The following is a 107803-nucleotide window of genomic DNA, read 5'->3' as shown; positions in this document are numbered from 1 at the left end:
GCCTAATCTAATTCTTGAGTCTTCTTATATATATGCGCTTCATCCTTTAATTTGTACCTAGCCAGGATGTTCAAGATAATTTTTTTTTAAAAAAAACTATTTTTTTATTCTTTTTCTTTTTTGGCTTAATTTGATCTAGGATCCTTGTGACTCTATTTCTTGAAGCTTTTTTTTTTTCAAAAGAAGAAAAATCTAATGCTTTAGCCATGAATTTATGAAGTAAAAAAAAGGAAAAATGTAAGTAAAATCGATATTATTTTTAAATTTAGCTTCTGAAATAGATAAATTCTTCGATTATAACCTCAAAACTTTCAAAGTTTCAATTTATTTGAAAATTTTTCTGTATGATTTAAGTTAATTTGATGATATGACCTACTTATATGATTTAAAATTTTTGATATTGTTTTGTAAAATTTTTGGCAAAATATTTTATATATATATATATACACACTTCATCCTTTAATTTGTTACCTACCCAGGATGTTCAAGATAATTCTTTTTTAAAAAAAACTAATTTTTTATTCTTTTTCATTTTTTGCTTAATTTGATCTAGGATCCTTGTGACTATTTGTTGAAGCTTTTTTTTTTCCCAATAGAAGAAAAATTAAATGCTTTAGCCATGAATTATGAAGTAAAAAGAGGAGAAATGCTTTTCTGTGATACAAATAAAATCTATATTATTTTTAAATCTAGCTTCTGAAATAGATTAATTCTTCGATTATAAATTTCAATTTATTTGAAAATTTTTCTATATTAATTTGATGATATGACCTACTTATATGATTTTGAAAAGTTTGATATTGTTTTGTAAAATATTTGTATGGATACGAATCGCCTAATAATTGGAAAAATCAGAAGCAAGGCAATAAAATTATTTGATAATGTCAACTTCAACACTGAAATCAAAGGAAATAACAGCGAAACTAAAATGATTGAATTACACTAAGATCAGGCATGTGAATTGGCAATATGCAAAAGAGTGGTAAAAAGTTGTTGAGGCTTAGACATCATGACCATGTGATCAGAGCCTGAAATCTCTTCCACATCATCGGGGGGATTATTTTCAATCATCCAATATTGAAATTCTTTGTTCAAAGCTTTACTTTCAGCAGCAATAATGAAGACTCGCTTAACTGATCCGTACCTTTTCGTTGAAAGAACTATCTCCTCGTAAATTTCTTCCACAGGATATAAATATATGGGTCTTACTAATTCAGTAGCCAGCTTCAAATCCTAACACCAACCAACACGGAAAAAAAAACTTAATTTATATCAATTCCAAGTTAATATTACATTTAAGTACTTGGTCAATAAATTTGTAATTTTAATTTGCTTACCGTAATTGGGCTCAGCTGGTAAAGATTAGTTTCCATGAACTTGGGACCTAGAATGAGGCTTGTTGGAGGATTCGCAGGTCCATTGTCGTATATAACACGATTATCAAGTTCAGGTATTACTACATCACATGTCTATTACCAAAAAAAATAAATTAGTTTCAGGCCAAAAATTAGGAATACAATAAATTGTTGGTGGTTTTTCATTCTGTAGTTTTGATTAAGCTTAGATCGCGCATTGAGGGGCTCATTCTGTAGTTTTGATTAAGCTTAGATCGCGCATTAAGGGTGAAACACTCTCACCAGTATACCACAACAGTTGTTGATAATATAATAAAGACATAATACATAAATATGACCCTAAACTTGGCGTGAGCTGACAAGTATGACCTTTAACTTTGGGTGTGCACAAGTAGACAATTAAACTGATATAAAATTGAGCAAATAGATTCGTTTGTTCTACATGGCACCATACATGATAAATTTATGTCCCATGTGACGCTCTACGTGTATTATGTCATGTAGGACATGTGAGTCTACTTGTTCAATTTTATATAAATTTAAGTGTCCACTTGTGTGCGATCAAAGTTGAAAGCATAGTTATCCTATGAAGCCAAGTTAAGCGTCATATTTATATATATAGCCTATAATAAATTGTTACTACACTAACATAGTGAATTTATCATTTTAACTTATTAATCGATAAAATTTGACCACCAATTTATTCATTTAATACCTTTTACCGGAACATGAATTTTCTAAATAAATTGAGAATATAATTAATAAAAAGAATTGTTTTTTTTTGATTTATTGAAAATGATAAGTAAAAAGTCAAAATTGAAAAATCAAAAAAGAAAAGAGAGAGTACTACCTTAGTGTAGACGGCAGTTGCACTGAAAGATGGACCAGGCATCAAAGCAGCGATAAAAACAGCAACTGAAATCTTTTCTGGAAAATTTTCCATGGCTTTAGAGATGCCGAGTCCAGCAAAGCTATGACCAACAAGAACTATTTTTTCATCAGCAGGAAGTGAAGCCATGAACTTCATTAGCGGACTTAAATAATCAGAAAAACTTGTGATTTCAATGGCCTGTTTCTCGTTGGATCCTGAGCCACCCAAGTCAAGAGCTGTAACATTATGCCCCGAAGATTTCATCAATTCTACTATTTTATACCAACACCAAGATCCATGACATCCAGTATGAAGTAGCACAAAGTGCTTCTTATCTTTGGGTTGTAACAATCTTTTTTCACCTTTGGCTTGTGATGGGGTTTTCAATGAGCACATAGTGGTGATCAGGCTTAATGATGCAACATGGTTATTTGTCTTTTGAACTCCAAATAAGTTCAATCCATTAAAGTTGTTTATCACTTTGCTTCTTTGGTAGAAACACTCTCTTCCTGTGCCTAAAATGGCTGATGGACTTAATATTGTTGCTGAAAATATTGTCATTGTTGCTTCACCACCAACCTGTACAACAAAATAAGTAGAAGTTACAAGTTTATAATACAAAATTTTGGAAATGAAAGAAGAGTTTACTCTATTGTGATGGCTTGTAGAGTGCTCTAATCTTGAATAATATAATGAGGCATTTTTATCATAGCTCATCAAGTTGCAAAAGCTAGTTTGAGTTTTCTAACTTTTAAAAAATAAGAAAAGACCTACTTTTCATTTTAAACAGTTTTTCAAGTTATTCTATATTTATTTTAAATCGTATCAAATATTTTTAATAAATAAATAAATAGATGTAACTAATTTTTATACCATCCAAATGAATCTAAAACAGGTCATTGCCTTTAGACAAATTTAGATAAAGAATTATATAGTTTGTTCTTTCGTTTACTTAATATATAATAAAAAGAATTTTGTAATAAGTCATCCACGTGAACAGCTCCATTACCCTTACCATCTGACTCACTGCTGCGCTTCAAAGATGTGATCAAACACTTTTGGTCTTTCGAATTGATATTAAAAAAATATTTTTATCTTAAAAAAAAAAAGAATTGATTGGGGGAGGGGGGGTTTAGGGATCTACATATTAAAATATTTTTTTAAAATAATTTTTAATTTTTAATGGGGTGGCCTGGGTGAGGTGCGGGGGGGGGGGGGTTAAGGGTGATAATTTTCTATGTTTTTTTTGTTTTTCTTAAAGAAATTTTAACGGGGGTTGCCCGCCTGGGTGGGGGTGGCGCGGTGTTAGGGTTACAGGGGTGAAATGTATTTTTTACTTATTTTAGTATGGTCCCCCCCCCCCCTCCGCCTCCGCAATTAATTATTTTACTTACTTTAATACTTTCTAATTATAAAACTTACTAATTATTTATTATTATTATCAAATGAACAATATCTCATTTTACTTACTTTAGTATTTTCTAATAAACTAACTAACGGATTATTTTAATTTCTTAATAAAATTAATTATTATTTTTTTACTTATTTTATTATGTTTACCAGCCCCCTCTATAATTAATTATTTTACTTATTTCAATACTTTATAATAAAACTTACTAATTACTTATCAAAATAAATAAATAAAATTGATTAAGTGATATTTAATAAAATAAACTCCTAATAATATTGATAAAAAAAGTAGTACTGAAAAAAATATAAGGAATAACTTATTCAAATTATTTTAATACTAATTAAATTAACACAAATCTTCTTTTTGAATATTTAGAGAAAAGTTAAGACCAACTAATTTATATAGTTTTTTTTATGGTAAAAAATGTGTCTTAAATATCCCGCATATGTTATTGGGTCTGTGCACAACACGAGCTATCTTTTACTAATCTAAAAATAATTTCCAATATTTTTTCCTGTTCGTTATTTTTGAAAAACATTGAACTAATTGGTCAAAATTATCGACCACATACATTAGTTTGTGTTATTATCATTTAAATTGCTTTCTTTATTAAAATGTACATATTGTTCGGAAAATGCAGACATACACATAAACATATATGGTAAAAGTAATCGATATAAAATAGAAAAATAATGACATCAAAAATTTTATGTGGAAAATCTATTAAATAAGGGAAAAATCACAGGCCAAGAGGAGCAATTGATATCACTATCTTAAGAAATTTAACAACGTGTAGTCACGAATACAATACTCAAAGTTACCACTACACACTCAAAAGGAACCACACTTTTTTTTGTTTTCACCTTACTAAAATATCACTCACACTCTATTTTTCTTTATAGACTATTTTTCTTGTATAGTCTATGAAATACCTCATTTTGCTCTCAAAATGGATTTTCTCTCTAACTTAATGTATTCTACAAATAAGCAAGAATACTCTATTTATAGAAGGATAAAATCACGTCTGTGTCACTAATGACATAAGTAAATATAGCAAAGTCAAAAAATGGTTGTAAATCATACCAATTTGTCAACCACCAAATCTTTTATTTTCAACTCCAATTATTATTCCTTTTTGACAATTGCTTGAAGTAATTGAATAGCTAAAGTTGATAAAAAAAAATGGGATGAACTAAATACATATGATGCATTTTGTTTTTATAATTAATAGGATTATCACTGTAGACTTGAAAAAGAAAATTTGGGAAATGATTTTTTTCAACAATTTCGTACGTACCTACATCAAATAATCGCCTCTTGTTCCTAATTCATATGCAGTTAGTCGTTTAATTTCACTGGGATACATTTTTTTTAATCGTGAAATATTTTTTAAGATACTGTTCTTAATATGTTTCAAGCAATGAGATTTTTCATGTTTTTCATAAAATCTCCAACAATTTTAATTTATACGTAATGATAAAACATTTTATAAAATATATACAAAATGTATATGTTGTTTAAATTTATATTAAGAAAAATATATAGATAAACACTTAAATTTAGCTCGACTAATAATTAAACACCCCAACTTTCATTCCGACCATCTGAACACTTAAAGCTTAGGGCCTAGTTTCATTTTCCCAATACTAGTTATATTGTATTTATCACTCAAATTATTTTTTTTAAAAAAGGCATAGAAATTATTATATGATGTGTAGTTCCAATTATTAACTCCAAAGAAAAATCCACATGATTCATGGCAGTTTCCTTTCCGATTAATAAACACCATACAATGTGATTTGTTGATATTTGCGTTATTTAACATTATGCACAAACAAATTTGTTGATATTTGCGTTACTTAACATAATGCACAAAGACTTTCTGGGTACACATTAATACACCCTATATATCAACAATATTAACATTCTCATATTCCAATTCAAACCAAAAAATGCCAATTGGATTTTGTCTATTATAAATTTTAAATGGATATAGATTTAGCTCAAACAATAGACTTTATGATATATATTTCACTAGAGTGAAATGTTATCGGTGCTTCAATTCAAGTTAATTTATGGTTCTAAGTCAATTTATTCAAATTGAAATAACTGAATGTTGTGGAAGTATGATTCCACTATAGTTAGAGCCATCAAAATGGATTTGGTCTGAGAGGTCGGTCCAATTCAACACTTGAAATAAGTGAGCTTGGGCTTTTTGGCCTATTTACGAACGAGGCTTTTTAGCCCACTTCATTTGGCTCGTTGGCCTTGTAGGCCCAATCTGCAAGCCTCAGAGGTCAGCCCGTGGGCTATTAATTTTTTTAAAATCTTTTTATATGTATATTTTTAATAGTGTTATATTTGTATAGATTTTATGAATAAATATTTAGAAAAATAAAAAATCAAGTATTTTGCAATATCATCTTGCATGGTGAATTGTAGATGAAGATGAACTTCTTAAGGAAATAATACCACATATTGATTCAAATGTAATTGACGGTGAAAGCAGAAGTGGAGTTGTAAAACATTATTAATGAGTCGTGTAATATTTAGAAACTTAGTTTTGTTAAGCATTTATGTTGTCTTGTGTTGCTGGAAATCTTTCAAATCAACTAGTTTTTTGTGGGAGAAATGATGGAATGATCAACATTTATCCACTAAATCTTACGTTGGCTATTATATATTTTTATAAGTATTCACCAAAGTGTGTGATTCATAAATATATTTTTTATAACTATTCACCAAGTGTGTGATTTATCAATAAATTTTTGTATGAATTAATATCGTGTTCATAAACGTCAACATTCGGATACTCTTTCTAAGAGAATAATATTATTTATTTTATGGTTGAAGTGTCAATTCATCCCAACCGGTGGCCCGCTTAATGCTGGGTTAGGCAGCTATTTTATTGATCCTTTAATTAAAAAGATCAGTCCGTTCCAACTCATTTAACTCTCTAGCCCGTTAGGATTGGATTGGGTTAGACCAGCCCATTTTGACAACCCTAACTATCTAACTATAGTAAGACACTTTAACTTCAATTAGAGCTTTCATGTTTTTGATATTAGAAGAAAGAAAAAACTGAATTTAAAAAAATTATGATAGTTTGAAGTTTGAAATTTTCTTATGATGACGACATCATAATTTTCTTATGCTTCTCCTATCTATATATAAAATAGATCGATAATAACGATATGGCCAAATAATTTTTTATTATCTTCATTAATAATATATTTCTCAAATTATACCATATAAATAAATAAATCTTTTAAATATTTATTATAAAAAGATAGGAGATACGTTCATAATTTTTTTTTTTTGTAGAATATAGAAATACTTAGCTAAATATGACTTTTGGAAACCCCCACGGGACGGGGATTATTACTTTTTTCTAGTTATATTAATACAATTATAAAAAATCAATAATAGTAAAGAACAAACATTTTTTTAATGTATATTTCTCTCAAATAATGTAATATCAAATTATATAATTTTTCTCAAAATAATGTATGTGACAACTTATCCGTTTTGTTGGCAATAAAATCACAATATTTTAAATCAACGTATGTATTTATTGCAAGTAATAAAAACAAAAGTGTTTTTTTCTGATGATAAAAATTAGTCGTTTGCATATCAACGTATTGGTCTATGTTAAATTTTGAAATTGATTATTAATTAGTGTGTCTTTTAGAGAATGAAACAACATAGGCTGAGGTGGATAAGGATTTCAATTTAACGAATTTAATTTTAATTTGTTTATCGATAATCATTGTGTTTTTTTCCCGCAAGTATAGATCCAAAATTAACTACCAGAATTTTATTCCTTGTATAATTGATTTAAGGTCCATTGTCATATGTCGCGATTATCAAGTTCAGGTAGTACTGCAATTGAGATAAAAAATTTGTCATGAACTCTCAACTCTCAATAGCTCATCAACTTTGTCATGAAATTAGATGATCCTTACTCCTATTTTTGTCCAAATTTAGATAAAAAATTCTTTAATTTGTCTTTCTTTTCTTTAAAAAGAATATCCCCTAAGCCAATGTCATTATTTATTTATCAAATAAAAAAGATGTTTTTTTGTAGCCTATGAATATAGGACTATACATATCAAGTTCTTTAAATCATATCGTACATATATCATAAAAGAAGCCAATATCATGAGTTTCTTAATTCAAATCGAAGCCACTATATTTATTTATTTATTTATTTGAATTCTCTTAATGAAATTTCTGAATTAGAATCTTAGATTAGATTAATTGAATATAAAAAGAAAGATGATATAGCCGAGAGTACCCTTCAACAAAAATGTAAAAGATGATGCACATTTGCAGACTAGTGATTCTTGTAACTTCATCTTCTATCTAATTGTTGAAGATTTAAATCTCACCAAGCACTTGCCTTCCATATTCACTGCCCACATCTCCAAAAAGAAAAAAAAAGAGAGAGAGGAGGGAGTCTCAATAAATGAAGTAGTAATATTTTAACGAGAAATATAAGTAGTTAATTACTAATGTTGAATGCCTTGAATCGGACCCGCTACAAACAGAAAGGACGGGGGTCTCGCTGCCCGGTCAGCGAGTCGGGGGGTCCAGGGGGGCGACGCGCCCCCTGGCCTGGGGGTCCGGGGGTATACAATGTTGTTGTATTGGGCCCTTAATTTTCTGTTGATTCTGTATGTTGGGCCCAAGCCTGTTAGGGCGTAGCTTAGCACTATATATAGACGCTATGGGAAACCCTATTCTGTAATTCTGTTTTTGCCTCTCCATAATAAAACTGCTCCCTCTCTTCCCGTGGACGTAGCCAATTTATTGGTGAACCACGTAAATCTGTTGTCTTGTTTTTCGCGTTTATATTTTCTCGTATTATCTCAAATTCCGCACAACAAATTGGTATCAGAGCCTCTCGGTTAATCGGTGTTCTTGGAGAATTCGAGATGTCTGCTTTGAACGTGAAAATCGACAAATTCACAGGGAGGAACAGTTTCAGTTTATGGCAGATCAAGATGCGGGCTTTGTTGAAACAACAAGGTTTCTGGGCGCCGTTGTTGAAAGACAAGAACGCCGTCGTTACTCCTGAGATGGCGATTCTGGAGGAAAAGGCGCACTCGACGATCATGCTGTGTCTCGCGGATGACATCATCACGGAGGTCTCGGATGAAGAGACTGCTGCTGGTCTGTGGTTGAAGCTGGAGAGTTTGTACATGACAAAATCTCTAACCAACAAGCTGCTTCTGAAACAACGTCTATTCGGTTTACGAATGGCTGAAGGTACACAACTCAGGGAACACTTAGAGCAATTGAATACTTTGCTATTAGAATTGCGTAATATCGATGTGAAGATCGAGGATGAAGAAGCTGCCCTGATTCTGTTAGTATCTCTCCCAATGTCGTTTGAGAATTTTGTTCAATCGTTCATTGTTGGGAAAGATACTGTGTCACTGGAAGAAGTCAGATCGGCCCTTCATAGCAGGGAATTACGGCATAAGGCTAACGGCACAAGTACGGACATACAGCCTTCTGGTCTGTTCACCAGTAGCGGAAAGGGAAGGAAAAACGACGGAAAGAAAAATAAGCCGATGTCGAAGTGTGCAAAGCCGGATGATGTTTGTAATTACTGCAAGGAGAAGGGACATTGGAAATTTGATTGTCCGAAGAAGAAGAAGCAATCGGAAAAACAATCAGTGTCTGCTGCTGTTGCTGAAGAAGACACCAATTCTGAAGAAGATATTGCCCTAGTTGCGGATGAGCACACTCATTATTCAGATGTGTGGGTTCTTGATTCTGGGGCATCCTATCACATCTGTCCTAGGAGAGAGTGGTTCACGACTTATGAGCAGGTAGACGGAGGCAGCATCTCGATGGCCAACAGTTCTGTCTGCAAGGTGGTTGGGACAGGCTCGATCAAGATAAGGACACATGACGGTAGCTTCTGCACATTGAACGAGGTCAGGCACGTTCCATTGATGACGAAAAATCTGATATCTCTCAGTCTTTTGGACAGCAAGGGATTCAGCTGGTCGGGAAAAGATGGAGTCTTGCGGGTCTGGAAGGGTTCAAATTTGATTCTGAAAGGTGTCATGCGTGGTACTTTGTATTTTCTACAAGGTTCCACGGTTATAGGTTCAGCCCATGTTGCATCGTCAGAATTTCACCAGAAGGATATGACTAAGTTATGGCACATGAGACTTGGTCATATGGGTGAAAGAGGGATGCAAATTCTGTCAAAGGAGGATTTACTTGCTGGTCATAAGGTTAAGAGCCTAGAGTTTTGTGAACATTGTGTTTTTGGAAAACTACATCGCAACAAGTTTCCAAAGGCCATTCATAGAACAAAAGGCACACTTGATTATATCCATTCTGATTGCTGGGGTCCATGCCGTGTTGAGTCTTTGGGAGGCTGCAGATTTTTTGTGTCCATTATTGATGACTACTCAAGGATGACTTGGGTGTACATGATGAAGCATAAAAGTGAAGCCTTCCAGAAGTTCAAGAGTGGAAAATTTTGATGGAAAATCAAACAGGGAAGAAGATCAAGAGGTTGCGAACTGATAATGGGCTGGAATTCTGTTGGTCTGAATTTGATCAATTCTGTAAGGATGAAGGGATTGCTCGACATCGTACAGTCAGAAATACACCACAGCAGAACGGTGTAGCTGAGCGGATGAATCAAACACTTCTGGAGAGAGCAAGGTGCATGCTCTCTAATGCTGGGCTAGATAGAAGATTCTGGGCAGAAGCGGTTAGTACAGCTTGCTACTTGATTAACCGCGGACCACATACAGGCATACAGTGCAAGACACCTATGGAGATGTGGTCAGGAAAAGCTGCTGATTATTCAAATCTGAAAGCTTTTGGTTGTACGGCTTACTATCACGTTAGTGAAGGTAAGTTAGAACCAAGAGCTAAAAAGGGAGTATTTGTGGGCTACGGAGATGGAGTGAAAGGTTTCAGAATCTGGTCTCCAGCAGAAAAGAGGGTTATTATGAGCAGGAACGTTGTCTTTGATGAAAGTTCTCTGCTTAGAACCATTGTGAAGCCTACAACTACGTCAGAAACTGGGAGTCTTGACAAACAGGTGGAGTTTCAAGTCATTCAGAACGAGAGCGATTTAAAGGAACCTGAAGAGGAGAATCAAGAGCCACAGACAGAAACTGATATTCCAGAATCTATGCCATCAGATATCCATCAGAGTATAGCTCAAGATCGGCCAAGGAGGGTTGGAGTTCGGCCACCTACAAGGTATGGTTTTGAGGACATGGTGGGTTATGCACTGCAGGTTGCTGAAGAGGTAGATACATCTGAGCCGTCTACTTACAAAGAAGCCATTTTAAGTTCTGATTCTGAAAAATGGTTTGCCGCTATGGGAGATGAGATGGAGTCCCTACACAAGAATCAGACATGGGATCTGGTCATACAGCCTTCGGGGAGAAAGATTATTACTTGCAAATGGGTTTTCAAGAAGAAGGAAGGGATATCACCAGCAGAAGGAGTCAAGTATAAAGCCAGGGTTGTTGCCAGAGGTTTCAACCAAAGAGAGGGAGTGGACTACAATGAGATCTTCTCACCAGTGGTCAGACATACTTCCATCCGAGTGTTACTAGCGATAGTTGCACATCAGAATCTGGAGCTTGAACAACTTGATGTGAAGACAACGTTTCTACATGGAGAGTTGGAGGAAGAGATATACATGACTCAGCCGGATGGTTTCCAAGTTCCAGAGAAGGAAAATCACGTCTGCAAGTTGAAGAAGTCCTTATATGGACTTAAGCAGTCTCCAAGGCAGTGGTATAAAAGGTTTGACAGCTATATGGTGAAGTTGGGCTATACTCGGAGCTCATATGATTGTTGTGTCTACTACAATAGGCTCAATGATGATTCATTCATCTATCTGGTGCTTTATGTAGATGATATGTTGATAGCTGCAAAGAAGAAGTATGACATTCAGAAGCTGAAGGGTTTACTTAGTGCTGAGTTTGAGATGAAGGATCTGGGAGCCGCTCGGAAGATTTTAGGGATGGAGATCATTAGAGACAGAGAGAGAAGGAAACTTTTCTTGTCACAGAGAAGCTACATTCAGAAGGTCTTGGCGAGGTTTGGCATGTCTTCATCTAAGCCCATTGATACCCCCAGTGCTGCCAATATCCATCTCACTGCCATGTTCGCTCCACAGTCAGAAGAAGAGAAGGAGTATATGTCACGAGTCCCTTATGCCAGTGCCGTAGGAAGTTTGATGTATGCTATGGTCTGTACAAGGCCAGATTTAGCACATGCAGTCAGTGTAGTGAGCAGATTCATGGGACAACCAGGGAGAGAACATTGGCAGGCTGTGAAGAGAATTTTCCGGTACCTTAGAGGTACATCTGACGTTGGTCTCATTTATGGAGGTGATACTCAGTGCTTGGTTACTGGCTATTCTGATTCAGACTATGCTGGAGATGTTGACACAAGAAGATCGATGACTGGCTATGTGTTTACCCTTGGAGGATCTGTCGTCAGTTGGAAGGCAACTTTGCAACCTACAGTGACTTTGTCTACTACGGAAGCGGAGTACATGGCCTTGACAGAGGCTGCAAAAGAAGGGATTTGGTTGAAAGGGCTGGTTAGTGATCTTGGTCTGCATCATGATCAGGCTACGGTGTATTGTGACAGTTTGAGCGCAATTTGTCTAGCCAAGGATCAAGTCCATCATGAGAGAACCAAGCATATTGACATAAGGTATCATTTTCTAAGAAGTGAGAAGAGAATCAAGGTGAAGAAAGTAGGAACTGCTGATAATCCTGCTGATATGTTCACAAAGCCGGTTCCACAGAGCAAGTTTCAACACTGTTTGGACTTGCTCAACATCAGAAGCTGTTAATTGCCCTGCGGGGCAACTCTGAGGAAGAGGGGAGGCCTGGCACTATATAGTGCGTCTGAAGAATCTGTTCGGAGAATTCAAGTCAAGGTGGAGATTTGTTGAATGCCTTGAATCGGACCCGCTACAAACAGAAAGGACGGGGGTCTCGCTGCCCGGTCAGCGAGTCGGGGGGTCCAGGGGGGCGACACGCCCCCTGGCCTGGGGGTCCGGGGGTATACAATGTTGTTGTATTGGGCCCTTAATTTTCTGTTGATTCTGTATGTTGGGCCCAAGCCTGTTAGGGCGTAGCTTAGCACTATATATAGACGCTATGGGAAACCCTATTCTGTAATTCTGTTTTTGCCTCTCCATAATAAAACTGCTCCCTCTCTTCCCGTGGACGTAGCCAATTTATTGGTGAACCACGTAAATCTGTTGTCTTGTTTTTCGCGTTTATATTTTCTCGTATTATCTCAAATTCCGCACAACAACTAAGCATAACATTAAGGATTAAGCACTTTTAGATATTAAAATTAATTTTATAAATAAAATCATATATTTTGATCTAAGTTTTGAAATTTACAATAAAGTGTCAGAAATTTTAATCTAAAAAGATTCTCGAGATTAAACATGTACACTACAAGAAAATTGCCCAATAGCAAAGAAAAAATTGGTCGCTACAAGTAACAATCTGGTCCCAAAAAGGACAATAGCGACCAACTACATTATAGCCTTAGTCGCTAAGGACCTTTAGGGACGAGATTATCAGGCTGGTCGCTGACTCTTTTTAGGGAATAGTGTAATTGTGGTCCCTAAAGTACATTTAGGGACAATATTTCTGGGAGTCCGAAGCCTAAAGGCTAAAAAATGTTAACAAAAATTCTAAAACGGTATATGAAATTTCTTTTTGACCAAAAGGGCGAAATCGTTCGCGAAGTAGCGATTTTGTCCATTGGGAAAAGCAAAATCGTTGCTATAGCAGCGATTTTTTGTTAAATTTGATTTTTAAAAAAAAATAAAATTAAAACAAAATCGCTCCCGAGGGAGCGAATTTCAATTTTCAAAATTTTTTTATAACCTTTTAAAGTAAGACATTACCTTTAATTTTTTTTTTGCTTCTTTTATTTAAAAAAGTTTAAATGAAAAAAATATTTTTTAAATTTAAATTGCTGCGATTTTTAATTATTTCTTTTTTAATTTTTAAAAATTAAATCACTAAAAAATTTTTGATTTAAAACCGCTGCCTTGGCAACGATTTATTTTAAAAAAATAAAAAATAAAAAAAGGCTAGAGGAAGTAATAAACTACACATTGTATTTATTAATTTTTTAATAAACATGATTTTTACTTAAATAAGTACACTTATATATTTTGAAGCAAAAAAATAGTACAATTAAATCTCGAGGAGAGAAAATTGTTTACATAAAGAGTATGTTTAAATACATGCATGCATTTAAACTTTTTTAAATAAAAGAAGCAAAAAAAATAAAAAATTTAAGGTAACGTCGTTGCATAAGCAGCGACTTACTTAAAAAGGTTATAAAAAAAATTGAAAATCGCTTCCGAGATAGCGATTTTGTTATAATTTTTTATTTTTTTTAAAAAAAAGCAAATTTAACAAATTGCTGCATGCTTTTTTTAGTGGACAAAATTGCTACTTCGCGAGCGATTTTGCCCTTTTGGTTAAAAAGAAATTTCATATACCATTTTCAAATTTTTGTTAACATTTTTTACCCTTTAGGCTCCGGACTCATATTTCTGGTACCTATACGCACATTTTGAAATTGAAATTATGATTGTTAAATTATTTTGCAACTAGATTCTAACTGGTCCATATCATTTGGGACAACTTCTATGCTGATCCGTAATCATTTTGCGACCAATTTGAAGTTGGTTTGCGATCAGTTAGCTCTTCTATAAATTAATTTTACGAAAACTTTTAAGCTGGTCCCTAAATCATTTCAGGACCATTTTGAAGATGATCCATAAATCGTATCGCAACCATTACAGATTTCCTACTCTAAAGGATTTAAGAATTTACATTTTAGTCCTTAAATCACATTGCATTTGCACCTAGAAAATACGATAATTAATATAAACTTGTCACTTTCATATATAATATATAATATAATTACAAAATAATGTGAGTATAAGGCATCTGACTACATACAACACTGAGGTAAGCTAGTAACAATATTGTGATCGTGAACCCTTAGCAAAAAAATTTATATACTAGCCTTAGAGCCTGTTTGGCTCAGCTTAAAGCTGGTCAAACTGACTTAAAAGCTGGTTTTTGACTTATTTAGCTGTTTGGCAATACTCAAAACAACTTATTTTAAGTTAAAAAAAACTTATTTTAAGCCAAAAGTTAAAAGTTGGGGTAGGGGTGTTTTTTTTTTTTTAGCTTATAAGCTGTTTTAAGTTGACCACATTTTTATCTTTTTGTGCTTAATATTTTTATACAATCTCCAATTACCCATATAACCCTAACATTTCTTTCTTCCATTTTTCCCTTTTCACGTTTGACATAACAACTTCAGCACTTTTATCCAAACACATAACTGCTTATTTTAAAAATAAGTTTCAGCACTTTTAAAAATACTTTTTTGAAGCTGCTTTTATTAAGCCCATCCAAACGGGCCCTTAAACTATAATCCAAAATTGTCTTTCTCCTTAGATATATATATGGCTGGTCACTTGTAGGCAATGCGTCAAAATGAAAGTTGAAAGCTGTTTGGCCTTAGACATGATGACTACGTGATTTTAGAGCCTTCGATCTCTTCCATTTCATTAGATGAATTCTTTTTAATCATTCAATATTCTGATTTTTTTTCTTTGAAGATTTACTTTCAGTAACAACAATGAATATTTGTCTAACTTTTTTCTTGAAAGAACTATCTCCTTTGAAATATCTTCAGCACGATATAAATATAGTGGCCTTACTAGTTCAGTGGCCATTGTCCAATCCTAACACCAAAAAAAGGATTTTTTTTTGTTGATATAAATCAGTTTCAAGTGACGTTGATGTTGCAAATAAGCACTTAAAAAGATTTAATTTGTGATTTTGATAGATATATTGGCTTTTCCAATTATAGTAATACTGGTGCAATATACCACAAATATAATAAATTATCGTTGAAATAAAATGAATAAAAATATACAAATAAATCTTTAGGCTGAGGCACATATATTTTACTCTCTTTAAGGAGATTCAAGCCTACTACGGTATAATCTACACCGATCCAACAATATCTCTCTTGACTTGTCCCTTCCAGAATATAACAGTCCAACAACATCGTACAACTCAAGCAACTCCGAATTACTTGAAGAGTCCAAAAGCTCCAAAAAAAAAAAAAATCTTCCTTCAACATATACTATTTTGTATATTGAATATAGTTGAAAACTTGAAACATTTTCTTTGTTTCAACTCTCTTTCACTACAGGTTCCTCAACATAAAATTCTTATCTTTTCTTAGGGTAGTTCACAAAGGAAGAAACACCACTATATATAGTGAAGAAGTCTTCCATATAATCAATGTGTAGAATGAGGGGTAGTAATATATGTAGATAAATGAGATAGATGTTACATAAGTTACAAATTATATGAATTACAAGAAACTATTGACTGTGAGAGTACAAGAACCAGTAATCGTCTTCTATCATAATTTGTATCACGAACATATGCACTTAATATTTTATTTTAATAATAAAATGAATATATATCAATATTCGCCACTCATTTTAATATATTAAAATAAATAAAAATGTATACTACGTACCTCACATTAATAACTTTAATCGTGTGACACAAATCTTATTATTTTTGGTCTGTAAATTCGAATTCATATTAATTTGTGCAACAAAAAGGTGCATAACAACTATTGTGCGCCATTCAAATTCGAAGTAGAACCACGGTTAATCTTGGCACCCCAATCATTCTTTATTAGAGTAAAAAACCAAAAAAAAGTGGAAGAAAAGGTAATAAAGAAAAAAAAAAGAATAAATTTGAAAAAACGAAGGCCCCACTCTATAGCAAAAATTTAAATTGTAGCCGTTAGGAATCATTAGTAGGACTATAATTTATTTGAAAATTTCCCCCTCCTATTCCTTTAATTTCCCGAATAAACCCCTGTCTCTATTTCAAAACCCAATGCCTATTTCAAATGTTGATTAAATCATAGCCGTCCATCTCTGTCCCCTGCAGATTCATAATTTGAAAATCTTTGATTCAAGAACTCAACAGTCTTCATTCTCCAAAAATCTAGAGAGAGAAATTCTCTACTCGAGAATGAGTTTCCATTTCAAGATTTGATGTTTCAAAATCAAGATTCTTGAATTCCTAATTCAGCGCAAGAAAGTAACTTACAATTTCAACATATAGAGGAATTGGTATTCTCTTCTTCAACACTTCTTTCAGGTACTAACCCCCATTTGTTTCTTTTCTTTAGTTTTGTATAAAGATTTTGTATGGAATTACATTGTATGTGTTTTTGTTGTATCTTGAATCTTTTTTGTTGATACACAGAATGTTGAGGGATTTCAAATTCTTGCGCCGGAACAGCGGTAAGAATAATACCCAACCGGAGGAAATTGAGAATGTACCAGTGAATCCGAGAGATTCAATGGGTCCTCCAGCTAGTACAGACTCAACAAGGCCTCCTTTAAACGCAATTCAAGAAACCACCAGGAATTTGAAAGGCGGAGTAGATCAACAAGGGGGTGTTAGGGCTACTAAAATTGATAAGACTCCCACTAAACCTAGGGCTAGTAGATATTCGGATATCAATAGAACTCCAGAAAAACCTGTAAGTCTTCCAAAAGGTCGATATGGGTGGGTGCAGAAAGCTGGTTCCAGCTCGAATTCTATAGAAGTGGGGGATGAAGGTAAAATGGATGCAGGTACTTGTGGAAGTCAATCGAGGATAGTAGCTGTCAATGCAACTCCACGATCCACTAGGACGACAGGGAGGGCAAATTCTAACTATTCGGAGAGTCATTCTAATCAAAACACACCATCTAAAAGTGTAACAAAGCCTCCAAATCCTGCATTTTCTTTAGCCAGTAGTTCTAGGCCTTTAGCGAGTGGAGCTGCCCGGACGGCTAATTACACAGCATTGTATAGGGGAATTCCAATCAGTGGTAATTCGCCCACTGTTCTTGATACAGTTGAAATTCCTCATTTTGACCTCAAGGAAAATCCATCATTCTGGTTGGAGCACAATGTACAGGTAGGTGGCCTTTATTTGGTGATTATTGTGCTAACCGACCCTTTAGTGATCAAGTACTAAACTACATTGAATTACCACAGGTTTTGATACGAGTGCGTCCTCTCAACAGCATGGAGAGAAGTACTCAAGGGTACACTAGATGCTTGAAGCAAGAAAGTGCACAGTGTGTCACTTGGATAGGGCAGCCTGAAACTCGGTTCACATTTGACCATGTGGCATGTGAAACAATCAATCAGGTCTGTGTAATAAGCATTTAACCTGGAACAGTATGATCATTTCTGCTGGGACTATGTGTTATTCTACAAGTTACTGAAAATTATCCAATTTCATTGTGCAGGAAACACTCTTTAGAATGGTTGGTTTACCGATGGTGGAGAACTGTTTATCTGGATATAATAGCTCCATCTTTGCATATGGACAGGTTAGGGATGATATTTGATGAAAAACCATTTATCTGGATATTCTAAATGGAACTCCTTTTTGAAGGAATCTGCAACGTTTGGATGCTAAGGCAACTGAGCACTATGTATATAAATAACTGTCCATATATTTTTCTAGTTCTCAAATTGTTGACACCTATTCTTGATTCTTTTCCACTCGCAAGTTTTTAGTTGCCAAGTATGATTCAAAATTAGTAGCACATTTAGATATAATCTCTTTTTGCAGACTGGTAGTGGGAAGACACATACAATGCTTGGTGAGATTGAAGAATTGGAAATCAGGCCAAGCCCCAATCGAGGAATGACACCACGTATATTTGAATTCTTGTTTGCAAGGATCAGAGCAGTAAGTAGGATTGTTTGCTTTTTGTTCCTAATACAACTTTTAATGTAGGAATTGTAGGTGAAGTCACTTTTGATCTTTATCTTTCAGGAAGAGGAAAGTCGAAGGGATGAGAGACTACAATACAGCTGCAAATGTTCTTTTCTAGAGATTTATAATGAACAGATCACTGATCTCCTTGATCCTTCATCCACTAATTTAATGGTAAGTTGTCTATCCAGTGTCTGAACTTTTGACCTAAAAAATAAATGCAACTTACTGTTGTTCGTTCACACTCATATTTTTTCTCTCTCTTATAGTTGCGAGAGGATATCACAAAAGGTGTTTATGTTGAAAATCTGTCCGAATTTGAAGTCCAAACTGTGGGTGACATTCTTAAGCTCTTGACTCAGGTGACAATATCTGTCGATACTGAGTTTCTTCATTAATATCTTACCCTTTGCAATAATACACACACATGAGGCAAGTTTTTTAAATGGCATAAAAATATTCTCATGAGTTTGAATAAACTTCAAATATCTGTTCAGGGCTCTTTAAACAGGAAAGTTGCAGCCACAAACATGAACAGGGAGAGCAGCCGATCACACAGTGTCTTTACCTGTATAATTGAGAGTAGGTGGGAAAAGAACTCTACTGATAACTTCCGTTTTTCAAGGCTTAATCTTGTTGACCTCGCTGGTTCAGAAAGGTAATTCTTTGATCGCTAAGAGCAAATATGTTATGTTTATTTAGGAAAGAGAAAACTACTAAAAAATTTCAGACACATCATTTATGTGGCCATTACCTATTACAGGCAAAAAGCTTCTGGTGCTGAGGGTGAACGCCTGAAAGAAGCTGCAAGCATTAACAGATCTTTATCAACTCTAGGGTATTTTTCCTTGATGATTTTCCCTGATAACTCTTGCTTCATCTCCTGGTCTTTTGACAGAGCATTTCATTCTGCAGTCATGTAATAATGGTTCTGGTTGATGTTGCCAATGGGAGGCCAAGGCATGTTCCTTATAGGGATTCAAAGTTGACATTTCTACTTCAGGTGAACTTCAAAACACATTTTTCTAGCCAGTGTTTAGATTTCGAGTATATCAGCGTCCTTCTTACAATATAAAATGCAGGATTCACTGGGTGGAAACTCAAAAACAATGATTATATCAAACGTCAGCCCTTCTATCTGGTTGGTGTTATTTTAGACTTTCTTAATCTTATGCTGACTAGTTTTGGTGAAAAATTATTCAACTATGCTGATTTTTCTATCCTCAGCTGTGCAGCTGAAACACTGAATACGTTAAAGTTTGCTCAACGGGCAAAACTTATTCAGAACAATGTAAGCATATAACTTAGCTGATGAAGTGGCCATCATTCAGCCTCAATATTTTAACTTGGTTCCTTTTCCTTTTTTGCAATATGAAGGCTGTCGTCAATGAAGATTCTTCCGCAGATGTCTCTGCTCTTAAACATGAGATAAGACTTCTAAAGGTAGAAAGCCTCTTTTTAAATATTTACTAAGCAATGTAGAAGTAGATGTGAACTTAAAAACTGATGGAAAACATTGGTGGAATTTTTGAAACAGGAGGAGCTTTCGTCTTTGAAACGTCAAAATATATCTAGAGCTTTATCATTTGGTCAAACAACCATTTCAGGAGGCTCTAGACTGGAAGATGACAGCAGTTATGACGAAAAGGCACTCGAGACAGATCAGCATGGTAGTTTGATGACAAAGGAGGCCAAGGGCATTATAAGGTTATCCTCTAAACAGGTATATGATATTGCTTTTAGGCTTCTTTTATTTTACATTGCTTATCGCATATATTCTTTTTCTTTAACGAAGAAAGTTTGCAAGTCCAAAGTATGACTCAACAGTTTCAATAAGCTTTCAAGTAAATCATTCTAGATGTCACTACACCACCTTCTGATGCACAAACACTGAAGAAACTGTGTCTAATTCAGTTCCATTTTACATTAATCAAGGTCTAAGGTTGCACGATTGAGTTATTACAACGTAAGCGCTCAAGGGAAGTCAATGAAGTGGGGTTGACAACCATGAGATTTTAGGTTCAATTAGCAGCGAAGGCAGAAACCTTAGATGATTTCTTCTCATATGTCCAAGCCTTAGTGGACACAATCACACAGTACTTGTGCTAGTGGGAGGTAGCAGATTTAGTGCCTAATTAACACAATCACACAGTACTTGTGCTAGTGGGAGGTAGCAGATTTAGTGCCTAATTACATACAACACAGAAGTCTTCTAGGAGAAAAGCACGATAGATGAAGATGTAACATATAAATAGAATAAAATGACTGAAAAGAAGATTGTTACTACTATGTATTATGTGATATGGAACAGTTGTGGGACTGTTGATATTATATTACAGTAAAGATGACTGTTGTAAACTGCATATGTTGAGATAAATATGCAGTCATACAAGATTAGATAATAGTAAATGATCATATCCGAAAGAGGGTGAAAATAGCACACATGGAGGAGAAAATGGGAGGTAGCTTGGAATACTTCTGTCATGTTCATTGTCCTACATAGACATCTTAACTACATCAGTTCATGGGTGTGACAATATGATGATTGATGGTGATAAAATAGGATGAGTTGTACCTAAAAAATCACATAGAGGAAAATTGCTTCAATAGACTTGAAATTTCTCAAAAACAATGAAGCTTAGTTAGGAGAATAGAACACAATTGAAGTAAAAGGCTCCATATAGGCGATACCAATTAGTTCGGAGGAAACTAGTTAACACATAGTTAGGATAACTGTGGTCAGAAAGCTCAATTCTATCTAAAAAGGAAAGTTTACTCAATGTCAGTATAAAGTGTACTTGAATAAAGCAGAATGGACTGTAGAGAATTTATATAACCAACATCAACTGATTCGGATTAGTCGATTAAGATTAATTGACAAGTATAAGAACAGGAAGAAAGGAACTATATTTGTATGCTGAATACAGGAAGAAAGGAACTATGCTGAACAATATTTGCTTTTTTCTTCTTTCTGATTTTAATCAAAACCTTCATTACGTAGTTACTTCTCATATCTTAGCACCAGCAGACTCTGCTTCATTGCTTGTCCCAGCTTGGTTCACTCTGATTATTGCATCTCTATCTGGTGGTGGTCTTACATTATTGCATCTTCATGCGTAAAAATCATACTTCACCTTTTTTTTTCATCCAGGAGATCTGGTGTTCTTACATTCATACATCTTCATGACTAAAGAATCAGATCTCACTTTCTTCATCCGAGTGCTTATCTACTCTGCTGTGCAATGATTCCTCTTGCTTTACTTTTTTATCTTTCAGTTCAAATCACTAGAGACCACACTAGCTGGTTCTTTAAGGAGAGAGCAGATGGCTGAAACTTCTATAAAACAACTTGAAGCGGAAATTGAGCAGCTTAACCGTCTGGTGACCCTCTTCGCAATTTCTTGACTTCTATCCCATTTCTTTGTTTAGGTTTGTCATTTTAATAAAATACTAACTTCCATACACGGCTATCATGCATGTTTGTTTCTTAGGTTCGTCAAAGGGAGGAAGATAATCGATGCACCAAGATGATGCTTAAGTTCAGAGAAGAGAGAATTCAAAGGATGGAGTCACTTGTCAATGGACTAATTCCAGCAGATAGTTATTTATTGGAGGAAAACAGTGCACTTACTGAAGAAATCCAGTTGCTTCATGCTAAGGTTGATAGAAATCCAGAAGTAACTCGATTCGCATGTGAAAACATTAGGCTTTTAGAAGAATTGCGGAGGTAGAATGTACACACATATCCAATAACCTAAATACTGAAGCTCGTTTACTTTTTATTCTTCAACAATTTTTCTTTTTGCTGGCTTGTAGATTTCAAGATTTTTATGAAGAAGGAGAGAGAGAAATTCTGTTGACTGAGGTTTCTAACTTGCGGAATCAGGTAAATTTGTGCCTTTTGTCTTTTCTAGATCTTTGACTTGTATAAGAGTATGATGTCAAGACAATATATGTGTACAGCTCCTTGTCAATATTGATGGGAACTTGAAGCAGCACAGCCATTTGGACATGACTATTCCATCTCAGGTAATGTTTAAAACAGCCTGTAAGGTGTGTTCTTTCCTCTTTCAGCAGTTTTGAAGATACAAATTCAAGCCTGCTTACGTTCAAGCATCTTTTGCATGGTGCAGGAGCCTGTACATGTTTGCGACGAACAAACTACACTACATTTAGAGGTTGGTCTCCGTTGACCCCCCCTAACTTGAAGAAATTGAATAAGCTTGGTCTCATATGCATTTTAATGTTTCAGTTAAAAAAGACTTTATATGAGTTGGAGCAATACCAGACTAACCTAAACTGTTGTTTAGAGAAAAATGAAAAACTCAGCAGGTCAGTGACCCTTTTCATGTTTAACACATGAAATTATAACTGCTGCTACTATTAGTTTCCTCTAACTTGCTCTCAAATCCTCCTCAGGGAAATAGATGAACTACGAGGTTCATTAAATAGCATCAATTCTGCTGACAATGATCGCGATGGCGGGGTTGAATTCATAAAGGTAATTTTCCTTCTGAACAAGCATGGTTTTGTCATTATATAACTGAAAATACGATAAGAGGAAGAAAGATAAGGGAGAACACGACGCCTTATCATGATTCAGGGAGTTGCTTTGGATATTTGAATTAAACTGATGTATCTGAAATAAGAATATTTCACAATTTGTCTTGTGCAAAGCAATGCCACAAGATAACAGTAAACTGGTGTTGAAGTAGCTCAGACCTCAAAAGTTTTTGAGTAGCCTAATTTTCAGTTATTAAAGCCGTTGACACAAGTTGCCAAAACAATTATACAAGATATTAGAGCATAATCAGCCTGAGTTTGTACTGTTTTATCATGATTCTTGACCATGCATATTGCTTGTACAGAATCCCACCGAATATTCTTTGTACAGTTCATTTTTTGTTTGCAAAACTCTAGTTTGTACATGTTCTTGATGTGAAAGACTTTTCAGGAGTCAACATCAGAAGCTCTGGCTCTTAATGGCAAATCAGAAACTTCTGATGAGAAAGAGAAGGAAGATACGAGGAAAGAAGAAATGATGGGACACATAGAGGAAATTATGGATTTGCAACTTGAGTTGGACATTCTAAAGGTTATAATTCAAGAAGAAAGGTTGTGTCACAATGAATTGCAGCAACATGCTCAATCTATGATGCAAGACCGAGACTCATCAAAAGAACAGCTTCTGTTAGTGACCCAGAAATGCGAAGATGTTCACGCAGAACTTGGGGAAGCCAAATCCATTATTGAAGCACTTGAATCCCAACATCTCTTAGCAATCACTGAGGTAGAAGATCTAAGAAACAGTAGCAGTCGTTATGCGGAAGTAGTGCGGAAACTGGAGCTTGAAATCTCTTCCTTGAAGGAGAAAATGTTTCATCAAGGATCGAGAGATCTCTCATCGTCTAAACTCTTGGAAAGTGATGATTCTCCTTTGCAAGCAAAGCTTAAAAAGATGCATGACTCCCTTGAGAAGGCCAAAATGTTGAATCGGCGTTACCAAAGTGACTCTGAATTTCATGTGTCAAATGAGGAAGTAATGGATGAAATAAGCAGGCAGGCTGAGGCAGAAACTGCTGAAGTGATTGTATGCTTGCAGGAAGAACTCCTCAACCTTCAGCAGGAAGTTGAAAATAGCAGCTTGAAAGAGATGGAGAGCAGAAAGAGGTTAACTGAGCTGGAAATTGAAGTAAAAAATTTGGAGGCAAAATTGTCTCTGATGACAGAAGAAAATCAAAAACTTGGTGAAAGTGTATATGACAAAGAAAAAGAGTTAAGAAGTATGTCTGAAGAATGGGAGCAGGTAAACAACGAGATTGAAGCTATTGTATGTGGGGGGAATGATGCTCTCAAAGATGCCTGTGAGCAACTGGATTTTATTTCCAGTACATTTCCAGATAAGAGAAGCAGGATATCTGAACAATTTGGCAGAATGACAAAATACATTGTTGAAAAGGAGTTATTTATTGAAGAGCTCAACCAGAGCCTGGAGAATGCTCTCAACAGAAGAAATGATATGGAGTCCATGTTGAGATCTCTTAGAGGGGCAGCTTTAGTTATGACGGAGGCTCACCAGTTCGATTGCCATGAAAAAGATGCGGAGCTATTTTCTTTGACATCCCAGTTGAGCTCAAAGGCACATGTCATCTCAGAACTTGAGAACAAGATTAAGCATGGGGAGGATCTACTCAGAAAGGTGTCGAGCAGTGCAACAGTCGCTTTCTTGGTAGTTAACTGGTTGTCGGAACAGAATTCTAACTATGTTGATGCATTAAACCAGAAGGACATGCAGCTTATGGAATCTCTAGAAACAAGCAGACAAAAAGATGCTATTCTCTGGGATCAAGCTTCAGTAGTTGCCGCTGCAGAGAATCAAAATGAGTCTTTGAGAATGAAGCTACATACTCTGGAAAAGACATGCACTGATCTGAGACTTCAGCTGTTTGAGGAGCAAAGACAAAAGCTGGATGAGAATGATATGTTGAAAACAATTGAGAAGCTTACAGAGCTGAAAGCAGGTGTTTCAACAGTACATTCGCACCTCCGTGAGTGTGTGGAAAGAAGTGGAAGTCATGGAAAAGATACAAATGAAACTCATGCTTCTTTTTCTAGTGATGACAAGTTTGAAACGTTGGTAAGTTATGTGCAGTTATGTTTGAAAGTAACTCATATCTTATAGTATCTGTTTCTTAAGTGGAATGGTAATGTCTTCGTGATGGATTTTATTATTATGTAATCCCACTTTGATGTATTGTTGCAGACAAATAGAGAGACAAGACAACACAGCCAGCACCTAGAGTCATTTATTCTTGAAGATAGGACAGCTGAAAAACCAGGGTGTTCCTTCGACAAAAGTTGTAATATGCTTGGATCAGCCAGCAAGCAGGATACTCTTCAAATAAATTGGAAGGATAAGAGCAGAGATGCTACAGTTATTCTACTAAGGAAAGAAATGGAATCTGCTCTTGATTGCTTAAAAGGAGTGCAAGCTGAAATGGCCAGATTACATGTTGAGAAAGAAGCGCTATGGTCATCTGAGCAAAAGAGTAGAGAGAGAATTGGAGATTTTCTGGCTGCAGCAACTTGTCTACAGACCTATATGGATAAGTTTGAACAGGAACTTGTACTTAAAGTGGAGTTAGTAGACAATAAATTACGAACAATTGAAGGTGCAGTGCTGGAGTCCTCCAGCTCCTGGTATGAGCAAAAAAAGGTAGGGCTGTATCACTAGAAACACATCATATATTACTGCTCATGACTTTTAATGCTGACCTTCTTTTGACTGTTCATTACAATTTTATAATCCTTGAGAACAATCATCTTGACGGATTAAATATGTGTTCTAAAATACAAGATTAGAATTCAATTAAAGGACAAGTTCCTAACCACTAAATTAAGTATGATAAAATCAATAACACGGTCTCAGTCTGATCTGCTCTCTCGAAATTCTTGTCTGCAGCTACTTGAAGCGGAACTTTGTGATGCTAAGGCAGTGGCATCCCAGCAAGCTACTGAGGCTTCCTGCATTCTAGCCAAATTTGAAGAGGTTCAAGATACCATGAAAGAAGCAGACATCATGATAAATGAGCTAATGATAGCAAATGAATCCTTAAAGCTTGACATTAAAAGGCTTAAGAAGAAGGAGATTAGCTTAACTGAAAAGAGAGACATCCTTGTTAATGAAAATCAGAGCTTGCAGTCAGCTAATGATCTAAAGGACATGCATTACCAAAGACTGGAAAATGAGTTTGAGTCAGATCTAGAAATGATGCTAAGGCTGGTGTTGGAGCTAGAGGATATAGTTTCACAGGCAGCAACCACTTCAACAGATGAGCTCAAGGCTGTAACATCTGATGTCCTTATCATAAAGTCTCAACTTCATTCATCGACTAAGTACATGAAGTCATGGCTTGAGGAGATCTGGTCTGATATTATTGTCAAGGACTGTGCTCTGTCTGTCTTGCATCTTTGTCACATGGGCATTCTCTTAGAAGCTGCAACCGGATTGAATGTAGAAAATGGGCTACTCAATCATGGGCTAAGTGAATCAAACTCGTTAATATCTAAGTTGAAGGAGCAGAACTTCAAAGCGCAGAAGGAGCTTGAAATGTGCAGAACTCTGAAGGGAAAATTATTGGCCGACATTAAAAACAACTTTGATCGTGTATTAAAGAAAGAGTCTGATGCAGGGGATCTTACCTCCAAACTTGGCTCTTTTGAGAAAAAAATATTTGATCTGCAGTTACAGGAAGAGTCAATGTTAGAAAGGTCTGAGCAAATGGGATCTGAGCTTGTTGAGTTGATGAAAGAGATAGATCTCAGCAACAAAACCGTCTTGGCATCTCTTATAAATCAAGAAAGGGTGCTGAAGGACAAAGAAGAAGCCTTGAAGTCTCTGGAAGATAGTTTGACTATGGAATTTTCTGCAAAAGACTTTGAGTCATTAATTTTGTCATCTGAGTTAGAAGAGAGGACCATATTAATATCTGAGTTGGAGAGAAAAAATAAGCACTTCTATGAAGTCGCCGAAGGTTTGAAGAGAGAAATTATTTTTGACAATCTAGATGTTGCATTAACCGCATCCATCTTACATGACAAGGAGGTTGAGGTTTCTAAGCTACAAGAGGAAGTTGCAGAAGCAGGAAGGAATCAGCAGAATTTGTTGGCTGAACTTAGTGTAATGGATTCCATGATTGCCAAAGTTCACTCCAGAAAAAATGCTCTTGAGAAAGATATGTGCTCACTGATGGAAGCTTCTTGTTTGAATGAGACGCTAAAGCATGAACTTGGTGAATTAAAAGAAGGAAAGATTGTTCTGACAACCCAGGTCCAGGAACTTAGCTCCAAAAATGAGAAGTTGCTTGAAGAATTGCAAAAGAAGGACTCAGCCCTTGAAAGTTCTTCAAGTCGCATCTTTGTCCTTGACCAACAAAATCAGATGTTGCAGAATGAAACTTGCTTGCTGGAAGCAGCATCATGCAGACTCCAGAATGATATGGAAGAACTGAAGCATGAAATTGCAGAGTTAAAAGGAGAACGCTGCCAATTTTTCTCAGAGTTGGAGGTAAAGAAAGAAGAGATCGAGAGAATCAATGTTTTGGCAGCAGAGAATACTTCCTTGAGAATGCAACTCAGATCTTGTGAGAAGGGTAACAATGACACTTTTGATATGGTGCTCAAAGTAGACAGCATTGGGAGTAAAGCACTTAATGCTTTTCAAAACAGAAGTGCTGAATTAGATGCCATGTTACAAAACATACATGAAGAACTTGAGAGGGCGTCCAAGTTTATTGAAGAGTTTGAATCATTGGAGAATTCTGCTGAAGAGATTTTAATACAAAGTGCTTCCCTGCAAACTGAGTTGGTACGGAAGGATGACATCATTAAAGGATTGCTATTTGACCTAAGCTTATTACAAGAATCAGCATCTAACCACAAGGATCAAAAAGATGAAATTGATGATCTGATGGCTTCGATAAATTTTTTGGAAAATGAGCTTGATGAAGCTGTTTGCAAAGGCCAAACGCTTGAAGTTCAGTTGCAGGAAAAGATAAGCACGATAGAAATTTTGGAGTCAGATATCTCCCAAAAGTGCAAGGACATAGAATTGCTTTCACACAAAAACTCGGAGCTGGCTGCCAGTGCCAAGGACACCATGGAAGAAAAATGTTCCATCGAGGAGGAATTATTAGAGAAAAGGGAAGTCTGTGAGAAATTAGAGATAGAAATTACCAACTTTGGTGATATTGTAGGCGAAATGAGCAACTCAATTGAATGCTTGAAGAGAAATCTGAGTGATGTTACTAGTGAGAAGGAAGACCTCCATGGAGAAATTCTCATGTTGAAAAAGAAACTAGAGACAACACAAACTCTTGTGGAGGAAAATGAAGCAATTGCCATAGAAGCGAAAGAGGTGGAATTGTGTTTTAAACTACTTTCTTCAGTTATTGATCTGTAATGTTTTCCTTCTTTTTGTTTTTTATTTCCCACTCCCCTTTTTCTTACAACAATATTCTATTCATGTCAGGTGGCTGATATAGCAAAACTCCAAGCTGTTGAGAAAGAAGAGGAGGTTAAATTGTTAGAGAGGGCTGTTGAGCAACTGGAGTGCACAGTGAATGTACTAGAAAACGAGGTACTTACTCTTGCAAAGCTAAAAGTATTTATCTATTTATTTATCATTTAATAACATGATTTCCCACTTTATAGGTTGAATTTGTCAGAGGAGAGGCTGAGCGGCAGCGGTTACAAAGAGAGGAGCTGGAACTGGAACTTCATGCCATCAAGCAACACATGAACAATGTAAAAGGCAGTGACGCGGATATGAGAAGGTTTCTGACAACTATACCATGCAACCTGAAATCTCAAAAATACGACTCATTTAGATTTCTAAATGTTTTGATGTGTATGTATACAGGCATCAAGAGGAAAAAGAAAAGAGTCTTCAAGAAGCTTGTCAGCGCATACAACTTCTTGAGGGAGAAATCATCTCTAGAGATGCTGAAGTGAGTTTAGTCCTTTGTATCTTCACTACAATTTTTTGTTGGCAAAAGTATTCATTATCCCCTGAACTTGAAGCTTTTTATTCGGTGTACACTTAAACTTTATTTTGTTTGAATTACCCCCGAACTTGTTTATTCATCCAACACGTGCACCTTTTCTGTCCACCTGGCGTAGAAATTGAAATCACACTCTACTAGGCGCGTGAGGGAGTGATATTTTGCCATGTCATAAAGCTACAACAGTAAAAAAAATGTAAAATCTCTATTTTTTTAAATATTGACCGGCCGCAGACGACATCACTGTCGTCGTCGTCATCATTATCGAAGCCCAAGGGCCAGTTCTTCGGGTAGCAGTGTTGTTTCTCATCATTGAAAATGGATAAGGATTCCGATTCAGCTGATTGAGCAAGGTGAGAGGAGATGGAGTGTTATGTGAGCTGGAAGAAACCGTGTTGTTTTGCAGCGGAAAGGAGGTTCGAGTGAAGAATTGATTTTGCATCGGAAAGAGAGATGAGAAGAGGAGATACGGTGGTTGGTGGTGGAGATTGACAACAACCGGGAAAGGAATTGGAATATGATATTTATTTTTTGCCATTTTAATTTATCTAGGTGGCTATTATTTATCCAGGTGGAAATCCACATCATCACTATTTTTGCCACCTGACGCGCGTGTGTAGCCACACTAGGAGCAACAGACAAAAAGGTGTACGTGATAGTGGAATAAACAAGTTTGAGGGGGTAACTAAAACAGAATATAGTTTAACTGTACACCAAATAAAAAGCTTCAAGTTCAGGGGGGTGATGAATACTTTTGCCTTTTTTGTTCTTTAAGCTCAGTCAGCAAGTTGACGTTCAGTTTTATTAACTTGTCAGATTGACTTATTTCATTTTCTTTTAACAGCTAGCCCACTTCAAGGCTCATATATCAGAATTAAATTTGCATGCTGAGGCACAGGCTAGCGAGTATAAGGAAAAGGTGATTCCTCATTCCTTCTGTTGATTTTGATAGAGTTGGTGTTGGTTGCTAACCTGTGGTTTTAACCTAATATCGAAACAGTTCAAGGCATTAGAAGCATTGGCACAAAAAGTGAAGATGGATCCCCATGCCACCCAAGCTCCAGCTTTATCATCAAGCAAATTGGAAAAAAATTCTTCAAAGCCTAGGGGTTCTGGTTCCCCTTTCAAATGCATTGGCATTGGCTTGGTTCAACAGTTGATGTCTGAGAGGGATGAGGATCATAGTGCAGAAAGACATCGCATCCAAGAACTTGAGGCTCTAGCTGCTAGTAGACAAAAAGAGGTAATTCACATCCTAAAAACAACATGACTTATTTTTGTAAAATTTCCTCTACTCAATTGTGATCATATACTCATCGCAGATATTCATGTTGAACTCAAAATTAGCTGTTGCTGATAGCATGACCCATGATGTAATGCGCGATCTATTGGGTGTGAAACTGGACATGAATAACTACGCGGTAATTTAAATAAATCTATATTTTTTTATTAGAGAATGTTAAAACCAAAGACCATTTCCTTTTTTTATGTTCTCTAGTATGACCTGACAATTTCACCTATGTTTTTGTTTGGCGTATGTGGGTTACCCCACCAGAATCTGCTGGATAATCCGCAAATAAAAATGTTGATGGAGATGGCTCGAGTCCGTAATGTTGATGCTGAGGTCAAGGTAAACTTAGTAAGGATTTAATGATATAATCAACATAGTCTGGACTTATCTAATATTAGTAACTGCTTGCTTGCTTGCAGGAGGAAGAGTTCTGTAAGCTGAGGCAACAGCTAAATGTGTTTATAGAGGAGCGGAAAGGGTATTAATTGTCAATTAGATTTCAAGAGTCATCTTCTTGTTGTTGCGTTTCTCATTTGTTTTTTATTGATAATTAGATGGATTGAGGAAATTGAGAGAAAACAAGCAGAGACGGTGGCTGTACAGATTGCACTTGAAAAACTGCGCCAGCGGAATCACTTGCTTACGACTGAAAATGAAATGCTAAAGGTTAGAGATGTTAATAACTTTTTTTCTACTACACCTCAGCAGGTTGTTACCATATTAAAAATCACTTATGCACTGGAAATTTTCTCAGATGGAGAACATGAATCATAAGAAGAAGGTCATCGAACTTGAAGCAGACATAAAGAAGTTGTCTGGTCAACAAAACCTTCAACAGCGCATCCACCATCATGCTAAAATCAAGGTTGGTACCTTTTTACCAGACTTGCCAGACTGAAGATCAACATCAAAAAAGTGTTGGTTATTTTTCACTACAGAACTAATCCACCATGGCTCTTTATCACAGGAAGAGAACAATTTACTGAAAAATCAGAATGATGACCTTATAGTAAAGCTGCGGAAAACTGAATCAATGCTTTCTCGAAATAGGGAAGAGCTGGCTCACTTCCGTCAAATTAATGGAAGAGGCCCCTACATTGATTTTGACAAGGAGCGAATGCTGGAGAACAAGTTGAAGGTTTGTATGTTTTAGTTGTTAAATTATTTGCTGTGCCTAGGAGGAATTCCACAATATGACTATGGACATGAATTGGTGTTATGTTTTAGTTGTTAATCATTTGACGTGCCTAGGAGGAATTCCACGATATGACTGTGGACATGAATTGGTGTTAGGAAGAGAAGAATTCTTTTGTGTGTCTCTAGGACTTAAATTGTTGGGAATGTGTCCAACAGGAAAAGGAAGAGGAAAGGTTGCAATTGGCGCAAAAGTTACTTGGTCTGTGCACTGCTGTGCTAAGTGTAAGGAAATTTCATTTTTTATTTAATGGTAATATCAAAGGAAATGTCGGCTGTAGTCTCTAGTTCTTTGGCATTGGTTTCTTTATCATTTGGCATATATACTGCAGGCTGCTGGATTAACAAAACCAACATCTGAGATGGGGATCTCAGCAGCTGCAGAAGCACTTGAGCAGCTCAAAAACAGATTGACTTCACTGGAAAGAGAGCTACAAGATGCCAAATTTAAGGTAACAAATATCCATATTATTTCAATCATCATGCTTGATCGAAAACCTAGAAATACTGATTGTATCAAACTAGTGAGGCCAAGTCACTAACAAGTTCGTTCTTCTTCAACAGAACAAAATGACTAACGAACGGATCCGATTGTCTGAGTTCATGCCACAATCCTCCCCTCTAAGAACGAATGAAAATGGGCATATTTCAAACAGAGGATCATCTTCCCCTCTAACACATATTTCAAACAGAGGATCATCTTCCCCTCTAACCGCCTTTGATCGGTGAAGATTCTTTTACCAACTCAAAGAGGAGAAGTAGTTATCATCTGTACATGGTGTTAGTTTTTTGCTAGCAGTTTGTTCATATATCCCTTTGTACTTTATATACATAGAGTGTAACACAATTCATGGAAATCTGTAAGTAGTGAATCTGTATTATCTTTATTTGGAAGTATTTGTGCAATATGTGTAATTCTTTATTCTGTAAATTTACCAGTATAACTTCTACAAAAGCATATGTTGTTGTACAATAACAATTTTGTCACAATTAATTATGTTTACAGCACTGAAATTATGGTTGAGTCTGCGATTAGGACTTTTGCCTTCCATTGCAACCAAAAAAAAATCGGTTAAAGAAGCTTGACAAATAAAGTACTTATTATTAACGACAAATTATAACCAATATTCTGAAAGGATTCTCTATTCATGTATTGTCATATTTCCATATCCCACTATTCCAAGTGGTGCAAGATAGTTTCTCTTTTAACAAACACTACTCGTAACTTTGAACAATAAAATGAATGCGTAATGCAAAAATATGCTCTTTAATTTAGCTTTAGTTGACATTTATGTGTTTCAAGGTTAGGTGTGCACTTGTAGATATTTAAACTAATTTGAAATTGAATAAGTAGGCACATTCTACAATAAGTGTCTACTATGCACAATCAAAATCGAAATCAAGTTAAAAGATATGTTGATTATTATATACTTAATTCTCACATAAATTTAGATAAAATTCAAATTCAATCTATTCCAATAAAAACCTACGCCACGATAGAAAAAAAAGAGTAAAATAATGAGTGGGCATCTATTATATGCCAATAAGGCCCCAATTCTTGACGTAGACCGTAGTTGTACATGCTTAATAATTTAATTGGTAAGTTTGCATGTATAAATTTGAACTTATTTTGATTAAATTATTTCGAATTTGCTTTTACTTTATCAATAAATCAAAGCGTAAACTGGGAGTAGGTGGAGTCGGGTCAAACCATATATTCCATCGGATCATTCTGCTCTGTTCTTCACATTGAAACTGAAATACCCTTTACTCTTCTCTTTCTCATTTCGCAAAATTCATACTTCAAACTCTGCATCTCCAATGGCTTCTTTGGCTGCGCTCAATTCTAACCTCTTCAATGGAGGTTGCCTTTGGAAGTATCAAGTATGTATTCCAAAGTCTCAATTTTGAATCCTGCTTTTGTATTATTGTACCCAAAATTAGGCTTCATGTATTCTCTATATCTGTATTTAGATAGTTCAAATGAAATATACCGTACAATTTTTCTTTCTGATTAGACAAGTGATTTGTAGGACGAACTGAAGGTTTCTAAGGCTGGTAAGCTCAGAATTAGAGTTACTTCCATGGCGTCATCATCACCAGCGCAAAGCTTGCAGTTTGCAGATGGTAAAGCTAACAAATTGGACAAATTGCGTGTTGGTGTGCTAGGTGCTAGTGGCTACACTGGTTCAGAGGTGAGTACAAGCCCTTTGTTGATGCTAGTGTCGCACTTTAGCTTTATATTCTACTTCTATTTTTTTTTAATCTTTTTAGAAAAATAAATAATAAAAAACTTGCGTTTGGTTCTGTGAACTTTGAAAAGAATAAGCCTAAAAATAAGATTTTAAAGTTATTACTCTTTTGACAGCAATCCAGTTATTATGTTTGACAAACGATGTCTATTGCTCTTCCGCTAAAAGTTAGTTTTTGGAGTGTTTCATTGTTTCATTTTGATTGCCTTTTTTTTTTTTAAAAAAAAAAATAATAATAAAGAAAACAAAATTCCAGTAATTCATTGTTTCTTCTGAGAACAAATTTAAGGTGCCAGTAATTCCCTTTATTTATATTTTTATTTATTTGTCTCAGATGCATTCAAAAAGTTGCTCTAATACTTTTAAAACTGAGCTCTACAAACATGTGGAGATGTAAACCCAAAAAATAAGAATAATATTAATAAACGACAAACTTCAATTTTTGGTAAAAGTGGTGAACCTGGATCATTGTTTGAGACTCTGTAGATGCAGTTGTTCTGAACTTGGCACATGCGAGGTTTGTGCTTTAAGGTACAACTGGAAATTACATTTGCTACTACATTACTGATTGTTGTGTGCTGTTAAAACAACCAAGATGGTTTGAATACTTCTTAATATGGAAGATGAATCTTCCATTTCTTCCAAAAATTTGTCTGGATAGTCAAATCATTTTTTTTTGAGATTTTACGTAGTGGAAGAATATACCTATTATTCTAAATTATGATATACTCAGTAAGGATATTTTCAGCATTGGAAGTTATGCGTTGTATGTGAGATGAAACATTCTGGAAGATGAATAAGAGTATAGTATTTCCTCCCATTATAATTTTAATTATGTATAAAAAATTAAACGTAGCTAGAACATTAATGGCCCTTTTCTGTACCCCTTTATGCGATTCAGTTAATCTTCTGTATCTGCAGTGCGATATCATGCCATTTTGGGTAATTTTTCTTGTTTACCATCATGTTCTTGTTTTCACTTATATATTGTTAGCTTGGTTCTGTGATTATCACTTGACAAAAATAAAATTTGTTGCAGATTATTAGACTCCTGCGAAATCATCCATATTTTCAGATTACTTTGATGACGGCTGACAGGAAAGCTGGCCAATCAATCGAATCTGTTTTCCCTCACCTGGTCACACAAGTATGTATCTTTATATTTGCACGATTGTATTCTTTCTTGTTCACTTCAATTTTGAATTAGTTTGATATAGGATTCTAAAGTATGATATTGTTTGATAAATACTTATGGATATGTTTTGCTATTGTTATTTTTTGCTTGACTTTCTGACTAAATGAAAGTATCATGAAGGAGATTGAGTCTCTTCTATATCTAGCTCTTTTATTAGAATGTTGTAAGATCATTTTCAATCCTGCTCTTTTCATTCTGAGGGAAAGGATTGTTCACTTCAATTAAGCTCACGAAGTATTGATTTTACTATTCACATATAGGATCTACCAAATCTAGTCGCTGTTAAAGATGCAGATTTCTCTGCTGTGGATGCTGTTTTTTGTTGTTTACCACATGGTACAACTCAGGTTTGTAGCTATTTCATATCTTGGATTTCCCAAAATCAATCAGCATCATATTGAAGGAATAGTGGTTTCACTTTGTCTATCATAATTTCTAATGGAGATTCGGAGCCTTGCATTTATGTTTTTATTTTTGTTAATTACTTACATTTTGCAGGAAATTATCAAAAGTCTTCCAACAAATCTAAAAGTTGTTGATCTATCTGCGGTAGGCATTCAGTTCAGACTTGATACTTTCGTTGTACTTAAAATAGTTTCTTTACTCTGCATCTCATACATTTTCTATATTTACTGTTGTCATGATGGTCATGTAGGACTTCAGATTGCAAGATATAGCTGAGTATGAGGAATGGTATGGCCAGCCTCACAAAGCAACAGCTTTGCAGGTAGAGTAGTTGGTTTATTTTCTCCCTCCTTAGTACTTCCAGAAAAATGAAAAAGAAAAAAGAACTTCATGTTTGATGCAGATATATAATGTTATATCACCCATCAAATGAATAGATTAATAAATAAATAAATAAATGTATATATACATACACACACTCAAAATGTTATGTGAAGGTGTACATCCAGGAGGCATAACCAGAAAATTTGGAGTCTCATATGTGAAATGAGAGAATTTTCCCTTTAGTATTCCTAATATATCTCTTTGTAGCCAACATAAGCTCACATTTTCAACTGATGCAGAAAGAAGCAGTCTATGGCTTGACTGAGATTTCAAGGAGAGAAATTCAAAGTGCACGTCTAGTTGCAAATCCTGGCTGTTATCCTACATCTGTTCAACTTCCTCTTATTCCCTTGATAAAGGTTTGTGTCTAAGTTGAAAAACAAAGCATATCTTCTATTGCATGCATTATGAGTTTGTCAAGATTTCTTGAAATGGAAGGATCTACGTATAGGCCTCCTTTGTTGGAAAATCTGAATTTTAAATGAATCATCCCTTATACAACTATAAGAAGAAAAAATCTTCTCAAAAATAACCTTTCATTTGACCTGCTTCTCATGGTTTTTTATCTGTGTCCTGTTAACCTTTAGACTATCGTATCTACAACGAATATTCAGCTGTTTTTTAATCAAAAGCTAGTTTCAGACATCCTGGGAAAGCAATTCCAATGTTTGTGTAACTTCTTTAGTCATCCAGAAGCACCTTTCTTAAATTTTTTTTTTTCTATAATTTAGTGGAAACATATTCCAATGAGCAAGTATCTGACTAAATTCTAAGGTTCTACTGTAGGGGAATTCAAAGCTGTATTGTGGCTTTGAAAGTGTCTTTGACAAGAGGTTTTCTTTTTCTTCCAGTTTCTAATATCTGAAGTCATGGGTTTCTTCTATAATGTTCTGAAAATCTTATGATCCCTCTTTCTTGAGAAAAATGGTTTTCCTCTTGTCCTTGATTCTGAATGAGCAAGAGATTCCTCTGTAAGCTCAGGGATGCAAGTTGTTTTTTCTCAGAAAAATGGCATCCTACATGCCAGCTCGTTTTACAAAATATGACTGAAAATTTGTGTTTAAGACGTCCCCTTTTGGTTGAGAACTTGAACATCTGTATTCTAATGTATTTAGTTTTTCCTTTCTTGTGTTTTTTCCATGGCTCACTCTTGGTTGATTCTCTCTTTATATTTGCAGTCCAACTTCATTGAAGTAAGAAACATAATTATTGACTCAAAATCTGGTGTTAGTGGAGCAGGTTTTGTACTTTCTGTACCCTTTCCTAGTCATGACTGCCACTGGTAGACTTTAGTAGTAGTAACTGGCTTCTCAAACTTTATCTTGCAGGTCGTGGTGCAAAAGAAGCAAATTTGTACACTGAAATAGCCGAAGGAATACATTCTTATGGTATAACCAGACATCGGCATGGTCAGTGATCCATTTTAGCTGTGCAAATAATGAAGCTTTATTTGTTAATCCAAATTGTCTAAGTTATTGTTTCTTAATTTTTATAATGGAAACATTTACAAATTTGAGAGCTACATTAGAATTAGTCCCTCCGTTTCAATCGAAGTGTCTTAGTTTGATTGAGCACACAATTAAGAAATAAAGGGAGGCTTTTGAACCTTGTGGTCCAGTACTTCAAATATTATGGTCTTAAACTTGCCCTGTAGAATGTTATAATTGAAAAAACATACTAAATATATGAAGGGACTCTTTTTGGGACAGACCAAAAAACAAAGTAAGACATGGAAATGGGACAGAGGGAGTATCAAAAATTGACAATTCATCTCACCTTAACATGATACTCCATCGGACCTAGCTGAAGGTTGAACCAATTCAGAAATGGATAAAATGTATTTTAAGAACTTATACATCAAAATATTATAAGTCTATTCATAAAAAATAAAAAAAGAGCAAACTTCATCTGTCTTTTTAAATAGCAATAGCATCACTCTTTCTTAGAAGGTTAGAAACAGTATTTTGCTGTAAAATGAAAGACTATTATTAAGCCAATACACTAGGATCAATAACAATACTCATTATTTGATGAATATTGTAATCTATTTTGTAATTAACCTTAGTTTAGAAGTAATCTTTTGTCAGAGATGCCCAAAAACTTTTAACTTAATGGTGCTGGTGGAGTGACTCTGGTTCTGCATGAAGTTCATCTGTTTATCTCTTCCATGTGCCTGTTTGTATCATCTAATGTACCTCAAGAATTCAGAACTCCGAAAACTAGTAGTTCATGCTGACAAAATCTCCATTCACCTGAGTTTTGCTTCAGAATTTCTTATCAAGTGTAATCTTACTAGTGAGAGTTCTGATATTATTTACAGTGCCAGAGATTGAACAAGGATTATCAGAAGCTGCAAATTCAAAAGTTACTGTTAGCTTCACTCCACATCTTATGCCAATGGTAATAGATGAACCCAGTCTAGTTTGTTTAGCCTTCCTGCTCAGCAAGTCATTCGCTTAGGATGTTTTTTTATCTGTTCCTTTTGTGCTACAGAGCCGTGGTATGCAATCGACTATTTATGTGGAAATGGCTCCAGGCATGACAACTCAGGATTTGAAAGATCACCTTGGTAACTACTATGAGGTATGTTCTTCCTGCCGCATTACCTGAGCAGCATTTTATTCATGGATTTCATTTCCATTTTTGTTTCTGCACATTGACCAATAGAACTCCATTTCTCCTGTTAGTATTTTCCTCAATTGATTCTGTTTTCAGTGTATTGTGAGGTTGCTTACGATTATGACATCCCAATATTTTCTTTCCTTTTCAAATTTGTAAGAGTTCTCATTTTTTATAGAAGGCTTTACACTACTCTTTGTGATTCTTAGATACCGTTTGTAGTTGTAACTGGAATTAGGATGTTGTTGACTTAATGTATATTACATTGTATCCCACCCACATAAGAGTTTGAGATATATATCTTTGTGCGAGTAGAGCAGTTATCCTGTTTTTTCTGGAGTCCAAAAAAGTAGTTACGATATATCATTCCATCTGCATATGCAAAGTAAAATGGTTATGTTTCTCGTTAGGTTGATTAATATATGTATGTATTTCGCTTTCTCCAGCATGAAGAATTTGTGGTGTTGCTGAAGAACAAAGAAGTTCCCCATACTCGACATGTTAGAGGATCAAATTATTGCCTCATGAATGTATTTCCAGACCGGATTCCTGGGAGAGCAATAATAATATCTGTTGTAAGTTTTGTAGAATTTTTTTGTACACTATCTGATATTTTTGTTAGATTGGGTGTTGGTTATTAAATTTGAACTCCCAATTGCCTTTTGTAGATTGATAATCTTGTTAAGGGAGCTTCTGGACAAGCCTTACAAAATCTTAACTTAATGATGGGAATTCCAGAGAACTTGGGACTCGGTTGCCTGCCTCTGTTTCCGTAGAACAATTTTTGTGTTTCAGTTCTCCTGATGGTAAAGCTCTTTCGTCTTGCAATTGCTTTTTTGTGAAGCAACATGAGTATGTATGTACTGGTACTAGTTAAAATCTGCCCGTTCTGCACAAGTTTTTCAATTAAGTAACGAAATAATCATTTTTCTCGATTTTTTTTCTCTATGCTTGTAATTTGAATTAGGTTTTATGTAGAATATTGTTGAGTTGCACCCAAGGTGAGGCCTAATAGTCTATAAAGTGGACCGAGCATCATAAGGTCTCAGATTCAATTCCCCGCAAAGACTAAACTCTTAAGTGATTTCTTCCCCCAAAAAGAATATTGATGAGTCAAATTATGCATCTTGATGCTCAAATTCAAGTATCAACTTCAGATATTTTCAATTTGTCCATACTCTGCTAGACCTGATTCTAGCTGATCTAGTCACTGAGAGCAAATAATGGTCCAAAGAGCCTTATAAACTCTTTGGTTTAGTTACCACTCTGTCCCCCTCCCATGGTTGAGCAATATGTCGGAATCCGTATATGATTTGAAAGGCAGCCCTGAACATCTTTTGACATTTCTGTTTTCTTTTGTATCCAGCCTTCCTTGCAGGTATTTGTGAAGTCATATTATTTTCCAACAAGTTTTGCTTGCTGTAGAAGTTTTGGGCTCCCGGCTTAGTCATCAGTTGTATCCTACATTATTTAAATCCCCAGAAGGAAATTATGTGCCATAGATAAAGTTGAACAGGGGTGGATGTGGGTGCTGTATTGTATCCATTTTTTTTCTCTCCTTTTGTTTAGTCTTGTTCATGCAAAGCAATTAACCCCACGGCGTTGGCAACTTGGAGTCATATTTGAATAAAACCAAATAATGTCAAGTATGGACCAGTAATGCGCATTTTACTAAGAGTTTTGTACTAAATCATTTTGGTCATATTTTTGGCAAATTACTACCTTTTTCTAATGAAACTAATCAAAATTAAATTAACTATCAAATGATCATGTCTAAATAATCGTTAACAAAAACCAAGTAATAATTTCCTTCTAAAATGGAACATCTAAGGAGAAGTTAAAAGAGAATAGTGGGCGGGCTCGATATTCATCGGAAAAAAATAATCAATCTTAAACTCAAAACTAGATAATGTTTATGACTTCTTTAATTTTCAAAAGGAAAAGGGACTAATTTGTGACTCGGGTATGATATATTCTTCGTTAAAAACAATAATTCTAAAATTCATCTTTTTTTTAGTTCCAAAAATTGCATGTTTCTTGAAAAGAACACCTTACCTGTTTTGCTTACCCCTGCAAATTAAAAAAATGGATAAAGTAAATTTTAAGGACACGTGGCAGCCAATTTACAAGTATTTTTATTTTAAAATAAACTAATTCAATATGACTTAAATTATAAAATGGGGGTATATTCGTCTTTTTCTATTTCAATTTCTTTTAAATACACGGCCCATCTAAGGAGTGGGTATTACCCGGATCCGGCACCACTCTCCCAAGCTCCAAGAACCCATCCCTTAAACCCCTCAATTTCATGTGGAGAAGACCTTATCTTTCATGGCAGTTACACAAACCCAGTTCCCTGCTATGATGGCTCTCAAACTCAATTCTCCACTCGCTAATGGTGTTCAGGTGACCAACATTACCTACTTCCTTTAATATATTTTCCCCATTATTATTAGACTTCGTTTTCTTCCATGTATATAAATTGAGAATTGCACCCACTTATAGAGTTCTGGTTTTTATTGAATTCCTTAAATTCGTGGCGTAGACATATGTGTTTCTTGAAATATTTAAGCATGTATCTGATTCTGGATTTAAAGAATTGGATTTCTTGGCAATTAGTGGAATGTTTCTTTATTTATGGCACAGAGACATTTTGTATTGTTTGTGTTCACTCTACCCTACTTGTGGAATTATTCTGGGTATGTTGTTGTTGATATATTTTCATATCCATGTAGAGCTGGTTGTTGAAACTTGATAGGCTCTTCTGTTTGTTCTTCTTTAAGTCATTTGTTCAGCTTCTTGTTGTATGGAAACCATGATAATTCTATGTTTACATCCAAATGGGAATGTACGCTTACTTCATTCCATTTTTTGTTTGATAATTTAATTTGAGAAAGTTTGTAGCCCTTCATTTGGATTACTAGGTTAGTGGTTGTTCTTTGCCCAGTGCCCACTACTACTAGTACAATTACTATTGTTTCTTTTTTTTTTTGGTTCTTTTCTTGCTTTTGTTGCTCTTACTTTATTGTTATCGTTGTCGTTCTTGTTATTCATCTTTTCCTTGTTTGCTTCTTTTCTCCGGTTTACGCAATCTGGATGACAGTCTCATTCTATCTTTGGCAGATTTTACCATTGTTGATTAAGTCTAGTACGTGCTATTTGAGCATCAGATCAAATGGGACACGTCCGATTTCAAGACCTAAAATAATCTGCAATATGAACATAGCAGCTGGACGATCAGATGAACCTCACAAATTTAACTTGGAGAACGTAATAGACCAGGCAAGGAAATTGTGGGACAATACTCCTGCACCTGTCAAGAGTTTCCCTTGGAATAGAGCTCTGGACCATTTTGTTCAACTTATTCTTGACATTGTTTTGACAGTTACCAAATATTTGTATGTACCCGTACTTGTAGTTACCTCAATCAGTGAGTTGTCTTACTGTGCACATGAGAGGAAGCTTTATATCACCCTGCTTCCTTTTCTTGCTGGTGTTGCTATTGCTGGCATCTTAAAGTCAGCAGCTTTGGAGTCATCTCCATATCTCAAGGTGATCGTTTTTGCTCTACATTGCACATGAAATTCCAGTAGAAGACTGTTGATGGTTAAATTCCATGTTGCTGATACAGTTCTGATTCATGCATGTTGTTAAAGTGTGTGAACATCTCATCTAAAAGCTTGTGTTGTAGGGGAAAGCTCACTTTCGTTTTACTTAATTATGTCTTCTACATAAATAATATATCAAATATTACCAATTTAAATGCATCTATTAGATCATTTCTCAAACAAAACGAAAATCTATTAGATTCCCTCTAGAGTTTCACTACCTAGTTGGTAAAACTTAGAAACTAAATTGAAAAAATGTTCGCAATTATTTTCTACAATAACAGACTCTTCCGTCTCTATGTTATTCTGTTTGCATATCCTTGTTACTTTTTCCTGCTAACTTCAACTTATCCCGGTTTGGCTTTTTGCAATGATGGTCACATGTTTGCGCTATATGTGTAGAATTGTTCTGCTGCTTTGTCCAAGAATAGAACGACATGAACGGATTCTGGTTGTGTTCTGACATGTTTCTTGCTCTGTTTACAATGTTAGAATGCAGATGTTCCTTGGCATTTGATCGTCATTGGCCTTTTCTTCACACTGCTAAAGTTGCCAGGACCATATTATCCATATTGGGGTCGAATTTTTATCCCACACCTTGCAAATGGGGCATTGTTCAGGACTTTGTGGTTTGCTTTCCTCTGGTATAGAAGGCCTAGGAAGTCAGCAGAAACGACGCTGCCTGATTCAGTAGTTGCTGATCCTGAACAGAATAGACTGTAGTAACTTTTTGGCGACAAGTATTTGAACCGGTAATAATATTTGTTCTCCTAAAATTAAATTCATTTCCGTATTGAAACTCGCTGCTACTTTGTGCCCTAAAAATGATACATGCACTTTTCTTTTGGTTATCAATAAAGAAAAATAATACAGGTGCCAATACTTGACAATTGGTGTTTTATGAATGAGAAAGGGAGAAAATTTTGCTGGGCGTTTTATTTGCTTGAGACATATTTTTGTCTACTGTAAGGTTCATGTTTGCTCTTTTCATATTTCAAGGGTCAAAGGGAATCTTGAATGCAATCTTTTGCACTTGGTAGTAGTAAGTCTGCCTGCACTGAATCTCGGTCTATAAAAGGTTTCCATTAATGATAATAGATTAATAGTTCTGAGAGTCAAAACTCGTATTCCTTGTGAAGTGCATTAAGCTAAATTTGTGCCCTTTTTTACTTCCTTTCCAATTAAATGAATGTCCTCTATGCTAAGGTCTTGATTGTAATGCTTACTCAGAGAAGAGGTTTCTCTTGGCAGCTCTTGAATACTTTCAGCAACAATTTGAGCTTCCAACTTCAAAGGCTGTTTGAAATACATTTAGGCTTAATGTAAATGTTATGATGACAAAGACATCCAATAATGTGTGGTTTCTTAACTATGCTTAAGTATACTTGTAATCCCTTTATAATAGTCTCTGTGATTAAGGTTTCTCTTCAATATTTGACCATTTAAGTAATTGACTTAACCTTTTGATGTGGAATTCTTCAATTATAAATCTCTAAAATGTTGTTAATAGAAACACGAGTTGCCTTTAATATTCAAACTGTTAAATGTTGTCAGGACAGCAATGCAAGTGATTCTTTGTTTTGGGTATCACTGTGTTGCCATTGGAAGTTTCTTTCATAGTTTAGGAAATATGATATTTGCAAGCCAGTATTGTTGACTGATGAAATTATTTTTATTAGGGGCAAATCGCTACTTTTGGCAAATTTTACTACAGCAATCAATTGATTGGCTATTGGACGACCGAGTTCTAAGGTATTTGGTTTTCGCTTCAGGAGGGGCTTTGGTTTTTAGTTCTAGTGCAGAAAGTGAAAGCTTCTTTGCAATTGAAAAATAGGTACCGCAGTTAATAATTGTCATTGTAAACATTTTTATATTTATCCTCAGTGTACACGTCCTTTCACAGAAGTATATCTCTGCTGTATTGCTTTTACTTTGTTCTCACTGTAATTGGATTCCTATGAGTTTTGAGGTTATCCATTTGGAAAAAAGACCTCTTGCCATTGACTTGATGCCCCTGCATGACTGAGGTTTTCTCTGGATTGGGAGGTGACATTTATCATACGCGTCGAGCATGGTAGGACAGTAGAAGTGCTCCTTATGAGAGGGAATGTTCTCAGATTGTGGAGCATATCTGAACTGATAACGAAAATATGTGCAAAGTTTGCAGGTGACATTGTGTTCAGTCTCTTACGTCATCTTAGATAGATATTATTGGAACCTTGATGGTAAGTATGGAAGTGGAGCATGTGATAAACAGTAGACCAGAACGGTAAAAGAAGATTCAATAGATTATTTGAGCACCCAAGTTTGGTATAATCCAAGTTTGAGTTGGTAAAGAGGGCATTTGAGTTATCCACCATTTTAAGTCCTTTCTGATTCTAAGCTTCTTACAAACAGTCAAACCCTTAGTTGTTAATCTCTGGCTTAAGAATAAGGTTGAAAGATAACACAACAAGATAAACAGGGTACTTAATAAGCATTTAAATCATCTCTAGAATAATATTTGAATCAAATCAGGATACATTTATTTGATAAAACTCAAAAGTATAGTTAGTTGTTACAGAAGCTAAGAGGGGCATTCCCCTGTACATATATATGAATCACTCAGGGCCTACTCTTTGAACCCATACTATTTACTGAGATGTAACTGAACATAAACAACTATCTTAGACGAAGAGTAAATGCCTCACAATAGAAGACATGTCTTTGACTCCTCCATGGTTCCTGGAATGATGCCCTTCTAATGCTGCTGTATCTTCTCCAAACTTGGATTCTGGAAATATGAACCCTTTATGGCTGAAGAGTGTATCAATCAGGTTCTCCAAAGCCTCAGGGGTCAGTTGAAATCCATCCCAATGTATATAAGAAGCCCTATCAGAACATGTAGCAGCTCCGTCATCTCCACACATCTTTTGCATATCAAAGTTGAACAGACCATCACCACTGCCACAACATGCCTTCATCAAAGTATTCTTTTTGAATCCTAGAAAGGTATGGTTCTTTAGAAGGTCCATGAACGCTTTGTAGTAATCTGCATATATGATGTGAACATCAGGGTATTTCATACGCAGCTCCAGAATTGCTTGCCAAAGGTGATCATTGTGAAGCTTTGCGAACATATTCAGTCCCTTGTGGCATCTGCTTTTGTCAATTGAATCGCCCTCAGTAAACAGAGTCCGATAACCCGGAAAGCAGCCCATGGGTACAATTCCAGAAACCACAACAGTTTTTGCTTCAGCTTCTTTGACGAGTCTTTCTACTGAATTCTTAATGGTCTCCACCACTTCAGGCACGAGATGGGACACCTCAGAAATAGATTTTCCATGTAAGAAGGCCTGCTTGTAGTCGTTGATGCTGGGTTGATCCATAAAGATGAGTGCCTTCTGAAGAAGCTTGTTTTTTCCACAGTCATGAAAGCTGAAGCAATGTTTATAAAAGACCTTCATGAATGTGACAATCTGTGATGGGTCATGAGACTGAGAAGGTGGTGGGATGCCATTCTTGAGGAAGAAAAAGGGTTTCATGATGGTTGCTCCAGGGGTCGCAAAATTCAGGCCAGACTCTACGAATTCAGTGCCTTCTTGAGTGTAGGGTTGTGGAGAAGGCAAATTGAGGGTCACAGCAATATGATTAGCTGATGATGATGACAAAGAAGAATCAGCATCCCCTAAATTGTACATGGAATCAAACGGACCAAGTGGTACCGCTTCTTTCGCTATAGTGAAAGAAGAAACAATAAGAAGACAGGAAGAGAGTAACAACAAGATCAATAAACAACGGCTGCTGCATTGGTAAGAAGCCATCAAAGCAGAGAAAGAGAAAGAAATTAAGGAGAACAAAAGAGATTAGGGTTGTAAGGCAAAACTATGAGGAGACGTGAAAAAGATACTATATTTATAGAAGGTAACATCTTTCCTAAAGTTGATAGGAATTAAAATTTGTTGATTATAATTCGTTTCCTTAATGGATTAGGATTAGAATTATATAGTTTTTGGGTAGAAATTTACCGACTTTTGTTTTTTATAGAAACCAAATTCTCCAATTTTAACCTTTCCATATCTTGTAAAGAGACTGAATTCTCTTTTCCTTTTTTACAAAAACGAATAAGGAAAATAAAAGAGATATAATATCTTTCTAGTATATTCTTTCAGGGAGCCAAAAAAAAGAAAATAAAACTGGTTCTTGAAGGAAGGAAGTTGAAGAAACAAGGAAATTTTGTTCTTTCTTGCTGTCTCTTGGTAATCATTAGTCACTGCAACATGTTTTGCAACTACAAAGATTGAAACCATGTAATCGCGATGCATAGTGATTTCTGAGTATCAGTTTTTGCTAGCAAATCTCTTGCAAGAACTGACTCAAAGAAGCATGACATCTGGAAAAAAAAATGATATTGCAGTTACAAGGAACAACACGGTATTAATAATGTTCAATAGAGGAGGATGGATGCAATTTGCTTCAAAAGAATATAGTTTGTAATAATTCTCAGGTAAGTAGGAATGTTTGTGTTGATTTATCGTACAATAAATGATATGAACACAACATATTTCTGATTATTCAAACCAGCTCTTAGCTATATACCTCCATAATCACTAAACATAATTGCACATTCCATCATTATGATCTAATCCAAATTTTATTAATCTTCTGTTTCTTCTCTTTCTCGTGGAACTGCACCAAAGTTCTTAATAAGTAAGTCCACAATAAGTGGTACTAATTCATCACAAGGAACTGCCTTCTTGTATACTTCACCCAAATGTGAGTCACTCCCTATTCTGCCTCCTAAGAAAACATCGGCGCCTTCCACAGTCTTCTTGTCTTTATCTCTAGTCAGGCATCCCATGAATCCAATGTCTGCAACTTGAACTTGTGCACACGTATTTGGGCAGCCTGTCCAGTGCATCCTTACTGGCCTCGTTAGAGATACTTGCCTTTGAACCTCTTCGGTGATCTTCAGGGAACGAGCTTTCGTTTCAATAATGGCTTGTCCACAAAACTGGTTACCAGTACAAGCCACTAAACCTTTCATGAGAATAGGTGGATCAGGTGAAAATTTGCTCAAAATAGGCTCTTTTAGCAGTGCGTCAATCTTTGAGTTCTCAATGTTGGGAATAATAATGTTCTGTTCCACAGTCAGCCGTAGCTCTCCTGAGCCGTACTCATCAGCCAAACGAGCTAGATCATCCATGTCGTCTGCTTGGACACGACCCACTGGAATGTGAAGACCAATAAAGCTATAGCCTTCCTGTTTCTGTGGATGTACACCAAGATAATCTCTTCTTTCCCATTGTTTCTGAACCAAGTCTTCCGGAGATGCTCTCTCTAGCTCTTGCTGAGGCATTCTCTTTACGACCTCTGCCCTGAATCCTTCTACACCCTGCATTAGTTGAAATTGGAGCAAGTTTAACGAAAATTCTGATAAGGCATGTGACAGATACCCTTCAATCAGTTTTCACCATTACATGAAGTAGGACTTGCTACAGAAAACTATCAAATTAGAAAACTTTGTTGAGGCCAATTGTTAAAACTTAAGACAAAATATGCATGAAAATGGTCAATGTATCACTCACCAGTTCATCGATCAACCACATCATTCTACACTTCTGCCTGTTCCCTCTGAACCCAAGGTCTCTAAAAGCTTCCAGTATTGCCTTGCAAACCGGAACAACATCATCGGCTGGAACCCATGCATCAAGAGGAATTGCCTCATCACATCTTTTGGCACTGAAGAACCCTCCCACAAGCAGGTTGAATCCAAATCGTCCATCTTTTATGGCAGGCATGTATGCAAGATCATTGATATGAGGGTGCTCATAAAGATCATGAGACCCTACTACACACGGATTCCACTTCCTTGGCCTACAAACATTGCAAATTGAAACCACTCTAATTTTCTCACACAACAAAATGATTATAGCATAGGAAAACCTATATTCTGTGTATGGAAGACTTACAAGTTAGAAACAGCCGGATTGCCTCGTGAATTACCAGTGATAAATTGGGAGAGCAAATTAGTGTAAGGTCTTGTGTCAACTATTTCTTCAGGATCAATTCCAGCCAGAGGATTTCCAACTGGATTCCTGACATTATCCATGCCACTCTGCAAACTAGTCAAGCCAACTTCTTCAAGTCCCTTTAGAATCTCAGGCACATCAGGCAGCACTACTCCACGAATCTGCCAATTTTGCCTTGTCGTAATATCAGCACATCCTTCCTCTCCATATTTCCTTATCACACTCGCCAAATATCGAGTCTGAGCACTTGTTGTTACTCCATTTGGAAGTTTCAACCTCATCATGAATCTCCCATCTGGTCACACAAATTTGGTAAAGAAAATCAGTGTTTTATAATGTAATATGGAGGGTTGAGATGTAGGTGATAGAGGCGGATGTTCTTGTGAAAAATGATGGATTCAACCCAATATAGATATGCATGTGAAAAATTATACTACCAAACCAAATACTCACTTTGTTCCAATTTATGTGTGTTATCGCTCAGATTTCGAGAGTCAAAACTTTTTACATTTGACTATGAATTTGGATATCAAATCTAATCACAAATTCATATTTAAAATTATTTAAACCCTCAAGTGTCATTGCCGTAACATATAGTATATATCGAGTTTCTGAATCTATAAAGTTTAAATTCTGAATCAACTTTTGATAGTTGAGTTAGTTATTACATATGGTGTGGAGTTGAGGTTGAGTACTTACATTGATTCTTTCTCCTATGGAAGAGGCCAAGCCACTTGAGCCTAACATCAATGTCATCCTTAGTAAGCTTTGATTGATCTATCTCTTCAATTGGAATCTTAGCTAACTCCTCAATACCATTTTCCATGAACAACTTCATAGGTTCCTTCTCAATCTTCACCTTCTCTTGAGGATTAATTCCTTGCCTAAACTGCTCTTTTAGTATCCAATATCCATCTTTTTCCTCAACTCTTGGTTCTAGTCTCTCAGCAGCAACCTCTGGAGGCCCCGCCGCAGCCACTGTCTGCGGCGGAGTTGCATTGAGCTTGACAATACTACTCTTGGAAAATCTAGTTGGATTTGGCAATGAAGGTGCCAAAAATTTGATAGAAAAAGATGCCATTTTGGAAGTTGCAAAAGAGATGTCAGAGCATTTTGTAGAGCTGTGGGAGTAAATGGATGTGTGGCAAAACGTTTAGTGGACTCTTGATTGTTGCAAAGGGTCGTTAATGTTAAAATAAGTTTGGACAAGAATTTTCCCTTTTACCGTTACACTTTTCAAACATTGTAGCAAGTTGGTGTCAGGTGACCATAAAAGGGGAATGGATACGGTGAAGTGAAATTTATAAATAATGTGTTATTGCAATGACCGAATTAATTAAGATTATTATACTAGAAAACAACATAAAATGGTATAGTTATTTAATAAACAACTTGGATATGGGTGAAATATAAATAAATAGTAATTTTTGAGGTTTCTTAAAAATGATTTAGTTAAGAGAGCAATTATGAAAAATTATAAAAGTATTGGTTATTAGTAACGTGGTCCAGTGCATAAGATTGTGAAGTTGGAACCTTAAGGTGAATATTGAATTCTAAATCGATGAGGCAACCTCTAATCTTGTATTCAAGAGATTCAAAATCTCTATATATTCGCTAATTATATATATATATATATATATATATATATATATATATAAATTTTATCGAGTATTTTCAGATGAACACGCTAAGCATATTTGGGGTGTGATTTTGTAAATTTAAGGGTACCCTTTTGGGAGTATGAATGGGTAAGAGAGGCGTGTGGCTATTGGTGATGATAAGAAATTAACTGGCTGGCCTCAGTTTTTCTACTTGACGGGAGCCCACTCTTCCTTGTCCTCGCATTCTTGGAATTCTACATCATAAGCAATAATTCAACTTCCTCCATTTCCAAAATACAAAGCTAAATACAAAGATGTTATATGATCACTAGATAAGAATTTTTATTTTCCTTATAAGAAAAAAAAACAAAGGAATCTTGTTAAATTTTTTCTTCAAATTTAGATATTTCAGGAAAATATTATGTAGAATAAGTAAAATTCGATTATATGAGTTCTCATTTCATGGTTTAAATGCATGTATATTCTCATTGTAATAAATAGAACAAAGGTGAATATTATGTTAAATATTTTAATTATAATAATAATAGTAATAAAACACTTGGATCTTCTTCAAAATTCGTAAATGTAATTATCCTAAAAGAAAAAATTAAAAACTATTCCACCGAGAATGGTGATCACCAACCTTACGGGCAATATTATGGCATAATAAGTCTACAAATATACGTACCATTAATTTCAGAGACAGGAAAAAGCAGGTTAGCAAGAAGAGCCAAGAGTCCTTGTATTGGTCCTGAGGCCGATTTGCCTACCATAACATGTGGCCTAAAGTTTTTTGTCATTATCTTTGCCCACGATGTTATGATTATTTCTTGCTAAAGATATTTAAGAGAGACAAATTATTGACACATGTGATTTAAAATAAAAAAAGATATTTGTGCGAGTATTAATTATCTCATTAAAAATAAAATAAGAAATTTGAAATGAATTATTAGTTCTACCATTAAAAAAATAAATTATATCAATCTAACCACATATAATGATTAATGAGAGAGATATAAGTAGTTAGAAGCTAATAAGTTTTTCAAAGATGTCCATGAGAATTTTGCATCTGTTGTTAAATTGCATCAGAAAAAGGTTAAGTGCAGTACGTAATATATGGAACGGGTACAGCAGAATCCAGTAGCTTAGACCCAAACTCTGTATGTATATTAAAAAATCAACTAAAAATGTACATATGAAAACTGTGAACCAGTTGCACAAATAAGTTCTGAGAAACAAGGTAACTCATAAATTGCAATTTTAGAAAAGGAGAAGGAAAATGAATACTGAAAACTGAATCTCACACCTATAATCAAAGACTCAACGGTATTATATGCCATGGTGGTAATTTACCTACTAAAGACAGTAGGTGGCATGCAACTGCTACACATGAAAAGATGTAAGGTAACCCCGAGCATTCTCAACGAGTATTATCATCTTGCACCTTCCTGAAGTCATCAACCAACTAAAAAGAGGGGAATGGTTTTCCGACCTATAACAGAGTGCAAGAAAATTTCAAAATTTCCAGATATATACACACCCAGAATACATAGCTGATCCAGGTTCATATTATACAGCAAAGTTCTACAGTAATTTATCTCATTTGCTAACTAGTATCTGGCAGAATAGATACGTTATGTACATGTGTGGGAAGACTGAAAGATCATATTCCCAGAAGCAAGTAGAAGAGCCTTATGTACATGTTACCGAACAATATATAAAATCACCACTTGCTTAAAGGCTCCCAAATAGTTTCTTATCATCAGATCACACCTGAAGCAAGTGAAGAGTGGCTCAAACACTTCCCAGACGAATCAAATGGTACATGCTGCTTTCTATATATTAACACCTCTCATACACAGCACCATCATGTCTGCCCATCCCATTAAGATAGGAGATGTGTTACTCATTTAACCTGTACACTTTGTTCTAATAGCCAGCCAAATCAGATCATTAGTTAGTTTCACCTTGAAAAATGACCTCCAATATTTCATCATAACCCTTTTAGACATAGAGGTAAAATTATGATATTAATCATACAGTGCATCTAGTAGAAATGTGAAAAGCCGAAGTGAGTTCCACAAGAAAAGGCCTCATAACCGTGAACGGCGGAAGATTTTGATGGCATTTAGAGGTGAATCCTTACGCACTGAGGAAAATGGTTGGCCTTTTAAGGAAGAAGTACACTTAACATCCCAACCTTCAACATTCTTAGGAACACAAGCATCAAAAAGGATTTGGCCAAGCACAGTGTGTGCACTTAAACTGGGATTTGGCCAAATAGGCAGATTTTTCCTTTCGGAGGAGGAGGAGCCAGAATCACTAACATTATGACGGTCAGATGAGCTTGGCAAGAAAAAGTGATCCTTTGGTCCCCCTGCAACTCTTCTAAAACTTCCATTCGAGTCAGCTGCTGCATTTTGGAGGTCACAAATCATGTGAGATATTTCATCATGCATATCATCGAAGCCATTTCTCTCTCCTAGTTTCCTAATTCTGCTAGAGAAAACTGAAGTTGCCTGAGCAAGTAGTTGATCTATAGCAATGCTGTACTGGATGGGATCACTCTTGTACATGCCTGCAAGATTACGATAAATGTTTGACGCACACGTTCAAAAAAATGTAACTCAAACAAAACTGGAACCAACAGTATATCTGCGGAGTAACCGGAGAAAACCAAAAGGGATGCAAGCGCTAAATACAGAAAACAGTGTGTCAAAAGAACAAAAATGCTGAAACGCCGTAATGATATGACAAGAATGGAGTAAAGCAAGAGACTAATGTACAACAACTGACCTACGTGACAGGAACTCTTCCACATTATCATTTTGATATCTGCCCCCATGTCTTGCAAGCTGTGAGCAAATTTACATACAGATTGATATGGTGCAATATCATCATTTTCTGAGCACAAAACGAGAAAAGGGGCCCCAAAACTCTGCAGGGGAACAGGATAAATCAACTAGGAGGGATAACATATTAGGACTTCCAAAATGACTTCCAGCTAGTTGAAACTTACAACTGAGGAGTAAAGAGTTCGCCAATACTCAGAACGCTGGGATCCAAACCTAGTTATGAATAGGGCATCTAATCCAGAAGTAAAACCTTTCGCAACCATAGACAGTAGCTGTGTGGAGCCGGGGAACTTTAGAATTGTGGGAGGCACAGCAAATTGTGCTCCAAAGTCTGCAGTGAAATCAACAGGACAAGAATCATAAATTTGACCTGAGATGCAGTTAATGACCAATTGGCTGTCCTCCTGCAAAAGAGTGAAAGATTCAATAAATAGTTAATGCGATCAATAATTTATCACAGGAATATGGATCTCTGAATACATAGAAATATATGTATTCCAACCTCACAGCAGATTCAAAGAATTGCGTACCAGATTAACTTGAGCTTCAGATCTCCCTTTAACAATCTGCATCAACGGGAAGTATTAAACGCATTGCTCTCCAATAACAAAAGACCAAGGACTTTATCCTTAGGTCAACATGATTTGCTGGTCAAACCCACAAGACACCTCAACGAGGTAGCAAAGGGGATGCAAACACACAAAAAGAAAGAATGCATTCAACCAGAAGTACATCGAAAAATCTTGTGAGTGATTGTCGAAGTCACTATACCTGAAAAAACTTATACATGCAGGCCTTAGAACCACCAGAAAGAGCTGCCACAACAACTGGACAAGGCCGACATCTTAGCTCCTAGATATTTAAAGATAAGAATGTTAGAACATGAAAATGGGAAATCTGGGCCAACAAATTACTGATCTACTGCATGTTATGACTATATCATCATAATCCCATCACCATTCATAAATTAGGTTTCAAGATTCCGTCGCATACAGTCAACAAAACCCTATAGGACAAAGTATATAATATTAGCAAAAGCAAAGGTAAACAGCTGACCTCGACAAGCTCTCTCAGAAGAGAATATGCCAGTGATGTAGCCTTCTCAGTTATGTATCTGCATAGATTATTCACTGCTCAAACTTTTGAACTATCCACCAAAAAAAAGGAACAAATAATATCCATCGGTGTACACTGTTCATGATGCAACATTAAAACAAGAAACAAAATCCAGGTCATGATATATTTGCAATACAGGAAACCAGAAAAGAAATCAATATATGATCAAAATCAGCTTGATGCCAATGGCTGTATAAGCATCAAGAACAGAGATGCATTACACTCAAATTCCCCCCTTGTTGATCTTCAATTGTTAAAAATTTCCATTATTACCAAACACACGGTGCCTCTTACTAGAACGTTTAAATCATACTGCTGCCACATGAGAATCACATAACATCTCCACCATGCCCATCTCCTGACCCAAGGTTTATCTATTGTCTCCTTCAATCACATAAAAGATAAAGATAATCCTTAGCCTAAACTGGCAATCCTGAAATCAATCTTCAGCAGTCCAACACCAAGTGCATCTCAACTTTCGAAGTTCCAAACCAACAATAGTCTTGGCGGAAGTTAGAATGGCAAGACACAATATACTTGCTTCCTAAAGAACCACAGATTTCATCTGAAGAAAGTTGCAAAAGATTAATCTGCTAATGTACATCATCGAACTCTCTATTTCCTATCCTCGAAAAGGTTTAATGTGATGCCACTAAACTTACCAACAACAGGAATTACCTGTGTCCATTAAAACTCCAGCATGCTCCATTGCATAACCACAATTGTGAACTCAAATCTAAATTAAGCTACTTAATACTCTAAAGGGAAGACTACTAGTCAAATACAAAATGCGCCTAATGTTCCCTGTATCAGGAAGATAACTAATTTATGTGATGTGAACTCACTAAACAATCAGATCTAAACACCTTACCACTGTATGAATACAGACTCAATTTTCGATAACTAAATATGAGCACTCAAACCAATTTAATTTAACACAATATATAACCACTAACACCAATTTCAATACTAAAATACGACAACTGAAGCATATAGTCCATACTGATAGGCTAGCATGCATTTGTAGTCATTAGATATTCTCCTAATCTAGCTTTGAGGTTTACTTGCAAAAACGCAAAACAAATGGAATGATAAAACCACAGATAGGTCAAAATTTGCACAATCACTCTCCTAATCCGAAAAAAAAGAGTTCAATTGAGCTTACAGGGTAGCGAAATCGGCAAGGCAGACAAGAGAGCTCCAACCAAGAGAAGCATAAAGATCAACATAGCTCTTCAATTCAGTTTCCTGAATTGAAACCCAAGCGAAGATTATCACAATTCCTTTGACCTTTTCATTGGAATTCCTCTCCCAGTAAAATCTTCCACCGTCTATTGACATGGCCGATAGAACAATAACAAAATCAAGAGGAGGAAGGTGAATCGGAAAGTAGAGAGAGATGAAGGTAGAATGTGGGTGGTGTAGTTGGTGCAATATCGCACATGTGCCACCTCAGATTGTCAGCACGCGTTTAGGATGATTATCCTCCGCCACTACTAGAAAAAGTCAATAATGCCGTCGTATTATTATAAAGCTGTGATATCTAAATGTATCAAAAAATGATGACGTGGAAATTATGCTAATCAATATATACTCGGATTTGGATATGATTTAGTATTATACTTACTTCCCTAAATGCGGCTGAAACAACGAAGGCTCAAAAGATAATCACTTTATTTAGTCTTATAATTATAATTAAGAAATTAAGAAAAACACATAACAAGGTATCAAATCAAGCATATTCTTCTCTGTCTGAGAATAAGTTGCTATCAAATTAAAGTTTATATTATTAATCCATGTGTATCTACAATATCCAATTTTGATATGTCAAACTCGTTCCATTATAATTTTTTACTTTATCTTTCTGCGCCAATTATAATTTATATGTGATATTGTTTAATTAGAAATAAAATGTAAGGGGAAGATGATTTATATATCGATGATGATAGATGAATTAATGTATCATATACAAAGGTAATTGTTATAGTGTATGCTATTTGTAGATGATACAATATTGATTGATATTGAGATACGTGGCGAAGTTAACGATAGATTGGAGGATTGGAAATAGACCCTAGAGTTCAAAGGATTGAAGTTGAGTAGTGTACTCTAAGTGCAAATTCTGCGAAATAACTCACATGGCAATATGGGGAAGTGAAAATGAATACAAAAATCATCTCTATGAAGTTCCAAGTATTTTGAATTTTTAATCCAAGAAAATAAAAAGATTGATGATAATGTTACTCATCATATATCAATGGGGTTAATGAAATGGTGCCTCACATTGACTTTTTATGTAATAAAAATGTGACACCAAAACTTTAAAGTAAAGTTTTATATACAAAGTTATTGTTAGGCCAACCATCTTGTATTAGATGTAGTTTTAACTGGTCAAAAACTCGCAATCCAAAAAAATGTTGATAGATATGTAGGCATATTATGAGAAATATAATTAAAATGAATATTCAATACTAGGTGGGAGGCCTTCGTGTTGGGGACAAGATGAGGAAAGCGAGCTAGAGTGATTTGATTTATGTATGTCCATAGAAGAAGAACAAATATATGGTGAGGTATAGTGGACATGAAAAGAGCAGAGATAGATTATAAAAGTACTAAAAAAAGGTGATTAGACAAGATATGATATACATACACTTTATCGAGGACATGATCCTAAATAAGAGAACTGTTGATGATTAAAGTAGAAGATTATTAGTAGATAGTCGAACATTATTTAATTACTGTATGATTATTATTTCCCTCGAGCATCATATTTTCTTATCTATTACTTCATATTGTTTTCATACTTGCTTTTTCGTGTGTTCTTACTCAAGCCTAGATCTATCGAAAATAATATATCTATCTTTTACAAAATAAAAGTAAGATTGAGAATACACTTTTTATTAGACCTGACCTATGGGATACTTGTTTGTAATTACAATTTCTTAAACATTCTCTAAATACTTTAAAACTTTTTGACATGAAATTTCTATTATACAAAGTTTGAATTGGTATATATAAAAAAAAATAAAAATGTTGAGGTGGAGATTATGACAGATTATTGGAGTAGAAAAAAAAATGGATCACCATTGCAGTGTGTTAGTCTATTTGTAGGGAGGAGTGTGGGCGCAGGGTTACTGGCACTAGCTTCAGCCGAAAAGCAAATAAAATGTTTACTGCTCACTCCACTAATATAAATGGTCCCCAACCCCTATACTTTTGTCTGCTACCTCTCCATCAGCACTGAAATCCATTTTTATGATCATACTAAAGTGAGAAATTCGAAACTAAACTGTTTAACCAACCTTCTTATTATTTGATTGATCCAATATTATTATACTAACAACATTCCCTCTCTATTTTGAATGCATCAGATCCAAAGCACATGGAAGTCAGCTCACCCCCACTCCTCCACGGCACGTGCACACCTCCCCCTACACTAGTAATTCAAATTTGTGATAATGCTACCAAGTCTAATTACAAAAATAGTTTCAAGAATATTGGTTCATGTATTTTGTTAAACAAGGTACACTTCACATGTGATTGGTGGATTTTTCTTGCTTGACACAAGGGTCCCATGGAAAGGTACATACATACATTTGCTTTCTGTACTTCTTCCCACATTTTTCTTCCTTTTTCCTTATATGGAGTCTCTTTTGAAAAAGAATAAAAAAACTTTATGCCAACAATCACACAGATCAGCAGCAAGCCAAACAGTGAACCCAATTAGTTCTATAAACTAGCTTCCGCCTTTCTCTATTCTTGGAAAATTTTCTCTGTTTTGTTTTGTACCTTACCAGTTTTGATCTCCCAATAAAATGTTCTAACAGTTGACTATGTCCTTTTTAACTGTCTTTTCCAACTACTATATTTCTAGAGTAAAACAAAGCTAAATACTTGGAGATATTCAAGATTACAAGACAAAATATCTATGAAATTAACTAGATCCCCACTCCACCAACTAGCAAGTTTAGCAAACCAGACATATTCATATTTTTGTGGCCGGTGGGCAAATATCATTTACTTCTTTCCTTTAAAATAGTATGCCCATCTCTTCAGAAAAAATAAATGACAAAAATCTTTAAATGGATCGATCCACTAAAGTCCAACCAATAGTCATATGCATGCCCACATTTCCATGAAAGACGCGCTCTTCCTTCTCCAACCAAAAAAAGTAAAAAAGACAATTCAATTCGCACTTCCAACAAGAGGAAAAAAAAAAAAAAGCACAGGCATTCAACATTTACACAAATTTGTTATCCTTTCCCCTTAAAATAAAGCCAAAAAAACGCCCAAATAAAACAAACAAAGTGGGCAGACAACACAACAATGCTAATTTTTATAGTTTATGTATTCAAATTGAAATTCCAGATCGGTCACCATCTTTTCCTGCCCAACACAGATAGATAATCACTGGCTCGCACAGTCAGTCTCAGTGTACTTTTTACCATCCAAAAACAGAACCAAACAGCACACATTTTTTAATGCAGATAGTTCCTATTCATGAGGAAGGTTGCAAAATTGCAGAAACAAGGTTCAGTTATAGCACTACTAAAACCAACAAGGCTTCACATAAATAGCTTCTTTACACAAATATGGAAAGACGAATGGCTGTACACCGATAAAGCTAAACTAAGCTGAAACAGTAAATAGTAATGCTGATCTAAAACTAGAAATGGAAAGAAATTTAAAAGGATCAGAGAATTGGATTCCGCCCCTTCAGCAATTGTACTCTCATCTCTATTTTTCTTCATTCATTTATTCTTCGAGGCTTCAAACTAACCCACTGGTAACGTCCCTCTAAGGGAGCGTCCTTCACGATATCGTAATTGTACCTGCAAGCACCATTACAAGGAAATCATTACTAGCATATCCTTTTTTTTCACCTTTTTTTGGGTCACACTAAAATGAGCCTGTGCAGTGTATGTTTACTTATCATGCGCACCCAAGCTTTTAGCACTTACTTTTCTGCGAATCTTTTTTGTTCGCGCTTTTCCGCTGCTGAAAAGAATTCTTCGATCTCTGCTTCTGGTGGAACCTTCGACGCAGACAGCTGTTTCCTGGGAGCACTGGCAGACGAAGATGATTTTTTGGTTGTCGTGGATGATGACTCCATATCTTCCGAGTCTCCGCAATGCTCACTAGGTGGATTCGGTTGATCAATTGGCTTGAAATTTTCACTGCTCCAAAAAGAAAATTGAGAAATCAACGATAAAAAAAAATAGATAAACAGAAACGCTTTTCTCTACATCTAAACACACGTAAAAATAACAATTATATAGAAGATGAAATGAACTCAGAAAAATAATGGAGTTATGGTTTCCAGTTGGAGAATGAAGAGACACTCACAGCCAAAGAGCAATTTATCACTTCAAATTCTGAAAGAAGAAGAAACGTATAACAACGTAATGTTTACCTGAAACCGCCGTTAAAAGAAGCAGAATTGTCCGTTCCGAATTTCTCGGCCTGCCACAATTCAAATTTTAAACCCGAATATCTTTTGAATTTATTCAAGCAGTTATGGCATATAAGAAAAGCGATTATTTAAATAAACAATAAATTTGAAGTAAATGCATTCTTGCATTTAACCTCACCTTCAGATCTAACGATTTCAAAATACTCTTCATCATAACTTCACCAGACTCGTAACAACTCGAACACTGCGAATTCGTCGGAATATGAACAGACGTTACAGATGTAGCCGGCGAAGCTGAATTCTCACTAAAATCAACGTCTGTAACAGAACCAAATTTTCTTCTCTTAGTTGAATAGCTCATAGAACAATTACTCGTAACCTCCTCCTCCACATCATTATCTCTTATTCTCAAACCTCCATTTCCAAGCTCCGTCACCTTCATCCCACCATTGATTTTCTCGCATTTCTTAAGAAACTCTCCCATGGTAGCTTTCATGTATTTACATTACATTAGAATGAATAAATATGAGTATATAAAAAATATGAATTTACCTTGGAATGAAAAAGTAACAGTCTCTTTCCGTCTCTTTCAACTAGCAGTGACAGCTGAAATTAGTTAGAAAGCAGAGTAGGGGTAAATTAGGAAATTCAAAAGTAGATAGATTTAATCAACGGTGGAGATTAAATTAGGCGGTTACGGGAAGAGAAACATGTGGTCCTAGCTCCGTTAACGGTGACAGCAGAAGCACATGGCAATGCCGTTAAGAAGATCTGGCCGTTTCATATGAGAATGATTACCGAGAGATAGACGAATCAGGGATTGACACGTAAGGAAGCAAATTAACCGGGTGATGCCGGTTGTAGTAACCGGGAGTTAACCGAGTCGGGTTAGAAAGTTGGTTACAATTAGGCAGAACCGAACCGTACAAATAAATTCATGCAAATTGTTTCCAAAATGCCTTTCTGGTAAAAAGCAAACAGTGCTTTGTTCATCAACTCTATTTTTTTAGTTTTTAAAAGAAAAATTAGTTTTCTTTCTTTTCAACTTCTACTTGTTTTTTTGAGTCTCAAAGTACTATTTCAAAGTACTTAGTTATGTTTGATGGATTTTTCCCCCTCTTTTTATCGTGACAAGATTAAAATTTCCAGAGGACAATTTATTTACAAGCATGAAATCTTTAATTATTTATAAATAAAATGTGAAAATTAAAAAGTATCGGTGTCATAATAATTTACAATCCAAAAGAAATTATGTCAAAGCCAGACTTATCTAAATTTTAAAATTTGAAAGTTGTCATATAATATTAGAGAACATAAGATACTTAATAAATTAGTCATTTAGACAATTTAGAAACTTATGTTCATTTACAATATAATTATATAGTGAAATTTAATAAAGATAAAATATAAGTAGATTATAGTATTAAAATAATTATTGGAGGCTACAATAATATAATTATTTTATGTTTAGTTCTTGTTTGGTCCAAATAATAGAATACATACATGCCATCACAATTTTCAAGAGGGGGAATTAATTTGGAAGTTGATGACACACAAAATTCAAACTCTCTAAAAGATGTGCTAAGTTCCAAAATTGTTCCTTCTGGAAATCTTGTGCTAATGTATAACAGAAGAAACTTCTATATCATTTTTTTATTTAAAAAAAATAAAATGGAGTTATATAAATGTGAATATTCATACTCTAAGGATTAAATAAAAGAATACAAGGAGTGTCGATAAATGACATTTTCTAATAATGGAATACTTTAGAATACTTCAATTTTGGAAATCCTCCTCCTATACCAAATCTTATTTTCTTATACTATATCCAATAAAAAAAATTTTAACATAACGACAAAAAACAATTATCAGCTTTAAATACTGGAGAGTTGTTGGATGATTCATACATACTTGCAAGAATCGAATTTTTTTTTTCATTTATTCAAGTTTTTGGGCCATCTTATGTTTCTTTTTTAAGAGATTCTCACGTTATAGGATCGATTTTATTACGTTATAGGATTGATTTCGCTTAAATAAAAGTAGCTCTTCTTTTTTACTTTTTTGAGTAAGCCTTATTAAATTTTTTTAACATATGGGATAAATAAAAATTTTCTCTCATAATTGTGAAAGTAATTTTGTTCATGTAAATTGGCACCATGTATTACCGTAGAAAATATTCTATTTTATCATATTGTAATGTTATATTAAATATAATATTGAGTTTGATTGTTATTTATTAATTATTAAATTCATTATTATGTAACGACAAAAAAACTCATTATTTAGCAATTGATTTGGTGCATAGTTGCATTATTACCTCATTTTTTTTCTTTGTTTATTACTTAATAATCCTATTCTATTTTTTAACTTATCATTTTCCTATAAAAAATATTAGAGTATGCGATATGATACAGATTTCTTAGCTCCTCCACGATCTTTCAATATATCGATAACAATGTATAAATAATTCAAGTTAGACGAGAGGTAGAAATGTAATTTTTAAAAAAACTCTTAACCGGATGTCATGGGATTAAGGCAAGTACGTAGGTACATTATAATAAGTTTGAATTTATAATATGGCAAATAGGTTAGGTTATTAGGTTTGTCAAAAAGTCTCCATCCATGCACGATTCATATATGTTATGGCACTAAATTAATTTTGGTATAGGACAATATGTGTAAAATGGATAAATTAACTCTCCTTATTGACTTACACTCCAAACTTATTTTTTCAATTTTTAAATCTTCAATTACTTATAGTACTACGACATAACATAACAAAAACATAAAGAACCATAAGGACGTACGCTATTGAATGTTTAATTTGAAGGTATCCAATTCGAGAAATTAAATAGGGAGAAATAAATAAAGAAAAATAGAAGTAAAAAGCACTTCTCACTACATTTTTTTATATATATATATAAAAAAATATCTAGTAGATATGTAACTCGAGTACTCAACAATTACAAGGGAATCTCACCGGTGTGGTCTGAGTACGCATCATGTATGTAGATTTTACCACTATCACGTGGAGATAGAAAGTCTGTTTTCAAAAGATATTCGACTCAAATTAACTTAAGCAAATCAAAAAATTATTTCACGTGTCCATTTTATAAAATAATTTTTATAATCGTGACTAAGATCAGCTTACACACGTCCTATCAACATAGATACTTAGCTATCATATAAATTGGTAAATAAGTTAATTAGGAGTCTTTAACAGAAAGGGAAAAAGAGTGCCTAACAATCCTCATGTAAGACAACTATTAAGTTATATAAATGTGTATCGAGTTAGTTATAGATAGATGCCTTAACGCAAACATCAATGGCCCATTTCAACCTTACACCTTTCCATTTATACTTCTTAAAATTTGTAGTAGATTGGAAGGCACATAGGATTCCCCAATATTGATAAGTTAAGGGGTGTGGCACATATCAAAGGAGTTATGTGTAGAGAGACAAGGCCCCCTAAAAACAAGGGTAAATGTCTCTTTACATCTATTTTTTAACTAGTTGTCTCCACATGCCATATGTGGAGGACCACCTCATCTTTTTACTACCCAAGAATGGATGTAACAATTCACAAATATTTTGCTATATACTAATATTGAGCTACAACATAACATGAAAATTTATGCTCAAACAATGAGTACTCCTTCCAAATTGACTAGTGTTTTACCTACTCTAACCTTCTTCCTTTATCAAATTAAACAACATGAGCCAAACTTTTAGAAGTTTTATTGCTGAAGGAATGTCAGGTACAAAGAGACTCTGAAAGCGTGACATATGCTAATACTCAGGGTTTCAAGCAGTTAGAAATAGTACAATTAAGCTAAGTTGAAGTAGAAATGCCTTGTAAGTATTATTAGAGAACAATTATGGTTGGAAATTCTACATCCTTAGGAGTCGTTCGATAGGAGGTATTAATTATTAGATATAATAGTCAAGAAAAATAAAATGCAAGATTATATTGTCTTGCATTTGGTTAGAGGTATTAGGCTGACTTGAAATAACTTATTCTTGAATAACCTAATTCCAACCAAACAACCACCGGGCGTTTGCAATAGCAATTACAACCGATTTGACCGTCCTGAAATAACTTATCCCAAGATAACGTATTTGCAACCAAACAACCACCGAGCATTTGCAATAGCAATTCCAATCGATTTTTGACTCGCCAATAATAAACCCATATTCTACCTGTAAAAAGATTGAAATGAGTTAAAAACCCATTGGGGTCTATTAATATCCAGCTGAGCTAAACTGTACCACTTATCACACAGACCAAACAATGGCTAAATGTAAAACAAATTCACTGACATAGTTTCTTTCTAACTTATAAAGGTTAATTATACCATTGCAAAACAACAAGTATCTTGAGACTTTTTTCTTAAACTTAAAAGCAGATAAATTGATCGGTTAAAAAACTGTAATCTTGAGACTTTTTTCTTAAACTTAAAAACTGATTTTTTTGCCTTACAAAGCTTCTGTAAAGCTAACTATGTTCTCAAGAAAAAAGAATTGGTATTCTTCCTGATTCTCTAGTCTTTTTTTTCCCCTTCTTGGCTTCCTTTTGTTTAATACGGGATTGAGGATTCTAACAGCAAATAATGCATACAAGCATTTTCCGAGAAAGACTTGATCAGAATCAGAGTGCTTTCTTGACTTCCAAGAAGTTAGAACGCTCCTTGTTGGCTGCCTCAACATCATCTGGTGATGCTACAGCAACAACCACCCCTTTATCTTTAACTGCCTCCATGACGTCTCCAAATTTCCTGAAATCTTCCAGACTATTGACGGAAAAGAAGCATGATTAGTATAAGTTAATACAACTCATATGGAAGAATGTGAAACTGCTTATGCACAACAGGTATATAATTGCAAATTTGATTACTAATTTTCAACATGTTCTATATTGATCTTTCTTTGCATTCTATGCTGATCTAGACTAAGAGTTGTCTTGCATTGCTGATCTATGTTTTAGTATACTTCAATAATTTACAAGTTAAATGATCTCATCATCCCTAACTTTAACATGGAACATTTTTGTCATAAAGTAACAGGGGCTTATCAAGTGAAAATGAAACAACATAACAGCATATCAAATTGGGGTAAGTTTACTCAACAGCCAACAAATAGTAGTAATATTATCAAATGGACCACGCTAGTTCATGATATAATAGATCATTTCAGCAGCTGAGCAGTGCTGCATAGAAAAGCACCAAACTATACATGTGTGATGTGTCATACCATATATGAAAACAAAATTCAGATGAATTTGGCTCTACGTTTAGATCTAAAATAGAAAATGCATACATATCAGCCAGAGACACCAGTTACACACATGTCATACCATATCATGGAAACAAAATTGCACTTAAATTTAAAACTATGTTATATCTAAAAAGAGAACTCAAGCATATCAGCCAAGAGGAAAGAGGTGGCTATGGCATTTGCTGTTGCTAGAAAATTATGTACTTAACGTTACTTGCACTCACTTATTACGTATTATAGATCAATATTTAAACTAAATACAGAAAGGTTCAACACTTTTACCTTGTTGATAATATCTCCTCACGTCTCCTTTGTCTTTCTTCATCTGTTACTCCCAGTAAATATCGTAATAAACTGAGAGCATGAGTGAACATCATTAGATTCAATACAAACCAGAGAACATTATACCATGAGCAATGTCAAGAATATTCTCAATTAGCACACAGACTGGACAGACTATAAGGTCAAACTATTACTCTTTCCTCCAGAGATTATAGATTGACAAACAGTTGGACATTGGCATATTTAGATGAAGAAAGGATAAAGAAGAAATTACTAACTTGAAATCCAATCCTAAAAGTCAAAAGATTTAAATCAAGAAAATAAAGTAATAGTAAGCAAAGTCATAGTAAAATACAACGATTTTTCTAAATTATATGTGAAATTGATCCTCATGTGTTTGGTAAAGAGAATAATCTTATCCTTTGAGAATAATAACAAATGGATTACGTTCATTGGAATATGAAAATGTGACTAATAGGTCCGTATAGCCCTATAAAAATGAAAAAAAAAAAAAAAAATTGTATAATTTGCACTTCTTCAATTATTATCTTGCATGTAACCAACTGAACTCCAATTGTTCCTATAAGTTAACTCATGGCAATCGTTATCAATGGATTCCAATGGATATTGATTTTTGCAATTGCAAATAAACAATAAGCTGATTATCAAATCCCTATAGAAAAGAAAAATTTATTATCCTCAAACCAAAGCCAACTACTCATAATTTTGGTAGTTCAAAATATTTTTTTTTGCCTCCGTATTAACAGTTCTATAGACCACTTTAACAAATTAAAAACAGATCAAGCCTAACTAATCTGAGAAAACACAAAATGCAGGCCTACAATAAGGGCGTCGTGAAGAAAAAACATTGACAAGATATTTTGTGTGTACTACCAAACAGAACACCTAACATTTACGGAATTAAAAGAACCCTTCCCAACGCACTCCATCAGTACTAAGGTAAATACAGAATCAGGTTCAATATTAACAAAAACAAAAAGAAATTTTAATTGAAATGATCTAGCCTAGCGAATTGATAATTAGAGAATGGAAGCATAGGAAGATGTTCTTGCACTCGGAGAGTAATATGAGAGCACAGAATAGGACTGGTCATCCACTTACCTACTGTACCCTTTGGCATCAGGCAACTGGTAAGAATCTACATCTCCAATAGTCCCAATAATTGCCTTTGTGAGTGCATCATTATCCATTTCAAGTTCTTTAAGGAAACTACTGGTTCCGTCATACACATCAAGTGTCTTCAATAAATTTGGGTCTCGGTAGGATAAAAATGAGAATACCCCTGATGAGCCAAAATCTAAGATGTTAGCTAGAGAGACTTTGGACCTGGAAGTACATCTTCAGATAAGATGAACACAAAACCGTACCTGAATGGGAGTCAAAACTACAAAATCCTCCATAAGCTCCACCACTAACACGTACACGATCCCAGAGCCATGTATTACTTGTATAATTAGAAATAACATAAGCACTGCCTTTAAGCTCATAACCAGCTTCATACAGATTAGCTGCTTTTCCAACATAATTCACCTATAAGAAGTATCCCCTCAAAATCATCAGCTAAATTTCGACAGTGAGATAGTGTTAAGGTCGAACAACAAATCTTTAGGAGACAGCTAACCTGAGTAGGAACAACAAAAGCTTCATTTGAGCGAGACAACTGTGCATTCCAAGCAGCTGGCTCCACTAGAGATGTGCTTGGAAGCAAATCAAGAAATTTGCGAATATGTTTCTCCACGTTGTTGAGATTCTTCCCATCAGCTGTCAAATTTATCAGACACCCATTCTTGGAAAGTAAAGATTTTCGGATCTCCTCAAGGGATGATGATATTTGGGACCAATCCTTCTCAACTTGGTCTTCAAGAACCTTCAGAAATTCCAAGTAGCTGCGCGCGCACACACAAAGAAAGAGGGGAACGGGTAAATTATGCTGTTCAAATATTTACATTCTCCTTTTTCTATATCAGCCAAAGCTGGCCAATCAGGATCAATACGTAGGTATCCAGAGGGATAGGCCCATTGAAGATTGAAAATTTTGTCCAACAACCATCATTGGGGCAAAGTCATAAATATTAAAGGGACAAAGTCATCTAACCTAACACCACCCATTTGTTCAGATATCCACCCTGCAACGTTAAGCTTAGCACCCATCCTTGCAGCAGCAACGCTATGGCCACTGCCTCTTAGACGATTCTAGAACCAAAAGTTCACGAGAGAAAAAGTTAGATTATACACCATGCACATTCATTTACAATAGCTCTTACTGTTCCAAGACTGCATGTATGTATACCTCCATTCTCGATCTGCTTTGAGAAACGAACTGCTTGAAACGCTTTTGGTCATCAAGCTGGACATCTTGAAGAACGCGGTTGATCTAACAAGAAACAAATTGACAAGGTCTTATCAATAAGAAAATGGCTAGACAAATTACAAGCTTCATAGATATCTACTACCACCAAGTCAGAGCATCAGCTCATAGCGAGAAAATGGTTCATACTACCTTACATTCAGTATAGTTGGCATGATTGACAAGATCCATTAGTAGACTTGGGACTAATTTCTACCAAACAAATCCATATACCAGATACTGTATGTCAAAGGAAATCGTATAATCATGTTCGATACTTTATAAATATGATTAAGAGGTCCAAATACAAGCAAGATTTACATGAAATCTCCGTCCAGGTTGCAACTATGATTTTATGATATTGTCTTCCTTCCTATGCTGGTATGAGAAATATGATGCTTTGCTCAAAATCAAGGTTTAAATCCAAGACTTGAAAGTAAGGAAAGTATGTCTCTAGAGCTTAATATGGCCCTCATCTCCTCTTTAATTTATCCAAGGTAGAACTCATAAATTGAACCAATAGGAGACTCTAAATATATCAGAAAATGCAAAGGGATAAGTAAGGTTATATCATGTTGGCAAGATGCATAATTCATTTAGCTTCCTTGAAGTGAAGGAAACAAATTGAGGAATAGAGTCTGGAGTTCATCAAAGGCCAATAGTTCCACATAGCAACATGCTCGGCACAAGTTTATAATGACTCTAAATTTTTCAAAAAAAGGCAAAGGGATAAGTAAGTTTATATCATGTCGGAAAAATGCATTAATAACTTAGCTTCCTTGAAGGAAGGAAATAAATTAAGGAATAGAGTCTGGAGTTTGTCGAAGGCCAATAGTTCCATATAGCAACATGCTCGGCACAAGTTTATGGACAACACACACCATCACTTTACTAGCCAACTAAGCACTCTCAATCTAAAACTTACCTTATACAGTCCTTAAACCACTAAATGAAAATCTACACAAACTGTACTGAGTCATACCCACTATATGGAAATCTACACAAACCTGATCATTTTGAGGAAAGCCTACTTGTATGCCAAAAACAGTAAAACATAACAAACACCTTTTCCTGTTAAATTTTAAGACAACTTTGACAGTTCATTGGCTCCAAATGTCATCACAACAAAGACCTTGAAACATAAAATTACCACCCCTATTCACATACAATTACATCACATCATGCTTGCTATAGAGTGGAAGATGATCATTTTAAAGCTATAAATTACCAAAAAACTGATTTACCAAGTAAAATAAATCTTCTGTACGTTGTGACATGGCTTTGCCTCGAACTATTATCTTGCTACATGGCTCCACCTTGCCATGCACGGATGAGGTGAAAGGATAGACTGATAGCCCTCCAGTTTTCCTTCCAATTAACTGGTTCAACTGCACAAAGTCTAAATCCTTTGTGCCCATCTCCAGCAGAGACTGACTGTCAAGAAATTTTGCACATCAGAATCAAATAATCTTCGATTCATGAACTCACATCTCACTATAAAAAGCTAGGAATGGTTTTACACAACCCCAAAGGTTAAAAGATGCATCGGCCTACTAGGTCATCATAACCCTGCTCCTCCTCAAGTTGAGCTTCACCATCATCAGCTACAGCTAGTCCTTTCAATCGCACAATGTCAAAAATTTCTAAAGTTAAAAAAAGCTACCTAAACACACTTCTGAGAACCACAAAGCGTATTCTAGAGAGATATGAATATGATACAAAAGTTTCAAATAATGCAGGCAAGAAACTGGAGACCTCATGAACAAACAGGGATAGACAGAAGGATGGGAAAACCCACTACCGATCTACTGAACAAAGTCTCGAGAAGAGAGAAGGCAAACAAGACTTGGGTTTTATCAGAACAAGGACCACTATAATGCTTGAAGATAGCAATGGCTTCTGATAGAAACTTGATGCATCTCCCTTCAACTCAAGGACCAATGAAGCCTATACAATATACAATCATCAAGTTCAAATAACATATCAAAAGAATATGAGACCGCAACTACTGATCCAGTGAGGATCTTCATGAGTGTAACTTTTACTATGCCATACCTATAAATTCTAAGTTCATTTATTTCCACTGTTTGTTTCACCACCCTATTAGAAAATCTCTTTATCCTTTCCTTTTAGAGAACAAGAGCCGTCACTGTAATAGAAACATTAATAACTAAGCAGTTCAGCGAAACATATTACCAGAAAAGTGGGACTAATGGTAGCAGCTCTTGCTTCAATGAGCTCAAGTTGAAGACAACTTCAGCATAAAGAACATCGTTTGTGAAGAGGTCGTGCTTCAAAACTTTTACCCCATTGATGTCTCCAATCTACATAAAAGGTCAAACAAGATGCTCTAAAATGGAATCTAATTTAACCGAATTAAAGAAAAGAAAAGAACAGGGTAAGTTGTGATTACCTCAGTTGGAACTAGGACAGGTTCTCGAGGAATATCTTGTAGAGAGAGGCTGGGAACACTCTTTAGAGCTTCTGGCGGGTCAGGAGTTTCTTGCTTTAACCGTAGCTCATGTGTTGCTCGAGCCAGTTCAGCAAGATCCTCTTGGGTCATGCTTGCTTTAACTTTATCCAGTGTTTCCTTTTCTATTTGTTCTTCACGAGATGCCTTCTCTGGGTCAGGCTGAAGAAAAGAACAATCATATTTAACAGACACCAAAAGCACATATCTTTTCAAAGAAACAAAATTAGAATTAACGATAATAACCTGCATCTCAACCGTTACACGGTGTGGATTCCTCAAAATGTATTGGTCCATTAAAGGAGCAAAAACAGCTTTGGAGCCTTCCTTAGCTATTCTGGCTTTCAGGGCCTCCAAAGGCTTCTGATACTTCAGTGGTTCAAATGGATCCATGTCATAAACCCATTTCCCCTAGAAGAAACATCAAAATGAAAAAAAAAAAAACATCCATTACAAAAGAAGGGAAAAGAAAATGCAAGTGATGAGAATCAAGACAAATGATAGACTAATCAAAGTTCTATCGTACAATGGAGCGGAGCATCAATGCTAAACCACGTGGGAATGAGCCAGTGTTATTTTCTCTAAGAGAAAATTCAATTGTGTTCATTGATGCCTCCACGGCATCCGAATCAAAACCTTTCTCAGCTAAGCCTTGTAGGGTGCTCATAATCAATTCTTCAACCTTTTGAATGTTCTCTTCTGAGACACCCTTCAACCCAATGCTAAACTGAGGCTGAAGGAGCTCATCCTCAATCCCTCCACCAACAATAGCATCTCCTAAACCACTTTCTAGCAAGATCTTCCTCAAGGGAGAAGCTGGAGTTCCCAAAAGCAGATGATCCAGAAATCCTAGGGCAAGCTCAGTTTCCAAATCCAGTGGCTTGTCAGATAGCAGCCAATTAACGCACACCATGTGCTTCTTTTTCAGGTCCCCATCTTCCCCAACGGGATATTTTTCTACAATCCTGACCGGCTCCGAGAATAGTCTTTGTGGTTCAACTCTTGATTCGTGTGGAGCTGAACTAGCATCAAACATGTTCAAATACTCTGCACGTAATTACACACATTATTTGATAGGAACATGAGATGCACCAGTTTTCATGACAAGCTTCAGGGTTCTAATATAAACTGAAGCCATTACTGGATAGAACAAATACAGCTGGACACCATGTAGACATTCACAAATTTGTGTGCATATTTATGCATGTTAAGCTTCAGGGTTCTAATATAAACTGAAGTCATTACTGGATAGAACAAATACAGCTGGATACAATGTAGACATTCACAAATTTGGGTGCATATTTGCATGTTATACTTATTTATTTCTATTTCTATTTCCTGTTAATTTAACTTTCGAAGAACTCCCGGGATTTTTGACAGCCAGTATATTGTTCAAAACCGACCGAGAACAAAGAACAAAAGTTGGATAAGTACATGAATATAAGCTCCAAAAAAAAGGTACAGAAAGCGAACCTGCGACATAGCAATTATACTTTTTTTGCAAATTTAATGACTCAAATCAAAGGAAAACATGGAAACAATCCCTGACCACATAGGGGTCTGATGATAGGCACTACCAAAATAACATCTGGGGATAAAATAGAGGGAAAAAACCAAGGACACAGTTAACAATGGGGCACATAATAACTAGATAGAAGATTGGGAACATGCTTTTCATTACCTTGGAAGTCACAAATGCTTCTTCCAATGTGTCCTTGTTAATCTTGATTGTACTAGAAATGACACACAAAATAAATAATGTAAAACATGTCATGTCCCCCAAATTTTTAAAATTTTGTGTAATGATGTCCATATACTGTTGAGCTATGTGCAAAAAAATTAGAATAAAATGAGGCCTCTGATAGGTGTATGTAAAGTTTCTGAGATTGGAATTTCAACGATTTTGTAATATCCATGTGTCCTTTAACACATCTAAAAAGTACATGAGAGTAATGAATATCCGAGCCAAACCACTGCTCAACAAGGATTCCTAGTATAGGCAAACCACAACAATTAACACTGTTCATGTTCATTTGAAATTGTAAGAGGCAAACGAGTAAGTACCACTTAAGATCCGCAGACGTTCATTTGGGTCATCGTCTCCATAAAACCATATTCTTGCATTGCTAGGATGGTAAAATTTTCTGTGGAACTCCTGCAAAAATATAGAACAGAAAATACCAGTCACACTAAGAGGCTAAGGAATTAACTCTTAGTGGCAGACATACATGTTAGTTAATTAGTCACGACTACTCTCCCTTTTGCCAGCATTACCAAGTAATAGGTGTAGCTTGAAATATTTTAAGAAATATTGATGCATCACTAACCTATTCAGTAGATATGCATAGTTTCAAATTGCAGTTGTCTCATTATGCATCTTCTTTTCTTTTTGACTCTTCAAAGCAACTATATATACGGCTCGGTTACAATACACGATATTTTTCCAATGTGTAACAACATCCAATTAAAGGACTTAACTCATCCAATAATTTAACTTAACATTTATACATGAACACCAAAATATTCACCACAATAAATGATGAAAACTGTGGTGAAAGTCACCATCAGAACCTTCCAGGAAAAACCTTGGTTATCGAAATCTAATGGAAGGTTAATGTCTTAAAAATGATCAGAAGGAATGGACACGAATGAAGAGGTGAGATGCCATCAAATAAGCCACCAGAAAGAGAAAGGGAGGTAAGACTTCAGCCAACAAGTAGTGTAAGACCGTTTAGTGATAGCTGAAGCTACTCAAATCTCTACAAAGATTGAAGAAATTCTAATACTATGTGTATGAGAGAAAAGAAGATTTTAATTGAATACAAAACATCTATGTATTGGTGGCCGAACATAATACATATAATATTGTCCATGCAGCACAATCTCCAACTTAAGAACTTAACTCTTCATATATTATAACTTAACAATTTAACATTGAAACTTAACATTCTAGCAATCAACAAAACTTGCAACCATTTCAAAAAAAAAAAAAAATCAACGTAACCTTTTAGACCAGGATTAATTTAAGACAATGGAATCACTACAATGGCCAAGGTATTCTTCCTGATACCCAAGTACTGACATCTTACACTAAAAACCATGATTTCATATGTCCTTCTAGGTGCTGTCAAAAGCAAAGCGTGGAAGCACCAACAGGTTAGCTAGTATTAGTCTGGTAATTGGCAAAAGTCGTGTTAGTGAAGAAGGTGTACACGAACAAAACATACACACAACCACACACACAATGCTAGAACCAACTATAATAAAAAGTTAAAAACAGCATTGTTACCATTCTTAGAAAAAACTGTAAAAAAGACGACCATATGGACAAAGAATCTACAAAGCTACTACTTGTGTAAAACATGTGAAGTAAAACCATGTTAAACTCAAAACCACTTTAATTTTTGTAACTTACAGAAACAAATAGTTTTAACCTCTATTCAAATGTAGTGGCTAGATATCTTATAATAACTTTTAATATCTCTAGCAATTTTTTCATAACTTTGATCAAGAATAAGTATATTAATCCATCTCAATGCAGGGTCCATAGATTAGCTATCTAGCATTTGTAGACACACACCGGTTCACCTTAATGCTTGTAGTGAAGCGCTACCTTACTGAAGCAAAACATCCAGCTTTTTCTATGCCTTATATCAAGGTTTCTGCACGCCTTTACAAACTGTGATCCTTCTAAAAGCCTCGATAAATATTTGTGTGATATCTCGACCTTGTATGGCCCAAATCATGTTGCTAAGCACACTTCATTTGAGAAGCTTATGGTTTCTCACCTTGAAGATTAAAGCCCGCAGACCCTAGATTCTAATGTGTTCAAAACCCATGAAAACAAGATGAAAACAATATGATAAAGAACAGCCACATCTGCACAACTTGATTATAGAATGATGACAATTCACAAGCCATTTGATGTGCATGGAGCATATACAAACTTCTACATAACTTGTAAGCAAGAGAGAATCATTGAACATCATAACTCTAGCTTCTAGCGTACTTCGGCAGCTACAATATGACAGTTAACCAGATAAGATATGATTTATCAGGCACCAAAAGGTAGCAGCTCAAGTTCTCTCTTCGCAGTTGAAAATACAGGTGCACTTATAAGTTATAAAACATCAATGAAGCTACTGTATACATGAAGCAAGTAATACAACCACAAACAACTCTGGCCCACAGTTTTCAATAACATCCAAATTCAACTAAACACCCTCACAACAAGCATGACAAGAAACATTGGGAAATACTACGAAACGAAAATGGGAAGAATCCAAGAATTGACATAATCATGTCATGAAGAAAGATTAGCATTGTATGATTGTAATAACAAAAACGTGTGAATGCTTTGAAGTTCTTTTTTATAAGTGATCTGAATATTTTGAAGTTCACAATCCTTGAAGAACAAGCAAAACTAATGGGAAAGAGACTACCAACCTTAAAATCCTCAAAAGAAAGGCTAGGAATCACTCGTGGGTCACCACCACTGTCAACACCATAGGTATTATCAGGAAAAAGCGCCTGTAGAAGACATAAGTCACTACTTAAGTAAACAATAGTTGGTAAAAATATAGCACCACTTCTATTTTGTGGAAGAAACACATGAATTGAGCTATTGAGTAAAGAAATATCTGAAGTGTATTGGCAGCATCAAATTACAAATCCCTTACATGAAGTATTAGCCATTTACACTGTACACAGCTTTATGATGTTCTCTTTGAATTGACACAAGACTTAGAATTCCAGAACTTACTTTCCAAGCATTAAATTTGCTTTAAGTAAATATAATATAAAACAAAGTACTCACCTTGTAAAATGCACAAAATATTTCTTTTAATACATACAGTTATTCACTGTTCTTAAATCCTTCTGAGTCCACCTTATTTGTTGAGCTCATGCACTAAACTACTTTTTGGTCTTTATGCAATAAACCTGGTTAGCATCTATATGATTACAAGCTTGATATGTGATAAGATATTCACTAATCCCGTGCGCACCTTTTAATCAGGATCCGGCAGGATTTTAAATTATTGAATCAGTTAAAAATTGGAGTTTATTAATTGATAGCACTTCTACAGCTAATTTCATTAATTATATCCGATCAATAAAAATTGTTATATCTAATAAAAACACTCAGCAATAACAATCAACCCACATACTCGCAAAGATATAAGAATACTTCAACAATTTATCAGCTTGTCAGCCCTTATACAAATGTTTGATGACTATCTTAAGTGTGGCATCCATACCTGCTGAGAAGTTCGTCCCAGTAGATTATCAGGCTGAGAATAAACTCCCTTCATCTCATTGAACACAACCCCTGAAGTTTTATAAAAACTTTTAGATATGCAAGGACAAGCTGTGGATGCACCACTATCCATTGGGATTAAAGAAAAAGACAAAAAGAATTGTTGGAAGAAGCTGCTGCAGAATATCAATATAAACACAAGAAAAAGAAGTTATCACAAGAAAGAAACAGAAAAAAAAAATGACTCAAGAGGCTTATGGGGGAACCTTTAAAAGTAATTTCATCTGAGGGGTCATTCAGTTCATAATGCCAACCCTCTTGTTGAAATGTTTGGAAATCCTCCACACATTTAGGGAAAAAGACAGCATCTAAGTACACATCAACCAGGTTGTAGAAATCCTGTTTAGAAGAGATAAATAAGAATGTATTAGATGGCAAACTTGTAGTTCCATAATAATATTCAACACGTGATGTTGTCATAACCTTTGTATTTGTGGACGCCACAGGATAACATGTCCTATCTGGATATGTGAAAGCATTCAGAAAAGTGTTCAAGCTTCCCTTCAACAGTTCAACAAATGGTTCTTTCAGGGGATACTTTCTTGAACCGCACAGTACACTATGTTCTAATATGTGAGGAATTCCAGTAGAATCTTTCCTGCATTAAAATTAAGTTTTCAGGCAAGGGCTGTTACTTGTTTTCCATAAAGCAAAACAGAAGTTAGTAGTATTATCAAAATCTTGATTTCCATTTGACAAGTAACTCCTTCTTTGTCTTTCTTGATTTCATTACTCAAACGAATAAAGAACTAATCAAGAAACAGATTGTTCGCGTAACATAGCAAGAATTTATCAATAACTCATCAGCGAAATTTATCAAAATCTTGATTTCCATTGGCAAGTAGCTCTGTCTTTGTCTTTTTTATTTCATAAATCAAGAACTTACCAAGAAACAGATTAGATGTAAAAAATCAATAACACATCAGCCACATTGAAACTCTAACAAATCAAGAACTCATTAGCCGCATTAATAGATAAGTTGTCCTTATAAGCACACTATAATACGAGAAGAGAAACTTACGGAGGTGTCCGGAAGACAACACCGAAAACTTTATTCTCATCGTCATTGGAAACCGACATTACTTCAGCGCCTGTTTTCTTGTGTTTATACAATACAGCTTTAGATTTACACTCATCAATAAACTGCTCAGACACTTTCTCGAACCCGAATTTCTCCGCAACTTCATCATCAGCACCAAGAAACTCTGAAAATTAAAACAAGAAAGACTCAAAATTAGACAAGAAAGAGTCAAATTAGAAGATAGCAATGGTGTATTCATCACCTTGAGATGATTGAGGGGAAGAAGTAGCGATAGCTCGAACAGATAAAGGGTAAAACTGTCTTTTCAAGTTGATTGAAGATGATATTCCGCGAACGTTACTCCGAACAAGTGAACGCCGGCGTTGAAGATTCTGGAGTAAACGGTGTCGTCTAGCTGAGTAAGAAGCGAATCTGTGTGAAGAGCGTGAGAAGATTCTAGAGAAAGCGAGAGTGGAAGTAGAAGATAGAGAGCGAAGAAGCACCGCTCTCTCCATTGATGTCTTGCGGAGAAAGATAAAAGAAAGGAAGTGTGTGAAGAAGAAGATGGGGTTTATGGTCAGAACGATATACTATATAGAAATATCAAAGGGGGTTTTAGTAGTGAACGGTCTAAAATGAATTTTGGTTATTTCCAAATTTTCGTGTTTGCACAAAATTATTTTTGTGGAGAGTTATTAAGCCATTTTGCAACCTTCTCTACCTCCCAAATTAGAGGAAAATAATTAAAAGAAGCATAAAATTTTATGGTTAATTTTATCCAAATTTCTAGTCAAAATTAAGGTACTTAGTTTTACATTGATTGATTAAAAAAAAATTGTAAAAAATGGAGAGATAAACCCATTATATATCTAAATTTGAATAATATCTTTTAAAGATTTTATTATTAAAAAAAATAAAATTAAGTTATATATCGAATTAAATAATAAATATTTAAATATATTTATATAGTATAACATTTTAGTAAGATGTTTCTTCCTCAGTATATGTTGTTTTAAACTTATTTAGGTTATTTATGAATTCAAGGAATTTGTTATCCTCCTACTTGAATATCACACTTTTCCCTTATTGATTGTGATTTTAAAAAAAATCTAGATTATGCTATTTTAGAACAATATAATTAAATATTTATATTTATTTTTTGGGCAACTTTCATATATAGCAAACAAAAAATTCATATTTATATGTTATAGCAAAGTTTGCATAATTACGCTCCATAGCAAACCAAAACTGTATAATTCGTTATACATATACAATTGTATAATTCGTTGGCCTAAATTGTATAATTTGCTGGCCTATTTCGCTGCAATTGTATAATTCGCTATCATATTTCACTGCAATTGTATAATGCATAATTGTATAATTCGCTGCCTATTTCGCTGCAATATTTGTATAAAATTTGTTTTGCATACAATTGAATCGAAGTAAAATGTATGTATATTGCATAATTATAAGTGTATAGGAAGAAGATATATGTTTTTCTCTCGCTTTATACAAAAACAGAAACACAATTTATACACTTTTGTTGTATATCGAGAGAAAATTGTATAATTCGTTCGCCTTTTTCGTTGCAATATTTGTATAAAATTTGCATTTATCTACAATTAAATTGAAGTAAAATGTTTGTAAATTGTATAATTAAGTGTATAGCACGAAGATGTATGTTTTTGCATGTGTATATATAATTTTCTCTCGCTTTATACAAAACAGAAACACAATTTATACTTCTGTGCATAAAGCGAGCAGAAGGAGAGTGGAGAGCGAGAATGGGAGAGTGGCGAGCGAGATTTTTGGGAGAGACTAACAAACTTTGGCTAACATTTGCCATGGAGCACAATTAAATCAAATCGTAGCTACTCCATTGATTTTAGGTTATTAGTTTGCTATTATATATAATTAATCAGTTATCCCTTATTTTTTTAATACAAGCAAATGTAGTGAGTCAATATGATTTAATTTTTATTTTTGGAGTTTTGTGCTCTGGACTTCTCCTATCAATTCAAATAAGGTCATCCCTTTGGGCTTCTCCACCTCCCTTGGCTTCTTTTAAGTTTATAGCATATTTGAATCACTAACATAACATATTCAGCTTAATATCTCTTCACCATAAATTTTCAATCTCTTTATTTCAAAAAATAGCAAAAAGACAAAAAATTATTTAATCTAATTGAATGAGTTATAAAAAGAATAGAATGTTATTTTCAATAGAAAAATACAATTATAATTGAAAAATAAATATACTTCTATTAGATCGTAAATTTTTCACTTTTAATAAGAAAAATCAAGCCACTAAAATAAAATCTTGAGTAGTCCAACAATAGTCATGTTCACTTGGTTCTTTTGTTAATACGACAACTCAATAGTATGACTTAAGTTATTGAATTTCAAAACTACATTTCTCAATATTAACCTAACTTTTTTCATTTGCTCTATCATATGTATTACATCTAATTGAAAGATTGTAAAGTAATAAGTTATGAGTTTATAAATTATCAATTTTAAGGAATAGAAATAACAATAGAACGGAACAAGGTAGAATGGACAAAACTCATTATATGAAATAATTTAATGGGGTAGGACAAATAATGGTGATAATTTTTCAAACTTAAATATTAAAATAAAGTAGACAATTTCTTTAAACACTATAAGCCAATTTGTTGCATCATGTATGTATTCTAAGATGTTATCTTCTGCAAGAATATGGAGTACTACGTAAAAGTACAGGCGTATTCAGAATTTTAAAAACAGTAAAACTTATAGATACAAAATTAAAATGTTTAATTAACTACCAATAATCATTTAGAGAGGTGTTATTCAATCTTACAAAGAAAAATAATATAAAATAGTTATAAAATTCAAAAGCCTAAGCTCTCATAGCGATCCACTCAATTATCATCACATTATATGATATTTCAATTATAGATTCACATATTTATATTTAACAAAAAATTATTTTAAAAAAATCTAATATTATTATATATGATTTTAGGAGAAAAACATATGTTCATACGAGTGAACTCATCTTGCTTAGGCCTCTATAAATTAGAAGTGAGAATTAGAGGAGCTGTGGAAAAGGCTTTTCCGAAATTTGCCATAGCTATTTTGTTGTATAGTTCCCAACTTGATTCGGTGTTGACCAATTTGGCCTTTAGCTAAACTTTTGCCCATTATTTTATTTATTCAGTACTCCTTAGTTGTCTCATATAATTTGTTAAATAGAGGTTCTTAAAAATATACTTAAATAAGCAACTAATATAAAGACGTCACATTAATTTTGTTTTATAGGTTATATCATTGAAAATCACAATAATAAATAACTAATTAAGACATTTAAAAAATATATTAAAAGAATTAATTGAGTTTAAAATTTCACATATGTAATGAAAATTGAGACATAAAGAGTAACATATATTAATTAAAAATTACATTAAAATTAACAATTTAAAATACTTCTTAAACATATGAATAAGTTGGGTTAGGGTAAATTTTTGAAAAAATATTAAACGAGGCAGAATAAAGCTGGCTAAGATAGGGATCGTTTGGTACAAAAATGAATAATGCAGGGATTAGTAATGCAGGGATTAGCAATGCAAGAATTATTTTTATCAAGTGTTTGGTTCATTGTTTCTTATCTAATTTTGTGTGTGGTTTAAAAGTTTCAAACAAAAAAAAACTTTCTAATTATACCCTAGAGTTATTATGAGATTTTGTATTTCATGTAATTGAGTTAAAGTAGATAATTAACGAAGAATATTATTTTTTTATAACATTTTTAACTAGTTAGGAGAATAAAATTTTTATTGTCATGTTCACCATTTTCTCACTTAAATTATTTGAGAGTAAATAATTCTCATCTTAATAAATTAGAGTTAATAACTTAAAAGGTCACACAACTATAATGATTATAGAGAAAATTTATTGAACTTTGTTTTGTATCAATAAATTTTAAAAAACTCTTTATCATAAAATAAGATAAAAATATAAAATAAATTAAACTATATTTATACTCGAGATGTGTGTGTGTATATATATATATATATATACACACACTCTTGTTTTAGACTACTTGTGTAATGTTTAATGAACTTTCATTAAGAGATAATATTTTACTTATGAATTGTTCTTAAATTTATACATCAACATTAACATATTAGTCGGATTATAATATTTTATATTAATAATAAATAGATTAAGTAATTCATATTTTAGAAACAAAAAATTATATCAAAAAATGAAATTGTAAGCTAATTTATTTAAGTAACTTTATTAGTATAAATATAAAATATAAAATATAAAATCAAAAAAATAAATAAGATATTAAAAGGATTTGAGGGGTATTTTTGTCTTTACCTTGAATAGTCCTATGGTATTAGAGTTAATACCTCCAAATGGAAGGTATTAGTAATACATCACATAATACCATGTAGGATGTATTAACTAATCCATGGATTAGTTATACATAGGATCACATTCTTACCAAACACAATATTAAATTATACCATATCTAATACATGGATTATTTCTTTTAATACAGCCTACCAAACAACCCCTAAACACATTCATGCACAAACCTTTCATGTACTTAATTTCTCCCTTTATAAATTGGATAATATTAATCCACCACACTTTGTTTTCATCATCTAATAGTTTTTCTGTAAGGAGTATTTATTGGCCAATATTTTTCTTATTGATTTGTGCTTTCGTTCATTTTTTATTTTCATGGTTGTTGGAGAAACACATAATCTAATAGTTCTTGTAATATTTTTTTATTGGTCACTATTTTTCTTATTGGTTTGTGTCCTTCATTCATTTTTTTATTTTTAATGATTGTTAGAGTATTTATATCCCAAAAAATTTCAGCCTTGGGGCTTAGTTCTAGTCTTCCAAGTTGCTCATCATCCACCAAAAAATTTGTTGATATTTAAGTTATAGGAAAAAAGTAAACACTAAAAAAAAATTATTTTATATCCACAAAAAGACATATAGGAGTACATCAGATAATGTCGAGCAATTTATATCTTGGACTTATATAAATTATAACAGTAACAGAGATCAAACGTGCAAGGCACATTTCCAAAACTAGTATATAGCGATAAGACTGAATGGCTACATTGAATATAGACATATTTTGATATTTGGCATTTTCTCAAGTTTTTTTTAACTTTTGAGACATTTGTTTCTTTAGCATTGCAAATTTGATTTTAATTTTATTATTAGAAATATGAAAAGCTCATTTTTTTTCTCTATTTAAATGGTCAAGAGATTATTTGGAAAAAAGAAAAGAATTTAATTTTGTAGTCTTTCACAAATTTAATCTTAAGAGAAGTAAATTTTAAAAGAAGTAATAGAAACACTTTTAAATTTGGCATGAATTATTAGTTTCAACTCTTAACTAATGATCGGGTTAAAATCATTTTTTTATTCGACTAATTGAACTTTAGTACACTCCGATTTTGTAACAAGAGTGAAATACACCCTAAATCTCGTCAAGTTTAGGGATATTTTCAGCACTTCTCTTGACTTTTTATTAAGAGTCTCACGCCCTACAAGTGTTTAAAACCACGTATTAGTGTATCTAAATTTAGTTAGTCTAGTAAAAAATTATTTTAAAGACGATGTACTGTTCAGGAATAGAACTTTTGGAAATGGTGATAAGAAATCTTACACGTATGAGAAGGGAAGTATTAAATATTGAAAATGGTGATAAGAAATCATATCCTCTATAATTCTTCATATTTAACGTTATGTACTTAACAAGGTTTACAAAGATCAATGTAACTAATCAATATCTTGAGGAGACATGGCCAGATTTGAATTTAAAAAGTTAGTAGCTTAGGTTACTGTTTTTTAAGAAAAAGTCACATATATAGTCGACTTCCCTAATTACTTATTACTAAAGCAATAGATCCACGCGTCGAAATGTTTTAACTAAACTAAGCCATTATATAAAGTCATTCATCAAAATAATATGTTTTTTTAAAATTTTACAAAACTAGTATAAACGTATTCCACAGTAACGTTTTAGGATATATTTTATTTTTTTAAAAGTTAAATCATGAAAACATGTTCCATGGGAAAAATCAGCAACCTGCAAATGAAAATCAGATTTTATAACATATTGTACGAGTACTGCAATAACCTGAAAAGAGATTCAATTTCATTTGAATCACTAACATAACATATTCAGCTTAATATCTGTTCACCATAAATTTTCAATCTCTTTATTTCAAAAAATAGCAAAAAGACAAAAGATTATTTAATCCAATTGAATGAGTTATAAAAAGAATCGAATGTTATTTTCAATAGAAAAATACAATTATAATTGAAAAATAAATATACTTAGATTAAATCGTAAATTTTTCACTTTTAATAAGAAAATTCAAGCTACTAAAATAAAATCTTGAGTAGTCCAGCAATACTCATGTTCACTTGGTTCTTTTGTAATGCAACAACTCAATACTATGACCTAAGTTATTGAATTTCAAAACTTCATTTCTCAATATTAACCTCACTTTTTCATTTGCTCTATCATATAAAGATTGTAAAGTAATAAGTTTATAAATTATCAATTTTAAGGAATAGAAATGACAATAGAACAGAACAAGGTATGGACAAAACTCATTATATGAAATAATTTAATGGGGTAGGAAAAATAATGGTGATAATTTTTCAAACTTATATATTAAAATAAAGTAGACAATTTCTTTAAACGCTATAAGCCAATTTGTTGCATCTTGTATGTATTCTAAGATGTTATCTTCTGCAAGAATATGGAGTACTTACCTAAAAGCATAGACGTATTCAGATGATGGGTGCTCTGCTATGAAAAAATGGATTTAATTCATTTGATATTTAAGTTTGTACCATTAAAAATAGTGAAACTTTTAAGATTGTAGATACAAAATCAGAATGATTAATTAATTAAAACGTCAAAAGTGCTACGAATAACCATTTAGAGAGGTGTTATTCAATTTTTCAAAGAAAAATAATACAAAATAGTTATAAAATTCAAAAGTCTAATCCACTCAATCATCATCACATTATATGACACTTTAATCACGAATTCACATATTTATATTTAACAAAAGATTACTCTAAAAAAATATAATACTATTATATGTGATTTCAGGAGAAAAACATGTGTTCATGCGAACGAACTAATGTCGCTTAGGCCTCTATAAATTAGAAGTGAGAATTAGAGGAGCTGTGAAAAAAGGCTTTTCCGAAATTTGCCATGGCTATTTTGTTGTATAGTTCCCAACTTGATTCGGTGTTAGACCAATTTGGCCTTTAGCTTAAACTTTTGCCCATAGTTTATTTATTTAGTACTCCTTAGTTGTCTCATATAATTTGTTAAATAGAGGTTCTTTAAAATATTCTTAAAAATATACTAAAATAAGCAACTAATATAAAGACGTCACATTAATTTTGTTTATAGGTTATATCATTGAAAATTATCAATTTAAAATATTTGTAAAACATATTAAAAAGTTGGGTTAGGCAAATGTTTGAAAAAATATTAAACGAGGCAGAATAAAGTTATTATTATTGTGTAACTTAATAATTATGCACAATAGCGATCACAATTATGCACGTCCCTGTTAGTAATGAAGACTTCTTTCACAAGACTTTTAAGATATTTTATTAATCACTTTTAAGGTTTTAAGCAACAAAAACACAATTACGTCTAATTAAAAATAGTACTTAATTCATTTGCTAAGCACATGATGCCTTATTATATAGTTGAATTTCCATGACAAACAAGATTATAAATGACTGGGTCCTATGACTGATTAAGGAAAGAGGCCAATTTTTTCAACATGGCTATGGCTTCTTCAGCTTCAGGAACAAAGAGGTGAAACACATGTCCCTTGCCTTTAACTTCCACAACCTCCACCGTCCCCGGCCACCCACTCTTCTCCAACACCTCCTTGTAGTAAAATCCCCTGAATCTCAACGGATCTTTTCCGGCCACATACACAACTAATTTATCACACCCTAACCCAGACAATTTCGGATCCTTTTCCGGGTTAATCAACGGATCATCTAATCCAGAGCTGGTGGGATTCACAAACAACCATAGCTTCTCAAAGAGATCCTTGGAACCTAAGTCAATAGGATCCTTATCTAACCCCGTGCTATTGGGATTACCAATCAACACAAGGTCCTCAACGAAATCCTTGGCAAGCAAGTTTTCTCCCTCACCCTCAATACGATCCTTTCCCCAGAAATATGGACACGCAAGGAAAATCCCATCAATTTTCACACCCTCAAACTTTTCCAACCCTAATCGAATTCCTATATGGTGTGCGATGTTACCACCCGCGCTATCTCCGCCTAAAAAGACACGATTGAAATCGGCATAGTCTTTTAGCCATGGTTCACGACCATCACCATTGGCATGTGAAGTGACCCATTTGAGAGCTAGCCATGAATCTTCATAAGCTATGGGTAAAGGGTACTCAGGAGCTAACCTGTAGTTAACAGAGACGATCGCGACTTTTGCTTCAGCTGCTACCAGGCTAAGATATTTGTGATAGGTAGGAGAAAAAGCAGATTCGATAACAAAGCCGCCGCCGTGAAAGTAGACGAAAAGGGGAATTTTCTGAACCGGGTCGACATTTTTGGGCAGGTAAAGTCTTGCTGATAGGTTAATTTGTGGATCAATTTGAACGTCCTTGATTTGTACTCCGGTTTCAGGATCAGATTCAGGTGGGACAAAACCTTCGCCGGCCAGCCTCTCGATTCGACCATCTTTGTAAACTCTCATCAATGGGAAAAAATCATGTACTATTTCCGCCATTGCTAAAAGGTAAGTTACAAGGAAGAGAAGGTTGGTACTATATATAAACTAGTGCTGTGACACTCGCTTTTATAACCAAGAGTTTGCTTCGTTTTAAAATTTGCCTCCTTTAATTAATTATATGCATTTTGCTACAAATCCATTGAACTAATTAAGTGGATTGTCCATCGGATATTCATGAATTATTTGTATTCATGTATGTATATTTCCAAGGTGATGTATCTATTAATTTCGTGATCTTTGGGAGTGATATCTCAACACTATAAATAGAGATATCACTCACCTTTTGAAGTACACAATTGAATAAGAAGAAAAATCCTACTTCTCTTGTCTTATTTTCTTTATGATTATATTTTTATGAGCTTAATTTTATAGCACGTTATCAGCACGAGTCTCTGTCTAATTGAGAGTGAGTTCGTGTTTTTCTTTAGCTTATATTTTGGTTGATCTCGTTATGAATATCAAAGTATTATATGCATAAAATCAAGTATGTATTTTCTAAAATATTTTATGATTTAGAATAAAATAGTATTCAGTCACTAACAATTATCAGGAACCGAAGACATATACTACTATTGGTTGAATATGACATGCTATACAAAACTTCTTAAATAGAAGAAGGTATAAAATTTTAATAGCATGAGTTTGAATATTATTTTGATTGTTGTGAAAGACTCAAAGAATAAATCATGTTGTACTTCGTTATTATACCGTTGGTTAAGGGTAAGACGACGGATTCAAGTTTCATTGCACCAAAAGGGTAAGACATCATGTTAAAGTCCGGATGCACCGTAATGAAAAATATTTGAGGATAAGATGTAAGACATCAATTAGAGTTTTGATGCACCGTGATTTGGTTCAAGTCCCATAGAATTATGGCGTAACACGCCTTATATGGGTAAGACATTGAGTTTGAGTCAATGCACCATAGCGATGATAAAATGATAACTAAGAAAAATAATATATTTTTGATGAAATGTCTTGAAATTCATCATATTAAATTTGCTCCATTCCTTGAAAAGAATGTGGTAGCAACATGTGATAACTCTGAAATCTGTCTGTTGACTTGCTCCATCCAATCATATGAATATGGTAGGAGTGAATGATTAGTCTGAAAGATGACAAATAATTAATGATATGAATAAGGGCGTGGAGGGACAAAATTATAGTAGTTATCATTGTAGTAATGATAAAAGGAAGAACACTATGAGTTCTTCAAATAGTCCTTCAAAATGTGAAGACAATTTTTATTATCAAAATTGTATGAAAGGTCATTAGACTTGTGAATGTTGTCAACCTAATAATTTGACAAGTTTATAAATCCTTTATCATGATACAAGAAGATAAAGTGATGGTACACTTGATCTTTCAAAGTGATGTTGAGGTGTGTCATGGAAATATGATGAATTTTAAAGCCATGACAATGTGCTTATAATGCAAATTTATGAAGCACATACAAATAATTAGTCCATTCCTTCAAGAGAATGTGACTTGTGATGAGTATCGTGAATGCTGGACCATTTTATAAGAGATGGATCAAGATGTGATAAAATCATTATAGGTTGGATATATGCCACAACTCACCTTATGGAAGGTTTGAGAAAAAATGATATATGTCACTTCTCATCTCTACGGGAGATTTGAGAGGAAATAAATTGTATTTGGCAGAAATGGCTAATTGTATTGTACGTTTTATACGTCACTATGGTATGTTTATTGTGAACTACCGAAAGGGCAAAAGAAAGAAATTGTTCTTGCCTATAAGGGTTGTGGTTTTTCTTTGAAAAATAATATACCAACCACAATGTACGAAGATTGGAGACATCATCACAAGAAATTAAGTGATGTTTTAATCAAGGGGAGTATAATACGTGTTGCACTTTTTTTTCCTTGACCGAGGTTTTTTCCCACTGGGTTTTCTCACAAGGTTTTTAATGAGGCAACAAATAGTGCGTATCAAAAGATGTGTACTCTTTTTCCTTAACTAGAAATTTTTTTCCACAGGTTTTTTTTAAATAAGGTTTTAACGAGGCACATTATCTATGGACATCCAAGGGGAAGTGTTACAAATCCATTGAACTAATTAAGTGGATTGTCCATTGGATATTCATGATTTACTTGTATTCATGTATGTATATTTTCAAGGTGATATGATCCATTATGGACAAACATGTATCTATTAATTTGGTTATCTTTGGGAGTGATATTTCAACACTATAAATAGAGACATTACTCACCATTTGAAGTACACACTTGAATAAGAAGAAAATTCCCTTTCTTCTATCTACTTTTCTTGTCTTCTTCTCTTTATAATTATATTCTTATTAGCTTGATTTTATAACACATTTTGAATTGAATGTCCAAATCCTTTTTTTCCTAGTTTGGGGTCAACATCAACATGTTTACTTAAAGTAACTAATAATTTAATTTTGATAGTTTTTATGGCCATTTGCATTTATTTGTGCTATTACTTGTTCAAACAAAATTTGAACAAGTTATGGAGTCCCTCAACAAACTCCACAAAAACAAAAAACACATTTCAAAATAAATAAATTAAAAAGATCTCTTTTTTTCAACGGCCTAAAATATTTTTGAAGTATTAGAAATGGTACAAAATTATCTTCCATCCACCTATTGATTCCAAAATACCCTTCTCATCCACCTATTGACTCTAAAATACCGTTGTCATCCATCTTTGGGTTCAAAATTGGCCACTTATTTAACGATTTTAAATTTAAACTATTTAAATATTTTTTAATACATGACTCTCAACTATTTGTTATAATTTAACTTATTAATATAATTTATAAATCAATCTACTACCCATAATTACTAATTAAATCACACGCAATTAATAAACCCGACTCACAATTACTAATTAAATCACACCCAATTAATAAACCCGACTCATTACTAATGCAACAACAAAAAAACTACAGCTAATACTAAAATTTTGAGGCAAAAATGTCTATAGAAGTAGATTATCATACATAGAAGTCCTCAATCAAAACATATTATAATTCAAGTGTCTAATTAAAAATTATCAATAAACTTAAAAGTCTGACTATGTTCATCTTAATTATTCACTCGTCTCAATTATGTGATGTTACTTAATAGATAACTTTTTTAAAAAGAATGTATTAAAGTTTTAATATTTAAAACAAATAATAAATATTTATTAAATTATATTTAAAAAATGCATGAATTAATTCGGGATGTACTATTTCTTTATCTTTAATCATAAAATTCGAATTTAAGCTTGAAAGAGAATCATATTGAAAGTATCTTCCTAAATAAGTGGTTCAAGCTAAATTTAATTGAACTTTCAATTCAAACTCGAATAATTTTGAATATCATTTTTAGGAATCTGTAATTTCGTCGTGCCTTTTAATAGTGTTTAGGGCGATTTTGATATTAGAGTTGATTTATTAATTGGGTGGGGTTTAATTAGTAATGGATGGGTAGAAGTTGATTTATAAATGATATTAATAAATTAAATTATATCAAATTGTTGAGCGCCAAGTATTTTAAAAAATTATTCAAATGGTTTAAATTTGAATCCTTAAACAAGTGGTCAATTTTGAACTCAAAGGTGGATGACAAGAATATTTTGAAGTCAATACGTGGCGAAAAGGGCATTTTAAAATCAATAGGTGGATGAAGAGTATTTTATACCATTTCCAATAGTTCGAACGTATTTTAGGCCCTTTTCATTTTTTCAATAATAATTCTACTTTTTCATATACTATACAAACATTTTCATATCCAATTAAAAGATAGTGAAGTAATAAGTTATAAGAATATAGATGATTTCAAGGAATAATAACCATTTTCTATTCATAAAAAAGTGTCCTCATATGAATTATGACCACTTTCTCCGATAAATAGCGCCATGATTAACATAATTTAATATTATTATTTCGTAATCCAATAATTATGTACGTCTCTCCTCTGTTATGAAGATTTTCATATGGGTTTTAGACCATGTTTTAAGATAACTTGTTCATTATTTTAAGATTTTGAATCAGATGCTTAAGTTCTTTCAAATATTAGAAAAGATTGTAATGGTTTCATGTCAATTTTTGAAATAATTTCTAAAATGATTTAAATGATCATATGGTTATTCTATGTATTCTCTTAAATTTTCATGTTTTTTAAGGATATCCCACTCAAACTTTAATGAAATTATGTGAGCAACAACTTTTCTCTTATATTTTAAGTATATATCATAAAGAGAAAGATTTTCGAAATAGCAAACATAATAGATATAATTATGCTTTATAGCTATAGTTTTGATGATTGTGTTTCATAACTATAATTTAATTTGCTATAAAAGTTGCAAAAATATATTTCTATCTATTTGTATATTTCACTTGTCAAAATACAAACGAGGTACTTTATTATAATTTTTTCATAAATCATATACAAATAACTAAGGTAAGCATATTCAAAATTTTAAATTTATGCAGTCAAGAACAATATTATACAATCATGTGAATTATACAAACCAGGCTTAGCAAGATTGGGCAAACCTGTAGTTGCAAATTAGAATTTCCCTTAACATTAGCTATGACATAAATAAGAAAATAATTTAACTTATTCACCTCTTTAAAAAACTTCTTGGAAATTTTACAAATAAGTATGAACACTTTCAAATGAAATAATTGCTAGGGTAATATAGAAAAATTTTGACTAATATTTTTTTTATTTAGTAAGGTGATCAACTAATATGAGACAAACATTTTTAGTAAGATAATCAATTAATTTGAACGGAAGGAGTATTATAATTTATACGAATAAGGGAGAAACTATGATAGAAAATTAATGATTCAAGTGAAATATCACAAAGAAATCCAACGAATAACTAATAATCTTGTTATATAAAAAATAACTATTATGCCTTATTTTTTTTCTATCGGTATTTAGGGATTGATCACAAGTTGAAATATGATTATTTAGACATGATCTTCTAATAAGCAATATGAAATCAAGTTAGAATTTTATTTGAACTTGAGATTTCAATAAACAAAAATTAACAACATAGTGTAATAAGCTACCACAAGATCTTTCTAAATGATCCAACATTTATTCAATAAAAAGAAATTTTTTAACAATTACATCCAATTAATTCATAAAAATAGTACTCAATTCCATGATTAGAAGGCCTAAGACTGATTAAGGAAAGAGACCAATTTTTTCAACATGGCCATGGCATTTTCAGCTTCAGGAGCAAACAGGTGAAAAACATGTTCCTCATCTTTAACTTCCACAACTTCCACCGTCCCCGGCCACCCACTCTTCTCCAACGCCTCCTTATAGTATAATCCCCTGAGTCTCAATGCATCTTTTCCGGCCACATACACAACTACTTTCTCACACCCTAAGCTACACAATTTCGGATCCTTTTCCGGGTTAATCATTGGGTCATCTAATCCCGAGCCGTTGGGATTCGCAAACAGCCATAGCTTATCAATAAAATCCTTGACAAACAAGTTTTCTCCCTCACCGTCAATCAGATCCTTCCCCCAGAAATATGGACAGGCAAGGAAAATCCCATCAAGTTTCACACCCTCCAACTTTTCCAACCCGACCCGAATGGCCATATGGTGTGCGATGTTACCACCCGCACTATCTCCCCCAAAATAGACGCGATTGAAATTGGCATGGTCTTTTAGCCATGGTTCATCACCATCACCATTAGCATGTGAAGCGATCCATTTGAGAGCTATCCATGAATCTTCATATGCTATGGGCAACGGGTACTCAGGAGCTAACCTGTAGTTAATAGAGACAATGATGACTTTTGCTTCAGCTGCTACCATGCTTAGATGCTTGTGATAGGTAGGTGAAGAAGCAGATTCGATTACAAAAGCGCCGCCGTGAAAGTAGACGAAAAGGGGGATTTTCTGAACCGGGTCGACATTTTTGGGCAGGTAAAGTCTCGCTGATAGGTTAATTTGTGGATCAATTTCAATGTCTTTGATCTGTACTCCGGTTTCAGGATCCGATTCAGGTGGGACAAAACCTTCACCCATCATCCTCTCGATTCGACCATCTCTGTAAACTCTAATCAGTGGGGAAAGGTCATGTTCTATTTCCGCCATCACTGAAAGCTAAGTTACCAGAAAAGGTTGGTGTTACTATAAACAAGTTCTGTGAGATAGATCTACTTTTAAAACCAACAACTTGGTAATAAAATTTATTTTTAAGAGTCAAATAGTATTCTATGTCATCAAAATGATTTCATTAATTAAAATCAAATAATTCTATTTTATTTCCGACATCACGTGGATAAAAGTGAAAAAATAGTCTACCAGTATAACCCACGGCACGAGTGTAGTGACCTCAAGTGAACTGTAAAAAGTTATACATTCCAAACAGTAAACTATCAAGGGAATTGAGCTTGTTTATTGTCACACTTGTATTAAAGGCTCAAAAATTTAAATTCACAATGTCAAAATTGATTAGTTTTAAATGAAACCTTAAAACTCCAATCAATTGCAAGGTTAATTGAATTTGAAAAACGGTAATTTCTTCAATACAAAAATAAAAAACTCAAATCAAATTTTCATATTCAATTTGAACAGTGTGAATGCCCACATCTGATATTTGCAGATAGAAATATTTACCAACTTACATTTAGTCCATCCGTTTAGTCAACCTATTTCAACTAAAAGAGTAGGCTGCAGATTGAGAAATATATTAAGAAAAAGATTTACTGTGAGAAATTACATTCATTTTTTATTCATTAAAATAGTACGTGAGATAGGCAGCACTGCCGTAAACTCTTCAAAATTAGTTTTGTTTGACCTGTTCCTTTGACATACATATTTCAATAGTAAGTTTTCTTCTTCTTCAACACGTGCGTACCCAATTACCATGACTAGGCCTAGGACTGATTAAGGAAAGAGGCCAATTTTTTCATCATGGCCATGGCATTTTCAGTTTCTGTAGCAGACAGGTAAAACACATGTGCCTCATCTTTAACCTCCACAACCTCCACCGTCCCCGGCCACCCACTCTTCTCCAACACCTCCTTATAGTAAAGTCCCCTGAATCTCAACACATCTTTTCCGGCCACATACACAACTACTTTATCACATCCTAAGCTAGACAAATTCGGATCCTTTACCGGGTTAATCAACGGGTCATCTAATCCCGAGCTATTCGGATTCACGAACAACCATAGCTTCTCAATGACAACTAATTTTTCTCCCTCACCGTCAATAGGATCCTTCCCCCAGAAAAATGGACAGGCAAGGAAAATCCCTTTAAGTTTCATTCCATCCAACTTTTCCAACCCCACCCGAATGGCTATATGGTGTGCAATGTTACCACCCGCACTATCTCCCCCCAAAAAGAGGCGATTGAAATCGGCATGGTCTTTTAGCCATGGCTCATGACCATCATCACCATTGGCATGTGAAGCGACCCATTTGAGAGCTAGCCAGGAATCTTCATAAGCTATGGGTAAAAGGTACTCAGGAGCTAACCTGTAGTTAACAGAAACAATAACTACTTTTGCTTCAGCTGCTACTTTGCTTATATGCTTGTGATATGAAGGTGAATAAGCAGATTCGATCAGAAAACCACCGCCGTGAAAGTAGACAAAAAGAGGAATTTTCTCAACAGTGTCCACATGTTTGGGCAGGTAAAGTCTTGCTGATAGGTTAATTTGTGGATCAATTTGAACGTCTTTGATTTGTACTCCGGTTTCAGGATCTGATTCTGGTGGGACAAAACCTTCGCCCATCAGCCTTTCGATTCGACCGTCTTTGTAAACTCTCATAAATGGGAAAAAATCATATACTATTTCCGCCATCGCTAAAAGCTAAGTTGCAACAGAAGGTTGGTGAATGCTACTATTTCCTACCCAAGTGCTGTGAATGCTACTTTTAAGAGCGATAGTCTGTGGCAATTAAATAAATAAGATTAACTTCTATCCACAGAATTATGTTTTCCCTTCATTTTTAGAAATACTTATTTCTCCTAATATATCCACGTATTGTTTATATTTAAATAAAAATAACAAAGAAAGTAATTTGGACTAAGTTTGTTTAAAATGCTTATTAGATTACCAAAAATAAGAAGATTCTTTCGCCCTTTCTTTCTTTGTATAAACATTGGTCTTGTAAGATGGTGTCATAGTTTAACCAATTTTTTAAATATTTTGCTTTAAGTTTTAAAATAATTTTCAAAAGTCCATAATCAGTATTAATAGGATCAAGTATATCATATTTGCTGTTGAATAATTTTATAATTGATTGATCAAACGACGAATGCGACACAAATAATCTCCTTTTTCATTTTTAACTTCAAACATTATGGATGTTAAAATGAGCTCAACTGTAGCTAACTCACTAAATTCGAATTTTGAGATTTTAACTCAAGATAATTTTGAATTGAATTTAATTACAATTCATTCAAATTTTAATCCATTTTAATAGATTCAATTTTAATCTTACCCGCCTATTTAACATTCCTACTCAATATCGTCTATCTTTTATTAAAATAAATTTTGATGATTTTTAAAAAGCATACTACAAAGAATAAAATTATCTTTTATAAATATCAAGACGTCGTTCTATTATAACTTTGCATCTATAATAATGTTTCTAGAGGACAAAGACTTCTTTTGTCCTCGTTGATATATAAAATACAAATAATTCAAGTGAGCGGAGTCCACATGCAATGACCACTGCAAGTTCTTTTATTTAGTGAGAATTTCTTTTCGAGATATAATATAATCGAAATTTAAAACTTATGAATAAAAATAATTTAACTTTTATAAATCATTGAGCGTATTATTGAGCGTATTCATAATTAAATAATTTTTTTAAATATATTTAATGAACTTTTAAAACAACTAAAACAGGAAAGAAATTCTACACAACCAAGAATTCAGCTTAACCAAATGAAAAACATGTTCTTCCCCTTCTTTTTCTTTAATTTCCACTTCACCTTTTCATCCACACATTTATCTAATTCTTTTGTCATTTCTAATATCATATGTTATGTTTTCTAGTACCAATCTAGATAAAATATGAAAAATAGTCTATGAATAAGTAAAACTTAGTCCACGGCACAAGTCTGAGTGGCCTCAATCTTGGTAAACGGTAAAAATTATACCTTCTAAAAAATGACGAGCTTATTAATTGTCATACTTGCCTCAAGACTCAAAAATTAAAATAAAAAATTCAAAATAACAGAACTAAATAATTTTAAATGTTAGAACTCCAATCAATTCAACCTTACTTTGAATTCTACTTTATTCGATGTAAAAAATAAAAATTTCAAATTAAAATAGAACGATTTCATATATAATTTTTTTCTCCTATCATTCATCACTATATACTTAAAATAAACAATTCTAATGTGCGTAGCTCATACGTGACGATTAAGGCAAGGTCATTATTTTATATATGACTTAGTTTTTAACGGAGATAGAACTAGATAGATCGATAGCAGAAAGTTTACTGCGATATTTGGTTTTCCAATTATTTTATATTTTTATAAAACAAAAACGTATGTTGGTGGTATTCCTTGTCATCACTTTACAGTAGTTTGTTCTGTCTTAGAAATAACAAGTTGAAGCAGTGTAGCAAGATGCTCCATAAATGGAGAGTCAAATTAATGAACTCTCCTGCCTTTTTTTTTTTTTTACAACTCGTGCATACGTAGATGAACTTTCAAAACTAAGAATTTGAGTAAAAATAAAGAAATATTTATCACTTTATAATAAAATCTTATTAAAGTCGATAAAATTAATAGGCTGCATTCGAGAAATATACTAAGAAAAAGATTTAGCATGAGAAAATCTTTAACAATTACATCCATTTTTTATTCATAAAATTAGTACCCCAAATCCATGATTAGAAGTCCTATGACTGATTAAGGAAAGAGACCAATTTTTTCATCATGGCCATGGCATTTTCAGTTTCTGTAGCAGTCAGGTGAAATACATGTTCTTCATCTTTAACTTCCACAACCTCCACCGTCCCCGGCCACCCACTCTTCTCCAACACCTCCTTATAGTATAATCCCCTGAATCTCAAGAGATCTTTTCCGGCCACATATACAACTACTTTATCACATCCTAATCTAGACAGATTCGGATCCTTTTCCGGGTTAATCAACGGGTCATCTAATCCCGAGCTATTCGGATTCGCAAACAACCATAGCTTCTCAACGAAATCCTTGGCACCCACGATTTCCCCCTCACCGTCAATCGGATCCTTCCCCCAGAAAGATGGACAGGCAAGGAAAATCCCATCAATTTTCACTCTATCCAACTTTTCCAACCCGACCCGAATGGCTATATGGTGTGCGATGTTACCACCCGCGCTATCTCCGCCCAAATAGACACGATTGAAATCGGCATTGTCTTTTAACCATGGTTCACGACCATCACCATTGGCATGTGAAGTGACCCATTTGAGAGCTAGCCATGAATCTTCATAAGCTATGGGTAACGGGTACTCAGGAGCTAACCTATAGTTAACTGAGATGATGGCGACTTTTGTTTTAGCTGCTACCAGGCTTAGATATTTGTGATAGGTAGGTGAAAAAGCAGATTCGATAACAAAGCCACCGCCGTGAAAGTAGACGAAAAGGGGAATTTTCTGAACCGGGTCTACATTTTTGGGCAGGTAAAGTCTTGCTGATAGGTTAATTTGTGGATCAATTTGAACGTCTTTGATTTGTACTCCGGTTTCAGGATCAGATTCAGGTGGGACAAAAACTTCGCCCGCCAGCCTCTCTATTCGACCATCTTTGTGAACTCTCATCAATGGGAAAAAATCATGTTCTATTTCCGCCATTGCTAAAAGCTAAGTTGCAAAGAAGGTTGGTATACTAATACACAGTGCTGTGACATTTACTTTTATAACCAAGAATTTGCTTTGTTTTAAAATGTGCCTCTTTTAATTATATGCATTGAATTATTCGCCCAAATCCTTTCTTTTTCCTAGTTTGGGGTCAAAATGTTTACTCTATTTCAATTTTGATAGTTTTTATGTCCATTTGCATTTATTTGTGCAATAACTTGTTCAAACAAGTTATGGAGTTTCTTAACCAAAAAATAAAAAAAAACTTTCATTTCAAAATAAATATATATAAAAGATCTCTTCTTTTTTTACTTATAATTTTTTCAACATTTTTCATATCCAATAAACACTATGTTTTGATTATTGTTATCCATTATATTTTATTGTTATTACATCTACAATGTTTGTTTTGATTGTTACTTAAAATGTATTTTATTGTATTATTAAATTTTGTTGTTATGTAATAATGAAAACTCTTATTTATGGAACAACTAATTTGGTTTGTTACCATTGTTACATAATTTGTTTTTTCAATTATATATTACATAATATTTTAAAATACTATTTTACCCTTTATCTTAATTATTTGAATCTAGTCAAATCTCATGACCTAGAATAATTAGGATATTTTAGTAAATCTATAAATTACAATACATTACGATACGGTCAAATCGGACAATTAAATGTTATTAAACAACAACAAACAATACAGTCTAGCCAAACATTGTATCTACTATACAATACAGTACAATAGAGTACAATACAATAGAATACATTATGAAATAATGGATAACAATGATCCAAACAAAGTGTAAAAAGATGGTGAAATAATAAGTTATGAGTATATAGAAGGAAGATTTCATGGAATAATAACCATTTTCTAGATCATAAAAAAGTGGCTTCATATGAATTATGACCACTTACTCCGATAAGTAGCCATGATTAACAAAATTTAATATTGTTATTTTGTAATCTAATAATTATATCCATGAAGATTTTCATATTTGTTTTAGACCCTGTTTTGAGATATCTTATCCATTATTTTAAAATATTAAGTCCGATGTTTAAGTTCTTTTCAAATATTATAGAAGATTGCAATTGCTTCACTTCAATTTTGAAATAATGTCTAAAAAGATTTAAATGATGATGAGGACTTTTGCTTCAGCAGCTACCGTGCTTAGATGCTTGTGATAAAGAAGCAGATTCGATTACAAAGGCGCCACCGTGAAAGTAAATGAAAAGGGGAATTTTCTGAACTGGGTCTATATATTTGGCAGGTAAAGTCTCGCTGATAGGTTAATTTGTGGATCAATTTCAATGTCTTTGATTTGTACTCCGGTTTCAGGATCCGATCCAGGTGCGATAAAATCTTCCCATCATCCTCTCGATTCGACCATCGTTGTAAACTCTAATCAGTGGGAAAGGTCAGGTTCTATTTCCAAAGCTAAGTTACAAAAAGAAGGGTTGATAGTCGATAAATGAACTCCCCTGCTTACCTAGACAAGCTTGCTTCACTAGTAAAGAAGAAAAAAATACTAATAAACATTGTTGATAGTCGATAGACCGCATTATTGAAAGATTGAGAAATATATTAAGAAAAAGATTTACAGGGGAAAGTTGTTATCAATTATATTCATTTTATTCATAAAATAAAAATACTACTCACTTCCATGACTACAAGACCTAGGACTGATTAAGGAAAGAGACCAATTTTTTCATCATGCTCATGGCATTTTCAGTTTCTGTAGCAAACAGGTGAAATACATGCTCTTCATCTTTAACTTCCACAACCTCCACCGTCCCCGGCCAACCACTCTTCTCCAGCGCCTCCTTATAGTAAAATCCCCTGAATCTCAAAGGGTCTTTTCCGGCCACATATACAACTACTTTATCACATCCTAAGCTAGACAAATTCGGATCCTTTTCCGGGTTAATCAACGGGTCATCTAATCCCAAGCTATTCGGATACGCAAACAACCATAGCTTCTCAACGAAATCCTTGGCACCCAAGTTTTCCCCCTCACCGTCAATCGGATCCTTCCCCCAGAAAAATGGACAGGCAAGGAAAATCCCTTCAAGTTTCACACCATCCAACTTTTCCAACCCGACCCGAATCGCTATATGGTGTGCGATGTTACCACCCGCGCTATCTCCCCCAAAATAAACCCGACTGAAATCGGCATGTTCTTTTAGCCATGGCTCATGGCCATCACCATTAGCATGTGAAGCGATCCATTTGAGAGCTAACCATGAATCTTCATAAGCTATGGGTAACGGGTACTCAGGAGCTAACCTGTAGTTAACAGAAACGATAACGACTTTTGCTTCAGCTGCTACTGTGCTTAGATGCTTGTGATAGGAAGGTGAAGAAGCAGATTCGATCACAAAGCCACCGCCATGAAAGTAGACGAAAAGGGGAATTTTCTGAACATTTTTGGGCAGGTAGAGTCTTGCTGATAGGTTAATTTGTGGATCAATTTCAATGTCTTTGATTTGTAGTCCAGTTTCAGGATCAGATTCAGGTGGGACAAAACCTTCGCCCGCCAGCCTTTCTATTCGACCGTCTTTGTAAACTCTCATCAATGGGAAAAAGTCATGTACTATTTCCGCCATTGCTAAAAGGTAAGTTACAAGAGAAGGTTGGTGTTACTATACAAAAATTTTGTGATAGCTACGTTTAAAACCAATAATTCGTGTAAATTATTTGTTCTTTGCCTGAACAGTTGTCTCCACGGTGATCATAGTTTGGGCCAACTAATTTCCCTTTTAAATATTTTGCTTTGGATTTTAATTATTATTTTTAATTGTATATTCAAAATTTTTATGTCTTATATTACGTCTTACTCCTATTACATATATTCAATGTTATAGATTAGTTTTCAAAGGTCCAATAGATTAGTATGTTAGGGTCCCAACAAGTATATCATATTTGCTATTGAGTAATTATATTATTTGATTGAGCAAATGATGAATGGTAACACAGATAATCCCTCCTTTCGTTTTCACTCAACATTGATTAAAACAAAATACGAACATTTTAAAAAAAAGTATAATATTTTATAATATATAGGAGTTAAATATAAAGACGGCATTCTATTTTAATTCAACATCTGTATTAATATTTCTAGAGGACAGAGACTTCTTTTGTCCTCATTGATATATAAAATACAAACAATTTAAGTGAGCAGAGTCCATACGTAATGACCACTGCAAGTTCTATTGTCCACAGAGAATTTCTTTTGGAGGTATAGTGGAGTCGTACTGAAGTTTTTTCAAGTTATTTGGTCATCAACTAAATAAGTAGTATTTTTTAAAAAGAAAAATACAAGATGTTCCATAAATGGAGAGTCCAGTTAATGACGGTGATAGTGAAAATGATATCTCCTGAGTTCAAACGCAATTTCAAGTCCAAACGGTTACTTATTTGATCAATAAAAAGAAAAGAGAAACAACTGAAATTCTATAGAGCAAGAATTCAGCTCGACTGTTGAAAGAAATCAGCTAGCCATTTCATCAAGGCCTTAGCTCTCTCACAAGTTGGGTTAACCAAATGGAAAACATGTTCTTCCCCTTCTGTTTCCTTAAGTTGTACTTCACCTTTCCATCCACATTTCTTCAGGGACTCATAGTATGTCCACCCTCTGTCCCTTATAAAATCCGCTCCCCCTGTGCATATCAGAATCTTGGAACAAACAAGCTTCGATAGCAAACTTGGATGTGCTGCTGGATTGAATCTTGGGTCATCAGTGTTAGGATTTTCTGGGCAACAATAGGACCAAATTCTATCTGGCTCATTGTTCCCAAAATAGGGATGAACTAATGCCATTCCAACAAGTTTTAAGCCATCTCCAAGTTTATCTTCATCTACACTTGCTTGCATCATCATGTTGTGAGCAATATTGGCTCCAGCACTATCACCTGAAGTGACAAAATCACTACTCACTCAATCTGTTCAAGTTTGAACCCGAAAATAAACTTCATAAATAATTGGATCTAAACAAGTCAATTAATCGATTGATCAAAATGCAACCAAACTACAAGCACATGGAATCAAATATGAAGATTTAAAATAATAATTTAAGAGAAATATACTACTAGTTTTCGTATTTTCTGTTAAAATGAAGATTGGAACAATTTAGGTGGGGTGAGTTATGCTTTGTCATCTGTCCATCCTGATCCAATCCAGCAAAAATCTGTTTGGATCGTGACTCGTTAATTGATCTAAAAGATATTACATTTAATCCGAAAACCAATTCAATTTAAGCCAACCCGCACATTTACCTGACAAGAAAACTCGGGAGAAGTCCGCATGATTTTTCAGCCATGGTTCAGTTCCCTGTTCGCTATTGGCCTGCTGAGAGACCCATTTCATGGCAGCCCAGGAATCATCATAACAAGCAGGGATTTTGTGTTCAGGGGCTAATCGGTACTCGACGGATACGATAAGTACATTAGTTTCAGCAGCTAGAGAGTGGAGATAACTATGATAGTAAGTAGAAAACGCTGATTCAATCACAAACGCTCCCCCATGGAAATACACAAGGAGTGGAAATTTCTGATCATTATTTTGGGTGATTTTAGGAAGGTAAAGGCGTACCGTTACATTGTTCTCCGGTACGACAACTATATCTTTGGATCGAACACCGGTGATTGGATTATCGGAAGGAGGGGCATAATCATGTTTTCGATACTTTTCGATACTGCCATCTTTGTAGACCTTAAAAAACATTGGGACATGATATTCAATTTCCTTTGAATCCATTGTTTGCTTAAAGTTTGCAGTAACGATGGAGATGGAATAATGCGATGTGATGTGGTGATTTTAAGGGGATAAAAAATGGAGGGGTCAGATTGATTATAATTAGGCGTTTTTTGTCTTTATGCCTAATTTTTTAAACACTAGGTTTACTGCACATTGTAATCTCCGCAGTATCTTCCTCATTGGCTCAAACGCCATAAACCTTTTCTTTTTGTTCAATTTTTTTTTTTTGACAATAGGGAAACCTTCTATCCTTTCAATGGTCACGGGTAAATCCTTTGCTTCTGTGCAATAACTGGTCAATCATCTTTCCGAAATTATTTAGGAGAGAAATCATAAAATATCTCTAAACTCAATATAAATTATAAGTTTCATGCATTAGCTATTGTTAAAGAATGATAAATACAATACTCCTCCCTTTGATCTAGCTTTTGGGATATGAGTTAAGTTTAAGATTTAATTTAACATGGCATCTGAGCAGACTCGTCTCACCCGATGTTGGGAACCACATAATCAAAATTGACCACACACCAGATGCTAAGCACTGGGCGCGAGGTGGGTGTCAAAGAATTACAAAAGTCTCACATCAGTGGTTAATGAGATGAGTGGACTTCTTATAAAGTTTGAACAATCTTTCTCCCTTTAACCTAACTTGAGTTAAGTCTAATATCTAATGTAACAGTGTTTTCAATAATTCTTTCGGCTTTTTATAAAGAGTCTCATACTTGAGAGTTGAGACCACTTGATATAGTTTCAATATAGTAATTGAAAATTGAGGTTATGTTTGGAAATGAGTATAAATTGAAATTATTGTTTGAATGATCCAAAGTGAAGAAACCTTACCCCAGAACACGAACCAGGTTCGTGTAAGTTGCTTTTAAGTAAAGACAAAATAGAAACACAAGCACTTATTGAATTAAAAACCTTCCTCACTCAAGGAAGGAAAAACCTCGTTTTATTAATTCAACTATAAGATTTTGTGATTACAACTCAACAATCAAAAGGTTTGACTCCAATCGATCTCTCCAAAAGGCCAAACCCACCTTTTGTTACAACTCTTACTAACACTCAACCCTACAAAGAGCCAAACCCACCCTTTGTACAATAAACTGTAAACTACAATTAAGAACAAAAACAAGACAAATAGTTTTACACGATAAAACCTTCTTACTCCAGAATGTTTTAAACGTAGTAATCCTATCAACCTTGAAGACTTCAATTTGATGAATAATTCTCCCTTGTTCTCTGCGTGAAGTCCTCGTATTCTTCATACGCGTCTTCTTCTTCTTATAGAGTTCCTTTTGCCTTCAGTCCTTATCAGATAAGGTAAGGAAGTTATTATTAAACAAGGATTCCCTTTTAAAGTACAATCCTTATTATATACAACTTCCTTCTTTAATAATATATTTAAGGTTTTCCTTATTTGTATCAACTTATACCTTTAATATATTATTTTTGGCTTTGACAAATAACTCTATTTTCTTGATTACTTGGCTGGCCCATTTTACTCGATCTTGGCTTCTTTTGCTGCGTACATTTGCTATTGATTATTTGTGCTTCTTGTCTATCATCAAAACATGAATTATCGATTCTATCACAAAGTAATTTGAAAAGAACAGTAAAATTTAAGCAAAGAGGTTTGATTGAATATGAAATAATTGGTATGCACAGCGGAACGGGTAGACATTATTACGTTTCATGATACACAAGTTCGGACAGGAGCATTGTCTGCTGGACGGAGTCGATTGATGGTGCCATTTTTGTAGAGGACGAAAAAAGGGGGTCATATCAACTGCTACTTCGTTAGCGTTGGAAGCCATGGAAATTGATTAATTCTCACCAAAATGGTGAAGTGAGATAGAAAATTATTTGGAAAAATTACATAAATTAATACATTTTAAAAAATAATTACTAATTTTACTGATAATTTTTATTTATTATCATTTACAGCAATACGAGGTAAAATTTAAACAAAGCGAATTGGTTGAATATGAAATAATAGGTATGCAAGGTGGAACGGATTGAAATTTTAGCGGGTTAAGATGAACCATCACAACCACACCTTTGTATCCCAACATATGACAATACACTTGCATTATATTATATTAAGTTTCATGATACACAAACAAGGGTAAATTTATTCTCATTTTGAATTTACTAACTCTAAATTCTGAATTTACGCGTTAGGCTAAGAAGTGGACTATGGATTTCATCAAGACCTTAGCTTTCTCAGAAGTTTGATTAAATAAATGGAAGACATGTCCCTCCCCTTCTATCTCCTTCATCCTCAATTCACCTTTCCACCCACTATTCTTCAAAGTCTCATAATAAGTCCATGCCCTGTCTCTCAAAAAATCTTTGCCAGCAGTACAAACTAAAATCTTTGAGCATTTCAACTCCGACAGCACACTCATATGAGCTGCCGGATTGAATCTCCGATCATTAATCCCATTACTTTTCGGACATAAATACGTCCATAGTGAATCAGGCTTACCATTACCGAAATAAGGATCAATCAGTGCCATTCCTACTAATGACGCGACAAAATGATTTTCCTCACTTGCCCGAACCATTAAGTTGTGTGCAATATTAGCACCAGCACTATCGCCAGCTAAGAAAACACGCGAAAAATTGGCGTGTATTTTAAGCCAGGGCTCTGTTCCTTGTGCAGCCCAATTCAAGACAGCCCATGAATCATCATAACAAGCAGGGATTAGATGCTCTGGGGCTAATCTGTAATCGATTGATACGATGATTACATTAGCCTCAGACGTTAGCTTGTGGAGGTAACTGTCGTATATGGAAGAAAATGCTGATTGAGTACAGAAGCCGCCTCCGTGGATGTAAAAAAGCAGAGGAAATTTTTGGTTTTTTCTACTGATTTTAGGAAGGTATAGTCGCGCTGATACGTTTTTTTGGGGCAAAATTGTGACGTCTTTGGATTGAACCCCGGTTTTGGGATTGTTTGATGGAGGGACTAACTTGATGTGTTGATACCTGTGAATAATTCCATCAGCATCAACTTTGAAAAATGGATAAAAATTCTTAGGTTTTACAGCAAAGGTTGAAGATATACATAGAATTATCAGAAATAATAAAGGAAAATGAAGATGAGTGAAATTTAGTGCCATTTGAGTTATAGAAGTTGGTGAATTAATGAACAGATTTTATAGAACTTGTTTATGACCCAAAATTAGAGAACCAACAGTTTCGTCTCTGTGTGTGTGGTAGGTTAATTAAAGCGTGGCAGATTGGGTGCCGTGATAGACTCACGGTGGTGCTTTCATTGACCTGCAGATTGCAAGGTAAATTGAATTTGCTGGTGTGACATTTGACATTGTGTAAATCGTATTCTTTTTAGAATCACTTGTGAAATTACATTGAGTATGTTATTGGACGTACAAGGTTGTCGTTGGATATATCATGCTTTTACTAGGATATTTCCTACTCTCTTTGTCACCATTAATGTTACACCAAAGTTCCAACTACTTGACCTATTTCCTACAGCAATTCAAAGATATGAAGAGAAAAAAATTAAATCTAAATCACAAAGTGGTCGTTACGGAAGAAATTATTTCTATATAGTTTTTGTCTTACACAAGTGTTTGTTTTTTTTCTTCTTCTCTGTTAGACTATTCTATCTTACACATCATATAATAATTGTCTAGTTCTGTTTGTTTCTTTTAAATTTCTATCTTTAGACCATTCTTTCTAACTGATACACATCATATAGTGTCTTAATTTTGTTTGTTTCCTTTTCTTCTCTTAGACTATATACTATTTTTTCTATCTAATAATACATCATATAGACATATAGTATATAGATTTAATTTGTTTCTTCTTCTTTTTTTCCTCTCTTAGACTATTCTTTTAATCTGACTCATCACTCATGCTTATGGGCTTGCAAATATGGAGAGTTCTCTCCAAATACTAATAAATCAAAGACTTTACTTTATATAACTTAAACTCAATTAACCCGCAAAGAGTTGATTTCCAACATGGAGATCTCCAGTTCAAAATTCTTTTTGTTAACTGATTTTTTTCCTTACAAAACAAAGTTGAGTGATTGTATGAGAAATTAATTCAGGAACTCAGTTTTCAAGTTTATGACTTGAGAGTACAAAGTTTGGTAAAGAAATTACCTAACTTGCTGGGTCACAATTTGACAATCTAGACTTAGAACAACAATTCCACCAATGTATTAATTAAAAAGAAAGACCAGCGTGACCAGAAATTAAATTTATGTGACTGTAATTTGATGACATTTAATCCCTTAACTGATTTTTTCTTGTATGGTCCTGCCTCATTGGTCCACCTTACGGTACTATTTAAGATAGAGTCGTGATTTTTAAAATAATCTAAATTATATATACCAAAAGGATAAGAAAAATCTAACAAATATCAATTTTGTTTTACACCTATCTAAAATCTATACAAGATATTTTTTTAATAAAGGAATGTTATATACTCTTAGCTTCGCCTCTGTATTTTACCATTCTCAAAAACAGGAAGGAAGCAACAGTTGAATAAATATTTACCATACGTACATAGCTGATTCTGGGTTTTAGATATTTTGCTTATAGCTCAATTTGGAACCACAAGTAACAAGGGAAATGTGTATTGTTACATTAACCAAAGGAAATTGAGCGTTGAGAAGGAGTATATCGAATATTCTGAGTGTTCAAAACGAAATTCTACTCATCACAATCACATAGATATAAATATATATATATATATATATAAATATTTTTTATAACGATAACATTTGATCTAGCTCTTGCTATTCCACTTGTAATCACATACGAATAGCTTTTACAAGAAAACTTACTTCTGGGATTATTGGTCTTAAATCTATTGCTAAAACTCAAAATCAACATGTTACATTATTTAAATATATGTAAAAAGAAAGTAGTAGAATTCAGGTAAAATAACCTTACTAATGTTGCTTCAAGAAATCAACTAGCTTGTTCACAAGTTCATCAGCTTTTTCCGATTTAGGATTAAAGAAATGAAAGCAATGGCCTTCTCCTTTCGTCTCCATTACCTCAATTTCTCCATTCCACTCACTCTTCTTCAACCCCTCATAATAATTCATTGCCCCTTCTTTCAGAGGATCTTTCTCCGCCACGAAAAACAGAGTTTTCTTACACGCCATTGATTTCAACCTTGGATCTATCAATGGATTTACCCTCGGATCTTCGAAGCATCCACCATTTCTTGTCGGATTCAAAGCCTTGTACAGTTTATCGTTTTCGATTCCGAAATACGGATGAACCAAATAAAGCCCCAAAATTTTGATATTCGAATCGAGATTAGTTACCCCTGCTCTAACAACAACGTCGTTAGCAATATTTGCTCCAGCACTTTCTCCACCAACAAACAGTTTAGCGAAATCAGCGTGATCATTTAGCCATGAATCTGGACCTTTTCCATTAGCATGTGAAATTACCCATTGAAATGCTGCCCACGAATCATCGTAGGTAGTATCAAAAGGGTTTTCCGGGGCAAGTCTATATTCGACTGAAACAGCGATGCAATTGGCCTTTTCGACTACAGAGCTGATGAAATTATGGAATGTGGAGGAACGAGCTGATCCCATACAGAAAGCCCCACCGTGAATGTAAATTACGACGGGGATTTTCTGTTTGGGGTCGGTAATTTTGGGAAGAAACATACGTACGGAAACCCCTGTTTCCGGGTGAACTACGACATCTTTGGATCGGACAGGAGCTTGTGGATCGTTCGAAAGCGGAGCATTGTCTGCTGGACGGAGTCGATTGATGGTGCCATTTTTGTAGAGGACGAAAAAAGGGGTCATATCAACTGCTACTTCGTTAGCGTTGGAAGCCATGGAAATTGATTAATTCTCACCAAAATTGTGAAGTGAGGTAGAAAATTATTAATGGTGTGAAGTAGCTATAAATAGCTGTGAATGCAGTGGCATCAGTTCGTACGGTGTGGGTTTGGGTGTGGAAAACGGAAAATTTCTACGGTGGGTGAACCGTCAACTGTTTCTTTCTACCTAAGAACGCTTTAACGTATACTACTGTTTCTCCTTTTATATGTATCGCCGATTTCATTTTCTAATGTAAAGCTTATCTCATATTAAATTTTAATTAATTTGAATTTGATATATTTTTTATTTTTTCGTATCAAGGTTCAAATATGGAGTAATTTCTTTTGCTATAAAATTGAATCAACTAGGGTGAATTAATGTTCTTTTATAGAAATATTAAATAAGCTGACATTTAAAGAATTAGAAAAATATTATTAACAAGTTAAAAATTTTGACATGACGTCTTAGTAAAAAAATAGATAAAATTGAATAACATTATAATTTTAAATTAAACAAACATAAATGATATTTCTAGATAATTTTTTACACATGAATGACTATCTAATGAAATTACTTCTCAAATATGAGTTCAAATATGTAAATATTCAATAATTAACGTATGAAAAGTAATAATAATAAAAAAGTATTTATTATTTAACTCCTAAAAAATTCAAATAAAAAGAAAATATAATAACTGCATTAGATTAATATAAAAGAAATTATGAGTTAAAAAAGCAAAACAAGAAACTAGATTTGAAAAATGCAAACAATTTTGGGTTCAAAATTAACTCCCTTAATTTACTGGCTATAAATTGCAAAGAATAGCATTGAATAATCTTTCTGTTTTTACATAGCTGTCATACTGTCAATTTAGTCTATTTGAGCATATTAATTTTTCATTCAAATCAGGATTAAATCTTCTAGATGTTTAGTCAAAAAAGAAAAAGAGAAGAAAGAAATGGTAACAGCTAAAATTATATAATGGATGCTTTTTATGACATACTATCAAATCATAATATCTAATTCAATATTAAAAAATAATCTATAAGTGAGAATTATTTAAATTCATATAAGGAAATCAGTTGTCCCTTTTTTTTAAAAAATAGACATGTATCAAGTTAAAATATAACAGATATAAATCTGAAAAAATAATTAAACAGCTGCCAAACTAGCAACCTAATTAAAGTTCTAAACCTAAATTAATTTAAGCAGAAACAGCAAGGCTATTAATTTTGTATTAAATAAATCTTTCACTACTTTTAATTAGCGGCACAAAACTTTGATGATTTGCGGAGGCATAAAATAATGAGTTTGGCAACCAAACAGAGGTGAATTAACACAGACTTAGCTAACTCTTTCTCCGTTTTAATTTATATAATATTTTTAGAATTTCAAAAATCAAATAAATATATTTTTATTATACTTTTTTCATACATTTTTAAATGTTTTTGATTTATTATATTTCTTAACTAATTTAAAAATATACCACATTTTTAAACTTCTTTTGAATATTTCACGCTCAAATTCATCATCCAACTTACCGTGTTTACTTTTTGGAATTTTCAAATTATACCATATGAATTGGGGGACAAATGAGAATATTGTTTATGTATAATTTATTTTTCATATGTGCAATAGAAATAGAAGATTCATTATTTATTTGTAATTATTTTGGATTGATTTCAGTTGAACAAACTTGAATAACATCATTGTTGAATTTTAATTGAATTGTTTATTAAACGACAAAGAAATGTATTGATTTTTGAAAATTGAATTGAATTTAATACTTAAAAATATCGAAACAGA

The 107803-nt window shown here is 34.1% G+C and overlaps 17 protein-coding genes across 20 annotated transcripts; 3 read left to right on the top strand and 14 right to left on the bottom strand.

The window, feature by feature from the left end:
* Window positions 1-842: 842 nt before the first annotated feature.
* On the bottom strand, window positions 843-3061 carry LOC101252332 (methyl jasmonate esterase 1). 2 transcript variants are annotated; one of them, XM_004230775.5, is made up of 4 exons: window positions 2875-3061; window positions 2206-2805; window positions 1338-1469; window positions 843-1233 (listed from the first exon to the last, which is right to left on the bottom strand). In XM_004230775.5, the coding sequence occupies exons 1-4, from the start codon at window positions 2941-2943 to the stop codon at window positions 949-951; spliced, it is 1086 nt and encodes a 361-aa protein (XP_004230823.1). In that variant the 5' UTR covers window positions 2944-3061; the 3' UTR covers window positions 843-948. The 2 variants fall into 2 exon arrangements, with proteins under 2 accessions (XP_004230823.1, XP_069149075.1); XM_069292974.1 differs by having other exon boundaries at window positions 2206-2967.
* Window positions 3062-16628: 13567 nt separating this feature from the next.
* Window positions 16629-32578, top strand: LOC101264472 (kinesin-like protein KIN-12D). The gene is made up of 38 exons (XM_010316968.4): window positions 16629-16893; window positions 17002-17704; window positions 17785-17940; window positions 18042-18125; window positions 18371-18490; window positions 18578-18691; window positions 18787-18879; window positions 19015-19175; window positions 19281-19355; window positions 19433-19520; window positions 19600-19658; window positions 19745-19808; window positions 19895-19960; window positions 20055-20240; window positions 21794-21898; window positions 22009-22244; window positions 22334-22403; window positions 22481-22546; window positions 22651-22695; window positions 22770-22849; window positions 22937-23018; window positions 23472-25154; window positions 25281-25733; window positions 25980-28433; window positions 28548-28655; window positions 28730-28851; window positions 28938-29025; window positions 29924-29998; window positions 30080-30322; window positions 30402-30500; window positions 30635-30709; window positions 30790-30848; window positions 30925-31036; window positions 31125-31235; window positions 31338-31508; window positions 31724-31789; window positions 31897-32016; window positions 32129-32578. The coding sequence occupies exons 2-38, from the start codon at window positions 17003-17005 to the stop codon at window positions 32291-32293; spliced, it is 8856 nt and encodes a 2951-aa protein (XP_010315270.1). The 5' UTR covers window positions 16629-16893; window position 17002; the 3' UTR covers window positions 32294-32578.
* Window positions 32579-33204: 626 nt separating this feature from the next.
* LOC101252029 (probable N-acetyl-gamma-glutamyl-phosphate reductase, chloroplastic) lies at window positions 33205-40121 on the top strand. 2 transcript variants are annotated; one of them, XM_004230774.5, is made up of 14 exons: window positions 33205-33448; window positions 33598-33759; window positions 34856-34963; window positions 35272-35358; window positions 35510-35560; window positions 35667-35738; window positions 36040-36159; window positions 36979-37039; window positions 37129-37209; window positions 38121-38200; window positions 38294-38383; window positions 38866-38994; window positions 39088-39225; window positions 39786-40121. In XM_004230774.5, exons 1-13 carry the CDS (start codon window positions 33386-33388, stop codon window positions 39193-39195), a joined length of 1212 nt encoding a protein of 403 aa, XP_004230822.1. In that variant the 5' UTR covers window positions 33205-33385; the 3' UTR covers window positions 39196-39225; window positions 39786-40121. The 2 variants fall into 2 exon arrangements, with proteins under 2 accessions (XP_004230822.1, NP_001306256.1); NM_001319327.1 differs by lacking the exon at window positions 39786-40121 and having other exon boundaries at window positions 33386-33448; window positions 39088-39195.
* Window positions 40122-40654: 533 nt separating this feature from the next.
* Window positions 40655-44031, top strand: LOC101251724 (uncharacterized). The gene is made up of 4 exons (XM_004230773.5): window positions 40655-40825; window positions 41543-41971; window positions 42520-42779; window positions 43707-44031. Exons 1-3 carry the CDS (start codon window positions 40751-40753, stop codon window positions 42748-42750), a joined length of 735 nt encoding a protein of 244 aa, XP_004230821.2. The 5' UTR covers window positions 40655-40750; the 3' UTR covers window positions 42751-42779; window positions 43707-44031.
* Window positions 44032-44529: 498 nt separating this feature from the next.
* LOC101264163 (GDSL esterase/lipase At5g03980-like) lies at window positions 44530-45980 on the bottom strand. The gene has a single exon (XM_004231363.5). It carries the CDS (start codon window positions 45828-45830, stop codon window positions 44694-44696), a length of 1137 nt encoding a protein of 378 aa, XP_004231411.3. The 5' UTR covers window positions 45831-45980; the 3' UTR covers window positions 44530-44693.
* Window positions 45981-46476: 496 nt separating this feature from the next.
* Window positions 46477-49212, bottom strand: nii1 (nitrite reductase). The gene is made up of 4 exons (NM_001346905.1): window positions 48738-49212; window positions 47979-48333; window positions 47595-47883; window positions 46477-47401 (listed from the first exon to the last, which is right to left on the bottom strand). Exons 1-4 carry the CDS (start codon window positions 49117-49119, stop codon window positions 46664-46666), a joined length of 1764 nt encoding a protein of 587 aa, NP_001333834.1. The 5' UTR covers window positions 49120-49212; the 3' UTR covers window positions 46477-46663.
* Window positions 49213-51152: 1940 nt separating this feature from the next.
* On the bottom strand, window positions 51153-55155 carry LOC101251130 (uncharacterized). The gene is made up of 7 exons (XM_004230771.5): window positions 54776-55155; window positions 53551-53608; window positions 53266-53346; window positions 53025-53060; window positions 52659-52898; window positions 52436-52577; window positions 51153-52217 (listed from the first exon to the last, which is right to left on the bottom strand). The coding sequence occupies exons 1-7, from the start codon at window positions 54949-54951 to the stop codon at window positions 51733-51735; spliced, it is 1218 nt and encodes a 405-aa protein (XP_004230819.1). The 5' UTR covers window positions 54952-55155; the 3' UTR covers window positions 51153-51732.
* A 2785-nt stretch (window positions 55156-57940) lies between these two features.
* LOC101250843 (cyclin-dependent kinase inhibitor 7) lies at window positions 57941-59605 on the bottom strand. The gene is made up of 4 exons (XM_004230770.5): window positions 59202-59605; window positions 59024-59073; window positions 58572-58787; window positions 57941-58442 (listed from the first exon to the last, which is right to left on the bottom strand). Exons 1-4 carry the CDS (start codon window positions 59517-59519, stop codon window positions 58358-58360), a joined length of 669 nt encoding a protein of 222 aa, XP_004230818.1. The 5' UTR covers window positions 59520-59605; the 3' UTR covers window positions 57941-58357.
* Window positions 59606-62860: 3255 nt separating this feature from the next.
* Window positions 62861-76423, bottom strand: LOC101250549 (presequence protease 1, chloroplastic/mitochondrial-like). 2 transcript variants are annotated; one of them, XM_010316967.4, is made up of 20 exons: window positions 76018-76423; window positions 75756-75939; window positions 75158-75332; window positions 74941-75073; window positions 74676-74746; window positions 73864-73947; window positions 71482-71572; window positions 69944-70464; window positions 69664-69828; window positions 69361-69579; window positions 69144-69271; window positions 68192-68381; window positions 66891-66974; window positions 66696-66793; window positions 66222-66486; window positions 65968-66130; window positions 65702-65882; window positions 64580-64651; window positions 63642-63813; window positions 62861-63223 (listed from the first exon to the last, which is right to left on the bottom strand). In XM_010316967.4, exons 1-19 carry the CDS (start codon window positions 76268-76270, stop codon window positions 63672-63674), a joined length of 3219 nt encoding a protein of 1072 aa, XP_010315269.2. In that variant the 5' UTR covers window positions 76271-76423; the 3' UTR covers window positions 62861-63223; window positions 63642-63671. The 2 variants fall into 2 exon arrangements, with proteins under 2 accessions (XP_010315269.2, XP_004230817.2); XM_004230769.5 differs by lacking the exon at window positions 62861-63223 and having other exon boundaries at window positions 63320-63813.
* Window positions 76424-83485: 7062 nt separating this feature from the next.
* Window positions 83486-84681, bottom strand: CXE1 (carboxylesterase 1). The gene has a single exon (NM_001320303.1). It carries the CDS (start codon window positions 84574-84576, stop codon window positions 83557-83559), a length of 1020 nt encoding a protein of 339 aa, NP_001307232.1. The 5' UTR covers window positions 84577-84681; the 3' UTR covers window positions 83486-83556.
* A 4961-nt stretch (window positions 84682-89642) lies between these two features.
* On the bottom strand, window positions 89643-92398 carry LOC101249964 (2-hydroxyisoflavanone dehydratase). The gene has a single exon (XM_069292973.1). It carries the CDS (start codon window positions 92396-92398, stop codon window positions 91466-91468), a length of 933 nt encoding a protein of 310 aa, XP_069149074.1. The 3' UTR covers window positions 89643-91465.
* On the bottom strand, window positions 89643-92423 carry LOC101249683 (2-hydroxyisoflavanone dehydratase-like). The gene has a single exon (XM_069292972.1). The coding sequence runs from the start codon at window positions 90678-90680 to the stop codon at window positions 89742-89744; it is 939 nt and encodes a 312-aa protein (XP_069149073.1). The 5' UTR covers window positions 90681-92423; the 3' UTR covers window positions 89643-89741.
* A 1877-nt stretch (window positions 92424-94300) lies between these two features.
* LOC101249404 (2-hydroxyisoflavanone dehydratase-like) lies at window positions 94301-95903 on the bottom strand. Its single transcript, XM_004230765.5, has one exon. The coding sequence runs from the start codon at window positions 95394-95396 to the stop codon at window positions 94458-94460; it is 939 nt and encodes a 312-aa protein (XP_004230813.1). The 5' UTR covers window positions 95397-95903; the 3' UTR covers window positions 94301-94457.
* Window positions 95904-96970: 1067 nt separating this feature from the next.
* Window positions 96971-98494, bottom strand: LOC101249123 (2-hydroxyisoflavanone dehydratase-like). Its single transcript, XM_004230764.5, has one exon. The coding sequence runs from the start codon at window positions 98013-98015 to the stop codon at window positions 97086-97088; it is 930 nt and encodes a 309-aa protein (XP_004230812.1). The 5' UTR covers window positions 98016-98494; the 3' UTR covers window positions 96971-97085.
* A 308-nt stretch (window positions 98495-98802) lies between these two features.
* Window positions 98803-103639, bottom strand: LOC101248819 (2-hydroxyisoflavanone dehydratase). The gene is made up of 2 exons (XM_004230763.5): window positions 99684-103639; window positions 98803-99320 (listed from the first exon to the last, which is right to left on the bottom strand). The coding sequence occupies exons 1-2, from the start codon at window positions 100162-100164 to the stop codon at window positions 98878-98880; spliced, it is 924 nt and encodes a 307-aa protein (XP_004230811.1). The 5' UTR covers window positions 100165-103639; the 3' UTR covers window positions 98803-98877.
* Window positions 102241-103292, bottom strand: LOC101263857 (2-hydroxyisoflavanone dehydratase-like). The gene has a single exon (XM_026028972.2). It carries the CDS (start codon window positions 103290-103292, stop codon window positions 102345-102347), a length of 948 nt encoding a protein of 315 aa, XP_025884757.2. The 3' UTR covers window positions 102241-102344.
* A 1234-nt stretch (window positions 103640-104873) lies between the features above and the next one.
* Window positions 104874-106012, bottom strand: LOC101248522 (probable carboxylesterase 13). Its single transcript, XM_004230762.5, has one exon. The coding sequence runs from the start codon at window positions 106010-106012 to the stop codon at window positions 105098-105100; it is 915 nt and encodes a 304-aa protein (XP_004230810.1). The 3' UTR covers window positions 104874-105097.
* Window positions 106013-107803: the final 1791 nt, after the last annotated feature.

The sequence above is a fragment of the Solanum lycopersicum genome, chromosome 1 (genome assembly GCF_036512215.1).
Source record: "Solanum lycopersicum chromosome 1, SLM_r2.1".
NCBI lineage: Eukaryota > Viridiplantae > Streptophyta > Magnoliopsida > Solanales > Solanaceae > Solanum > Solanum lycopersicum.
This window is presented reverse-complemented; position numbering and strand designations above follow the sequence as displayed.

What these genes read in the sequence shown, in the direction of transcription:
- nii1 (NM_001346905.1), bottom strand. Translation starts at nt 49,119, where the DNA reads ATGGCATCTTTTTCTATCAAATTTTTGGCACCTTCATTGCCAAATCCA. An exon ending in CCATAGGAGAAAGAATCAAT is followed by an intron (nt 48,334 to 48,737) that starts GTAAGTACTCAA and finishes TTGTGTGACCAG; the next exon opens with ATGGGAGATTCATGATGAGG. An exon ending in AATCCGGCTGTTTCTAACTT is followed by an intron (nt 47,884 to 47,978) that starts GTAAGTCTTCCA and finishes CAATGTTTGTAG; the next exon opens with GCCAAGGAAGTGGAATCCGT.
- LOC101248522 (XM_004230762.5), bottom strand. Translation starts at nt 106,012, where the DNA reads ATGGCTTCCAACGCTAACGAAGTAGCAGTTGATATGACCCCTTTTTTC.
- LOC101252332 (XM_069292974.1), bottom strand. Translation starts at nt 2,943, where the DNA reads ATGAGCTATGATAAAAATGCCTCATTATATTATTCAAGATTAGAGCAC. An exon ending in CAACTGCCGTCTACACTAAG is followed by an intron (nt 1,470 to 2,205) that starts GTAGTACTCTCT and finishes TTTTGGTAATAG; the next exon opens with ACATGTGATGTAGTAATACC. An exon ending in ACCAGCTGAGCCCAATTACG is followed by an intron (nt 1,234 to 1,337) that starts GTAAGCAAATTA and finishes GGTTGGTGTTAG; the next exon opens with GATTTGAAGCTGGCTACTGA.
- LOC101249123 (XM_004230764.5), bottom strand. Translation starts at nt 98,015, where the DNA reads ATGGCGGAAATAGTACATGACTTTTTCCCATTGATGAGAGTTTACAAA.
- LOC101264163 (XM_004231363.5), bottom strand. Translation starts at nt 45,830, where the DNA reads ATGGCTTCTTACCAATGCAGCAGCCGTTGTTTATTGATCTTGTTGTTA.
- LOC101252029 (XM_004230774.5), top strand. Translation starts at nt 33,386, where the DNA reads ATGGCTTCTTTGGCTGCGCTCAATTCTAACCTCTTCAATGGAGGTTGC. An exon ending in GTGGCTACACTGGTTCAGAG is followed by an intron (nt 33,760 to 34,855) that starts GTGAGTACAAGC and finishes AATTTGTTGCAG; the next exon opens with ATTATTAGACTCCTGCGAAA. An exon ending in TATAACCAGACATCGGCATG is followed by an intron (nt 37,210 to 38,120) that starts GTCAGTGATCCA and finishes TATTATTTACAG; the next exon opens with TGCCAGAGATTGAACAAGGA.
- LOC101263857 (XM_026028972.2), bottom strand. Translation starts at nt 103,292, where the DNA reads ATGGCACTAAATTTCACTCATCTTCATTTTCCTTTATTATTTCTGATA.
- LOC101251130 (XM_004230771.5), bottom strand. Translation starts at nt 54,951, where the DNA reads ATGTCAATAGACGGTGGAAGATTTTACTGGGAGAGGAATTCCAATGAA. An exon ending in TTCTGAGAGAGCTTGTCGAG is followed by an intron (nt 53,347 to 53,550) that starts GTCAGCTGTTTA and finishes TTAAATATCTAG; the next exon opens with GAGCTAAGATGTCGGCCTTG. An exon ending in GAACTCTTTACTCCTCAGTT is followed by an intron (nt 52,578 to 52,658) that starts GTAAGTTTCAAC and finishes GTTCCCCTGCAG; the next exon opens with AGTTTTGGGGCCCCTTTTCT.
- CXE1 (NM_001320303.1), bottom strand. Translation starts at nt 84,576, where the DNA reads ATGGCGGAAATAGTACATGATTTTTTCCCATTGATGAGAGTTTACAAA.
- LOC101264472 (XM_010316968.4), top strand. Translation starts at nt 17,003, where the DNA reads ATGTTGAGGGATTTCAAATTCTTGCGCCGGAACAGCGGTAAGAATAAT. An exon ending in GGTTGGAGCACAATGTACAG is followed by an intron (nt 17,705 to 17,784) that starts GTAGGTGGCCTT and finishes GAATTACCACAG; the next exon opens with GTTTTGATACGAGTGCGTCC. An exon ending in CAAAACTTATTCAGAACAAT is followed by an intron (nt 19,809 to 19,894) that starts GTAAGCATATAA and finishes TGCAATATGAAG; the next exon opens with GCTGTCGTCAATGAAGATTC.
- LOC101251724 (XM_004230773.5), top strand. Translation starts at nt 40,751, where the DNA reads ATGGCAGTTACACAAACCCAGTTCCCTGCTATGATGGCTCTCAAACTC. An exon ending in CACTCGCTAATGGTGTTCAG is followed by an intron (nt 40,826 to 41,542) that starts GTGACCAACATT and finishes TATCTTTGGCAG; the next exon opens with ATTTTACCATTGTTGATTAA. An exon ending in AGTCATCTCCATATCTCAAG is followed by an intron (nt 41,972 to 42,519) that starts GTGATCGTTTTT and finishes TTACAATGTTAG; the next exon opens with AATGCAGATGTTCCTTGGCA.
- LOC101249683 (XM_069292972.1), bottom strand. Translation starts at nt 90,680, where the DNA reads ATGGCGGAAATAGAACATGACCTTTCCCCACTGATTAGAGTTTACAGA.
- LOC101250843 (XM_004230770.5), bottom strand. Translation starts at nt 59,519, where the DNA reads ATGAAAGCTACCATGGGAGAGTTTCTTAAGAAATGCGAGAAAATCAAT. An exon ending in TCTTTTAACGGCGGTTTCAG is followed by an intron (nt 58,788 to 59,023) that starts GTAAACATTACG and finishes TTTTTGGAGCAG; the next exon opens with TGAAAATTTCAAGCCAATTG. An exon ending in CAAAAAAGATTCGCAGAAAA is followed by an intron (nt 58,443 to 58,571) that starts GTAAGTGCTAAA and finishes TGGTGCTTGCAG; the next exon opens with GTACAATTACGATATCGTGA.
- LOC101250549 (XM_010316967.4), bottom strand. Translation starts at nt 76,270, where the DNA reads ATGGAGAGAGCGGTGCTTCTTCGCTCTCTATCTTCTACTTCCACTCTC. An exon ending in AGATGAAATTACTTTTAAAG is followed by an intron (nt 74,747 to 74,940) that starts GTTCCCCCATAA and finishes ATAAAACTTCAG; the next exon opens with GGGTTGTGTTCAATGAGATG. An exon ending in TAGTTTTGACTCCCATTCAG is followed by an intron (nt 65,883 to 65,967) that starts GTACGGTTTTGT and finishes TTGGCTCATCAG; the next exon opens with GGGTATTCTCATTTTTATCC.
- LOC101248819 (XM_004230763.5), bottom strand. Translation starts at nt 100,164, where the DNA reads ATGGATTCAAAGGAAATTGAATATCATGTCCCAATGTTTTTTAAGGTC. An exon ending in CTCCCGAGTTTTCTTGTCAG is followed by an intron (nt 99,321 to 99,683) that starts GTAAATGTGCGG and finishes TTGTCACTTCAG; the next exon opens with GTGATAGTGCTGGAGCCAAT.
- LOC101249404 (XM_004230765.5), bottom strand. Translation starts at nt 95,396, where the DNA reads ATGGCGGAAATAGAACATGATTTTTTCCCATTGATGAGAGTTCACAAA.
- LOC101249964 (XM_069292973.1), bottom strand. Translation starts at nt 92,398, where the DNA reads ATGGCGGAAATAGTATATGATTTTTTCCCATTTATGAGAGTTTACAAA.